General features: G+C 36.7%; 3 pseudogenes; 1 reads left to right on the forward strand and 2 right to left on the reverse strand.

Annotated features, from left to right (window-relative positions):
- Positions 1–2329: 2329 nt before the first annotated feature.
- LOC149138600 (transcription factor MYB114 pseudogene) lies at positions 2330–102633 on the reverse strand (annotated as a pseudogene).
- LOC149138601 (chlorophyll a-b binding protein type I, chloroplastic pseudogene) lies at positions 31692–32798 on the forward strand (annotated as a pseudogene).
- On the reverse strand, positions 71883–81280 carry LOC149138602 (uncharacterized protein At1g03900-like; annotated as a pseudogene).
- Positions 102634–144179: the final 41546 nt, after the last annotated feature.

Consider the following 144179-nt stretch of genomic DNA (forward strand, 5'->3'; position numbering starts at 1 on the left):
ACGCTACCATTAATTTCACATGCGTACATCTGACACATGGAAAAATTATTTCAAAGCAAAGTTTGGGCTATTTGAATGGCTAGTCATGCCATTTGAACTGACCATCGCACGAGCCATGTTTATAAGATTCATTAATGATATTTTCAGGGCACACTTGTGTAAGTTTGTGGTCATTTACCTTGATGATATTTTGATATTGAATAAATCTTGGGAATACCATCTTCATCATGTTCGCAACATACTTCAGTTATTGTGAACACATAAACTTCAAGTCAAAGTGAAGAAATCCTATTTTGGACAAACATCAATTCAATATTTCGACTGATTATTGACAACACGGGAGTTCACCCAGATCCCTCTCAGGTAAAGGCTTTGCCATAATGGCCAGCACCTTCCAATGTGCATGATATCAAGAGCTTCATGGGGGGTATTAAATTATACAGAAAATATGTTTCTCATTTCACACAATTGGCTCCCACTTTGCACTAGTTGTCAAATCATGCAAATTTTGTTTGGGATGTCAAATTTGAGCGACAATTTTCTCAACTCAAGAATGCATTATGCTTGACCCTGTTTTTCATTTTCCATATATGAATCAACCATTTGAGATGGAAATCGATGCCTCTCAATTCACCATTGGGGTTATTCTTAAATAGCGAGGCCACCCTATAGCATACCATATTGAGGCGCTTGTAGATGCTAAGCTCATGTACAACACATATGACAAGGAATTCTACAGTTTAGTGTGAGATTTGAAGTAGTGGCGCCATTTTATTCTTGGAAAATAGACCATCCTCCATATAGATCATCATCTACCTATCTTGATCAACTTCCAACACAAGATTCAAGACAAACACCATCTAAAGTGGGCTACTGACATTCAACAATTCCATTTGGTGATTAAATTTAAGAAGAGGACAACAAATAAAATGGGTAATTTGTTAATTTGACCACCTACTCAGGTCCTACACATTCAAGAGGTGTGTTGTGCTGCATATGGTACCTAGAAAGATATTTATGCCACATATTTGGTCTTTGGGGAGCTATAGGAAGCTGTGCAGCAAGCTACAATCATGAAAAAAAGTCCCTTTCTTGATTATACCATTTTCAATGGTTGGTTATATAAAATTAACCAACTATGTGTGCCACAATATGATGATCGTCTCCTTCTCATCCATGAAGCACATGCCTCTTCATGCGAAGGGAATTTTGGCACAAATAAGACCATTCTAAATCTTTAATGCCACTTCTATTGACATGCTTACCCAAGAAAGTGGAAAAATTCATTCTCGCATGTTCTCTCTGTTAAAAAAGTAAGCCCTCAAACCATAATCATGGTTTGTATCAGCCATTAACAATTCCCTCTGGTCCTTGGGAATCCATTTCCATGGACTTTTGAAGTGGTCTTCCTACTACTTTCTGCAAACTTGATGCTATTTGGGTAGTGGTCTATCATTTCTCGAAGATGGCCTTTCTTCTTTGTCATAGTACTACCTCTACTCCTTAGACCACAAATCTTTTCTTCCAACATGTTTGGTCATACTTTGGTTTGCCAAGTAGTATTATTTCTGATCATGACTGTCGTTTTCTCAGTACATTTTGGTGTACTCTTTGGTCTTTGTTCGACACATTTTGGTGTACTCTTTGGTCTTTGTTCGACACATTTTGGTGTATTTTTTATCACTATAATATTAAATCAAATTAATATTTTAAATTAATAAAAATATTGGTTTAAATATTAAGTTAATAAAAATATTTTATTTTATTTTTTAAAATATAATAAATTTATTTTGACATTTTATTTTATATTTAAAAGAAATACTCAAATTTAGCTTTATAGAGATTTACTTTATTTGTATTTTTATCTTTATTTTGAACTCAGCAACCAACACAATAAATTATTAGTAAAAGTTTTCTCAAGCTCACATTATTTCAATCAATATTTGAACTACCCCTTACCATTTATAGAGATATCATATTAAACAAATAAAAAAATATAATTAGTAATTATAGGTTAAATATATATTTATTATTTAGATATATAAGCATATGAATATAAGAGTAATAGTTGTTTTTTATTGTTTTTATATATTAATTTTTTTTTTTTCAAATTTTATTAACCCCGGGATAGTTTTTTTATAAAGTAGTTTTTTTATAAAATAGTAAGTTTGAATAGTAAGTGTGGATTATTTATAACCATGACTGGTAACGGGAACATCTCATCATTGCCACTCATAGTCACATGATATGGGCGCGCATATATTGTTTTGTATACTGGGCTAACTTTCACAAGTCTGGTAGTTTATCCTGAATAAGATTCTGTACGGTTTCAAAATAAAATCATAACATCCATAATTTCAAAATCCTCGATAGTGAAATTTGTCGAAAATTCTGGTGGAGGTAAAGGTGGAAAGAAGTCTAACGACAGATTGGATGTGTTAAAGTCGTCACTGTCGACGCTCAGCAGGAGGTTCTTAATGAGTTGATCAGAGTGATGGTCTGTAAACGATACTTCAGGCGGTCTAACGGCTGTTGGCCTGATTAGGGAACCCGAGTTCATTTCAGCTCCCTTTTTATTTGAAACTATCTCGTTCATGTTATCAAAACAATTGGTTTTATCAAGCACATGCCTTTTGCACATTTGAGTCTTCCAGTAATTCTTGATCTCATTATCAGTACGTCCTGGTAATCGTCCTGCTATTAGTGACCAGCTGCAAACACACAATAAAATTAGTGCTGATATTATCTGCCATGGTTATTACCATATGTCTAATTACCATGTCTTCTGAAACCATATGAGTAAGTTTATTAGTTCGGTATAAGTATTCTCTGTGTTTGCTAATTAGCCATATAGTCAACTAATGAGAAACTGTTTTATGCTATATTGATGGATAGTTAACCCATTGAAACCAGTTTCGACATGTTTAAAAAATTGACACAAATCTTGCATTCTATTTTTACCATATGAAGTGGGGATCGGTTTTATTATTTTATGATATAGAAAAGTAAAATCAATATAACTTTCGAGGTCAAAGAGGAAAGTAAAAGTAATTGTGTTTGGTCATATCTAAAATCTTTAAAAAACAACTAATAAAAAAGATACATGGAAAAGTGTTTTATATATATATATATAATTTTAATAAATTTTTAAAATATTTTTTTGAATAATAAGAATAGATAAATTATAAATGGTTTATTATGATAATGATTGGTTATTAATGTTCATTAAAACTAAAATGGTCTTACTGAAATTTATTTAAAGTTTTATGTCTATAGTTAAAAAAATTTAAAAGATTTATCAGAAGATCACCCTACATAGTTTTGTTAAGCATTAAAAGAAGCATTTCATGTCAACTAACTTTTGTTGAGTTGAAAGGTTAATAAGATTGGTGATGTAAAAAAAATGAAATTTAGATTGAAGATGCGTAGAAAATGAATAATTTAAGAGATACCTTTTTTATTTTCAACAAAAGGTTAATAAGATTGGTGATGTAAAAAAAAATGAAATTTAGATTGAAGATGCGTAGAAAATGAATAATTTAAGAGATACCTTTTTTATTTTCAACTTTTCTTTTGTTGATAGACTCTTTCAACCGAGGAATTATTGGGAATTGAATAATTTCTAGTTTTACTACGTAGCTAATTGAAATTTGTTCTTATTTTAGCAATGATTATTTTCTTCTTTACACTAGCCAACACGGAGAGGTGATTTCTGTTTTCAAGATTTGGGTTGATCTCCTGATAATAGTCATAGTTTACTTTTTCTCTCTCACTTTGTTACCCCCTAATTTCTCCTTCAATTTTGATGTAATAATATTTTTAATACTATCTTTATTGTGAAAAATTATATTATCCTTTATCCTCCAATGATGTAGCCATTATTGGGCATCCATATGCCATTCCCACCTGAACTACATATGGTGATTTTCCGAGTTAGAAGAAATTTAAGAAACTCATTTTCTTCCATGTTCTCTAACCTCTTCTTATACATAAGTTACCTATTAATAACCATGCTTTCAATGGGTGAAATACTTACTTAAATGAGAAAGATATGACAGGGTGTATTACCTTTAATTTTTTGAGATTTTATTTGAGGAATTTCTTTTGGATATGTTGTATCTTCCTCATGAATTTTTAGAGATACTTTAACTTCATGCCTCTTTTCCATTTAACATAATTAGGACTAAGAAAATATCAAAAGGATTTTCTTTTTTTCCCATATCTAAAGATTTGTTAAGTTGCAATTGTTTTAAAATCCATAATATGATTTCCATCATCAATTCTATAACTCTAATTTATCTGGTGATGGATGCCATTTCACAAATACTTATATGAAGAAACTTTCTCAATGCTCCGAGTTTCTATAAACTAGTATAGATGCACCTTACAATGAGCCTAGAGAGATCAAATCTTTTCAGGTGCAAACTTAAACTTATTTTGTTCAGTTGGTATTTGATATATACATATATTTTGTTGAAACAATATCTAGTATATACATATTATTTAATATATATATATATATATATAATGTGTATTGACAAATTTTATCTATGGATTACATTGTCTACATTAATTATTTCTTTTGTTATTAACATATTTTTATGTATACATCAATATTATTTAATGCGACATATTAAAATAATTTATTGATGACCCCACATTGAATTTTTTTATTATTCTGAATATTTTTAAATGTGACACACTAATTTTGTTGAAAATAGCAACAAGAAATGTTAAAAATAGAATTCAAAAATTCCAATTTAACTTTTCCTTGAATGAAATTGTATTTTATTTCTCATAGCAACATGTAAATAGTTAATTAATTTTAAATAACTTAATTAGCTTAGGAATTTTGAGTTGGAAGTATTTTTGAAGTCATGTATATGTTCTCCCTATATTATTGGGGTCCAGGATGAGTTAAGTATGACTTGTAATTAGTTAACTCAGTTACTGAGTTAAGTCCAATTAAATTAGCTCCAAACTCTTTGAGGAACTAATAGTGAGTTAAGAGTCAGATCATGCATTAGTGCACTCAACTAGTGCTACTCGAGTTAACTGAATATTCCTTCATTAGAAACACATGCATGTCGATTATGATAAATACCCAATTGAGACTAGAGTGGGACAATGTACTATGTGTTTTAAATTTTTCTAAGTTACACTGATAGTGCATGCATTCAGGAACTAATGAATTTCCCTTTAAATATAGGCTAATTCTCTCGGGAATTTTGCAAAGAATTAGAAGCTTAGTGGCTTGGAAATTTGGCTAAGTATTGGCCAAAGGAAGTCATCAAGCAGAGGATAGGAAATACTTGTGCAAGTTATGCTCATGGTTGAGCGAAGTATATTGCATTCATCTAAATTCTTTGACCAAGGGTGCAAAGAAAGAGGGAGCTTGAGAGCAGAGAAGAGGCTTGGATTTGGCTTGAGCTTGCTTGTGAGCTAGGAGATTGATTTTATTGAGTGTTGGGATTGTTCTTGTGAGAACAAGCATTGTAATCTCATCTTGATTTTTTGGATTAATGCAATACACATAATGGGGTTTTGTGTTGTGGATTTCCCTAAATATTTATTGTGTTATGTTCCATTGATGTTCTTCCTCTTGTCTATTATTTTTTTTGCTCGATCTTTATGCGTTTCCACTGTAAAGAGTACAAGTAGATTCTTGTCGCTTGTTTTAGTAGATTACATGAGATTGTGAATCTACAGGTAAATCAACAATTTTATATTAAGAATCCAATGAATTACACATGTCCCTTTTATTACTATTGTTAGGAAGGAATTGATATTTTTTATTTTATTCTTTAACTTTCAATTACTTTTCTAATTTATTCATTGAATATTTTATTCATGAAGCAGTTAAGCCAAGTTAAGCCGAATTGATCAACATTTTCTTTCTATATATAAATATACATAGAATATTTTATTTTTATTTTACGAGGGACACATGCCAACTCCACAAATACCAAATGACACATCTTAATAGAATGTTCTTCTCTATCTATACAATACACAATTTAAAATAACATTTACCGAGTTCAAAAATAATAGGTACATAATAAAAACATGTAATGGATGATATACCTCAAAGTTTTTATTATTGTTAAGTTATTGCTAGATTACCAATACTTTAGAAGTAACAATGGAAATTGAATATTTTTCAAATAACAATCTCATTGCTTATCAAAATAATGCAAGTATATTATAAAATATATTAATTGTATTGTAAATTTTCTAGCTTTTAGAGGTTTTCGAGGCATGTTTCCTCTGTCTAGTAGGAATTTGTTGGAATTAAAAGTATAATTTGTGTAATACACAATCAAAGTTCCAAAAACGTTTTTCATCAGTTGAATCCATTTATGCATTGAAAATTGTATTTTAAATAATAAGAAAAACACTATCTAACCTTATTTGGACCCAAAAACTCCAAAAATTATAATATTAAACAAGGCCAATATATAAAACTTTGAATTTTTTGTCTATTGTTTTTTTCTTTGTAAGAAAGAGAAAGGCTTAATATTACCAAAAATAATTTACATAAAGTACAAGTTGTGGTAAACTGAAGAGACTAGTGTTGAGATGAAGAGATGCCTGCAGAGTGCTAAATCTAGTCACAAATGAACTAGAGAAGGATTGTATAACCTTGGAAGGTAAACTAGATAGTCCCTCAGAGAAAGCAGAAAATAGTTTAAGATAGAAAGAAAAAAATAGTTTAAGACAAAATTGAATATAGGCCATAAAAAAAATGTGTCCTCTCATTTGACTAGAAAAACTTAAACAACTGTGTAAATTGAAGGAAGAAAAAAAGCATATGGTGCTTAAAGAGATTCTTGGTCATGCTATTTTTTTGGCACTAGATCATCCTGAGGATCGTGTTTCTTGGCTTTGCTCTTCTTTTCCTACTCTAAAATGTTGAAGTATGCGAAAGGATTATCTTATACTCCTTGCAACCAAGGAGGATGCTCTGATTCCATGACATAGCCATAAGAACTTGCATGTTGTTTGGGGATTCCCCTTTGGAGACTTAGGTAGTGCTTTTAGAAGGCCTTGGTTGACTGTCATCTTTAGTTTCAAGCTTCTTGTATCTTTAGTTCCAGTCTTGTCAGAAGGGGAGTGGAAAAATAGTCAAGGGCGAGATGAGGAGTAGAGCCAAACTAGTGCGACAAGTCCATAGGATTTTGGAGTCAGAGAGACAAGAGGGAACTCAATACCAATTCATCCGGAGAGATTTCACAATGTGAGATGATTATTTTAGAATTGAATGCTTGGATTCCAACCTCTACCATTGGGCATTATGCTCCTCTAGATTTTTTCATTTTGTAGAGGTGGCATGTGGTGAGCACCACTATTGCAGCAATAATACTGCAACTCCTGGGCTACCTACTTTACTCTTGTCAACCCAGTAGTTCGTAACAAACTTGGAAGCGACGGTGCTATATGCACAAGTACTAGTTCTTACTGCAGGTTGTCACTTCGTCAGTCAGAGCAAGATCACTAGGAGCTCAAGCCAGCTTCTATGGATTCCAGAAGAAGCTCTATATGTGATGAAAGGAGGGAAATACTACTTTACAAATACTATTCTAACTATAGAAAGGAGAAAGCCTGAAATGTAAAGCAAAACTAGTAAACCCAAATTAACCAACTATCCAACTTTTGGAGAAAGAACTATCAAAATCATGAAAAGAACGCCATTACCTGCTCAAGGAAGTAAACAACATCTAACTAAGCTATTTCTGGAAGTAAATGAGAAAAAAAATTATTTTTATGTATTTTTATGTGAATTTGACATTTATGTAATTTATTGTTTGTGAATGTGGCAGCGGATAGGTGGCGTTGGAGGGCAGTTTTGGTACGTGAGAGGATGCAGGATGGTGTGGATGGGTCCTAAGAGGTGTCAGGTGGCCTTTTGGAGGCGTTTCCCACACTCGGCCTTCAAAACAAAGCCCACAGGAAAATCTACAGGAGGACACAGGAAATCTACAAGAGGAAAAACAACATTCTATAGGAGGCCTACAGGACGAGGCCGAGAGCAGTTTTGGCTATTTTGAGGGTGTGAGAGTGGGTGGAAAAGGTGAATGAAGGTTGGAATGACGTATTAGGGCACCTGGGGTCTACAAAAAATCAATAGGAGAGAGAAATATGATAGGAACTGCTCAAGGAGAGAGGAAGGAATTCTATGGAAAATGCGGGAAACTAGGGCAGAATTGAGGGGAGACTTGGACGACCTGTAGGGCATGGATTAGATGGAGGAGGTGATGGCTGATAGGCTGGACTACTGCCAGAAGATCTCTATTGCATAAACAACTGAGTTTAACCGATGAGATTAACCAAGTAATGAAATGAGTGCATCTAGAAAAACAAAGTTTTGCATCAAACTAGTCTAAATTGTGATCTAGGAAAGGGAATGCTGATAACTACTGCAATAAAGGAAATCATGAAAGAAGACTATTGTAAATAAAGAAGTGAGCATGATGTAGAAGTTCCGAAGTAAAGAAAACTAGACTATTAACCAACTAAAAAGCTCTGAACACTAGAAGTCTTATGAATGAGGAACATCTGTGTTTTTGGGGCAGCAAGAGGGTCTTTCCCTCAAATCATGGTCCCAGATGGAGGAAGAGAGTCAAAGGAATTTTTTCTAGCCTTTTTGATCTTTTCTTTGTCACTGCTTAACCTGCTATATAAAGCACAAATGGAAGAAAACTATTGAATCATCAAAAGCAACCTATTCTTGACCATAAAAGAAATTCACCTAACAACAACCTAATCTACAAACTGAAATAAAACATACAAATACAAGTAAAGAGGAGCTTTTCTGCTTGGATCGGGACCTAACCCAAAAGCTTTATCCCTCTAAGGTAACTCAGTGCTAACTCAAAAAGGATTCCATCTTCATTTCTAAAACTATAACAAGATTACATGGAACTGTCAAAGAATAAGCTCAAAGTTGAGCAAAGTTTACATAAGAAAAAGTACAACAAAAATCCAACAAAAATTTGGCCCTAGTGAGGCCCTAGGCCTCTCTACTTATATAAATGAAGCTACCAAAAACTTCCTTAAAATCAGGGAGGCTTGGCTCCCAAAACGCGAGATAGTCATCAGTTATCCTCCACTTGCTCGGCTGCATGCTAATGCATGACTTGGCTGCTTATACTCCGAGCTGAATGAAGGGGAATTCGAGGTGAGGAGTAATAAATGAGGGGGACTCCCTCCTATAAGTCCTCTCCTTTGTCCACTTCGAGTTATTGCTGCCATTTGTCCACTGGATCCTTGACTTTGACCACAAAATTCATCAATAATCTGCACTAAACACATATTAGACCACATGGCATCATAAATAACTCAACTCACTCCATAATCATAAACATAATTAGAAAATCATACAATAAGCTAAGAGAATGGTTGATTTGACTAGGTTAGGAGGTAAAATGAGCCCATATAATTACCCATTTATGATGCTCATCATCGCCCCCCTACTGAAAGTGTTGCTCATCCTCTGAGCAACTTAGTCCATCTCCTCATCTTTTATGGCCCTGGTGGCCTCCCTACCATCCCATGCTTTTGGTGTGGTCTCCTCTTCCTTGTCATAGAATCCTGCCTTCCTGTCTATTTCTTCCCACTACTCCTGCTCTTCTTCTTCTCTTCTGCCTTCCAACATGCCTTGCAGTAGTGGGGGACACAATTTGAGGCTAATCCAATTGACCTTTAGCCTCTACATGGAACACTTATACATTGGCACTCTACCTAATGCCTCCTTCATCCTCGTTGGAGAATGATATTCCCTGATCTGCAGACTATGTGGTAAGGTGTTGCATCTCCTCATACATGCATGCACACAGTCACCCCCAAGTAACCTTTCCATATCCTCGAAATGTGCAATGTCTTGTGCCTGATCAATGATATATGTAGGGGCAATCTGAGGATTATTATCAAGAAAGTTATGTGTGCTGATGAGTGCCATGGGGTCTGATGGCTCAACTCTGATCATGAATGGCTCATTCTACTCCTTTATCATCAACCTTCTTATTTATGATGCCCTTAACTCTTCATGGTTCATCCATGAGGTCATGGCCATTAGTTTTAGTTCCCCTAACCTGGCATTGGGGTCCCACACATTCATGTCTATGAGGGTCATGTTATGCAGTTAGAATTCTTCCATCTTTACCTTATCTTCTAATGTGCTTTGATCACATAGGTCCATAAACTGCTTGTAATCTTGGAAAGGCATTGTGCCTCTTTCTACCAATGTCTTTATCTAAAATTGCAACCATTGGTCCTTGAGATACAGGCCATAGGATTTTGCTAGTGTCCTATATTGCAATGCCTCCATGGACCAGCTGGACATGCATGCTAGTTGGGTCTCTTTCTCTTCCAGTGGCCTCCTTAGCAATTCATTTTTGTTTCAAGTTGGCTTGTTGCAACGGAAATTTTTAGGGGTGAATTTTCGCCCTTGGGCTAAATTAACGGGTTTTATATTTTTATTGGGCAAATATTTTGTATCATAGTACATTGTTACAAATCACCTCAAATTTACTTTATAAAAAAATTAGGTATGGAGGTTAGCCCACCTTATTTTAAGGGAGAGGGTAAAAAAAGTAAATTTGGCCCTTGAAATTAGGAGTTACAATCTTCCATTCACCCTCATTTCCAAGAAAATGTATTTATGATAGTTATAAATAAAAATATAAATATAGTGGAGGTATGGTAAATAAATAAAAGCTCTTTTTATACTTACTCCAAAGGTATGGTAAATAAATAAGAATACAAATAAACTAGAGGTATGGTAAATAAATAAAACATCTTTTTATATTTAGTCCATAATCCTCTTTCTATTTAAGAAGGCTAAAAAACGAGGTTTCATTTAAGTGAATCCTATGGGCCAAATACCATATTTATAAAAAAGGTATTGTAAATAAATAAAAATATAAATAAACGAGAGGTATGGTAAATAAATAAAACATTTTTTTTAGATTTACTCGATATGTCACCTGATATTTATAAACACGCAAGTGTGTAAATAAATAAGAATATAAATAAAGTGGAGGTATGGTAAATAAATAAAACGTCTTTTTATACTTCAAAGGTATGGTAAATAAATAAAAATATAAAGAAACTATAGGTATGGTAAATAAATAAAACCTCTTTCTATATTTAGTCCATAACCCTCTTTCTATTTAAGAAGGCTCAAAAAAGAGGTTTTATTTAATTGAATCCTATGGGCCAAATACCATTGGCCAAATTATTATTAATAACGTGCAAAAAAACATTATTAACCCTAATATTAGTATTAATAAAAATAAAGATGGCACATGGTATTGACCCATGGTATTCACATGGAATGCAACCTATTTAAAGGTGGGGAATTAAACTAGCATAGATCCATCTTTGCTCTGGATCAAATATCGTGATATGTAAACTAACATAGAGTGACAAAATATTTGATCCCGCTTGGTAGATCAAGAGCAAAAATGGATCTTGTAATTTAATGTCACTTAAACATTTTAACTTGGTTAAAATAAAAAAATAAAAATAAAAATCAATTATTAATTTTATTAATTTTTATAAACTACTAATAGTATTTTTTAAGCTCCACGTTTATGATAACCCATGGTTATATCATGGTATTCATGTGAGCATAGAATATTTAAAGGGGAAATTCTATCAGCTTAGATCCATCTTAATTCCGGAAATTCTATCAGCTTAGATCAATCTTAATTCCGGGTCTGGCAAGTGCTGGGAGGTTAATGTCACTTTAACATTTTAACTTGGTTAAAATAAAATAAAATAAAATAAAAATCAATTATTAATTTTATTAATTTTTATAAATTACTAATAGTAGTTTTTAGGCTCCAGGTTTATGATAACCCATGGTAATACCATGGTATTCACGTGAGCATAGACTATTTAAAGGGGAAATTCTATCAACTTAGATCCATCTTCATTCTGGGTCTACCAAGTGCTGGGAGGGACAGATATATTTCATCCCTTTAAGAGTGGTAGATGTGGAGTTAAGATGGATATAGGTTGGTTTTTATGATAACGAATATATTAAATAGACTTAGGAAATTATATTATAAAAAAAATCTTAAGGTGAATGGTTAAAGATACATTTAGTCACTTCAGAAAATTTAGTAAAAAATACTGATATCTCCATTAATATTGGTTTTTCTGATTTAGCAAAAAAAAATTCAAAATAATGAAATCTTAACTCTTTCCGCATCACCCTCGCAGAAGAGAGATAGTTGCTGCCCAGATTTCCCACGATTTTTCAAACACTCTCAATATGATATCTTCATGAAAAAGTTAAGGTACTGATCTTGGATTAGTTGTTTGAAAAATATGCTGGTTCGTACAACCTTTCACCTTCTCTGCTGTTCTTAGTTTGTGGTAATGATCTGTAGGGGTTGGGTCACTGCACTGGATATTGTCCTAAAAGGCTGAGATTGTGCACCAAAAAGGAAATTAATCCACATGTTACAACACTGTTAAAAATGGTATGAAGGCAGTGAATTATTCTAATAAGAAATTTAGATTGGGAGAGTCTTAATTAAATTTTATTATTTAATTAAATATTTCCAATTAAAATAATAATAAATCTACATTTATATATTTATATATTGATTGGAAAGCTTCTGACAATGGTCACTTCCTTCCATTAGATCCCCTTTAGGCTTTGGGATACGTACTACTTCATTATATTATATAGTTGGGGCTTGCTACTTGTTGGCGTGTTGGGGTAAACAAACTTGATGTGTTTTTTTTTTTTTTTTTTTATCTCGTAGTTGGAGTCTATGGAATAAGAAAGAAATTTGACAGCTTGGAAAAAGTGGTAGCTTGACAAAAGTGGCCACTAAAACTTGCAACATTGTTTGTAGGAAGTGAAAATTATGTTTCCTTTTTCCAAACATGTATGTTAGTATATTACAGTTTAATGAATATGTTTTATTATTATCATATATGGTTTCATACTTTAACAAAACATTCGCCAAGACTTCACAATGTTTTATTATTCAGTGAAAGATTTTCCAAGATCTTACAAGATTTTATAATTTAGTGAAAGATTCGCCATGACTTTACAAGATAATATAATCTGGTGAGAGATTTTCCAAAAAATATATTTATACATATTATATTAGTGATTAAATCGCCTCCCATTTTTCCTATGTATCATGGGGATTCGCCCATGTATTAAACATATAAATTTAGGGTTGTTCTTAAAATTTTCCCTGCTTCTTGCAATTGCCTCTCTATGTCTTACAACACTTAATTCTCTACCCATTTCTCTGAGTTTGCTCTCCATATGGCCAATATCCTCAACCCCTTTGGATTTGGCTATTTTCATCCACCTATGGGTCCTTATCCTTTCTTTCTCTAATTCAAAGAATAGTGGAATTGCAAATTTTTGTGGAATTATTCCCCCCCCTCAAGAAGATTGTAGTAGGAGCCAAGACTGGGCAGGGGATTAGGTTCTTGTAGCTCTATTTCTTCTTCCTTTCCTTGTGGCTGTCCTTCTACCCTTTTTTCCAGCTTTTGGGTCTCTTGTAGTTTTGACAGGGTCTCCTGTAGAACTGTTTGTGCCTCTTGTAGGACTGTTTTTCGGTCCTATAGTTCTACCTTTTCTTTCAGTGTGGGGGATCTAGGAGTCCCCCTTTCATATGTGATAGGTGCCTTGGAAGTGGATTCTTTCCCTTGGGAAGAGGGTGAATCTTCAATAATAATTGGCACTTTTGAAGAAGGCTAGGGTTTTCCTGTTTTGATACTTGTGCTCTTCGTAGCCCTAAATTACATTGAGGTCTACCTCTTCCTCTTATGTTTTGTCTTAATTGGTGTAATGAGGGTAGTGAGAGTAGCTGCTGCCTCTATTTCTAGAGTCTCAAGGGACATTTCTATCTTTTCTACCCCTTTTCCTCCTCCTTCTATTTCTCTTTCTGTCTCTGTTTGCGTTGTTTCTTCCTGCTCTGTTTCTTCAGCTTTCTCATCCTCTATCTTATTTTCTTCCTCCTTGCCTTTTTGTTCTGCTAAGTCATGAGTTGCCTCACCTTCTCCCCCTTGCTGCTCTTCCTCCTCACTGCCAGTAGGATTGATATCATAGGTTATGGCTTTTATGTCATCTTCTCCTATCATGTTTCGGAAGATTTCCCATGCTATAGGGAGTGCAAATGTATGGAGGGCTTCTTCCACTAAAATTTTGATTAGCCTATGGTGAGCGTGTTGTTATGAATTCCCCACTTGAAATTTAATTCTAGAGTCAATGAGATACTTTAGGAGGAAGTAGGGGATGCTGAGCTTCTGAGGGGTTGGAGTGTCCATGCCATATCTTAGTTCATGAAGGATTCTAAAATGGTACCATAGACAATGTTAGACCTCCCCTCACAGGAAATATATTTGATTATTTGGTAGCTGACCACGTCCCAAGGATATGGTATGCTAGCCCTTCTAATGCCATTTTTATCCTCTACAGGGGTTTCATTTTTTGGGAAGAAGTTTTTCTTGGCAGCCTAGCCAATTGGTTTTTCATCCTTACTCGAGGGCAATCCAAGAGGAAGGGTAGTGACCCTACTGATAAACGCAGGGGTTATCTCCATGGAAAGACCTCTAAAGGTGACAATGGCATGTGTTTTGGTGTGAGAGACCAAAGAGTGGTCAAATTCTTGAGTAATTTCCTCATCAAACCCTCAGAATTTCTCGAAAAATTTCATTCAATTTTCTCTTGTGAATATGTCCACTACTTGGGGATGTGCATGGAGCCTAGAGGAGTTGGTGGGCTCCTTTGTCATAAAAACTCCTGTCATTTTGTTTATGCTTCTATGGGAATCCAAATGTGGAGAAGGAGACAACAATTTTTGAAGAAAAATAGAGAAACAGGGAGACTGTGCTTTTTTTAAGAAATAAGTAGAAATTCTATTATGTGTTTCCTCCACCTAAAGGCTTTATTTCCTCCTCAAAATTAAACCACTGGTTGCATATTTTGATATTCGATGGGGGTATGCATATAACCTACCTCCTTAGCCTAAAAATTATGCTAAAACCCATGTTTTCTCCCTTCAAAACAACTCACTCACCCTCCTGTAGAAGACTGATGGCCCTCTTGTACAATTCCTGTAGGTTCACCTATAGAACCTATAAGTGCTCCTGTAGAAAATGCCAAGTGCAGGAATATGGGAGAGATCAATGGAGAACGATGGTTATGAGGTCGTGGGGGCACGAGGAGATTGCAGGAGCAGAGTTTCGAGGAGAGAATGAAGGAAAAGGTGGTGAGAGTGCTTGGGGAGTAGTACTTAATGCTTTTTATGGATATTTTTGGTGATGGAGGGTGAGCTAGCCAAGTGTACATTGGCCATATTTGAACTGTTGGTCCCCACCTACCTTGTCATCATGGCCCTTTCCTTGTAATCATCCCTTATGATTGCATCGGAGTTCACACTTCCTCCACTACTTTTCCTTGACATCTTTCTTGAGTTGACTGTGCGCACGTGTCGGTGACATCTTCAGATGTGTGGAGTCAACAAGATGAAGGTGGCCAAGTTAACTAGCCACCTTTCCCTCATTCAACCTCAACCATCTCATTATTTTTTCATGCCTTCTAATTACACAAATGCAAACAGAGGAGCTGGTTAGTTACTTACCTGAGATCCGAATGTGTTTGCTATGAGGTGTTGTGGCTCTCTCTCTCTACTGTATGCCTTTGTTTGTTCTCTGCTTGCTGATGTGTGCCTATGCCTTGTGCAGGTTCTTCTCTGGCTGAATCTGAGCTTTAGGTGCCTTCTTCAACTTCCATATTTGTACCCTCTTGTTGCTGATGCTGGATTTTAATGGGATCAGTTGCTACAGGAATTCCTACAGGAGCTCTTGTAGCTACTTCTCCCGTTGAAACTTCAACTTCTTTCTATGCATGGAGGTATGAGGATGATGCCAGAGATGTAGATAGAGATGGAGAGGTAATAGGTAGGCTTCAGGTGAGGTTGATGGTGCTGGCTACTCTCTTATTTTTTTGTTTTTTTCTTTTTCCTGAAAACTATTTTTCTCTGTGTTTTTCTTGGACAGGAAGAAGAATGATGCTTGGGGTGTGATGCAGGATTAGACATGATGGAAGGGAGGTTTGAAGACTGCAGGAGGATATATAGATTTTTTATGAAGCTTCTCTGTCCCTCAAACTCCCTTTCCTATCCATTTATGGCTCTCTGTATTCCTACAGTGGCCTCCTGTAGAAAACATAGAGCCTCCTATAGAAAACAAAGTTTTTGAAAAATATTCACAGTGAGGTGAGAAAGATGCCAAGAAAGATGGAGAAAAGTGTGGGAAGGTAGGATAGGTGTTGGTGTTGGTTTTAGGGCTCCCTTGGCACCTTCTGCTACTTCATGTATTCCTCCTGCAAACCTGCAATGCAACTGGAAATTCATTTTTCTTTTTCTCTTTTTTTTTTTTTTTTTTTCCTTAAAACAACTAGGGTGCCTCAGGGAGGTTTTCACAGTAACTGCCTATCCTAGGTGCCTCCAAGGGAGGTTTTCACCCAAGGATCATATTTTTCTCCCTTCTTTCTTTTTTTTGACATCACTGGGACACCTCAGGAGAGGTTTTCAACCCAATGATGGGACTCAAGCGCCTCATGGAGGTCTTCACTTGAGTCCTTATTTTTTTATTTTTTTTCTTCAGTGAGTGGATGAAGTGGAGGCTAATACATGCTCCACTACCATCTCTATCTTATTCAAATCTTCAATGAGCTCTCGCTTGGAGAGGGGTTTCTTGTAAACTTTCAACTGATGTCCATTGACAAGCATGGGGATGGCTTCATTATCAATGGTTCTAATCAGAACTGAACCATTGTCATTGCATTTCTCCACAGTGTAGGGTCCCAGCCATCTTGTCCTTAGCTTTCCCTTGAAATATTTATATCTTGAATCATACAGTAGTGCCCAACCTCCCTCTTCAAATTTCTTCTCCTTTATTTTTTTTTTCATGCCATATCTTTCTCTGAAGCTAAACTACCATTGTATGGAGAAGGGACTACATTATGTGTTCATCCTATCCATTGATCTAAAGTAATCTTTCTTTCTGTGCATGGCTGAGGTCTAGGTCCAGTTGAGCTGCCATCCTCAGGGTATTGAATTCAAATTCTATTGACAGCAAAGCCTTCTTCCCATGGACCATCTCATAGGATGTGAACCCTGTAGTTGTCTTCCATGTTGTATTATAGGCCCAAGTGACCTCAACTAATCTGTCCACCTAGCCTCTTCTGCTGATGCACACTACCTTTGTCAGGATCCCTTCCAATGCTATGTTAATGACCTCCACCTGCCCATTAGCTTGTGGATGGTAAGGGGTCAAAGTTCTTTGATTGATTCTATGATGTGTGAGCAGGTCTTCAATTAAATTGGAAGTAAACTGATTACCTTGATCTGTGACCAATTCTCTTGGATACCCGAACTTGTAGAATATGTTCTCTCTGAAAAATTCAGCCACTTTTTCCTCTGTCTCTGCTTTGATTGCTTTTGTCTCTGCCCACTTTGTTAGGTAATCGGTCCACATGATGATGTATTGCTTCTACTTTTAAGGAGGGCTAATGGGACCCACAAAGTCCATGCCCCACTTCTCAAATGGCTCAAAGGTCACTTGAGGTTGCATGGAAATTTCATCCTTTGGAGTAGGTTTCCCCATCCTCTGGCATCGATCACACTGGCTGGCATATCTCCTCACATCCTGATGAAGAGTGGGCCAGTAGTAGCCTGCTTGTAGTATCTTGAAGGCAATTCTTTTCACTCCAAAATGACCTGCATAAGGCCCATCATGATAGGTCAGGAGGATGTCAAAAACTTCCTCCTCCCTGACACATCTTCTCAAGATCTGATATGGGCCAAGTTTGAAGAGATTGCCCCAAATCCAGGTGAAAGGGGTGTTTTTCCTCACTATATTTCTCTTCTCTCTTGAGGATAGATGTGGTGGAAACGGTGTTGAAACCAAGTAGTTTTCTATATTAGCAAACCGTGGAGAGAGTACTGAGATAGAAAACAGGTGCTCATCCGTCATTTGGTCATCCACCATTCTTTCTTCACCTGCAGGAAAATTTACTCTAGACAAAAAGTCAGCAAGAACATTTTCTTTACCAGGCTTATCAATAATGGTCAAATCAAACTGCTGCAGTAAAAGAAATCATCTAATAATGTGAGCATTCACATTCAGTTTGTTCATTAAATATCTAATTGTAGCGTGATCAGTGTGCACAAAGGTTTGGTAGCCTATGATATAATGTCCGAATTTGTTTAAGGAATGCACGACAGTTAGGAGTTCCTTCTCAGTCACCGTATAGTTTAACTCTGACTTTGAAAATTTTATGCTTATAAAGTATATGGCATAAGGTAAATTTTCATCAATTTGTCCCAAGGCTACTCCTATTGTTGTGTTCAAGGCATCTATGTGAATGTGGAAACGTAGGGCCCAATTTGGGCCTCTTAGAATTGGGGTAGTCACGAACTTTCTCTTCAAGGTATCTAGGGCTTCTTGATAGTTTTCTGACCATATAAACTCGACATCTTTACCTAAAAGGCCAAACAAAGGAGAGGCTAGCTTGTTGAAATATTTAATGAATCTCCAGTAATACCTACCTAGACCAAGGAAACTTCTAACGTCTCTCACCTTTTGAGGAGGTGGGGCCCTTTGGATGATGGTAATTTGTTGGGGTCCACCTACAATCCTTGCTGAGATATTGCATGACCTAGCACGGTCCCTTCAGTCATCAAAAATTCACATTTTTCCAGACTGACGGATAGGTTCATCTCAATACACTTGTCTAGAACTTTTCCTAGGTTATATAAAGCTTCCTGAAAGTCAGAGCCATAAGGAGTAAAGTCATCCATGTATATCTCTACTGCATCATGAAATAATTTAGAAAATATACTCAATACCACTCTTTGAAAGTGGCTGGAGCATTACACAAACAAAAAGGAAGGACCCGGTATGCAAAGGTACCCCAAGGACAAGTGAAAGTGGTCTTATCTTGGTCTTCAGGGCTGATTTAAATCTAATTGTACCCGCTAAACCCATCTAGGAAAGAGAAAAACTTTTTCCCTGTTAGACCGTCTAACACTTGATCTATGAAAGGTAAAGGAAAATGGTGCTTTTTAGTGGATTTTTTCAATTCCTGATAGACGACACAGATTCTCCGCTTACCATTTTTCTTTGGCACTAGCACCAAAGGAGAGACCCATTCACTGTCAAAGATGTGATAGATGAATCCTGCATTAAACAATTTCTATAGTTCTTCCTTAACAATATCTTTAATTACTGGATTCATCCACCTTTGAGGCTACCTGACTGGCTTGCAATCCTCCTTGATGTATATATGATGAGTACATACTGAAGGGTGCACTCCCTTCATCTCCTTATAACTCTAGGCAAAGGCATCTAGGTGTTTTCTCAGTAATCTACACAGTTCCTCCTCCTAGGAAATGGATAGCGATGGATTGATTTTCAGGGTTCTTTCTGGGCTGAATTCTATATTCTTAACATGGAGAGGAGTGGAGTCAGCTTCACAAATATCAGTTGAGGGGTTGTTTTGGGTTTCTCATACTATGTCCTTTAATGGTCATACACTGGTGGGTGGATTCTGAATAAGGTTTTCAATGATATCATCCTCATCTTACAGTTTTCCCCTCATTATGATTTCTAATGCACAAAGCAGTGTAGAATAGACTTCATCCTCATCCTCCTCCTCCAACCAAAGAGGTAGATCATGTTCTAGCAAGGATTGCATAGGAGGATATGGGATTAACTGCTTAGACATATGCCCGTTCTTTATGGTCATGTTCCCAGCCCGACAACTAATGTTGGCATCAATAGTAGCCAACCAGGGTCTGTCCAGAATAAGAGGATACCTAGTGAGCCTTTCCTTTGGCTGGAGAACTAAGAAATCAACAGGATACTCCCAAGAATCAATGGAGACGATCACATCTTCCACAATCCCCTCAGGGGTCATGGTGGAGTGGTCTGCAAGCTGTAGCACGGTCGTGGTCTTCCTCAAGGAGCCCTGGAGGTTGAGTTTGAGCATTGTGTCCTTTTTCATCACATTAATGGTAGCTCCTAGATCAATCAAGGTGTGTGGGATCATGGTGCCATTGATGTTGACATCAACTACTGGGCTTCTAGGGTCCAGATATTTTGGACAGATTACTTGCCCCAACATCAGGTCGGATAGTTGCCCTATGACATTGATGGTTGGGGCATCCCTCTTGCGCCTCCCTCGATGCCTAAAGCACTTCTATTTGATCAACCTATTGTAGATAGGCACATCTTTTATGGCTTGGAGAAGTGGTATATTCACACATAAATGTTTCAATTCTCCCACGAGTTCAGTTTCTTCTAGGGTAGACTAGATTGTTATGGATAGTCTCTCAGGAAAAGGTGGATTTTCTTTAGGTTCGCTTTCCTCTTTATCTTCATCAACCTCCCTGGGTCGAGATTGCATATGTGGGAGAACTTTCCCAGATCACAAGTTAATTTCCTGAATCTCCACAGCATAATTTGGGCATGATGGTTCCCCACTATACACTTGCTAAGCCTGTCTGTTGTTTGGGTTGAGATTTGGTTGGGCAGGCATTTGGGGTTGCTTTGGTGGAGTAGGAGGTAATAGTTGTGGTTGGGTAGGTGGTGGAGGCAAAAGAGTAGGAGGAAAGTTCTATTGGGGCCTCCACCCCTAATGAGATGCATTCCACTGAGGTTGCGGCTTAGCATAGGATCAGGATGAATGGGTGGCTGGTTGGGCATGATATGGATATGTGAAGTACCAAGGAGGAGGTGTGGACCAGGAAGGATGAGAATGGGTGCCCCAAGAAGGTATGAAAGTGACTTGGTTGGATTTGTAGTATGCCTGAGATGTCCCTTGCATCCCATGCTGGTATGGTCTACGTCCATGCGGCCTCCTTTGGTTTATGTAATAGTGTTGTCCAGTGACTCCCTTAGCCCCTTGATATATAGCTTTAAGTCTGGGTAAGGAAGGGCACTTGTCTGTAGAGTGATTCTCTTCACAGACTAAACAAACTTCTATAGCGTTCAATGGGCATTCATTCCTAAGATGCCTCATGTTGCATCTAGGGAAAAAGGTCGCCAAAGCCCTCTTTGCTTCCTCTTGTTTCCTTTTGATATGTAAGTTATTCATTTGCATGGCAAGAGTCTGCAACATCTCACTCTTGAAGTCTTCCAGCATGCTTCCAATTTCTCCTTTAATGGATGGGCTAGAGGAAGAGGTATTGGCTATGGGTTGACTCCCCCTACCTTTCATTCTGGCTGCTCTAGAATGGTTCCTGAAAATAGTCTTTATGTCCTCATAGGACATTTGGTAGATGTCTCCCCCGGCCAGTAAATGGAGGGTGTTTGAAATATCTTCCTGAATTCCCCTGAGTAGGACTAGCTTTAGAGACTCAGGGTCAAGTCTACACACAACCCTTTTGTAATTGAGCTGGAACCTCTCTTCATAGTCCTCCTCGGACTCATCACTTCCTATGGTCATTCGGAAAATTTCTTCTTTAGTATATTTTAACCTACAATAGTCTCAATACTTGTTGTTAAAGGCTTGCTTCATCTGAGGCCAAGTTGTGATGTTGTTGCCAGGTAATCCCATGAACCAGTGCAAGGCGGCATCCTTGAGAGTGGAAGGAAATAGTTTCAACTTTTTCTCATCTTCTGCATAGTCATAGGTTTGACAGATAACAACAAACTCAAACAAAAAGGTGTCAGGATCTTCTCTAGTTAGACCGTGGAAATGAGGTAGGGCGGAAGGGCTTATATTCTTCATTTTGGTGTCCCCATTGGTCTCCCGAATGTGAAAGGTACCCTCTATTCTCTCTCCGTTCCCCCTAACATTTCTGTTTTCAGCCATTGGCTCCAAAGGAATGTTTTCTTCTTCTTCCTTCCTTATAGGTTCTTCAAATATGTCTGGCTGTTACTCTAAGGGTTCTTCTTGATCGCAACCACCAAAGAAGAGAGAAGGTTGGCTGTGTGAAGAAGTGGGGGTGTTGGGCAAAAATTTTCCTGAGTTATCTCTATTCCTACGAGGCATGAAAGGAAATATTTTTGGTTGGTTTTTGTTTCTTTTTCCCCACACTGAAAGTACCTGCAAAACTGAAATTGATTGAACAAAACAAATTGCAACTAACTGAAATGAACTTGCTGAAATGAAATTTGTAGAATTGAAGAGGAAAGCAAGGAAATGCAGAACTGAAGGAAAATAATGACTAGTCTACTCTTGCTAAAATGAAATATTCATAATTGAAAAGGAAAGCAAGGAAATGCAGAACTGAAGGAAAAGAAGCACTAGTCTACTTTTTCTGAAATAAACTATTAACAAAATGTTGCAATAGAAAATAGAAGAAATCAGTAATCACAGAATACTCTAATACTTCCCTGGCAATAGTGCCAGAAAGTATGGTGAGGACCAGTATTGCAGCAATAATCCTGCAACCCCTAGGCTACCTACTTTACTTTTATCAACCCGGTAGTTCGTAACAAACTTGGAAGCGACGGTGTTGTATGCACAAGTACTAGTTCTTACTGCAAGTTGTCACTTGGTTAGCGAGCATAAGATCACTAGGAGCTCAAGCAAACTTCTATGGATTTTAGAAGAAGGTCTATATGTGATGAAAGGAGGGAAAGACTACTCTATAGATACTATTCTAACTGCAGAAAGGAGAAAGCTTGAAATGTAAAGAAAAACTAGTAAACCCAAATTAACCAACTAATCCAACTTTTGTAGAAAGCACTATGAAAATTGTGAAAAGAATGCCATTACCTACTCAAGGAAGTAACAACATCTAACTAAGCTATTTCTGGAAGTAAATGAGCAGAAAACATTTGTTTATGTATTTTTATGTATTTTTATGTGAATTTGACATGCATGTAATTTATTGTTTGTGAATGTGGCAGCGGATAGGTGGCATTGGAGGGTGTTTTTGGTACTTGAGAGGATGTAGGATGGGTGGGTGGGTCCTAAGAGGTGTCAGGTGGCCTTCTGGATGCTTTTCCCACACTCGGCATTCAAAAAAAACCTACAGGAAAATCTATAGGAGGACACAGGAAATCTACAGGAGGAAAAAAATGTTCTACAGGAGGCCTACAAGAGGAGGCCGAGAGAAGTTTTGGTTGTTTTGAGAGTGTGAGAGTGGGTGGAATGAAGGTTGGAATGAGGTGTTAGATCACCTGGGGTATACCAAGAATCATTAGGAGAGAGAAAGATGATAGGATCTGCTCAAGGAGAGAAGAAGGAATTCTATGGAAAACGCAGGAAACTAGGGCAGAAATGAGGGAGACTTGGATGACCTATAGGACATGGATCAGATGGAGGATGAGATGGCTAATAGGTTGGCCTGTTACCGGAATATCTTTGTTGCATAAACAACTGACAGTCAACCAATGAAATTAAGCAAGCAATGAAATGAGTGCATCTAGAAAAATAGAGTTTTGCATCAAACTAGTCTAAACTGTGATCTAGCAAAGCAAATGCTGATAACTGATCCAATAAAGGAAATCATGAAAGAAGACTATTATAAGTAAATAAGTGAGCATGATGGATAAGTTTTGAATCAAAGCAAACTAGACAATTAACCAACTAAAAAGCAGTGAACACTAGAAGTCCTATGAGTTAGGAAAATCTGTGTTTTTGGGGTAGCAAGACGGTCTTTGCCTCAAATCATGGTCCCAGAGGGAGGAAGAGAGGCCAAGGTGCTATTGCTAGCCTTTTGGATCTTTTCTTTATCACTGCTTAACCTGCTATAGAAAGCACAAATGGAAGCAAACTATTGAATCATCAAAAACAACCTATTCTTGACCATAAAAGAAATTCATCTAACAACAACCTAATCTACAAACTGAAATAAAACATACAAATACAAGTAAAGAGGAGCTTGGATGCTTCGATTGGGCCCTAACCCAAGAGCTTTAGCACTCTTAGGTAACTCAATGCTAACTCAAAAAGGATTCCATATTTATTTCCAAAATAATAACAAGATTACATGGAACTATCAAAAAATAAGCTCGAAGTTGAGCAGAGTTTACATAAGCAAAAGTACAACAAAAATCCAACAAAAATGTGACCCTATTGAGGCCATATGCCTCTCTACTTATACAAATGAAGCTACCAATAGCTCCCTTAAAATCAGGGAGGCTTGGCTCCCAAAACTCGATATGGTCATCAGTTATCCTGCACTTGCTTGTTTGCCTGCTAATGCATGACCTGGCTGCTTGTACTTCGAGCTGAATGAAGGGGAATTCAAAGTGAGGAGTAATAAATGAGGGAGAATCCCTCCTATAAATCCTCTCCTTTGTCCACTTCGAGTTATTGCTGCCATTTGTCTAATGGATCCTTGACTTTGACCACAAAATTCATCAATAATTTGCATTAAACACATATTAGACCACATGGCATCATAACTAACTCAACTCACTCTATAAGCATAAATATAATTAGAAAATCATACAATAATCTAAGAGAATGGTTGATTTGACTAGGTTAGGAGGTAAAATGAGCCCATATAATTACCCATTTATGAGGCCCATCAACATGTAAACAAGTTCCTTACTCCCTAGGGTCCATCACCCAATTACCATTGCTCCTTTGCCTCCATTGCAGCTACCAAAAGATGGATGTCAACTGACGTATCCTAGTCAAACAACTCCTCATCTTGTCCATGCAAGGGAGGGAGGGGCGTATGCTCTAGTTCTCTGCCTGTACATTTGGCTCTTTTATGTTCCCTTACCATTTTGGTCTGCCTAATGCGATGATGGTTTGAGTGATGGTGTTTAGAAGTGTTGACTTCGTAAATGATGCCCCTTTATTCAAAGCTTGCCACCTACAAGAAAACAAGGTGTGAAGGAAAGTGAAGAAGAATAAATCTTGATGCAGGAGCATTCAGCCCAATAATGTCATTGTATTTTAGTAGACATAGGGGTATTGTGTTTTCAAGGGAGTTGGTCTCCTAAGTCTGAATTAATGTAATTATTTAGGTTTTTGAGTGATTTTAATGAGAATAGGATTTAATTGAATATTGTGAGGCATAATTGTAAATGTTCCCAAATGTAAGAGAACATGAGGGATTTAGGATAGTTGAGAGAATGAGGGATTGAGAATTAATTGTAAAACTCAGATTAGGAGTTAGTTCATGATTTTATGGATTAGAGAGGATCCTTAGTGATGAGGAAGAGATTTTAGGATTTTGTTGAGGAACCTATGAATCTAAACCAGGAATTGGTTTTAGAATCCCTTTGTATAAATGTGATCCAAGAAGGCAAAGTCAGGGGATAGAGAGTTAGATAATTAGCTAGTTAAGCTAGTTAGAGTGGGATTTAAGCCTACGGGCAGATTGTTAATAGAGGCCATTGTAATCAGAAGATCAGGCTAGAGAGACAGAGTGTCAATATGTAATCATTGTTATATATATGTATCTCTCTCTCTCTCTCTCTCTCTCTCTCTCTATATATATATATATATATATATATATATATATATATATATATAGATATAGATATACAGTTTTTGGTTCAAACATGTATAAATGATCAGAGAGGTCTAGGGACAGTGACAATGGAAATTGCGATAGCGATGTGGCCAATACATCGATAGCGATAAAGCATTGATCGATGATCAAAGGTATCGATGATCAAGGCATCAAAGATTAGAGTGGCGCAGTGGAAAGGTGATATGGAAGACCCGATAAGTTTTATGGGTGCAGTTAATAGATTCTGAAATCTGATGTTGCATTATCGCATATCGGATGCGATAGAGGCCTATGTTAAGAAACCCGCAGAGGATGTGATTGCAATTAGTGATAAAGCTAAACCTTGGTAAATGTGCAGAGGTTGTATTAAAGCAGGAATGTATGTTTTATGCGTGTTTACTTTGTAAATGGTTTATAATGGAATTAAGCACAGATAAGGGTTTTACGTGTTAAACTATATGTAAGTCCAACATTATCAAAGAATATAAGGGTTTTATGTGTTAATTCGTATATAACCAATGCATAAAGAGGGGAAAGCTTATATATATTCGGCCAAGGTTTAGTAAGGGTTAATGAAGGGTGAATGAGTCTCGATAGGATGGATTATAATGAAAGATTAAATAAAGTTATATTTGAAGGCTTGAGGGGTGATTAAGACCCGATAAGTGTATATTGCTTAAGGGTTAGCCTATGTTGGGCATTCGTAAATCATTCCGCATAGGAATTGATTAATGGGGCCTTAACCCTAGAATTGATGATTTAACTCGGAAGTGAGTTAAAATTCCTGGGAGAGATCAGATATATGAATAAGACATGCATACTATCGGTGAAAGTGGGGGTAACCCTGCGTCATTTGGTATGAAAGCATAATTGTTATTGGAGCAATTGATAGCAGAACAAAATAAGGAAATTCTATAGAAAAGGAGTTAAAACAAAGATTTGTTTTAAGATGTTTCTGCAGGCAGAGGGGATCAGATTCTAATTTGACAAACAGTAAACACACAAAGGTGATGTGTAGCTCCACTTACAGATGCAAGGAATAGAGGACAATCCATTGAAAGTACAGGTAAATGGTGGAACAAGATCATGCAGAGATCTTGAAGGTGAGATGACATGTTCTATTTTAATTTGATTGAAGATTTAAGAATGTGTGTTTTTACATTAATGCACAAGTAGCAACATAAGGAAAACACCGTGATTTTTTTCCTTGAGGAAAGTGGATACTCACTGAAATGTGAACCTAAAGAATCCAATTGAAGGTTGGACAAAGAGGATAAGAGTATTCTCAAAAGTAAAGTGAGAAGCAAGCTTTTGAAAGCTTTGGAATGATCTTTGGCTTGAGTAACATTGATATCTAGGTGACGATATAAGGAGGTGAGAAGATTGTAGCAAGCCTAGAGCAAGGAGTGCTCAATTGGTTCCAAAGGAAAGAACCAGAGAAATGCTAAAAGACTGAGCTCAGAGGAGAGAAGCTTAGTGAAACATATGTAGTAAGGAGGAGACTTGTTACTGCAGAGGTATTGTTGCAACTCACAAAGGTAATCCCACAAAGGATGTGGGTAGAATTGCCAAGGTAATGAAGGAAGATGGTAAGACTTTCTAAGCGAAAGAAGTAGTGGTCAGAACCAAGTATTTCATGGTGATTGAAATACAAGAGGACAGTTGTGTTCTTAGAAGGTGCAGATGAGTTGAAGCCTAGAAGGAGTAGAGAAGAGTGCTCAAAGGAGGTTCTAGAGATAGAGAACTAATTGCTTGCCAAAAGGCCAAGTACAGAGGAAATTTTGGTGAGGTAAGTTGCAACAAGAAGGACTTGTTGTTGCAGAGGCTTTAGTGCAGCTCATAGTGAATGATTGAGGAACTCATAGAAAGAGGAAGATGACTACTGATAGTCATAATAGAGGTTTTGAGGAAGACCACAACAGAAGAAAGATGAAGAAAGAGGATACCAAGGCAAATGACAAGAGCATGAGTCAAGAGGAAATTGACAAGGAAATTGCAGAGATGAAAGGACAACTCAATGTATTGATGAGGATACTAGAGGAAAGTTAGAGACAAGGTTGGGTATTAAAGCAGAAGCCAGTGAAGTGGTCTAAGTTACAGAGAAGGCTACAACAAAGGAAAGTAAGGTGGCTGATGGAAAAACTCATAGAAGCTGAGTTGGAAATGGAAGTTTCCATTTGTGAACTAGAGTAGGGTGAAGTTCTGGGTGAAGATGAAGACTTGAAGACTAAAACTTCAAGTGAGGGCAAAAGGTCTGAAGATTTTAAATCTGACAATTTGTGTATGTTTGTAGGTGAAACATGTAAAGAAGGACAATTTGCTGATATTGTCATAAAAAGGGAAGAAAAAAAGCAGAATCTAAATTCTATTTTAAAAGAGGAAGTAGAGAAGGATATCAAGCAATCAAGCAAAGGACTTGATGAGATTGAGGAGAAGACCATTGAAATATTTCTAAGTCATGTAAAGGACTTGGAACAACTAGAGGAATTGGTGATTGAATCATCAAATGAAGTCATGAGGTCGCGTGGTTTTACAACTGACAGGTTGTGTATAAATGTAGGTATTGCAGAAAATAAACCATTTTATTGAAATGTATGGAATGAAGCTGAAAATTTCCAAATAAAGTATAATGATGACTGCCTTCCGAAGGAAGATAAAGTTGAGTTATTACAACAGAAAGAGATTATAAATTCCATTCTTAATGGAGGAAATATCTTCAGTAGAGATGAGATAGTTATGTCCTATGATAATAAATTTTCTATTGAAGAGAATAACAAGGAATTGATTTTCTTAAATGATCAAAGGGAGAGTGATAGAAAAACATCTAAAACTACTAAAGGGATAGAGGATCAAAATTTTATTCTAATCGAGAATGGAGAAATAGTGTCAATAAGTTATGCTTGTGACAAAGAAGAAGATAGTGAGGATTGTACAAAGCTTTTGGAAGAAATTCCAAGTGAGATGGCAAATTTGTGGCATGATTTAAGTCTTTTGGAGAAAAGGCTAGAAGACCAAAAGGTAAGTGTTCAGGTTGTAAAATCATAATTGAACGAGAATGAAGAAGTTCACTATAGTGGACAGGGACAGAAATACATCATCAGAATAGGTGGTGTGGAGGAGAGACTAGTTGACAGTCTCATGAATTCTTTTGAGAATTCAAATCAGCATATTGATGTGCTGATAGAGGAGGAGAAAACAAAGCAGCAAATTGAATTGTTGCCAAAGGAGGAAAATGTGCAGAAGCCTTATTTTTTTTATTTTAACAATTGTTTGAGTGTAGGTTTAGTTGCAAATGTTGGAGGAATTTTGGCACAGATGAGTAGCCAAAAAAAAAAGGAAGAAGAAGATTCTATGGAAGAATTTAATCAATGGAACAGAGATGTTCAATTGCTAGAAAGAATGCTGGACAATCAAGATTTCATGTAGAAAGAGATAATCATAAAAGAGGGTAAGGATGAAAGGGAGGCAATAAGCATAAGAGTCAAAGAAAAAGTTGGAGCAAGAGCAATGTCTACAATGGTAGCAAAAGCAAGAGTAGAGGAACAAGTAGTAAACCAACAACTACAAAGTGAAAATAACAAATAGATGATTGAAGAGTTAGTGGAAAACAGCAACAACCTGAAATAAAGAGAAAGGGGCAGAAGTAAGAGGCAGAGTATGGACCAGTCCAAGGATGTACTCGAAACGAAGATTGAAGAATTCTAGCAGTTAATGATGAAACAATCCATATGGAGGAGAATGATAGCAGCAGGAACCATGATCAATCAGAGTATGAACCTGATTGATAAGGAGAGGAAGCTGAAACAGAAGACAACAGACATACAGCAGCAGCAAAGGATAAAATCATTTGGACAGCTACAAACTAAAGTTTGGGACCATGGAGGTTTTCTATCAACTTATGAACACACATGATCAGGAGATCATGAAAATTTTCTATTTTGGGAGTCTGATGCAGGAGCATTTAGCTCAATAATGTCATTGTATTTTAGTAGACATAGGGTCATTGTGGTTTCAAGGGAATTGGTCTCCTAAGTGTGAACTAATGTAATTATTTAGGCTTTTGAGTGATTTTAATGAGAATAGGATTTAATTGAATATTGTGAGGCATAATTGTAAATGTTTCCGAATGTAGGAGAACATGAGGGATTTAGGATAGTAGAGAGATTGAGGGATTGAGAATTAATTGAAAAACTCATATTAGGAGTTAGTTCATGATTTTATGGATTAGAGAGGATCCTTAGGGATGAGGAAGAGATTTTAGGATTTTATTGTGGAACCTATGGATCTAAACTAGGAATTGGTTTTAGAATCCCTTTGTATAAATGTAAGCCAAAAAGGCAAGGTCAGGGGTTAGAAAGTTAGATAATTAGCTGATTAAGCTAGTGAAAGTGGGATTTAAGCCTACGAGCAGATTGTAAATAGAGGCCATTGTAATCAGAATAGTAGGCTAGAGAGACAAAGTCTCGATATGTATATATATATATGCAGGGATTGATTCGAACCTGTATAAATGTGTGTTTCGAATACAAAATGATGAATTATGTGTTATCAGAGATTTTCATAATATAAATATATCCAGGTAGGTCGAGGCGAATACACAGAGGAGAGTAAAGGGCCATAGGACCCAACTGGAAGACGAAGTGATGCTATGGAGTGATTGTGATACAGAAATCACAGAGATAAGCTCAAGCGGGAATGAATTGAGCAGGAGAAGAGTGATAGGGGAAACCTTTGGAAAACCAGGAAACCATAGAGACCTGAAGAAATGGCATAAAGTCTAAGTAAAGAAGAAGAGCAGAGAAGTGAAGTATCGGCGCACAGTAACCGTTGGATCTGGAAGATCAACGATCAGGATTAAATCGCATCGGTGAAATCCTTATGGATAGATCAGAATCGGGCCTTAGACAAGAGCGATGATTGTTTGCTAGTTGATCATGGACCATTGGATCGGAGCTAGATCAACGGTCACGATCTAATCGCAAATCAGATATCGAAGATTTCAATGGACAACGAAAACAGAAATTGCGATAGCGATGTGGCCGATACGCCAATAGCGATAAATCGTTGATCGGCAATCGAAGGTATCGGTGATTGGGGCTTTGGAGATCGGAGTGGCGCAGTCTGATATGGTGGACCCGATAGGTTATATGGGTGTAGTTAATAGATTTTAAAATGTGATGTTGCGTTATCGCATATCGAATGCGATAGAGGCCTGTGTTAAGAAACCCGTAGAGTATGCGATTGCGATTAGCGATAAAGGTAATCCTCGATAAATCTGCAAAGATTGTATTAAAGCGGAAAGGTATGTTGTATGCATGTTTAATTTGTAAATGTTTTAAAATGGAATTAAGCATGGATAAGGGGTTTATGTGTTAAACTATATGTGAGTCCAACATTATCAAAGGTTATCAGGGTTTTATGTGTTAAGTCGTATATAACCAATGCATAAAGAGGGGAAAGCTTATATATATGCGGCCAAGGTTTAATAAGGGTTAATGAAGGGCGAATGAGTCCCGATAGGATGGATTATAATGAAAGATTAAATAAAGTTATATTTGAAGTCTTGAGGGGTGATTAAGAGCCAATAAGTGTATATTTCTTAAGGGTTAGCCTATGTTGGGCATTGGTAAATCATTTCGCATACGAATTGATTAATGGGGCCTTAACCTTAGAATTGATGATTTAACTCGAAAGTGAGTTAAAATTCCTGAGACAGATCAGATATATGCATAAGACATGAATATTGTGGGTGAAAGCGGGGTTAACCCTACGTCAAATCTGAATAATAGTATGAATGCCAATGTAAAGACGATAGCAAAATACATTTGGGTGAAATACTTCACACATTTCCAATTAACTACCTACAAAAAAAAGAAAAAGGAAAGGAAGAAAAAAGAAAAAAGAAAAAATAATTTCTAATACACATTAGAAAATATCTAAATAAAATTCTTACTAATTAATGTTTTTTTAAATATTTTAAGAACTATTACAAATATTTGCAAAACATCATGTTTATCCATATAAATATTGATAAGTAATTTATTTTGAAAAAAAATAATAGATAAATAAAATAATGTTAAAATTAACCAATATATAAAGCAATTAAAATATTATATTTTTTAATAAAAAATTGGGATTACATCAATATATATTTAATAAAATATTTTCTTGTGAGTAATAATAATATATTAAAACGAATTTTCGGAAGGGCTCACCATGGCAACAGCTTCAGCCATCCAGAGCTCAAGCTTCGCAGGCCAGACCATCCTGAGGCCGCAGCAGAATGAGCTTGTCAAGAAGGTAGGCACGTCGCAGGCTCGAATCACCATGCGAAGAACCGTCATGAGCGCCCCTGAGAGCATATGGTATGGACCTGATCGCCCCAAGTTCCTTGGCCCCTTCTCGGAACAGACGCCATTGTATCTCACCGGAGAATTTCCAGGAGACTACGGGTGGGACACGGCCGGGCTCTCTGCAGATCCTGAGACCTTCGCCAAAAACAGAGAGCTGGAGGTGATCCACAGTAGATGGGCCATGCTGGGGGCGCTGGGTTGCATTTTCCCAGAGCTGTTGGCTAAAACCGGTGTGAAATTTGGGGAAACCATGTGGTTCAAGGCCGGGGCGCAGATATTCTCAGAGGGAGGCCTCAACTACCTGGGGAACCCTAACCTGATCCATGCGCAGAGCATTCTAGCCATCTGGGCGTTAAAGGTTGTGCTCATGGGATTGATTGAGGGATACAGAGTTGGGGGAGGACCCCTTGGTGAGGAGCTGGACCCTCTGTACCCAGGGGGAGCCTTCGACCCACTGGGGTTGGCCGACGACCCGGAGGCGTTCGCGGAGCTGAAGGTGAAAGAGATTAAGAACGGGCGGCTCGCCATGTTCTCCATGTTCGGCTTCTTCGTGCAGGCAATTGTGACCGGGAAGGGTCCCATTGAAAATATCTACGACCACTTGGTTTGGTTAGGGAGATGGGAGGATGTGCGGCAAGTGTTTGACAAAAGGCATCACCAATATTTGGGCTCATGGAGAGGCCTGAACTCACACCACGCACATAATAGATCTTCTGGAGAGGCTTTGAGAAACCCTCGTGAGAGGCAGTGTTCAGATGCCGTCCAACCCCTGCTCGGTCCTACAGAAGATGGTGTTGTGAAGGAAAAAAAAGAAAAGAAACAGGCACAGGTTGGGCTCTCTGCCCCCTTTCAGATTCAAATCACACAGATCTCAGGCAAAACCACTCTGCAATGGGTACACCCTTCAGATCTGGTGCAAAATCTCAAAGTAAATCTGGAACGTCGATTCGGGATCCCCTCTGCCCTATAGAGACTTATATTTCAAGGTAAACAACTCGAAGATATTCTTCCTCTCTCTTCTTACAACATAAAAAATAATAGCTCTTTAGTGTTTTCCCTTCGTTTGCGAGGTGGCGCTGCAGGTCAATCTTATTCTGCTCCTCCCTTCTCCTACAAAGCTGCAGTTCGCTCTGAGATACCCAAATCCCCTGAACCTCCCAAACCTAAGCCTTTTCTGGTTGACAAGCTAGAGGAGGTCCCCTCTGTTGAGATCTCCCACCCTGACCTTGCAGATGACATTCAAAGATTTGCTGAGAGGGCCATCATTTGCAGATTCAATGGGCTTTGGCCTCGCTCTAAGGACCTTTATGACTGGATCAATGAAAACTGGACTCACCATTGCAAGGTCTGCTTCTGCGCAAAAGGATATTTTATAGTTCTGTTCGACAGTCTCAAGCACTATGAAAAGGCCTTAGAAGAAGGTCCTTGGTTCATGGGTTCAGCAGGACTCTTCATAACTCCATGGTTCTCAGATTTTGACCCAGCTTCTGCAGTCATTACCAAAGCCCCTGTCTGGATCAGACTCCCAAACTTTCCAGTTCACCTGTGGCAGACAGCAGTCTACAGGAGCATAGGCAACACCTTGGGCAACTTTATAATGGGAGATTACAGGCGGGAACAACAAGGTCTCTACACATATGCTAGAATATGTGTGGAGCTAGATCTAAGCAAGGGACTGCCAGAGCAAATCAATCTCAAGATCAATGACTCTGTCTGGACCCAGAACCTAGATTACGAAAACACCGCCTTCCGCTGTCGCCACTGTCACCTAACAGGGCACCTGCAGAATTCCTGCCCTTCGCTGCCAGCAAAATCGAAAAAGGGCAACTCTGCAAAGTCCAAACCCAAGCATTGGACCCCTTGTTCTCTGCCGCCAATAGTGAGCTCAGAGTCCTCAAGCTCGGAAGATGAGGACAGTGATTCAGAACTGGACCAGGCACCTCAGACGATGGATCCGGTCACAGATACAACTGCGCACAACACTGTCACAGCATTCTCCCAGAAACGTGTCCATGAGACCTCCTCTTCTGAATCAGATAAGGAGATCTCCCTGATGGAGAATTCCAGTCTTCAAGTGGTTTTAGCTCACACTCCCCAGGATGGCTGGATAAAAGTCAACTCAAAGAAAGGGAAAAAACACCGTGTTGAGGTCACTGCCCCTGTGGGGTAATAGTCAGTTTTTGCTCTCAAGTTATTTGTTGTAGCTCTGTGATTGGTTCACTCCTTCTCCGGGACCGAGGTTGATAATTTCATCATTTCCGGTCTGCGGGTTTCTTGTCTCTCATGATTGTATTATATTTTAGTCAATGGAAATAGTTTAATTTTACTGAGAAAAAAAAAATATATATTTAATAAAATAAAATAAATAACACATTATTAAATAAAAATAAGATTTCTTGGACTCCTCTCGGTAGTTCTAACTTCTCTAAATAAGAGTGGTTATGAAGCTCAACGATTTCTCTTTATATAATTTGTAAGGGGAAGCTGTCGAATAAATATTTGGCGTTTATTTGTTTACTTTTCCTTCCTTTACCAGGAATGGCACGTAAGCCATTGACTATTGGTATAATAAATTAATAGATGGAAAGAAATCGAGTTGGTATAGTACAACTATCACTCTTCTTTTCATTAGAAAAAATCATGATATAGTACTAAAATATGTTAAGTGATCCTAAAGTATGGTTGTAGTCGAGCTGTTCTTATTTATGTTTTGAAAAAGATATATATATATATATAATCGTTTTAGGGTTTTTTTCCAATAGATATTTAGTGATATAAATTTCAATGCTACTTTTATGTTATATACTTTATGTTTTAAGTTAGAGAAAAATTGTTTATTAAGAAGTTGTTTTATGATTTGAAATTTGGTTAATTGATTTATTGTGTTAATAGGCAGTTGTGTTTAGATTTTAGATTTGAAACTGGATTAATTTGCGTATTCTGCTGGGTGTTAGGACTTTATTGCATCAATGTTATTCTTGCAATGGTGATTATAAGTAGAAAAATATATTATAAATAAGGATTATATTTGATAGTATGTATAATGATATCAAGGCAGTTGTTAATGTAAATTTTATAACTATAGAATCAGTGATTATAAACTTCATTGAATTTTATTTTTTCCCAATTAGTTTGAGTGTTTCATTTATTATTTATTATCTTATATGACTATTTTTCTTCAATTATATTTTATTCATATTCTTTTACCACGTAAATTCTTTATTTTTAAAGTGTTTTATTTTGTATTATTATTTCCCCAAAATTATATTTCATCTCGGCCTATTTAATACTAACCAGTGTCTCAGAGTGAAGGTGAGTAAATGACCAACTCTTTTCATTGCATATGACAGGAAAAAATGGCTATATCTGTTGTGTGGTTGTGGTGTTCAAATTTTGTCCATCACAGAGCAGATTTTAATTAGAGGAGTCAAATTCCATCGTAAATGATATGTCTTTCTCTTCGGTGTTGGCTACAAAATGACGCGGCTCATGAACATAGTTTAATTCCTCATTAACCCAATTTATTGCATGCACTGAGGTTTGTGTTTTTTGAGACAAAAATAAAGGAAGCAGAAAAAAAACCCTATGATATGAGATAACCCCTGGAGGCTTTCCCATCTGATTCCACCAATGTAGAAGATCAGCAAAGCTACAACCCGTCGAGGCTACATTTTTGTCTTTGACTAGGGTTCTGATTGCATCCAAAGTTTTAAGTTTTTTTGGGGACTGAAGGCTCTATTGGTGTTGGTTTTGTTGCGCTAGTGAAACACCTAAAGATCACATTCAATACAATTTTTTTTGTGTAACACATTTGAGGTAATGGACGATCTGTTTCAAGGGACCATGTAGAAGTCAAGAAGGAGGTGTTTGCTTTTGTAAATGTGACGAGCAATTTTTTCAATGCATATATTTTAAATATATATATATATATATATATATATATATATATATATATATTCGAGTTAATAGAATGTTATAGACATATTTGGGCACTTCAACCCCAATCTTATATGTCAATAAACTAGGGCTCTTTAATCCCTAAGACTGTTGTTTCATACCCTAAAGGATCATGGTCAACTGATTACATCATTCCCCAAAAGTTCCACTTGAAAAACCACTCAGAACTGGCCAAAACTGGACCATACAGACTGCTCCATTGTCAGGGTGCGATGCATACTAACTCCTACACTAGCCAGGTGCGATGCATACTGAAGAGGCCTTCTATGGGGTGCAATAAGCAAGAACGGACAAATGTTCGAGACAGTTTTCTAAGTGGATGTTCATGGAATCTTCTAGAGACTTCTCCTATGACACTTTCCTCTCTGAATTCGCCCAGGGATGAGTAAGAGATCCAAGAAATCTCCAAGTGGAACCAAGAACAACAAGTGGAATGACAATAATCAAAAACCCAGAGATGACTCACACCCTTGCACACATCTATAAATGGATCCCTCATCTGAGAGATCTAGAGGCTGGAATTTTGTAGTTTGTAAGGAAGTGCTAATAGTTTGTCTTTGAGAAAGAGCATTGTATGGTTGGATGATCTTGCTTTTCATGAGGTGAAGAGGGCTATGATGCTGGGAGGATGATGCTGGATTAGATAGCCGGGTTGTAATTCTCCCTTCATATTTAATAAAGTTCTTTGAGTTTTCCTCCATACAATTGTGTATTTGTGAATGCCATTGTATGTTCATTGTATTTTTGATTCTACAATGCTTATGATATAATAGATCAAGATGCTTTGATGGTGTTTTGTTACTTTGTTTCTACAGGTATTCTCTAAGAGGGACAAGTAGGAGAGGAGTCACAAGCTTTTTCAAGGGGGAGAGAGATCAAGCAAGGAGTTAAGCGGAAGATCTAGGTTGGTTCCTTTACCTCTCTCTTATCTATCATGCATAGAGGAAATCAAAAATTGCTTTGATTGTTTGTTTCTAGGATAGCTGACAATACTAGAGGGCTAGTAGATCGAAAACACACTAGTTTTCCTCGAAACATAGAAAGGATAAAAAATGCCAAGTTCTAGCAAGAGAAGTTTAATCAAATAATTAATTTCAAATTATATAATCCCAAGACATTATTATTATTAGTGCATCCAATATATAATGTATTGAATGTAAAGAGGAAGAAAGTCACTAGGATTTGTCATAAGAAATGGGATGCCTCGGAAGTTAGATCTCTCCACACTAATTGATTATACCTTTTGTGTCTAAAAACATTGTTACTAACATGGAGCTTTTTGGCCTTTAAATAGGGTACATTAAATAAATATACCATGGGAAAACCATTATTTTTTATATGCTTGGAGCACAAAACCATTGGTAACTTGACTGAGTTAAGTTTACTTGGACTACACTAACAATATCCCCCTTAAATTTGACTCATGGAGATTGACCTAGTCCCAACCTCTCAATAACCATCTGATACCTGAGATCTCACATTTGGCCTCTCAAGCTAGATACTTATACCTCCTGCCACTCCAATAACTCTCCAAGTGGTCCACTGCACATCATGATGATTGCATGTTCCACTACATTGCATGTATGCCTGATCAAAGTCTTGATGGCTTACAACAATTCATTCCCCTATACAACATGTATGCTTGGACATAGTTTCTTGCAACTTCCTACGGGAATACACCTGCCTATGACAATATTTCACTAGTTGGAATGAAACCCTTAGGGTGTTCAAGACATCAAACACGAGTTTGTTCACTCTATACTACTCCATCTTCATTCGTTTGCTTCATTACGGCCACTCTCTCAGCTTTTATATCTCACCCGATCCAAATATTAACTTGCACTGTCATGCTACTTGACATCTCTCTTTATATCACACCTAGTTCATACCATATCTCCTGAATCCATCGATTATTCATTACCCTAGTCAATTTTGAAAAACCAGCAACGCAATATATAAATATGTACCACCTCACAAGGCCCAACCTTTTCCATCTTGTACATTTCTTAGACCTTTTACATTTTCTTTTTGAATTATTCCATAGTTGTTTCTCTCCTCTATCATATATATCGACAACAAATTTATTTATTTGTTTAACAATATCATAGTCCACATGTGCATGCAACTTGGCACTTACAAATATATCATTGTTATGGGATTTCATTCAACCATGTTCTTGTATCCATATTTTAGTGAACACTTGTGCTTCTCAATTAATAGTGACAATGTTCCCAGTGAATACATGGGCTCAAGGTTCTTCTCTAAAAAAAGATAAATCCACTAGGCAGCAAGAAAATACAACATCTATAGCAACATGGGTCTCCTATTTGATCTCACTCACTAGAGATATCCATCCAAGATTGTTTGTTTCTTTTGGGCCTCACACTTATGGTTTTTTCCTTTTTCTTTTCATGATGCTAACCAATTGATTGCAGCTAAACTCAATTATTTTCCTTCTACTATTATTGTCAAGCATGCCTATTATCTACAAATTTCCACCATGGCCTCCACAACCATTGGCTCCACCATCGGTGCTACCACTCACTCTAGGGCCACCTGGCCTGCATAATCAACACACTACTTAGAACCAGATGCCTCACCATAGGAGATTTCAAACTCATCATACCTTCCTCGCTTGACTCTACTATTAAGAGATCATGATCTTTACTGTTATTCCAAGAGAGCTTCAAACTTGAGCTTTGCTATCGATAACCAAAATACATTCATTTTTACAACTCGACCAACTCAAGGGATACATCCTCTACATTGTACATGGCCTACAATGCCTATATGTTCCCAATATATTGAATTCCATCTCTTTGATTTGAGCAATTAGATGTTCTTTCCCACTTGAACTCTGCTCCTCATTCTTGTCCTCAATAGAAATAAATAAACCTTTGTGAAAAAATATAATCATGAATGTAATATATAAGGAACCAAAAATATTGATAATGCCAAGAAATACCAAAGTAAAACTCCAACTCTAGGGGAAAACCCAAAAGTGATTCCATTAGTCCTTGGCAAAATCCCTAGAAAAGCAAACTAGGGAGCCCACACTTGCTCAACCCTCAGCTCCATACAATGGCCAAGTAGTGCATACCTCATCAACCCTTGGCACATTTTAATTAAGATTAATAATACCATTTATAGGCTTCTTTCCATCCCAATACAACTTGAATACTTCCTTGGACCACAAAACTATGTTCCCAAAACCACTAGATATAGACTGTCATTCCCAAGTCAAGGTGAATCCTAACAATCCCTCCCTTACACTTGAATAGGAAATTTTTTGGATCCAACCCCCTAAATATTTGGGTACTCAAGATATTCTCGCATTCCCCCTATCTCTCTAGACTTTTTGGTACACATGCCTACCAAGTCTCACAACAACATGCCCAATTGTATTATCTCTATTATAATTAATATTTTTATTAGCTAATATTATTACTTCATTTATTCTTATACTCTTTCCTTTCCTTTCTCTATTCACTATTGATCTAGATTTGAGAGGCAATCGATTCCAAATATGACCCATTTGAAAGCCCCTTGAATAGGACCTAAATTATTAATAGTGATCTTCTGACTTGATAACATTAATATGCTTTGATCGAATGGAATACTAAACTTCTGAAAGTGCTAATAGTCTCTAAATTCATTAATTAAAAGAATTTAACAATCATAACTACACAAACAACATGAATAAGAAAACATCAAACAAGAGATCAATCACATAAGATAAGAGATCATCGAGTTAGTAATTGAGATCACCCTATGTGGGCTAGGTCACTAGGATCCACTAAAATGGATAATGAGTTCATTAGTTACTCTTCAATAATGATTCTCTTCATTTTCAGTACAAAAGGAAATAACTCTCACTTTAAACGACAATGTCTCTCCTCCAAAGATACGTTCTGCAAAGAACACTCACTTGAAGTAGGAATGTCTGTCCTACAAAGAGATGTTGTCCTTTGAGTGAATTCTTACTTCAATTGGAGAAACAACCCTTTTATCACCACACCATTTTGTTTTACGTGTACAAGCTCACTACAAGTGTCAAAATGGCCCTTTCAGCACTACACCATCTCAACTTGCATGTACAAGCTCAAACAGAGAATTCCTTGTAATAGTTTAGATATCGTTCCCTTCTGGGAGCATATAAGATCATAGAGAATATGAAAGTACATATTATCACTCTCACATAAAGTGGAAAAATATAACTTTTTTAACCACACTACATTAATTTGTGTGTTCACGCTCGAAAAAAGAATTCCTTGAAATAATTTCGATCTTGTTTCCTTGCTGCATCATATGGAGATCATACAAAATATACAAGTACATGTTCTCCTTTTAATAAATCTGAAAAGGGAAAATAACCAAAAAATGAGACTTACATTATTTTTCATGCCAAAACACTCAATTATAAACTCAAAACTTATGAAGCACAACACCAATAGGTATGTCTCACTATTCTACAACTCTTGATTTTAAAAATGACCAACTTCTAAAAAGTGCATCTCTATCTCAAAATTCATGCCAAACATTGTGTAGAGTCTCCAAAATGTATTCAAAATATCATCCACTTTCACCTTTATCGCCACCATTTCACTCACAAACCGTAACTCCATGACCATATAACCCTTCATTAGCCTCCATTTTAATAATTATATGGGCTTCGTTTGTGTTTTCCAAAAGTTAATGATTTCTAGTATTATAAGTGAATTAAATGCTTAAAACTTAGAAAAATGACATATTCTTGCTAATACTTAAAAGTGCCTTTAGTTTCATGACATGTGTAGGTCATTTGGAAGCTTCCAAGGCACCCTTATGTGGCCTCCAATGCTCAAATTCGAATTCCCTTCAAGACATGGAAGAAGATTTGGATAAAGGTCAAAGAGGTTATTTGTCTCATCATTATCTATTTGAGTCGTAACTCTATAAGATTTTCTAGGGATATAGGGAGAGAATAATGGACCTCCATTAATGAAGTAGATTCTTATGTTTCTGTATAAATAGGAGAGCCTCCTCCTTTCAAAGGCATGTGTAAAGCTGGGGAAATGCTCATGTTTTGAATATAGAATTTGGATTTGGCACCATGTCCATGAGTAATGTTCACTTTCATTTGCTTATGCTTATATCTGGAGCCTATCAACTTTCCATCCCCCATGCTTTTGGATTGGCCACCTATAATGTGTGAGATTTATTGTTTTTCATAAATTAAGATTTAATGCTTTCATAGATTAAGATTTATTTCTTCCATTTCTTTTCCTGTGTGAGAGGATAAGAGTGATTGTTTTTATTTTATTTCATATCTAGAGGCTAAGAATGATTGTTTTTGTTTTCATTTCATATCGTGTGGTTTTGATTATTCATTTTATAGGATCTTGATTTTATAATGCACACATGAAACCTTAGAGTAGATTTCATTTCATGCAATTTCATTTCTGCAAGTGTGGTAGATTATGATTTCAATTCCTACAAGTGTAATGGATTAAGATTTCAATTCCATTTACTATAAGATAATTTATTTTGGATTGATTGTTGAATTAGAATGTGAATTTTGTTATTTGGTTTCGTGGTTAGATTGATCTAAATTGGAAGTTAATTTCTAGCATCTATAGTGCACGCATGCTTCACGAGTTTTACGAAGCCCCTCGGTTGACAATTAAATGATAGGTAATTAATTTGCCTCAACATTTTTGTTACGTTTCTGGGGATGTGTGGATAGGAAGTAGCTTTCAATATAGAGTTCATTTTTTAGATACGTGACTAAAGCATGTAGATGCATAAATCATTTAGTTGCATATCATTTTTATAATATATATATATATATATATATATATATATATATATATATATATATATATATATAGCCTTCAATCACCTACCACCCCCACTATGTCACATGGTGCAGTAACAACAACACATCCACATCATGAATTCTTATTTTTGCAAGTAGAAGAGATGACAAAGGAGGATGAAGAAATGGATGGAGATCCTTTTGGATTTCCCATTCAAGAAACTGATTTCAATGTTCAAATGAAGGACATTCCTCCATTCATACTTCGTAACTTCAAAGGTATGAGATCAGAAGACCCAGAAACTTTTCTTTTTAAATTTGAAATCATTTGTAGATCTTATGCACACTCATTACACATTCAAAAATTAAATTTGTTTCCAACAAAATTTAAGGACAAATCTCTTAAATAGTTCATGACTTAAGGAACAAATTATATAAGGACATGGGATGATATGAAAAGATTATTTTTGGAAAAATATAAAGATCATTACAAACACCATGACCTTAGAAATGAAGTCTTTAAGATGAATCAAAAAGAGGATGAAAATCTAGAAGACCTAGTGGAGAGATTTACTTATAATATCAAAAGATCTAAAATGCATCATTCAGGATTAGACATATTAGAAACTCTCCTACTAAATGCTATAAAGGATGAATGGATTGATCTTATTAACCTGGTGGGAAAATGATATGTTTATCAATTGTCATTTCAAGAGATTTGTGAACTATGTAAGAACATATGAACAGGAAAGGCAAAGTATGGAAGATCTCCTCAAGATATAGTTACAACAAGGGAAAGTAAGTTGACAACAGGATTGCTAAGTCAATTTAAAATTAACAATTTGCTAAACATTCTTGGTAATTTAAACGAACAAATTGAGATGTTAAGAATGCAAAACAAGCAAAAGTTGAAAATGTTGCTTTGCATGAATGTACACTTGATAAGATTAAAATTTGTACAAGATCACATACAACTAAAGATTTCCCATCATTACAAGGGTTAAAGGCGGTTTACCAAAAGGCTAATGGAGTGAATCAAGCTCTAATAGGACCATGGCAGCCTCATCAACCCAATATGATGCAATATACTTGTGCACAATTTCAGGTTTATGCACAACATAATTGGAAAACACCTTTTCCTTGGCAACCTTGGCCATCTCAATCCCAATCTCAAAACCAATCTCAGAAACAAGGTTGGAAAGATACCTATAGAGGAAATCCACCCTACACTCAATCTTTCCCTCACTATCCTCAATACCAATATCAATGTTATCCATACCTTTCACCTCCACCACAACATCAGTTTCACCCTCAGTTAATCTAAATTCACCCTTTCCCATTACCACACACACAAACACCCCAAAGTTCCATTCTGACTCCACTACCTACACAACCATTTCGAATCCCCAACAATAAAAAACCTCAATTCACTTACAATGTTGATGTATTGAAAAATGATTCACCAACTGCCATTGAAGAACAAAAACCAGAAGTAGAAGATTCAGATAAGGTCCAAGAATCATGGATGCTTGTCAATAAAGAGCAGTTGTTGGAACCTAAGATTGAAAAGTTTCATGCATGCCTATCACCAGATTCTATGAATGGAGATCACATATGTCAAGACTTGCATGGCATGATAGAATGAAGCCAAGGAAGACAATATTATATTGAATCTTGGTTCAAGACAATCATTGGATCCCAATATTCCATTCTTCAGTATCTTCTGACATCATGTCAAGCAAGATAGTTGGTCTCTCATATACGGGTATGTATCAAAGAATATATTTCAAACCTACATATGACCATATCTATCATTTTGTTACACAAATGGCTCCATTGGAAACATTCATATACATAAAAATAAAAAAAAATTAGGAAATAAAATGAAGCTTGATTGCATTTTTAATCTTCATTGCATTTTTTTTCTTAATTGCTTTTTTTGACAACTTTAAATATTTAGATTTTTATTTATTTTCTTGCATTTTTTTTCATTAACATAATAAATATTTTAAATAAAAAAATTGATGTTTTGATTTTAAATAATTAAAAAATAAAAAAATCATGTTAGAATTTCAATTAAAAAAAATATCATGTTTTTGAATAAGGGAAATGTAATTAAGAGAATTAAGAAATTGACAATTTAACCTCTCATGTGGCCCGTAAGGAAAAAAATTGCGTTAGATTGGAATCCAGATTTAAAAATCCATCATAATAAAAAAATAAAAGAATAAAAAAATAATTCTTTTTTTGAATTTGATCTAATTTGCTTCATATCTGGTTACCAAACTCCATCTTAGAGGGCAAAGGATTCAATTGTTTTAGGATGAGGCCGCGGAAGATCCATACCACAAAACTTTATATTTTCTATAGTCCATGGGGCCAGCATGATTGATAAAAATGTGAGTGTAGATTTTTATAGTTAAACTTATGTTTCATCAAGTAATTTTGTGAAAAAAAATTGGGTTAAAAACAAAAACTAAAAACCAAAAAATGGAAGCCCTTGAGATAGCACTCGATTGCAAAGCTCAAAAACATATGTTTTGTTTTTGAGCATTATGATCCATTTCTTTCCCACACTCTACCTCGAGTCAAGGTCCAGGAAACAATGATATTGCAATCTCTAAGTCCACCAGAATCTTTTGTCCAGAAAAATCCATGCAGGCATCTTCCACGCTGCATATCGTCACATAACGTCATGAAATTGGTTTTCCCGTTATAAATGTTACCCTGAATGAAGAATTGGGACTATGAGTGATAAATCACATACATACTACACCATATGAATGCAGATTTTCCTATATTTGATAGAACACACTAGCATTAGAAGCAATTACCTCAAGTAGAGGAAACACGTAGTAGTTTTGAAATGTCATTTTACAAATAATTTTGTGACCAAATGAAAGCAAATTTCGAACAAATAAAACGTGGGTTTCTCGCAGAATAGGGTCAGTCATAATACCCAGGAACAATTATCTCAAATTCATAACTAATTGGGAGATATTCCAGGTTCTTTAGAGCCTTATTTTCCAAGTTACGTGGAAAAACGGTTTTTACTTACTGCCTTGAGATCCTGCAAATCGTTGAAACAAATAAAGTTTGATTGAGTCGATGAGAAAGATATCTTGGTGTTGAAAGGAGAGAAGCATTAGCAAAGAAAAAATTTACGAATTTTATGCGCATTTCCAACACTTCCGGAATATGCTGCTTCTACTGAGTCAAAACCACGTATCAGTTCATATCAGTTCATATATTCACTTGCAATGCTTTGAATTTTCATTTTCAACCATGGAAAATTTTGTATATGTATATTTTGATGTTAGTGGAATGTTGTTTTAATGTTTTATATGTATAATTTTTGTTATTTTTTTTAAATGTATATATATGTTTTGTATAATATTTGTTTTTATCATTTTTTATTTTTTTTAATGAAGTGTTTTTTTTATAACATTTGTACATTTATAGGTTTTGTTATGATTTTTTTTATGTTTGTCTATATGTATAATTTAGTTTCTATATATGTTTTTCTTGTTATGTATATTTATTTTACTTTTTTTAGTTTTGTAAATATTTCATTAATTTATTGTTTTTAAAAAAAAAAATTCCATGAAAACATGTAAAAAAAAAAAAATTGATGTGAAATTAAATTCATGATTGGAACAAAGTAAAAGAAAACGGAACTTTTGAGATGATTCACTTACACACCTCTTGAATCAAGGAAAAAAAATGTTTTATTTGCTAGAAGAGGCATTGATCAATTTGATGATTGGATTGGTTATTTGTTCATAAAAAAAATTCATAATTGTGTGTACTTAACTTCTGTTCAGGATTTTAGCTATAGAAACTGCACAATTCTGCAGCTAAAAAACAATTCTACAGCTCTGTATTTAACTTAGTGATCTATTTGTCAACAATGCATTCTAATCAAAAAATCATGATCAAAATTTATTGGATTTGTCTAATGATTATGTTTTCAAGCATGATGCAGGAAAGAAGAAGAACTATAAAGGCGCTTTATACCTAGCATCAATTGATGAATTTTTTATTGAGGATTGTTTTGCAGGAATCATTAAGCATTCGCAAATAATATTTCTTTATATTTATGAAATGTTATGATTCAAACATAAAGTGAGGAAATTATGTTTTCAGAAATTGGATTTATTATCAGAATTGTGAAATTGGACTAACCATTTGAAACGAAGACATGTCATGAAACTATTAATTATGCAATATTTTCGTATGTACCTAGAGAAATTAATCACTTCTCCTTGAACAAACTTGGGTTTTATTGCAATATTAGTGCCATGTTTGTTTTCAGGTTCTAAGACAATCAAAGAATTGAAGGAGGTTAGTTTGTGCACGATTGGTTTTCTATGACCAATTTCAAGAAACATGAACCAAATGAATCCATTTCTATCATCCATAAATGCCATCATTTTTCCTCTCCAAACTCACAAGCTATTCAAGCATTTCTGCTAAGCATCATCATCACCATTTTCCTTGCAAAGAGTGGGATGTTTCCTTCACATTTTTCATTCATAGAGATATTCAACTGACTTACATACTAATTTGTCCTTTTGCTTTCCGTTCACTTGTTTACCCTCTTGTCATTTTCCTTTCGATTAAATAAATCCTGCTTGATGCAAATTTTCCATCCATAGTCCTTACAAAATCACTATTCCATACTCGCGTTAGATGATGGGAAATTCATTAAATGCCTCCCTTCTAACAAGTCTTGGCCTATCGACATCAACACATTATCTAGGTTTAGGGCTAGAGTCCTTATTAGTACCTTGAGGCTTGTATGCATCAATGGCAAGTTCTCTCACTGATAATCATGGGAATACACCAATGTCCCTTGACCATTGCATCTTGCAAGTGGCTCGACATCATCTCATCTATTCGCACTTTGCAAGATGTACTTAGATACCTTGGCAGTCATTTACATTAATGGCGAGTTTGCCTTGAATTGGTTAACGACATTCATCAATGGTCAGTGATCCAATGACTTCTCTTCATGCTTGACAACAACACATTTATTTGCATGACCAGAATTGTACCATCAGGGTTTGAAGCAGGTGAAGACTATATCATTTCAACATTTTGTAGCAAATACAATAGATTTAGCAGTAGTAATAAATAACCCACTTTCACCACTTCATCCACCATTTATGCAACCGAGAAGCAGATGAAATTCTACATTATTTTCCATGATCCAGCGCTAGCTACAACTTCTATACATATGAACAGTTTATCCACTTCCTAGGTAAGTAAAGGTATGCTCTTTTCTAGATTTTGAACATAGAATTCCTTGAATACTAAAATTATAATCTTTGGAAAATACTTCACCATATTTCCTTTCTCATTTGAAAAAAACAGTAAACACATTTAGTTGGGGGGAAGGGACATCCATTTATTATCACATCCATATCACTTAATTTCATCCTAACATACTTGTCCTAATCAATTAGGATTGCATTATTGTGCAAAAGTTATGTGATTTTCAAATAAATGCCTAAATGATGAGCATATCATATGGATGATTCAAATATGCATTCTTAATTATGTTCAATGAATATTGTTGTAACAAAAAGAAACAAGGTGTTGAAACCCAAGAACCAATACCAATTAAGATTTGGTTGTCACAAAAGAACCAACCAAACATGTTGCAATTCAATGTCTGACAAGGAATACTTTGCAAAAATAAATAAAATTGACAAATGAAAAGTTTAAGGAAAATTGATATAAGCCAAGCTCATTCAAAATAAAATCATGATTAAGCAATGCAATAGATCGCATGAGGACATGCAATAATGTCAACGGGGGGGAATGTAGAGTCTCCAAAATGTATTGAAAATATCATCCACTTTCACCTTTATCCCCACAATTTCACTCACATGTCACAACTCCATGACCATATAATCTTTCATTAGCCTCCATTTTCATAATTATATGGGTTTCATTTGTGATTTCCAAAAGTTAATGATTTCTAGTATTATAAGTGAATTAAATGGTTACAACTTAGAAAAATGACATATACTTGCCAATACATAAAAGTGGCTTGAGTTTCATGACATGTGTAGGTCATTTGGAAGCTTCCAAGGCACCCTTATGTGGCTTCCAATGCTCAAATTCGAATTTCCTTCAAGATATGGAAGAAGATTTGGATAAAGGTCAAAGAGGATATGTGTCTCATCATTATCTATTTGAGTTGTAACTCTATGAGATTTTCTAGGGATCTAGAGAGAGAATAATGGACCTCCATTAATGAGGTAGCTTCTTATGTTTTTGTATAAATAGGAGAGCCTCCTCCTTTCAAAGGCATGTGTAAAGTTGGGGAAATTCTTATGTTTTGAATATAGAGTTTGGATTTGGCACCATGCCCATGAGTGATGTTCACTTTTATTTGGTTATGCTTGTATTTGGAGCCTCTCAAATTTCCATCCCTCATGCTTTTGGATTGGCCATCTATAATCTATGAGATTTATTGTTTTTCATAGATTAAGATTTAATGCTTTCATATATTAAGATTTATTTCTTTCATGTCTTGTCCTACGTGAGAGGTTAAGAATGATTATTTTTATTTTCATTCATATCTAGAGGTTAAGAATGATTATTTTTGCTTTCATTTCATATCATGTGGTTTTGATTATTCATTTTATAGGATCCTGATTTGATAATGCACACATGATCCCTTAGAGTAGATTTCATTTCACGCAGTTTCATTTTTGTAAGTGTGTTAGATCAAGATTTCAATTCCTACAAGTCTGATATATTAAGATTTCAATTCCACACACTGTACTGTAATTTCTTTTGAATTGATTGTTGAATTAGAATAGGTGAATTTTTTTGTCATTATTTGGTTTCGTAGTTAGATTGATATAAATTGGAAGTTAATTTCTACCATATACAGTGCATGCATGCTTCGCAAGTTTTACGAAACCCTCAAGTTGATAATTAAATGATATGTAATTAATTTGCCTCAACACATTGGTAAGACATGCAAGATTTAAACCATGACCCCTCAAATCAACTAGTTAAATCCCAAAAAACACAGTGATAGTTCGTCTTTCTCGTCATTTTGCAACTTGTGACTATAAACAAGAATAAGTTTTAAAACTGCATCTTTATCTCGAATTTTGCAAAGCATTAATGACACATATGCACTTTAAACAAGAGGCTAAGATCCACTTCTCAGATGCAAAGTATATCTTCACCAATGGAATCATATCAAAAAATATTGAAGCATGACTATAAACACCATAGGTTTCTGTCACTTCCATTTATGAAGCCATCTAAGATCCCCTGTCTTAAAATAGGCCACAAAGATTGAAGATTCCTTGCATTATATTCAGATTATCTTGAAATTAATTCCTTAGAATAGGGCCAAAAAATCCCCCCAAAATTCTTTGTGTGACTCTCCTCAAGAACTAAGTCCTTAGATAGGCATGGGTCACCCCACTTTATATATAAAATAATGGTTTAAATAACATAGTCATGGACATTTTTAATGAGATTATCCATAGAAAATTTGTTTTGCATGTTAATCATAGTTCATTTGGTGCGAGGGAGGTCCTAGGGTAAAATCAATAGACCTCCCATTTTGGATTTAATACAAAGCATTGGTTATATATACACTTGTTTGATATATATATTTAAATATAAGGTTCTTGAAACACAACTTGTATGGACTTATTTAACCATATGTTGACCCCAACCAACCAACTGGGCCTTTCACATGACATCCCTTGGTTGGCCACATGGCTAGCCAATCACTAACATAGACACTATGTGAAGATGTCATGTGACATTATTCAATTGGAGACACAATGCCACATGAGTTTCACGAGTGCCACAAGTCATCTCCTTGTTGTTCCACAGGTCGACTTGCTACATTTGCACTATAGTACCAGACCATTATGTAGATGATTATGTCAGGATCCTATAGTTTCCTGTGGCACGCTTTGGTGTTTCGACTTGGTAGCTTCGTTGAATCCATTTTAATTGTTTATTCAAAACTTCATGCATCCATATCTTTGTCATAGAAAATATGTTTTAGGTCTCATTCTAACAATTTGAAATCTGTCATCGAGCTCTTCAACACGACATAGATTTTGTCAAATTTTGAGTACTTTAATTTTTGATGTTTAAACCTCCTAGATCAAATACAAATATGACATTGATGTCCACATAAAAATAACCCACGTACCTGATCTAGTTTACAAATTGATCCAGGTGGCTCTAGAGACACACACAGGACGGGCTTATGAAATCTCGAAAACCAAAGTGGTCAGAATGTTGTCAAACCAGAACCAAAGCGTAGATCTAGTCGTTTTGATCGCGGCAGTGTGAATGGTTCATCAATCCAAGCTCATATGATGGAGAACAAGCCAGTCAAATTTCTGGCCAAAGTTGGACTGTGGGCAAGGTTTAAGTGTCCTACAATTTGACCGACCTCGAGGCATGAAACCTAGCTCCTGAAGTTGGTCTAAATTGTGGCCACATTAATTTTCCCAATATCCCTTATTTTATAAAGATCGAAAAATCTCCCCTAATCTATATTAAAATAAAATATATATATATTGTTGGGGTGGAGGGCCACCAACCCCGCCACCCCCCCTTCGAACTTCACATATATAATCAAAATTTTAATTGGCCAACGGGCCATGACCGCGTCGGACTCCCTCAACCCCACTACACATAACAAATGATATTAAAAAAAAATGGCTCAACGGCCATCACCCCGTCGAGCCCTCCCAAACTATGTAACTATAACCTTATATAAATGGGGTGGGCACGAACCACCTCCGGTGGACCTGGCCCACACCCCTCACACTGATAACGCGATGGGAATTTTGGTAAGGGTGCTAGCGGGGGTGGAACCTGCCTAGCCCACGTGTCCCGCCCGTAAGCAGGCGGCCCCATTAATACACGAACCCGTGATACCAACATACCAACGTGCCGGAAAATGTGGAGGTTCTAGGGGCGAGCTGCCTAATGTGGACCCAACCCCCAAAAGCATATGCGGATGTGTTTTTAAAAAAAATATTGTGTTAAAATGACAGGGGTAGGCTTTGACCACCCGACCCCTCCTCAACAAATTTCCTACTTTAACCATTGCGCCAACTGCCTCGTTGGATAATCTGGCCACCTAGAATATATTTAAACTTTCATTTTACATAGTGCAGGGAGGAAACTGGAGGAGGAACCAGGAGTGCACATGCAAATCGATGTAGGGGAAACCATGACTGTTGTAGAAATAGGGAGCGGAACCATGATCCTTGAAATTTTCCCGAGGAGGTAATTTTTCTCCATGTTGAAATATAGTCAAGTTTATAGTCGTTTTTCATGGTTTTTTGTAGGGATCGAAATGGCAAGGTCAGATTTGCCTTTTGAGTTACATATTTCCAGTCCAACCATGGAGAATAATCTTTGAGGAATGTAAGGGGAATATAAAAGATTCCTTGAGCCCCAGATTCGTAATTTCTCAGAATTCAGAAATTTGACAGTGGATTTTTTGTTCGACACCACAAATCTGATGGTGTGTTAAGATTTTTGATTTGCTCATTTTATTTTCCAACCACTTTTCTAAGTGGAATGCAAGTGTTAGCATTCATGTGCGAGAAGTCATTTCCATTAGAGTGATGTCGTGGGATCAATGGCACAAGCATCTTCAGTAGTTTGACATCTGCTTCTTCATATGGTCCCTGGTTGTGAGGTATATGTAGTGTGTTCATGTACTTCTTTTGCTATGTATTGTGCTGCGCAGATCCCTGTTTGATGTTGATGAGGGATCTTGTTTATTACTTGTTTTCATGATTCCTACTTGATGTGACACGAAATCATTTATGTGATGTAGTTGTTGTCATGGTTCATCATGTTACATTTTGAGATCCCTTTGTTGCACGTTGATGGGATACTCATGTTTTTTTCATGCATGTTTTGCATTGATATCCCTCTTATGCCATGTTGGCGGGATGCTCATCATCCATGAGTTTATTTCATACTCATAGGAGCCTTTTTTATTGAGAGTTCATGTAGCGAGACATCTCTTAGAGCCACTCCTGTGTGAGGGCATTTTCCTTGTATGATAGCGACCTCACCTCTTATGTACATCATCACTATTGACAACACTTAATGTAGCGGCCTACACCATCTTGACACTAGGGCCCAGAGACGTAGTCCCTCCTGGACGAACTCCGTTATCAACGGCTTATGTTTTTATGTTGCTGATGATTGTCATGTTCCTCTCCTTTACAACATGCACATGTATTCATTTATGTTTCTTTTAAAAATGTAATTTAACACATCATGAGAGTAAAAGGTCTTGGAAGGGTCCTTCGTCAGACCCGGACCTGGATCACCTGTACATTTCTTGTTGTCTTCGCCACCAAGAATGACATACTTTGTTGCTGTATCGTATGCCACGACTTCATTTTTAACTTGGAACGCACTAGTATCAAGGATTGAGACTTTGACAAAGATCACTTCCTAACACTCTAGAACCTCACACTCTACATCTACTAGTATTTCCATCTTTCAAATACTTTTCATTTCCCCTTCTTTTGTTGGGGATGTGGGAAGAAATAACCTATTTCATGTATGTTATAGCACCTTTTATAGAGCCCAAATTTTGTGATACCTTGTCCTTGGGTTAATCATACACTTAACAAATTTTATCATACATATGATATGATTGATACTACATGGCCTTTCCTACCATATGTTTCATAGTCACTGCAATGTTGAGGGAAAAATAGGTTTCATCTTTGAAAGTCTCAAAAGTATTACCTGTGTTGTTTTTAATAGTATCCTTGGCCTTGGCAATGTTGTCTTTCATGTTGTCTATGATCTTGTTATCACCCAATTTAATAAGATGATGTGCCCCCCCCCAACCTCCTTGATCTTGTTTCAGACGTAGGAGGTTGCATGTTAGAAACTTTTGTTGAGTGTGGTGGGCATATTGATTAAAATTCTTGGCTATTCATTCTAGCAACTCCTCTCTTTCATACTCCAACACAATTACTCGACGTCCTTGTCTCATCAAAATCCCCATTGGCTTTTCCTCGCCTAACTTAAATATCATTGGATATGGATTGCTATTTTTATTCCATCTATTGTCATAAAACAACTCATACTTCAATTGTCTATTCACATGCAACCTCACTTTGAATACTTGGTCCACATCAGATTTGACTGGATTTATGCTAGCTTGGCTTCTTCACATGAAGATTTCCCCACAGGTCACATTCTAGTTGGTCCTTCAAGTGTTCAACATTTTGACACAACTTTACATGTAGATATGTAGCACAATAATCCGCTCACAAGGTCTCTGGGCAATAGCTCCACACAAAAAGTCTCCAAAATCAAAATTCACATATTGGAAACAAAACTATACACACAACAATAAGTATCACACCCACTCTAATACCGCTAGTCTAGATCATAGAACACCAAAATAAGTGGTGGTGTCTAAATGCACCATTATTTTGTTACCAACGGCCACTGGGACAAGTTAACATTGAGTTTTTGTCCGATTAATAGGCTACATTAAATATAAATATGATAGACAAAACCATGGGTTGTTATATAACTAGAGTCCAAGACCATTGGTCACTTGAGCAAGTCAAGTTTAATTGTTCCACCCTAACATATTGTAGTCGAGTTTTTATTTAATATTATTAAACAAGAAACAAATCATGCTTATGTAGTAAAATGAAAAGTAATTATCTGATGAAATCCTTGACAATCACAATATACTTGAAGAGGTAGTTAGCATATATATGAAAAAGGTATTAAATTTTTTGCTTATTTATACATATTTAATATTGTTATATGCTAATTAACTAAAATGAATTTAGAAATTGATGAGAAAGATAAGGTAGTTACATTATTGTATTTTTTACTTAAATCTTCAAACTGTTTAGTCATTTACATTAACTTCGTTATGACATTGTTGTAAGATCATTATTTTCTATGGAAGCATGGAGGAAGATATCTATACATTATTTAACTTTACTTGTCAGCTTGAAATTCTTGATAGAGGGTAGTAGCTTCAACAAACATTCTTTCCTTTTGTGATTTACATTGTTCAATTTTACCATTAGTCTATTATCAATGTAATCAAGTGCATGGATGGTCGTCATACTAGATTCAATTCAATCCACATTAAGGAGTTTTACCACTAGTTAGAAAATTCAACACACACATCCTAGATCATTACTAATAGCTTGGACCAACTTAGTCAATAGCACTATTAGGTGTGCCCACTCTGTTTTTCCTTGATTGTGTATAGAAGTATCCTCCTTACAAGATTTGTATTCATTCTAATGACTTCACTAACAAACACTATTTTTGTAAGAATTTTACTAATCTCTTATCTAATATAATGAATTGAGAAAATTATAAATCAAATTCTAAAAACATTACTTCCAATCTCTATGTTAAAATTACATAGATTTTATAGACACACAACAAAACACTAGGAAATACATTACATTACCTCCCATCTCTAATCTCTAAGTTCAAATTATATAGATCTAGTGGACAAACAACATAACAATATGAAATACATTGCAGCTCTTACACTAACTTGAAAGTATTCTTTCTGGACATATGCTCTTACAATTCTCTCATCAGGAACCTAGGCCCTCATATAAGGGAGTCGAGTTCAAGGTTCATACGAACTCTAGTACTAAAAAAACATATAAAAACAATGCATAACATTCAACCAGAGAGATATTATTATTAACACAATACAAAATATTATTCGATATTTATAGGAATGGGTGCGTACAATACATAACCATAACAAATGCTTGCAACTAGATGAGAAAACAACTCACAAACACTCTCTAGAATAAAACATTGAAATATTAATGATTTAAAAGAATGTGTTCGAACAATACATTTATTTAATTAACTTTAATACTTCCATTCAATGTTGTGCTACTTGTATAGTGAAAACATATCCTAAGTAGACTGGTTGTTCTCCCAATCTTACGTCGGAGTTGGCTTTGGGCTTTGCGGAAAAGGAAAAAAAATTAAAAACAAAAACTTCTACTAATTTTGTATTTTTTTATATTTTAAAAAAATTATATCGTTTTACTCATTTCATGTATTATCGTGTTTAGAGGTATTGCAGTTGTTCTAAATAACGGGTTATATTTAAATATTATTTCAATATAAAAGAGAGGTTGTAGTGTCTCTAAAATAAAATATTAAATTAAATAATTATAATAATAAAACATAAGTAAGTTTAGTTCAAAAAATAATAAAAATGTAAAAGTAATAAAAATATTAAATTGTCCATCTTTACGAATATAAGATGAAAAATTTAAGAGACATTAATTTTCATCTTCAACTTTGTTAAGATTATATAGATGAAAACATATTTTATTCCATAATGCTACTTAATATCTAATTTCATTATAAAATGTCTCACACACATTGATATATATAGACCCATTTCAACATATAAATTAAAAATTCAATTAATAAATATATATACATTGACAACGACTTTTTTTGGGGGTCTATATATATATCACATTACATTATTAAATTTAAATTATAAAATATGTAAAGGAAAAATGTCTCAAATATTTGTAATTATGTGCATTAATAAAATTAAAATTAAAATTATATATATATATATGAAATTTATAAAAATATAAATAATATTATTAATATTTGGCATAGATCTATCTTAATTCTAGATTTACTAGAGAAAAAGATGAATAAAATCTCTAAAATTGAAAATAGTACTTCAAATTTTACACTTAAAAAGATTTACATATTTAAAAATTTGATTTTTATAAATATTTAGTAGATCCAAAATTAACATGTATCTACATTGGTTATATTAATTTTCATTACATTATTAAATAATATAAATGATAAAAATATTTCATATCATATGATTTATGAAATTGAGAAAATATTAAAATTTATTGTATATCAATATTTAGATATAGTAATATGTTTGAATATATTAAATAAAGTATAAATTTATATGATTAATTGTATTATTATTTAAATAATATATGAGATATACAATAATATATATTATCTTTTAATTTGAATTGAAAATTTCTGTGGGGGTAAAACCTGTGAAACCTGAGTTGAGTACATCAATCACCTCTAACCTGCCAATGTACTAAGGCAACAAAGTTTAATTAGATGTTGTCGACATGTCCAAAAAAAATATATATTAGTTTGTGAGATTCTTGGAAGAATTACTCCTCAAAATTTCAGGAATGTATTTATTTTCGTGAACAAATTGCATCCCAATAAGAAAAAGGAATACATGATGAATCTAGTTTTTCAATGTGACTCATTGGGACCGTTGGCTGGCATATTGCCAGACTTTCTTCTCCTCCATTCCTACTATTGATCATACCTCTATTGAAGTACGAGGAGTTTTTCTAGTGTTTCTAGGTCCGGAATTTGCTGAACATTCTTCTGGTCTTCAATATTCAGCTATATCAACCTAGTGTCCGAGGGCTTATCATTACGCCAATTCTACATGCTATGGGATTTGAGAGACCTAATTTTGATGTTTTTGATCCACCACTAAAATTACTTGAAGAGGGGGAGGAGCTAGAGGAAATGTTTCAAGACTATCCACTGTGGAAGGATTTTCATATTAACAGTTTTATATCACAATTGGGAAATAAACAACTGTACACATTCATAATCTAAATAAAAACAAAAATAAAAAAACATTTTCTACTCAAAATAATTTTCGGAAATCAAGGTTAATCTCGATTTCGGGACAAGTAGCAATGCGCTTCTCCTTTGAGTCTAACAAAGAAAAAAGAGGGCATTCCTAAAGTAGACCCAATTGTCTGAAGAGAGGAAAACCCCAAGCCCCATAGGTGCATTGACATGTTTGGAACCCTCACCAAGATAGGATTAGAGATTTGGATTTCTGTCAGTGAATCGAAGGCAGAAGACCGAAGTTTCATACACAAACAATCATCACCCGAAAGCCATGGATCGATTTCAAAGATTAGATCCCTATGTTCAACAATGTCCAAACAACACAAAAATCCCTTAGCATAAGCTTGGACGAAAACTTCTTTCCCGATCACCATAGGGAAATTTTCACTATACTGGATTGAAGATCCGCAAGCCAGGGACAAAACCCAAAAGGAAAAACAAACTAATAAGGAAACTTGATTGCTCATCAACCTTTGAGCCAATGGGAAAGGAAAGGGTGGGAGATTCATGAACCTAAACATAAGAAAACTGTTGAATCATATCATTCTTGACCATGAGAAACAATGGCTGGACCTGAAACTAGGATATAGTTAAGGGGCATGAAATCCGGCTTGCTCTTAGCTGGCAAAGGACCATCTGTTGCCAAAGACAAAACGAGCCAACGTGTGGCTACAAAGGCTAGACATGGCAGCTAATAGGAGGAAGCTGGAGAAGACAACTGAATCCGTGCAGATGCAACCATGGCTAAAGCCGAACCCTAGTTATTGCAGGAAGGAACTCAGATGCCATTTTTGCACGTATAATAATTTTATATTATATGAAGCGGTTTTATTTATTTAATTATAATAATATTTTAAAATATACTATGTGCAATTTAAATTTATATTAATATTTATTTTATTTTTTGGTCTTATTTACTTGAATAAAACATCAAGTTTACAATAGTACTTATTCTATTTAAATTTGCCTGATTAATCATTATTTTAAGATAAACGGACTATAAAAAATTAACAAATAAGAAAATATATTATTGTCTATCACTCCATTATATTATGATATAGATAATAAATTAATAATATAACTTGAATAAAATCAAATTAATTATAATACATATTAAAATAAAAATTATAATGGTTTAAATAATTTAAGGTATTTTTATAATAATAATGGTTTGAATTATGAGATTAATATTAAGGAATTTATTTTGAAAATATTTAAGAAAGTTTAAGTGATATTGTATATTTATTTTGTTGTCTTACTTCTAGGGGATTTGGAACTTGAATCTTATTCTTTACATAACACTTTCATGAGTTGAAAACGTGATATTATATTGAACAAAAATCACTTAAATTATTACTTTTGAAGTGTAAAGAATCATATTAATTAGAGTCAAATTATAAAAAATTATGCAACATATAATTTCTAATTTTTCAATTTCACTGAATTTTTAAGAAAGAAATACATATATCTATAAATATAGTGCAAATAATAATAATACTAGCAATTACACCAAATGTCGCCATAAGGCATAGGAAAGAGTAGCACTGACAGTGAAAGTGTCAACTGCAACATTTGGAGAAAAAATCAAGGATGTGATTAATAATCAAAATCGGTCCTCAAAAACTTTGGTAAAGCTAAAACATAATTCCGTGTATGGAACCACGTTTAACATAATTCCATATATGGCACCTATGTTCTCAACTATGTGTTACGAACCCACCCATGTTCTCAACCTCAATTTAGGGGGAGGGGCGTGCATACTGGTCAGTTGTGAATTCTTTGCCATTACAATATATTAGTTGAGGATTTTCCTTAAAAAAAGTCATAGGAAAACAATGGGTGCAACTAATATATGGCTTCATAACTATTTGATATAATGAATCTGCCAAATTTTATGGCTAATTCAGTAGGACTGTAGTTTTTTCTCATTCGTAGCAACAATCCAGCCAAACACTTTGAAATTCAATCTTAGCAGAGATGACTCATTCGAGTCTAACTTCTTTTGGTGTCAATTTCTAAACATCCACTAAGAAAATGCCATGTCATATTTATCTCCATAGCTAGCAAATTGTTCAACCAATTTTCATCCTCCTGCTCCCATATAAATCTCTCAACTTTGGCATTTGGGGATCCATGGCTACTATATCTTTCAAGCTTGGATTCCGCTAAAGTAAGGTTATTTCCAACTGGGTCACCACTATATGCAGTTATCCAAACTGGATCACCATTATATCAAGTTACCCTAACTAGGTTACTCCTATATACATTTATCTAGACTAGGTCGTTGTTGTATCCAATGACTTTAATGCAGTTCTTGGTTGAGACCAACATTCTATGTCAAGTTCAGTGCCTAGTGAAGCCCCACCTTTTGATTGCATATTATCACCATGTACTTACCATTGCTTGAAGCACATTTACTTTCAGATCTTAAGCCTTCTTTCAAAACTTATGCATCCTTCATTGATGAGCCTTGTAATATAATCCAAATGAATGAACATTACTATGACAAAGACAAATGAGGTCTATATGTTCCTCTAACTCTTGTTACATTTAATATGTATGCTCAGAGTAATTCATTCGACTGTAGACATGTCAAGTTCTGGAAATATTTGTTGTTTTGTAGGTGAAGCCAAAGTAGATGTGATCAAATATAAGCATGGGACGACATGAATATGATAATAGCGCATGGCTAAAGCCAAGCTTTCATTATGGGATTTATTATCACTCTAGGTTAGATCACATCGTTTCTCTAAACATGCATCCTCTACAAGGAGTACCCCAATGAAGAAAAAAAGGAATATAATTTAGGCATTCCTCCTCCCTCATGGTACTAGAAATTCCAAGTCTCATAGAAGATGAATTCAACATTTAGAATCCCACTTCGAAATACGCAACAATTATGGAATTAAATGTTTTTTCAGATTGCGATGCCATGTGTAGAATAAGCTTATCATTTTTTCATGTCCTTTTATGAAACAAAGTGGAGTTTGTAGACTCCTTTCGGCCTAGGATAAGAATTGTTAACCCTAACCATATACAACGTGTCTTCATTGATCACAAAAGCGTAATCCTATTTTACCAAAGACGACAAACATGGAAACCCATTCCCATGTGCTACTGTAAATTGAAGAACTTGGTGTTTCATTCCCACGTCATTTGTAGCTGAAATTTATTATTTTTCTCATAGAATTTTAGTGGTGATGTTTAACGCTCTCCAAAATAATGTTCCAAATGAAAGTGACCAGTAAAAATCTAATATTTTAGATTTACATTCCTTAAAAAGGAAAACCCTATGTTATGTGTAGTTGACAATTCGAGAAAAACTCGATAGTGACCATCCCATGTTTTATGGCTTAGTAATTAATAAATTTGCAATGATTAATTCATTAATGAAATTCAGAGTAGTTTGAATTTAGAGTTCCTATGAAATCAATGTAACGTGGTGATTTTTTTTTTGTTGCGTTGACCTAGAATGTGATTTGTATATATTCATAGTGTCTTGCTAAGAGGACTCTCAGTTGTTATGTCAAAAATATGACACTATTGTCTCTTTCCCTACACGTTCTTGTGGCTACCAAAACAATCTCAATTCTTATGGGGCTTGTATTGAGTATGTCAACCCTATCCACTTTGGAAGAGTCCTCTTAATTTTTTCTTTCTTAATTGAATCAATTGACAGGATACAGATATCAGGCACTTTCAGTTTATTAAAGGAGATATTCCACACATCTGATGAGTTTGGGTGTACAAACACCCACTAATAGGAATACATCTCCTCTCGTAGAGTGCACTTCTTAGATGTGCCTAATTAGAATACATTGGCATGTCGAGCTCAACTACAAAGAGTATTGCCTATCACAAACTTCAATTACGTGATGAATTACAATGATTGGAATATTGTTGCTCAACATCCAAACTTCAACAACTTGACCCAAATTTTCAGCTTCAACTATAATCCACTTGATCCATATGCATCTATGATCAATTCTTAAGATATCGCCAGTCTTGCTTATGTCTCTGATGGTGCCTTTATAGATGACAATGCATTGTTTTGGGGAATGAAATACTACAATGATATGATTTTCGAAGTTGAACCAATGGGGAATGTCTGTTTCAGAAGGATAAGTAGGAATTTGCTCAAAAATAGAGGTGGGTGTTCCCTTGAAGAACCTACTTCTATGACAAGGAATAACTCTTCATCTATGGTCTTTTTTCATATGCTATCGACTTACAACATTTCCTTCACAACTTTTGGTGCAATTTCTAGTTATATTTAAATTATGGTGGGAAGTAACCTATGATAAATATGTTATTTACTGCATGGAATTATATTATGCAAAGGATACAAAATGACATTCAAGTTATGCTCCACTCAAATGTTTGGAATTTTTTTTTTGATCAAGTAAGAATGGAGCCTTCTATTAACCAAACTAGTACATTACATATGTTACAGGGTAAATCAAAATCCTTTTCATTTACCAAAACTCGATCCAGAGGCCTATGGGTTATGGTCCACAAAACCTATCGAAAGCATTATTGGCTTTAAACCCTTAAAACTCAGAACCATTCACTCTATCGGAATATATGGATTACACATGAAATGCATAGAAACCAAACCCGCAACACTTAAGGTCGGACTTCAAGCAATTTACATCCACAAACATAAAAATCGATGGGTCTTCACTTCCGGTCCATCGCCTTCCCACTGCACTCTCGGAACACAGATCTTCGATTGACCTGATCCCTGCCATCCATCTCTTTCATCGATCCAATAGCTATCGGTGTATCGCTTAATCGCAAATGAACGTATCGTAATCCAACTCCTCCTTCCTTCGATTGTCGATTAAAAAACTTGCACGACGTAACCTCCACCATTGATCTACACTTCGTGGATCCAACTGTCCACGATGATTTCCGGTGGACAAGTAGCATGAGGATTAACCGCTAGAAATACCACTTAAGGTTCAAGAAACCACTTCCCTCGCGAATTAACTTTCGCGCTCTTCCGCCATGTGAAGACCGTCGATCTATCCGATCAGACGATTGTCATTCCTTTCTGCCTAAGCCGCTAATCTTCTGCTTAACAATGAATTTATGCTTAAACCCTAGTTTCTCTGCAAAACACACAGACACTCATATATAACCATACTTCGTTAATCAAAGGCTCACCATCGATCCTCACAGTGATCGATGGCCAATCAAAATTGAAACATTTCCAGAATCATTCGTCGCGCCACTGCATCCTTGGTCTTCCTTCACTGATCACAACCAATCGCTCAAATCCAATGGAATACTAATGCCGATACAAACTGCGGACTGCTACCACACAACATGAAAATAGTTTAGGCTTCCCTATTGATGCAGGAGCATCCAACACCAGAGAAAGCGAACGTGGGCCACGGGAGAAAAACAGAGGAAAGTCTGCTTTAAAGCAGAAAAACAGATTTAAAGTGGATTTAAAGCAGTTGTTAATAGCCATGCACACTTTTTGGAGAGATTTCATTGGAGAAAAGTAAGGAGAAGATCTGATCGATCCTTCCTAATGTGTCTTATAAATGTAATGTGATAGGGTGTGAGAGGTATCTATTTTGTGGGAAAAATTGAGAGAGCAAGTTGTAGGCGAGCATGAGCTCCTTTCTAAGGCTAAAAGGCCTTAGTATGTAACTATTCTGTTTAATATATATACTCCTGTTTTAGTATATGTTGTGTATGCTTGTTTGTGTTTTGTAATTGAATGTTGTGAACTGGTTGATCGACCCTCGATCCTTTACAGGACCGATGGCGATCTAATATCATTTAACTGTTATATATGGGGTCGATTATGAGCGTGAAATGCAGATTGACTTGTTGAATAAATGCAGTCGGAGGGTCTTGAATAGCGAGATGCGGGTTGGACAAAGATAGTCTTATTGCAATATATCGAGGCATGAAATGTTACAAGCTCTAGTTAAAGTTAGATCGAACCCGAGAATTATCACAACACTGTGATAGCGATCGCAGAGTGGTATTGTATCGACGGAGGTGAAATGATATATAATGATTTAAAAGGTGAATTGGCACTATTAAAAATATCATTCCATCCTATCGAGTTCCGATCTCCAAACAGACAGATTGGAACTTTGATCGTGGAAAGGAGAGGTGGTGTTGAAATAGTCGATTTTTGATTGCCAACCGGCACAAACTTGTGATAATTGACATTGTAATCGCGTCGATCGCCGATTGTATGGGTCAGAATTGTGATTACATCGGGCTTTGGCATTCAGGCCGTTGCTATATGTGACTTCCGATTTCTTGGATTAGAATGGTTAGGACAGTCGTGGATCTTAACACCTGTTTTGTAATTGTGTAGTTGTTATTTAAAAGGCACAAACACTATTTTTAAGAGATTAAAGAAATGGCTCAAATGTTAATGAAGATCCATGTAAATAAAGTTAAAGGGCCTTAATTCTAAAACGCTTCCATCGATGCTTCATGGGCCATAACCCACAGGCCCAGGTTCGGAATTTATATATGAAAAGGGATTTTGGCTTACCCCAAGATCTCACTTATCATCACCTATCCTCCCCCGTGTCTCCTGAGCCTCCTCAATCCGTCTTGTCAATCCATTGATCCCTATCTTTGGCTGCCTGACAGAGACAATCCTATAACAATTTTCCTGGTGGTAACAACTCCCAAACGTGTCAAGTGTCCCTTTCCTTATTAATCACTCCTTCATTTGCCAAAGGATCAGCTAACATGTTAGCTTTTCTTTTCACATAGACAAAGCTTATAGTTCTTAAGGTTTCAGGTGAGTGTAGATACGGTGAAAGACTTGCGATAACCTCCAGTGTTTTGACACTTTATCCAGTAATGTACCGTTGCATATTTTCTTGGCCGTTCTAATAATAAATTTCGAATCTACTTCAATGATGACATTGTGTGAATTGGAATCCACCAAGATTTCCAAGCATTTCTCTAAGGCCATGAGTTCTGCCATATTATTAGTGGCCATGAAAGATCTCCTTTATTTGACCCTCTTCATCTCTTATAACACCCCAAAACCAGCTAACCCTGGATTGCCCTTAGATGCTCCGTCCATGTTGACCTTTAAGAAGCCATGTGGAGGAGGCTTCCAACTATTTATATCTGCTTTTTATTGGCGCACACCTTTGATTATGCCCTGTGGGCCTATAGACTAGAGACCTAAATGTAGTAGAATACACACATATTGGGGTAGGGGAGGGTCCTTAGAAAGTTTCATTAACAACCTACTGACTGTGTCTTTGAGCTGCCTTAAAATTTAGTCAATTATATGCTGGGGCTTGCTTTGTTTGTTCTTGAGGATTTGATTATTGCGTTCTTTCCAAACATCCTAGATGACAAAGCCTGGAACCAGAGTCCAGGCTTTATTAATGATTTCATTCCCTGAGAATTTTTTCCTCCAATTCTTCAAAGTGTTGGAGATGTTGAGTCTATCCCTATCGATGTGCCTAAAGATGGAGGCCACCCATTCCCACATGGTAGAGGTGAAAGGGCAAAGGTTGAGAAGGTGATCGATCATCTCCTCTTGTGAGCCACAAAGGTAATATTTAGAAGGTCTAGTGAAGCCTTTTTTTAGGAGCTTCTCCCAAGTTAAAAATTTCCTTTGATGAACTAGCCAAATAAATAACTTTATTTTCGTCCACTGGGGGCTTTGCCAAAGATTCTTCCAAACTTGATCAGGGTTTAGGTAGTTAAATCCTGTTACTACCTGTTTAGCTTCTTTGAGGTTAAAGTTTCCTTCAATGTTATTTCCCCATCTTAGTTGATCAGGTAAGGAGGATACTAGAATCATCCTATCCTCTAGATCCTGAGAAAGAGAGTCTGTGTGGGCCTTCAGAGGGCTCTCCTCACTATGGCCTAGATCCTTCCAAATCCTCCATTTTCCATTGTTCCTTACCTGGTCCGAGAAGTAATTTACCATAACTAGACCTTTATGGTCTGTGTCATTTTTGAGAGCTACTAATTCCTCCTTGTACAAGTTGGGTTCTTGTTGCTAGTTATCCTCCCAAAATCGTGCTAGGTTCCCATCTCGAATCTCCCAGAAACTGTGTTGCTGAACAATGCCTTTTTCTTCCCAGGCAAGTTTCCAAATGTGGGAGCCCTTAATATGCCCTAACATTCTAATGTGATCCTTCTCCTACCAATTCTTGGCATATTTTTGTTTCCAAAGCTTAGCCCAGGTAGTTGGCGATTCCTTGATCTACCTCTACTAGAGTGTAGCTCCCGAAACTCTGCTGGTGGTTTCAGGATCATGAAGTCCGAAGCCACCATGGCTCTTGGGTTTGTAGATGTTGTCCTGAGATACTAAAGCCCATTTCTTTTTCTCTTCTTCTCTGCCCCATACAAAATCCCTTTGTATGCTCCTGATCTGTTACTTAATTCCGTTAGGAGCAAGAAAAGCTGAGAGCATGAACATGGGAATTTTCCTGCAGGACAAACTATGTGAGTACAAGGCCCCCCACCAAATTTAAAGACCTACATGTCCATTTTCTGATATTGTCCTGAATTTTATTTATTATTGTCTCCCACACTTCCTTGCTTAGATGTTTATCTGTGAGAGGTATGCCTAGATACTCGTAAGGTAGTTGGTCCCTTTCAAACCCAAGAATTCTGGTTATGTTTCTCTGAATAGCAATGTCAGTGTTAAAGAAAATGTTTTTTGATTTGTTGAGGCTTACCTCTATGCCAGCTGCCATAGCAAAGTCATTCAAAATATGTTTGATCGTTTTGGCTTCCCTGACTGTGGGTATGCCCTGTAGCATTGTGTCATTCACAAATTGCTGATGAGTGTTTGCCGCTCCATCCAAGGTGAGTTTGATACCCTGGATTGTTCCTTCAACATTTTCCATTTTAATTGCTCTGCCTAGCCCTACCATCATGAGAACAAAGAAGAAGGGTCAAATCATATCCCCTTGTCTAAGACCTCTGGAGGGTGTGAAGAGTCTTGAAGGAGTGCCATTAAGCAAGATGGAAAAACTAGTCGTGGTAAATAGTGCCATAACCCATCTTATCCAATTTTGGTCGAAGCCATAGGCTCTTAGAACTGCCCTTATATAGGACCAACTTGGCTTATTCTAAGCTTTCACTAAGTCTAGCTGAATGATCATACCAGCTTGCTTGTTGCTTTTGAGAGAGTGTACCACCTCATGCACTTGGATGATGTTATTGAGGATTTGTCTTCCTTCCACATAGCTCGTTTGCTCCTCTGAGATGAGAGCTAGTAAGAGGGGCTTGATTCTATTGGAAATCACCTTGGAAATGATTTTATACACCACATTGCATAAAGTTATGGGTCTGAAACCATCTAGAGTCATGGATTTTTCCTGTTTTGGGATCAAAGGTATGAAGGAAGCATTAAAAGTCTTTAGAACCTTTTTGGATCTTCTTGAGTCTTCCAACACCTCATGGATATCCTATTTGACTGTTTTCTAGTAGGCTTTGAAGAATTCTACATTGAATCCATCCCGGCCTGGAGCTCTTCCATTTTTCATTTCATTGATCACTTCATTGACCTCCTCTTCTGACATTGGCCTATTAAGATTGTGGTTGTCCTCTTTGGTAATCAAATGAGGGATATACTGAGTGAAATGGTTGATGAACATGGATCTATCCTCTAGAGGCTCCTCTACTATACTGAGGAAATTTTGTACCAGGATAGCTTCCATGTCTTTGTGAGAGACGAGTTCTCTCCCTTGAGAATCTTTGAGATTTGTGATTCTGTTGTGTGCCCTATGATCCATGGTGGATTTATGAAGGAACTTCATGTTTCTTTCTCCCTCTCTAATCCACTGTATCCTTGATTTATGTCTCCAGAAAATCTCCTCTTGCAAGCACTTATCTTCCCATTCTTCCTGTAAAGAATCAGCTAGCTTTTTCTGCTCCTCAGTAAAGCCCTCTATGATGCCAATTTGATTTATCTCCTGGAGTTTCTGCTCAGCTTCTCTTTTGGCTTTGAATATATTGCCAAATTAATTTTTGTTCCAATATTTAAGCCTAAATTTTATATGTTTAAGTTTATGTTGGAGGAGGAACATTGTAGTGCCTTGAATGTTCAGATCCTCTCTCCACCATTTGTCAATTTTACTGGTGAATTCAGTGTGAGAGAGGGAGGCATTTTCAAACCTGAAAGGTATGATTCTTGGTGTACCCATAAAAGTGGCTTCCAGTTGTACAAGCCAATGGTCTGAACCTCCAAAGGGAAGAATAGAAGCTGTCATGGTAGGGCCTGAGAGAAAGAGGTCGTCTGAAATAATAAATCTATCTAGTTTAGAGGCAACTTGTGAAGCCCCTCCCCTCTTGTTGTTCCAATTGAAGGTCCAATTTATTGTTTCAGTGCCCACTAACCCCATGTTCATTATGAAGTTCTGGAAGGCCATGGAGTCTCTGCCTAACTGTCTGATACCACCTTTTTTCTCTGTAAGAGATATTATCATATCAAAATCTCCTGCAATTATCCAGGGCATATTGGGGTGTCTTGCTCTTAGTTCCTCAAGGGAGGTGAGAAGCTTGAGTTTTTCTTCTTACTTTTTAGGTCCATAGACATTTGTGATCATGTACATATCCTTATCACCTAAAGGTTGACATACCAAAGAAAGATAGTTCCTAGATGCCTCAGCATCTAGGATTCCAAATTTATGAGGATCCCATAGCATGAGAATCCCCCCACTGAGTTTTTTTTTTAACCTCTAGATACTCATACTTGATTAGCCGTTTATTATGAAGTTCTCTAATCTTATCCATTGAACATTTTGTCTCCTGGATAAAAATCATATCTGGTTTCTCTCCTTTTATTCTATTACTGAGATTTCTTTGTTTCCTTCTATTTCCTATGTCTCTAATATTTCAAGTTGTGAGCTTCATTAAGAAAGGTTTGTAAAGGAATAACTGGTGAGATCTTTCATCTTACCTAAGTTAATCAATAGTTTCCCACATTCGTTTAGCAAGTCATTATGTATTTTTCTTCCTCTTTTCCTGCCTAGGTTCTTTGGAGATTGTGCCTGTGTTTGCTCCATCATCTTGACCCCTCTATGCTCCTGGATTTCATGATTTATTTTGACTCCAACTCCCTTTGATTGTGATCTCCATAGGAAGAGCTGTTGAACCCTATCATGTTCCTCTTTTGGTAAGGAGTTCACTCATTTAGTCATCCCTTGTTCCAGAAATTTCTCTAGATCTAGATTTTCCCTATCTAGAATCTCCTGCAATTCATGGTCCTCCATTCCCACCTCAATTGGCGCCATCTCATGGTCGTTATTTATCTCTATACTTCTTGGCAGATCCTCCTTTTTCTAGTTGTTATCTATGATATCTTCCATGTTGTCATCCCTTTCCTTCTCAGTGATAATGTTGTCCGTTTCCTAGTTTGGTTCTTTCTTTCCTTCTTCTTCTTCTTCTAGGATCTTAAAGCTATTGTCGCCCAGTTGTCTTTTCTCATTGGTCTTCTTTTGTGGCTACCTTCCACCTTCCCCTTTTCCCCCAACCTTGGTAAAACCCTCGGGATTTTTATCCACAATGGTTTTCAAATTTCTCTCCATGTTGTTTGTTGGGTAGTCTCTATATAGATGCCCATGCTCATGGCATTTGCGGCACCTAAATGGGATGTGCTCATTGTCCAACACCTGCACCCATTCTTCATCATATACTTTTAAAACTATCGTGTTCAGAAGTGCTCCAGATAAGTCCATTTCCACACACATCCAGGCGAAGGAGGTATATTTTCCTTTTAGAGTCGCATATGATATCTTTAGAAGATTCCCCAATTTGTTGCCTATTGTTTTTAGAGATTCCGGTAGCCAATAATCTAGAGGAAGGGAGTATAGTCTGATCCATACCAGTACCGATGTGAATTTCTCGCGTTCCGGGACAAAGTTCATCATCCATGGCCGCATGTAGAGGCCTGCCGCAACATAGAAATATGCTCCTCCTTCGAACACTCTGTCTTTATCCTCTAGGCTTGTGAATACTACTGTGAAGAAGCCCTTAGCTCCCAGATGAAGGTTTATTGCCCCCTTTGGCTTCCAGTGGCTCCTTATCCATACATATAGCACCTTCTCTATCGGCCATATCCCCATGAATTTTCATATGACTACATATTCTGTCATATGATCCCTATGCGCTTGTAGCACTGGGTCGCTTAAGATGACCCGAGGTATGATGTTCGACTTGTGTTTTCAGACCCTAGTTGTCCTTATGGAAGTAGGTTTTTTTTATTGCTACCCCCTTTTTCCTTCTCCTTACTAGCTTCCTGTTGCTCCCCTTCCTGTTCATGAGGTTTGCTTCTTCCCAATGTTTCTGTGTTTCTCGCCTCTATTGCCTTCTCCAAAGGTTTCTTGAAACTTTGCCTTCCCACGCCCTTGCTTCTATCTGTAACTACTTGACTGTAGGAGGGAGCATCACTCCACCCTGTGCGTCCTGCCATGGTGCCCAATGCCAAAACCCTGGCGCCAACCCTAGATCAAGTTGCAGAGCTTGATCTCAAAAATTCCCAATCTGAAAATATCTCAACCCTCTTGAATTTTTTTTTAATATTATTGAAAATAAATATTTGTTTTTCAAACTTGAACATTATAAGATGGACTGATTAATGCTAAACTAATAATGGTCAATGGGAAAATACATTCTAGTTCCTTCTTGGGCAAGGACTAGTAATAATTTTGTAACCATATTTAAATTTAATTACTAAACGCATAAAAACATAATACTTGCAATAAACATACAATATAAAAAATTTTTAACTTTGGATATTTACCCCCACTTTACCATGGATATTATGAACTTGTAAATATACTTTGTTACAATACCATGATTTATCAATACCATATGCCCAAAAAATATAACGCATTTCACAATCAAAACATTTTCTACATATTTTATTTCAACTTAATTTTATAACATTTCTTGTTTTACCATAGATATTATTAACATACAATATAACAATATTCTTAACCATGGATATTTACTCTCACTCTACCATGGATATTATTAACATAAAAATATTCTTTGTTACAATACCATGGTTTATCAATACAATATGACAAAAAAAATAACCGCATTGCACAATCCAAATATTTTATACATATTTTACTTTAACTTAATTTTATAACATTTCATGTTTTACCATAGATATTATTAACTTGTAAATAGGCTTTGTTACACTACCATGTGTCAATACCATGGCTTACCAATAGTACAAGCCCAAAAACCACAACTCATTTTACAATCTACTTATTTTATACATATTTTATTTTAACATAATTTTATAGCATTTTTTAATTAAATTTAAAATATAAAACGTTATACTTTTGAGATATATCTAAACCTTCTCTCATTACTACTAAAACTATTTCGTGCTTATTGTGTGGAGATTAAATCAAAGTTTTAAGATAATTAAAACTGTGAACACTTTTATATATAAAGATGTGAAATTTATATAATATTAGCTTAGATTTATTTTAACTTCAGATCTACCATCCAATCTCTTTTCACTCTAAAAGTGATTTGCACCTCAAGAGAGTTTACCTGTTTTGGGGATTGATATGGTTAAGAGATTAACTCAACTAACTTGATCATGAAAATAAAATAATGTATCTATCTTAAATATACATTAATATATTTATATGTAACTTTATTAATTGAATATGTTTTTTTGGTATGTTATTATTTTTTCTATTATAATTTATGAAAAAATAAAAAAGGTAATTATTTAAAAATTTACTTCAAGATTAATGAATATTTTAAAAGGAAATCTATTCTTTGTTTTAATTTTTATATAATCACTAATTACTAATTGTTGAAAAATCCAAATTTCTTTTTTAGTTTATTTCATTTCATTTTTTTCCATTTTCCTTTCATAAATATTTTTTTTCCATTTTCCTTTCCTAAATCTATTACTTAGGTTAGTAATATAAATTTATCTAAAATTTAAGTTTGAAAATTATTGAAAAGTTGTGAAGTTGGAATTTGTATATATTACTTTCATTAAATTTATCTCAATTACAAATATGAGTTGCCTTTAGTAGGTAACCCCAGCACAATCAAGGTGCCATATGGGTTTTTGAGGGCGCTGAATCCATTTATACAAGAAAAAAACTAGTTTAAATAACACTCAAATCCATATATACATTAAAAAAGCTAGTTTAAATAACACTCAAATTTTTCAAGCACTCGAAAGTCAAAAAATTCGCACTAAAAACAACTCCATTACAAATATATTATGAATTAAAAATACCCAATCACTTAAAAAATAAAATTATATCCTTAAAAATAAAAATCTTTTTAATATTACACAAACCAAAAGCAACAACATAATTTTTATTTTTTATTTTATATATTATAATTTTTTATAATTTCAATATTTGATGAACATAAAACACAAGTTTCCCAGTCGGAAAGTTCGAAGATTTAGACTTTTCTATACATAAGTTCCAATATCTATCATTTTCTATATATTCTTAGAACCTTAATAGTATAAAAGCACATAAAACATAATTTCTAGTATCCTAGAAATTTGTTATACATTCTTAGAACCTTAACGGAATAAGAGCACATAAAACACAATTTCCAGTATCCTAGAAATTTGAAAGCTTATTGAATTATGTTTTTTTATACTCTCAATATTTGATAAACTTAAAATGCAATTTCCCTGTAGTCTGGAGGCTTCTCATATGCTCTACATTATTAGAAGCTTAATAGAATAAAAGTACTAGAGGAAATTGAAGGCTTATTGACATGATCCATAGCCTCAAAACCTTATTAATTTACATATGATAGGTGTAATTCTATCAATTGTAATGTAATTTTTTTTTTCATTTAAAATTAAATAAAACTACAAATTTTGTATTTGCAGTTTTAAAGGAATATATATCAGTTAATTTTTTTTTTTTTTTGTGTAATTTGACAAAGTCAAAATCTAATTTTTTTACATAACAAGGTAGGAAAGGAAACATCTCTTCCATACTGGGGCTTGATAGCATCCTGCAATAATATTGTTAAAGAAGTATATTTCATAGAATAAATTAAAAAGGACAACAATGAAATATGTGTAAAAACAAAAAATGAACTTGGTGAGTGGGAATTTTGTAATCTTCAGGATTTGGATGAGGCCTCCAAGGCCTGTACTAGTACTGCTAAGAATTATTGTAACCAGAATAGAAGACGGAAAAGGTTGATCCATCGTTCTGAAAATCTGTAACATTTTGACTCCACTGAAATTGGGATTCCACTCCCCCAGCAGCTATGGTGAATCCCTTCACTAGTGACTTATACAGATCAGAGTTCTCAGGAATTAGAATATTATGTAGAACAACTCGGTCTGTAGTCATATGGAACAATTCCCATGCATCTTCACCCGTAGCATTGCTCAAAAATATAAATCCCTTTGTAGATGAGCAATGACTCCTTCCCAGCCCACTGCTTAATGTAGACTGTGACAACCTCGATAATTGATACTCAAATAGAGTTCAACAAAGTCCAAAATATCATAAACCCATTCCAAGATTTCATAAAACCAAAAGCAAGAAAAAATAAAACCATGAACATACCTTCTTGTTACTATTGTCCTCAAAAAAATGGTTGCTTGGAAGAAGCCTTGTTCATGGTGACACGAACACCCATGCCCACATTAAAACCCTGCCGAAATTTTTCATCATCATCCAGCATAGCATAATCAACTTTCTTGGCCATTCTAACAATATAGCTATCTTCTTCATCCATTTCGCTCAGCCCCATTGGGGGTGATTCTCCAGGGTAATCGACCTGAAAACTAACCGAACCCAAACCCCATTCGTATGGAATACACCCTGGACACAAAATTTCATGTAGAATAACCAACGAAACATTATAAAACTCCTAAGAAACCCTCTCGGTGGATTTGAAGTTGCCCAATTGACGGTTCAAAGCACAATTCCAGCGAGAATTTCGTCCCACTACATGAGAGAAGGATTTAAAAATACATAAAAAGGGGCAACTTATGTGTAAAAACTATAATACATTACAGTTCAATGCCAAGCTTGACAATTTACTATTTCCCTAAAATTTTTATGCCTTATCATTTCAAACACAACGACGTACTGATAAGAAACTAATAGTTCAAACTATCTTCACCTTCATTAATCAAATATGATATTACATATATACAGGAGTATTGTCTCAAGATAGGAAAACTATCTTGGATATATAATCTGTTGGTTGAGAGAATATCTCAACCACACACAAATTTAGAAACATAGTTAGGAACAAACTCCTCTAGTTAGAAAGACACAACTGAGACAAGTAGGAATTGCATATTCCAACAATCCCCCTTAATGAGTACTTGTCTCAATATCAATCTACAAAGTCTAGTTGTGGTCAAACATAACGAAAGAATATGTTGATTTCCATATAAAGGAGCAACAATCCACCGTAATGCATGGGTGCTAACCGCTACAACCGCTAGTGTACTAGGATTCCCTTCACATACATGGTTCTGTCAACCATTATAACTGCATACATGTACCTGTACCTATAAATCACTACCAATATCATCATGGGTTTTATCGTATTACCCATAACCATGCTCTGGATTTTATTAAATCAACCTCAACCATGCCACCAAGAGCTCTTAGCGACCACAACTCAACTAAGCCACCAAGTCTCAACAAAACCACCAAGGCGCAACACAACCACCAAGTCTCAACTCAGCCATGAAGGCACTCCAGCCACTCTGGGCCAAAAACTTGCCACTATGGCACTCCAACCACTCTGGGCTACAAACTTGCCACTAGGGCACTCCACCCACTCTGGGCAACAAACCTGCCACTAGGGCACTCCATCCACTAAGGCTTAACAAAGACCCAACTGAATCAGGTCGAGGGTTTTCTCGGCTAACCCTAAACCATGCCAATAGGAATCTGTGGCCCACTTCACTCTTACATGTGTTTTCTGGCTTACCGAAAACTGACACTGCAAATTAAAAGTGGTTTTTAGATTACCACAAACTGTATGGGGATACACATGCCTTACAAGGCTTATAACACAACTCCAACTTTTGGCATTACCAGGTACATACATTATAAATAACACTACAAAACATCCTAGACTTGTTTACAATTAATATGTGTGACTCATAATACATCATGCTAGTGAGTATATTACCTAAAATCACACACAAGCTTAACGTAATTGTCTATCATCACCTAATTTTCAGTGTCATTGTTGCACAAAATCAATATTTGCTGCACTTTTGGTCTCTTCTTTCTTTTTCTGGTTTAATTATCTTAGATTCACCTACATGATTTGTTAGATTAGCTAATTCTAACAAAAAAAGCATTGCATTGAGTTAGCTAGGTGTTAGGGTCCTATAATAATAGGATTCATAATTTTGAATTGGCTATGGTTAGTCTTGTAATATTGTACATACTTTTTCTTTCCGCATAATGTTTTTGCATATTAAAAAAAATAGAAAATGTAAAGAGGGTAAGTACTAAAAGAATAATCAAAGGACTAAAAGAAACAAAAAGATCAAAAAAGTATAAAATATGAACCCCAAAAATAGATAAGAATGGATCATGAAAGTGTGCAAATTCAAATGACACTCCTTTTTACTTTTCTTTGCAAAATAATATTGTGTGAAGCTTGTCAAAAATGCCACAATCCATGATGGTCAAAGTAGTTTAAACTTGATTCGTTCATGCTTTAAATTTCATATTGATAGATGGAGAATAAAGATGTAGCCAAACTGTTTAATCTTGGTAGATCAGTTGTTAGGTAGAGAATAATAATGAGCTCATCAGTTTAATCTGACCCATTAGAAGTTATAAGGTTAGAATTAGATAGTTTGCTTATAAAGAAAATGAAATGAAGGGTCAGCAAGCTCAAATGCACCCATTGAATGAAGAGAAAATGCTAGGGTAAATAAAGGGTAGGTAGAAGAAGTTTTGCAAGTGCACAACGTTGCTAAGTCAAAAGCACCTTCATCATGCTTAATCCTATGCTTCATGTGCAGGAGGAATTGTCAAAGTGAAAGGACATTCACTAAAGCTTATTTACTAATTTCCCCTCATTTCACTAGACTCCCACATACTTAGTTTATTAATTTCCCCTCATTATCCCTTCATTACTTTTCATCCCCTAATGTTGTCCCTTTCTTTGTTCCAAAGCACCCCTCCCTCTTCATTTCCCCTTGTAGAAACCCTTTCCCTTCATTTTGATTTGTTTTCCCTTGGTTTCACACATTTCCCTAGACATTACCCTTTAAAAATCATTCCCCCTTCCCAAAACCCCTTTCCCTAGTATAAAACCCATTCCCATCACAAAATAATACATTCCCCCCTTATTAATTTCCCTTTTTCACTTAACAATCGACTAAACCCCTTTATCCTAAGTTATTTCCTATACTCCTGCTTTATGTATTTAAAGTCCCCCGCGTTATAATTCCCTAACACCCTTTTAACTCACCAAACCTTGGTGTATAGTTAAAACCTTCACCGTATAAGCCATGGTCCCCACCCTTTATTAACCAATTGCTTATATTAAAATCCCATAATTACTTTTTAATTAATTACATTTCATTGTAATTAAAACCTGACCCCACTCCCCAGCTCCGTCCGTGAAACTTCGTCATGTGATAGCCCTTCGATCTGCTACCTCCAGATCCAATGGAACACATCCATATTGCGCAGTTCATCATCCGACAGTTAAAAGTCCAAAAGCATGTAAGATTCACAGTTTTGGCTGAACACTATTTTTCTATGTGGCGACACCAGGTTGTATCACGTGCTCACGAAAAATATTGCCCTCCACCCAAAAGCGGTGTGATATGGCCTAAAAATGCCTCCCCACGTAAACAAAAACTGGCCACTCTTCATTTATCAAATCTTGCACCAAAAAGTAACCCTTGTTGGTTAAAAGGCTGAAAAATCCCCCTTTTCTCTTTTCACTCATTTTCGCTGAAAACATTTGTTAACCAACTCTGACACCTTGAACCTCTACGCAACCATTTTAACCACTTTTTGCAACCAGAAGATGTTGTAGACACCAAATTGAAGCAGAAAATAGATAATTGAAGCCTCAAAAACCTCTGCTGCTACCACAAAACCCTGTCTACATACCAAATCATCAATTTCCATGTATTCTTGAAACAACCAGAATGACCTTGTAATTTAATTTATGCATAGTAATTATTAAAGAGTTAATTAATTAAATTAATTAAAGAACCTTGCTAGAATGAAGAAAACCTTATTGTGAATCCAAAAGGCCTTTTCTATAGACTATAATTACCCTCCCCACTATTCTAGACCTCCTAACCTTACTCCTAAAGCCAGAGAAAAAGTAATTCAGTTGAATAAACCAAATTATGGCTTCCCAATGCACTCTCGATGTAAGATCCCTGCAAACCCCTCACCTAGATATTAACCACCTCCCATTCGCCAACAAATAATTTCCAATTAAAGACATGGTTTCCCCTAGCCACCTATTGAAACTCCCCTATGAAATTCACCTATGGGAACCAGATTTGCTCAAATACTTGTTCCCGTAGGTACATCTATTCCCAGAAATCATCCAGGTACAGGTCTTATTCACTGTTACTAAAAAGTCAATAAATAAAATGTTACAGATCCAGCGAGGCCCAAAAGAGACCCCACTTTCCATTGAAGCCTTACTTGAACTCTACATAAAGCTAAACCTTCCCAAGAAAGCCCAAATATTTCAAACTTTCATCATAGAAGAGTCTAATACTCATACAGATAGTCCTTCATATGCTGCCACCATATTTTCTGAGAGAGCCAGACAAATTATAACCATGCTCTCTTGTATTCTAGGGTGCACCATTGATAAGCATGTGGATCAGGTTATACTTGCTTTCCTTTCTATTTTTTTCCCAGCCAATCCTCCAGCTACAATTTACAACTTTGCTCAGTTCTTGGCATACATAATCCATGAACAATCTATCAGATTGCCAAATGAGAGAGTATTCAAATACTCATCAATATTGTTTCACATGTTCCTATATTTTCAGTCAGACAAATTTCCAATTAGCATCCAAAAGTTAGACACTAAGGGCCATCCAAGATCTGTGATCTTTTCGATACCATTGATCCAAAGATAATCCACTATTTTTACTTGTAAAGAGTTCATTGATTCATTTGTTCATCTAGTTGTAAACATGCTAACCAGTAGCTATCAACCCAAGATCAATGATTAGATTAAGAGAGTTTTACAGTTGGCTAAAAATAGTAGAGTGGGATGCCGATATCTATACCAAGACCACAGAGAAATCAGGATATATGGATGTCAACTCACTCCCTACAAGCTACCAAAATACCTCCCCATGAGGATATTTGCATTAGAGTATTTCATGTAGATCATAAACTCTAATGAGGTTAATTTTTTGGCATCTAGGAAGAAAACTCAGTTTAAGATCAAAAAGCAATTTGGCCCTTTTATTTGTAATAATAGGGAAGCTGGACAAGAGGCAGAGAAAATCTTACAACAAATGAACTTCAAAAGCAGTTTCATGTGGCAGTATGACCCTAATGGAGTCATAAACAAACTAAGGCTCAAATTCAAGTTAAGTCCTTTCATACATGAGCCAAGGCCAGACATTGAAATATATGCCAACTAGCCAGAATGGTTGGATAATAGTTTAATAGATGTGGAGAATACTTTAATATATGTGGAAAAGCATATTGATACTAGTTCCTTTCTGTAGGTTCCAACCCTACAGGAACAGATGGGTATTACTCCTATTCTACAGACTCCAGCCAATGAGGACAGAAATGTGAAAAGAACCAGGGAAGAAGGTTCTATCTCTGGGATGGACACTACAGATGATAGGTTTGAAGTTAGTTGCAGGAAGAGACCCAAGCTTAATCTTGTAACTAAGAAAGAAGACACCATTGAGATAGTTGAAATGAGTGATACTAACACAATTGTTGGAAAGAGTAAAGGTCCAACAACTTTAGAGGAAACTCATCAGCCCTCCACCTCAAACACTCAGACCATTGAAAAAAAACTTAGCATTAAAGTCTCTTCATCCAGTAAACCAGTGGATAAAGAGAAAGATATAAAAGAGAAGTACAAGGAAATCAAGTTGAGGAATGAGGCATTAAAAGCTTAAACATATGCCCAGTACTTCAAGAAAACACCTGCCAATCACAATAGATTAATGTCAGCCTTTGACATTAAGACTAGTAAGATGCAAATGACCTTTATACAACCTACAATAGAGTAGCCTAGATCATCAACAGACTACAGAAAGATAGAGTTTGAAGTTTTGGCTAGGGATGTTCACCCTATTAACCAAATTGAATTCCATAAGTAGGCAGGTGAAATGATTTACTCCATAATGACTAATAAAGCAATGACTGTGCACAAACTTCAAAGCTCACTAGATAACATCATAACACAACTTAAGTTAGAAAAGGCATCCTCGTGGGCAAGGGTAACATAATTAAGTCACTAGAAGACTTCGTGATTGAGATTGGATATAATCCAAGTGACATCAAGGCAGTATAAAAGCTAATAAAGAAGAAAAATGAGGATATTGTTGCTTTGAACAAACAATTGGGTTGACTCCTAAACATCCACAAACCAGGGAGGTCCTAGGGAGCCAAACCCAGCAGGAGGCAATTATGGGTCTCATTCTTCAGCTAAATGCTCAAATGAAAGAAATGGAGAATGAATTGGATAGTTTGATACAGCTAAAATAGGCCAGCCTTGTGACAACCACTTCCACTACTATTCCTGTAGTTACTAGAATAGTTCCTTCAACTTTGGCAGCTTCATTGTCCCCCACAACCCCACTAGCTACAACACTTCCAATCGCAACAACAACTACATTAGCAACAGGTTCAACAACAGCACCAACTCATCCAAGTGATGAAGCTAGTAAACTGGTCAAAGCCATGAAGGACATGTCCATTCAGACCAATGAAACAAATAAACTCAAAGAACATATAACAAGTCTGGAGGATGAGAAGAAACTGGCTCAGATTATGCATAAAAATGAAGTAAAGAAGTCAAACAAGTTAACTAAGAGAATAAAAAACTTGGAAAAGGAATTAACATTGAAGGAGCCACTTGCCCAAGCAAAAGAACAACTATGGGCCAATATCATTGACTCTGTCAATGATATTTGGTCATCTATACAAGTTATCTTTTAACAAAATGATTTAGTCAAAGAGGCTACAGAAGAAATTCAAAGTGTGAAGGCTGAACTTGGAGATATGCCAGATTAAGCCCCAAGAATAATCCAATTCATTAACTCAAAGAATAAATATGAATTGTAGTAGCTGGACATAGCTGATAGGACTGGCACTATACTAGAGGTGAAGAAAGTACTCACCAAGAGGAACTTAATGATGCAGCTTGAGGAAAAATGCCAAACCATGGAACTGGCGATAGGCAGGTTCATGGTTAAATTTGATGCTTTGAGGTAGAAAGGTCTGCCAAATCCCTTGGTAATAAATGATAGATTAATGGCACATGAACACTATAACAAGAAAATCAGAGAAGTGGCAAGAGATCAAGCCAATAATTCCTCTATGAAATGGATGCCTACAGGAAAAGTTTTGTACCATACTTTTGAGAACCTATTTTACCTCCAACATGAGGTAAAACACCTTTTTGTAAACAAGCCCACCTTTGCAAAATACACAGAAGCAGATGAAGTCTACAGAACAATGGTAAATATTAAATTACTAGATATAGAGACTTGGGAAAAAATAAATGATCTATTGTAAAGATGCAAGGTAAATAGTAGATACAAAGCAGTGAAAGAAAAGCAACAAATTAGCTAGGTTAAAGAGTATCAGATGAAAGATTATCAGTCAAAGGGAAAAGTAAAAGGAATAGTCAGTGTGGAAGAAAAACTGCAAAGGAGAAAAGGAAGCAAAAAATGTGACAGCAAAGCCTAATAAATAGAGTCAGCTTGTAGCAGTTACATATCTTTCTCTATCTTCTTGCATGAAGATATTTCTTTTTCCTACAATAATTCCCAAAATAGTTTAGGATATTCTGTAATAAGTTTTTGTATAAATACTTCATAATTCGAAGTATAGAGGGTGGATTGCTTGATATTTCTATAGTTGTATTGATCTTAAACCTAAGGGTTCATTGTAGGTTCATTGTACCATTTTTTCAAGTCAGCAGACTAGACTGAGTAATAAAGACATTCCATTACATGATTCATGTGTTGGGCCACCTCAGTGAAGTATTTTCTATTTTTCAAATTGTTATCTTCTTAATTTTTTCACATACTTGCATGTTATCTAGATTCAGTGAAGTAACTGGAATACTATTACATAATTTGTTTAAGTATACACTGTCTTGAACAGTTAATCATTTTAATATTTTCCTTTTATATCCTGAGTAGGGAATCCTTCATTGCTCCCTAGTTTTGATTGACCTCTACCATTTCCCTCATAATCGAGTTTGAGGAAACCTTAATTGCTCCTTGACCCCAATTAAAAACCACTTCACCATCCAGCCCAAAAGATCTGAATTTACTCGGCTACGTTGCCCTGTAAACACTATCTTTAGAACTTGATTCAGTCCTATTTTCTTGACACTTGACCCCATAGCCCAATGGTAAAGGAAATCCATCTATCCATCTAAGTCAGTAATTCCACCACCAAATCAAAATCAGAACCCCATCAAAGGTTCAATAACTAGCCTAAAATCCATTAACTAAACAAAGTTAAATCATAAAGAGAGAACCCTCTCTGAGCATCGGCAAGGCTAGATCCTAATCTCAAAAGTAGGTTTGTGGTTACCTCTAATATTTCTTTGACACAAGATAACAAATCTAGGGAAATTTTAGAGTGATAACATTAGGCTCAATGCTTCTAATTCCGAAACATTTATAAATACCACATTTTACCGTCACAAAAGATTATTAAAGAGACTAGAACCCAACTGCGAAAGTGTTATGGCTCGTTCATCACCAAGCTAACCAGCCCCCATTTCAAACTGATGGCCTCCATAGCACTATGCATTAGGTATAACAAACACACATTCGCAAGGTACGAAAAGGGCCATGGCCATATCCCCATTGGCAGCAGGCCTAGAATTCACCCCGTCATCCAACACAACTTGGATCTCCTCCATAAGAATTGAGTTAAAATACATCTGGCAAGATGTTCAACTCACTAACACCCCATTATGATCGGGAATCAAACGCTCTTCCTCTATCAAGCTCAATGTTTAATGCCTCAAACTCATGCCTTCACAACAAATATTCATGGCACACCATTGGCCCAATCCATTCTGCGCCAACTCCACTAGAAACTGATCACTACAGAAGATTCGAGGGGTTACATAAAGTGAAGAAAACTGCAACAGATTCTTAAGAATGTTGTCCAGCTAGAGGAAGAAGCAGTCTTTGTTGAACTAGAAGAAGTGCTTAAAGGCAGGTTCATCTCAAGCCGAGAAATATCTGATAAGGGATCAACATTATGCCTTGAAGTGTCCCTTGAAAACTTTCGTCCAGTGTTTTGAATTGTGCTAGAAATCATCGCAGAGCCAATTTTGGCTATCACTATATCATTAGCTGGGGGAGATACAGGGGACCTGATTCTCCCACTCCCCGGGGGAGGGGCAAGAGATGCTTTTTATCTACACATGCTTGAGACACTCCCTGCTAAGCCTACAACTGAAAGCATGCCTGTACCTGCATATGCTTTATTCTTGACATTTATACAGATAGTCTCGTTCTTAGGAGCATGAATTTCAAATTTTCCATCCTTATTGTCTTTGCCCTTCTCCTTCTCCTGCTCCCTCCTGATATACTTCTCATGATCGGAAAGGGAAACATTGAAGTCAAAGGCTTCGTTCCTCTCCGTAAATTTGAGGCTGATGAAGGCATGTTTTCCTCTGCCATCACCAATCGTAAGTGCAGGTCGAGTCTCAACTTTTGTAAATATGGCACCAACATCTAGTATTTCCTTGAGATATCCATTTATCCAATCATTCCCAGCCATTTCTCTTTAAATTAAACCACTCCTCACATGATACAGGCAATAAAATTACCGAAGAAAGGAAGCTCGGTTACTGAAATCGTCCGGAAATTAGAACACTATATGTTCACAGTGACAGGATGTTAACAAACCCTGGTGTTTAAAGCCTACTAAAAGGATAAAGTAAAATGAAATAAGACATATATTAAAATCACAGAATTCTACTGGAAGAGTAGCTCAGACCTACAGGATCCGCCAATTCAACTGCAGCAGTGGGGTTTCAGGTATCGGATCCGTGAAAAAATATACCTCTCTCCACGCCACGCCATGCCTTTTGGATTTATCAGCAAGCCCTCATCAATGTGACAAACATTGATCTCCAATCTTTCATTTATCACTTCCTCTTTACAATTCTAATTTTCATTGTAATCACAACACCTGAGGATATATCTGCAAACCTTATTACTTTGAACGCAGGTCTTTTATGGACAAATGATCGATTGTCACAACATATATCCATTGGACAAACAAAATATTAAAACAATACAAATGTATTATCTTATTTCCTCAGCCCAGGATGGGCCAAGCCCAGGAGGGGCCAGGCCCTTAGGGATCTGATACCATGATAAGAAATCAATAGCGCAAACTATCTTCACCTTCATTAATCAAATATCATATTACATATATACAGGGCTATTGTGTCAAGATAGGAAAACTATCTTGGACATACAATCTGTTGGCTGAGAGAATATCTGAACCACGCACAAATCTAGGAACATAGTTAGGAACAAACTCCTCTAGTTAGAAAGACACAACTGAGACAAGTAGGAATTAGATATTCCAACACGTAGAAGGCCGTAAATTGTTTTGTAATAGGCTTAATAAATAAAAAACTCTAGTTCTTAATAAGAAATAACAATTCCAATGTAATAAACTTAATATTTTGACCCTCACAACATCATATTCACATATAATATAACCCTCAACTCCATTCTGAATAAGTAAATGCCAATATTAATATCAAACGAACTACATGGAATCCACGAGCTATAATTTTATTAAGCTTTGAGCCCAACATTACAAAATTTGACCAGGGATATGTCTAAACTGAAGGGTCAACAATACCATGGATTTTGAACTATAAACATGGCTTACAATACATGCAATGACAGCGGCTTGGTGAAAACATAGTGGGAGATAGCACTTCAGGTGCATCCTTCGCCAAGATTATTGCAAGGATTGTGCATGGGCAGTCCTTCCTTCGATCTCTATGATACAGGTCTGCAATCTGGAGTTGTTGGACTTCCCCTGTTCTGAGGGAGCCAACCCAATAGAGTGACGCGAGAAGCAGGGGCCTGTGGTTTGATTTGCGTCAGTCTTGCAATGAGTGTGCATCGACAAGGAGGTTGATATGCATGTTGTGAGGATTTTGTTGATTGACCAATAGGTGCTTGACCTTGTTTCTATTTATATCTCCCTTCTGGTTCTTGGGGAATACTATGAATGCTCCTTAAATCCTCACTCTGGAGATAGGCTCATACGAATAGCAATCCTTCCACACCACAATGTATTCAAATAGAATGCAAATGTCTTTATTTTTAGTCAACTTGATCAAATATTTTGGCTACAAACTATTAAGGGATCTGCAGATAAAATTTCAAGCCCATACTCTGAATTCCACATACAAAATAGCCACGAAACCCCTTCCAAATTCAAAATTAAAATAAAAACTTGGCCAACTTGGGTAATCAGAGGGACCACCAAAGTTGGATTGTCGACTAGGCTAAGACCGAATCCCACCAAAGATAGGTTGAGGATCTCACCTGAAAATCCTCACTCGAAAAATCGTTTGAGCTTTCAACTATCGATAGAGAGATAACCAAATTCCATGCCTTCCTCTTAATCCTCTTCCTTTAATAGCTAGGTTACTCATAAGAAATTGTGGGAAATTACCTGGTGCAAAAAACAAAATCATCGGCTAATGCCACTTATTTATTGATTTATTGCTACTATTATTATTAATATTATTTGGTCCAATCAGTCAATCGGTTGGGGATATTGTAGATTTCTTGTACTCGAATTCCACGCATGTAAAAAAAACCTACAATTCAATGTTATAAAAGAAAGCAATGAAAACACAATGATAAATTGTCAAACATAGGTCTACGAATTTACCTTGTCACTATACTTCACGTTAAATTGAACACATGCTATATAGGATACAATTGTAGAAGATGAATAGGGAGGAGTTTAAAAAATGGAAGCTTGAAAAAAAAAAATTTACTCATGAGATGGTTAGGGCTATAATAATCATTTGATGGCAGACAATAACTTAATTATCTAACACCAAAATCAACGGCATAGGTGTTGGAAATAATACTGAGAGGGGGGGTGAATCAGTATTATATAATTCTTTTAATAAATCTTCTTTATTTGTTCTTTGAATTATTTTTGCATGTCAGTACCATAAAATAATGAGCATGAACAAAAGAAAACAGATAGTCACACCAAAGAACACAAGATGTAAGGTGGAAACCCAATGTGGGTGAAAACCACCTGCTGCAATATGTCTCTATCTTCTTTCAAATTAGAAACTCCTTTTACAATGGTTTTGTACTGGTGCAGTCCTTTACCAGTACGCAGGTTGCAACCTGCAGAGAGCTACAACTCTCTCTCGTTTTCCAGTCTCTTCTGGGAGGGAGCTACAACCCCCTACTTCTTTTCTTACAAGGACCACTTTTCATAAATTTTCAAACTGGATCCATAAGCATCAATTGATCATCAAGTATAAGAGAATCACCCAATCAACTGTAGTAACCAGATCAACAATAATAGGACCAAACCCAGAACACAACAATGATAAACAAAGATTTTAAGAGAATTAAGCACCCTGCTCAACTGCTTGCCTGCTTACGTAAGCACCCTGCTCAACTGCTGGCCTGCTTACTGTACTCACCCTGCTCAACTGCTTGCCTGCTTACAGTACGTACCCTACTCAACTGCTAGCTTGCGTACCGGACGCACCCTGCTCAACTGCTAGCCTGCGTACCTCACTCTGAGTCTATTGAACTGCCTGCGTATGTACGCACCTGCAACCCTTCTGTGCCTGCGTACCGGCGCACCTGCAGCTCTTCTGTGCCTGCGTACCGGCGCACCTGAAACGCTTCGTTCCTGCGTATGTACGCACTTTTCTCTTACTGCACCTGCGTACCTCCGGGCATAGATGATTTCAAGACTTCAGAAGTAACCCAGACAGTCAGATCTACAGATCTGAACATGCGCCGAAGAGATCTCGGTCCATCAGTAGATTCGCCTTGTTTAGATCTAGACCAGATCTAGCCCTCATAAGATATTCAACACAAAACATGCTCAAGCCAAATGATCTCCTTTGCTTTATATAGGAAAGCTCTTCCTTAAATCATGGATCAATACCACGAGCCGACACCATAATAACACAATACCGTCGACTAAATACCAAGAGTAAAACATAAGAAAACCCCACATGTACTTTTCTCTGCCTTGAAATGTGTGCACTGGGGGGACGCACCTCCTGAACGGCTGGCCTGCGTATCTGGACGCGGTCCCTGCATGGTGTACCTGCGAGTACGCACCTCCTGAACTGATTTCCTGCGTACTTCTTAATTTTCAACAAATTGAGAGTCTTGCCATGGGAGTTGCCATCAAGTACAACATCTGTAACATATAGCCATACCAGAAACATAATGCCAGCAATCTCCCCCTTTGGACTTGATGGCAACCTCACAATCTTCAGCTTCATTCTCCCCCTTTGACATCAAGGGCAAAGGGTTATGCTCCCCCTAAGAACATGCTCCCCCTGAATATGAACCAGATCTGCAATGAAGAACCATAATTCACCATGAAAGAGATAGAGACATATTGTAACTATTTCCAAGATCTCCTTCTGACCATCCTCCATAATGCCAACAATGCATTATATGCTCCCCCTGAACCTGTACCATCAATCAGAAAAGGTTCAACAATAAGATGATGCATCAAAAACCCCCAGCTTTTGCCTGAGGTATTCAAAAGTGTCCCTGGGCAATGGTTTGGTGAGAATATCAGCAACTTGTTCCTTAGAAGGAACATACTCCAACTTGACCTTCTGTTCAAGTACTTGTTCCTGGAGAAAATGGTACTTGATTGGTATGTGCTTGGTTTTTGAATGCATAACAGGATTCTTTGAGATGCTGATTGCACTTGTGTTATCACATAAGATGGGGATTGGTGGTGTACAAGTGATTTGAAAGTCCTGCAAAGTCTGCATCATCCAAAGGAGTTGGGTGCAACAAGATGCAGCAGCAACATATTCCGCTTCGGCTGTAGACAATGCAATTGAACTCTGTTTCTTGCTGAACCAAGATACCAGTCTGGAACCCATAAAGAACGCACCACCACTTGTGCTTTTCCTGTCATCCACGCTTCCGGCCCAATCTACATCTGTATAAGCATGAAGTGTAAGATCTGTATCTCTAGGATACCATAAGCCATAATTTTGAGTCCCTTGAAGGTATTTGAAAATTCTCTTCACTGCCTGAAGATGAGTCTCCTTCGGATTTGCCTGAAATCTTCCAACTATTCCAACTGCATGCATGATGTCTGGTCGGGTACCTGTCAAATAAAGTAAACTTCCAATCATAGATCTGTACGTTGGTTGATGTACTGCTGCAGATTCATCATTTGCACTGAGGCTACATCCTGTGACCATGGGTGTACATACTGGTTTTGCATCTTCCATACCATATTTCTTCAAAATCTGTTTGAGATACTTGGTTTGAGATAAAAAGATTCCTCCTTCTTTTTGTTGGATTTGCAAACCAAGGAAATATGTCAGTTCTCCTAGCAAGGACATTTCAAATTCTTTCTGCATGACCGAGGCAAAGCTTTGACTCATAGCTTCTTCATTGCTCCCAAAAATAATGTCATATACATACACAACAAGTATTATCAATTTGTCATTTTCAACTTTTATATAAAGATTGCTATTTGCCGATCCTTTTGAAAAGCCTTGTTGATGAAGATATTTGTCCAAACGATAGTACCAAGCCCTTGGAGCTTGTTTGAGACCATAGAGAGACTTTTTCAATCGGCATACAAGATTTGGATCATTTCCAAGAATGAACCCATCTGGCTGTTCAATGTACACTTCTTCTTCCAAGTCTCCATTCAGAAAGGCTGATTTCACGTCCATTTGAAATACTTTGAAGTTTTGAAAACTTGAGAGAGCAAGGAACATTCGGATGGCCTCAAGTCTTGCAACAGGAGCAAAGGTTTCTTCAAAGTCTATTCCTTCTTGCTGCGCATACCCTTTACAAACAAGTCTGGCTTTGTTTCTAATTACTTCTCCATTTTCATTCAATTTATTTTTGAAGACCCATTTTGTTCCGATAACATTCTTATCTTTTGGTCTAGGAACCAGCTCCCAAGTGTTGTTCTTTTCGATCTGCTCAAGTTCTTCATCCATTGCTTTCACCCAACATTCATCTTTGCATGCCTCTTTCACATTTTGTGGTTCAGTAGAGGAGAGTAATGCCAAATAGCTTGAAGCTTCTGCAATTGTTCTTCTTGTTTGTACACCTGCTTCTTTCTGCCCCATAATCTGAGATTCTGGATGATTATTCTGAACATATCTGGATGGAGTCTTTTCTTCTATTCTTGTTTGCTCCTCTGGTTCTTCTTCTTGAGGTTCTTCTTCTTCATCATTCTGTCGTTGGGGGTAGCCTTCATCTTCTTCGATGTCTTCATGATGTACTTGCCTAGGAATGTATCCCTTTTCATCAACCACTACATCAATGCTGTCAACAATTCTGCCAAGTCTTTTATTGTAGCATTTGTATGCTTTGCTATGTGGAGAGTAACCAAGAAGAATGCCTTCATCTACTCTAGGTTCAAGTTTGCCAAGCTGCTCATCCGTATTCTTGATATAGCATTTGCTCCCAAAGATTTTGAAGTGCTTTACCGAAGGAGTCCTACCACTCCAGAGCTCATGAGGAGTTTGAGTGCTGTTCACCCGGACATTTGTTTTGTTGCGAATAACAACCGCAGCATGTGCAGCTTCACCCCAGAAGGTTGCGGGAGTTCCTGACTCATCAAGCATAGCACGAGCCATTTGTTGGATTGTTCTGTTCATCCTTTCCACAACTCCATTTTGCTGAGGAGTTCTTGCTGTAGAGAATTCTCTTCTTATCCCATGTTCTTCACAGAAATCGAAAGATTCATTTGAAGTAAATTCCCCACCTCTATCAGATCTGAGGCACTTAATTTTGTGACCTGATTGATTTTCAACCAAGGCTTTGAAGGATTTGAATTTTTCGAATGCTTCATCTTTGTGCTTCATAAGTCCTAACCAGACAAACCTGGAGAAATCGTCAATGAATAATATCAAGTATTCTTCTCCTCGAGGTGTTCTTTTCCTGAAAGGACCGCATGTATCTGTATGTACTAGCTCAAGAGGCATGCTAGCTGATCCTTCTTTCTCTGGAAAGTTAGTTCTGGTTTGTTTTCCAAACTGACATGATTTGCATATGGTGTTGTCAGGAATTTTGATATCTGGAAGATCACGAACTGCTTGATATTTGCATGCTTTCCTTATTTGTGAAAAGCTTAGATGTCCCAACCTCCGATGCCATAACCAGTGCTCATCATCCTTGCTCAGATAGCATTGTTGTTGTCCTTCTTCAAATATGTACAGATTATTTGGAGTTCTTTTGCCTTTGATCACTGTTTTACCTGTATCAAGATCACGAACAAGACATCCATTTGATCTGAATATAACTTCGGTTCTTTGATCACACATCTAGCTGACACTTAGAAGATTATGCTTCGATCCATCAACATACAAAACATTTCCAGCCTTGACCTTTTCTTTTAACTGAGCAATGCCTTTTCCTTTTATAGTTGCAGGAGTATCATTTCCAAAAGAGACTTTCTTTCCCTTTTCTAGAGTAGAATAAGACTCAAGTTTTTCTTTATCACCTGTCATATGCTTCGAACATCCACTGTCAATGTACCATAGATTTTCCTGTCCCTCTGCATAAAATGCTATCCCACATCTTTCTATTTGAGGTTCCTTTATTCTCCATGTTTTGGTGCTTGAGGCTTGTTCCTTTTTCTGCTAAAACCTGCTCCTGCATTCAGAGTCTTCATGACCAAAGTTATTGCAAATAGAACATTCAACTTCATTTTCAAGAACCGAAAAGTTGTTATAGGTCCTTTTTGTAATCCCCGTCATACTTATTTGTTTTTGAGCTTCCCTAGTCATGATCGTTTTATATGCAACACATTGAGCTGCTTTGTGACCAAAGTTATGGAAAGAAAAGCATTGTCCATTGAAGAAACTTCTGCGATTATCGAATCTACCAGCCAATTGATTGTAATTTCTATTGTCATCTATTCTTGAGCCAAATTGAGAAGATTTTACCTGTGGCTGGTTGTAGCTTTTGTTCACCCTTAAGATGGATTGCCCCTGATAGTTTCTGTTTGTAATTTGTCCCTGCTTTACCTGATGATCTTCATTGTGCTTTTGCTCATTTCTTCTTGCTGCATCAAGATAACTTTTTGAGGTGGATGCTTGAGAGGTTTCTCCATTATAGCCTAGACCTGTCTTGTTTAGAGGAGACCGCTGCACATTGATAATCTCATCCAAAGTTTCAGATCCTTTGACAAACTTGAGATTAATAGCTTTTGTTTTCTCAATCTCTTTTCTAAGACCAACAATTTCACCTTCTAATTTTTCAAGATGTTTTTCCTTTTCATCAATTTGAAATTGTAGAGTATCAATGATCATGTTCTTTTCTTCTATACATCTCTTGAGTCTAGTAATTTCATCATAAAGGTTATCCACATCTATAGCATCCATATAATCATCATCTTCAAATGCCATTAACAACTTATATTCATTACCTTGTTCATCTTCATCACTGTTTGATAGACCATCACTATCTTCATGAGTGTAGTAGCTTTTCTTATTTGCATTCTGTTTCTTGTTCCATCTAGCAGGTTCCTTTCCTTTATCCTTATAAGGAAATTTTGCAGCATAATGACCTACTCTTCCACAAGCAAAGCATTTAAAAGGTAACTTACCTCTGAACCTTCCAGAACCCCTTTGAAGATTTCTGACAAAATTTGATTCTTCTTCCTCTTCTTCTGGGACGTGGCTCGCTTCATAATAATCTCCTTTGCCTGATGCCTTGAAAGCAGCTTCTCTTCTGTTTGATGGACCTCCCTTTCTCATTTCATAAGCAGTTAGAATTCCATGTAGCTGAGACATAGTAAGAATTCGTAGATTTTCCTTTTCTTCTATTGCAGATACTTTAGATTCAAACTTGGGGGACAATGATCTTAGAACCTTTTCAACCACAACAGCCTCTTTTATTTCTTCACCCAAATTTTTCATACAGTTAACAACCTCATCTACCCGAAGAAAATAGTTAGCCACACTTTCATCATTATACACTTTGAGAGTCTCATACTGAATTCTGAGAGTTTGAAGTTTAGCACGTTTTACCTGTTCATCTCCTTCATAGCTCGTGACAATTTTGTCCCATATCTCTTTTGCGGATTTATAGTGCATTACCTTCATGAATTCTGATTGAGATATACATCCTAATAGAGTACTGACTGCTTTCGCATTTGTTTCATACTTCTTTTTGTCGGCTGCATCTGTAGGAGTAGCTGAAGGAAAAGCGTAGCCTGTCTCTACGATGTCCCAAACTTCTGTACCAAGAGATTGAAGATAGGCAGTAACTCTTACTTTCCAATAATTGAAGTTTGTCCCATCAAAAACTGGTGGCCTGATTGATGCTTCTCTCTCGTAGTTGCTCATGATGAACGATCTACCTTCAAGCGATCAAGCTTCTCTGAAGGACCTGCTCTGATACCAATTGTTGGAAATAATACTGAGAGGGGGGGTGAATCAGTATTATATAATTCTTTTAATAAATATTCTTTATTTGTTCTTTGAATTATTTTTGCATGTCAGTACCATAAAATAATGAGCATGAACAAAAGAAAACAGATAGTCACACCAAAGAACACAAGATGTAAGGTGGAAACCCAATGTGGGTGAAAACCACCTGCTGCAATATGTCTCTATCTTCTTTCAAATTAGAAACTCCTTTTACAATGGTTTTGTACTGGTGCAGTCCTTTACCAGTACGCAGGCTGCAACCTGCAGAGAGCTACAACTCTCTCTCGTTTTCCAGTCTCTCCTGGGAGGGAGCTACAACCCCCTACTTCTTTTCTTACAAGGACCACTTTTCATAAATTTTCAAACTGGATCCATAAGCATCAATTGATCATCAAGTATAAGAGAATCACCCAATCAACTGTAGTAACCAGATCAACAATAATAGGACCAAACCCAGAACACATCAATGATAAACAAAGATTTTAAGAGAAGTAAGCACCCTGCTCAACTGTTTGCCTGCTTACATAAGCACCCTGCTCAACTGCTGGCCTGCTTACTGTACTCACCCTGCTCAACTGCTTGCCTGCTTACAGTACGCACCCTGCTCAACTGCTAGCCTGCGTACCGGACGCACCCTGCTCAACTGCTAGCCTGCGTACCTCGCTCTGAGTCTATTGAACTGCCTGCGTATGTACGCACCTGCAACCCTTCTGTGCCTGCGTACCGGTGCACCTGCAGCTCTTCTGTGCCTGCGTACCGGCGCACCTGGAGCTCTTCTGTGCCTGCGTACCGGCGCACCTGAAACGCTTCGTTCCTGCGTATGTACGCACTTTTCTCTTACTGCACCTGCGTACCTCCGGGCATAGATGATTTCAAGACTTCAGAAGTAACCCAGACAGTCAGATCTACAGATCTGAACATGCGCCGAAGAGATCTCAGTCCATCAGTAGATTCGCCTTGTTTAGATCTAGACCAGATCTAGCCCTCATAAGATATTCAACACAAAACATGCTCAAGCCAAATGATCTCCTTTGCTTTATATAGGAAAGCTCTTCCTTAAATCATGGATCAATACCACGAGCCGACACCATAATAACACAATACCGTCGACTAAATACCAAGAGTAAAACATAAGAAAACCCCACATGTACTTTTCTCTGCCTTGAAATGTGTGCACTGGGGGGACGCACCTCCTGAACGGCTGGCCTGCGTATCTGGACGCAGTCCCTGCATGGTGTACCTGCAGGTACGCACCTCCTGAACTGATTTCCTGCGTACTTCTTAATTTTCAACAAATTGAGAGTCTTGCCACGGGAGTTGCCATCAAGTACAACATCTGTAACATATAGCCATACCAGAAACATAATGCCAACAATAGGAAGGTACAAAGTGGCATGGGAGGGGAGTTCTTCCCAGAGGAATGCCTTACGACATAAATAAGTCCACAAATGTATATTATAATTAGTTAATATATATATATATATATATATATATATATATAAGTTTTTAATTAAATATAATGACTAGGGGTGGGAGGATGGGGAGGCGTGCTATATGGCCTTGAGGAATTTAAAGTTTCATGGTATTCATGGGGCTTATGATTCATAAGAAACAACTAAGTTGAAGCTTATTTCCTTTACCATGGGATTGATTTGGCTAACTACAACTATTTTTGCTAACCCTCTTGTAAAAGTCAACATGAATTTTAATTCATTTAAAAATTGTGGAATTGTAAACAGAGTGGCTAGGCTACGAGGAGTGGACACAGATTCATAGGTATAAGCTGAAGTAACTAAAAACAATAGACTCAAGGTGCTTCTTTTAATATGTCACGAGTTCTGAGGCCACTACTAGAACAAAATCTCTTCTAGTTTCCTTGTAGGGTTGGGATTATATATTTCAGAAATATAATGTAGGTTATTTACTAATTTAAGAGAAGGACATGGCGAAGAGATGGAGAGAGGCGAACTAGGGTTTCTGCAACCTGTCCTAGGGTTTCTGCAGCCCCTGCTACGGCAGGATCGACTGACATAGCTCAGTACTGACGGAAACAGGGCGGATCGTAGGTTTTCGTGGTCCTGCCATAAGCGCGAAGGAACATGCAACCCCCTCAGGGGGAGGGCGATGCGCCTCCCCCAAAAAAGGATAGCCAAAAGCAGCAGACTGAAGACATTGATAAAGAAGACAGATAGAATGAGGACAATACGAACAACAGCAGGCAACAGGTCAATGAACAAGATCAGAAAGACAAAAATAAAGCAAGTTCCTCCACATGCAGACCAGTGGCCACTCATAGGCCAAAAGTGGAATTTCCCAGTCACCGAATCAATGCCAGAATACAATTTATGAGGGATCATGCGCTGATTGGAAAGTTTATTGGAATATGTTCAACTGAGAGAGCGTTAAGGAGCTGGATAAATACTAAATGGAACCCAAAGGGACACATCACTTTGCATCTAGGTCCAAAGGGATTTTTTACTGCAGTTTTTAACTGCTTGGAAGATCGCAATAGGATTCTGGATGGGGGTCCTTATTTTTTCAATTCTGCAGGTCTATATCTCAAAGGGTGGGTTGAACGATTTAATCCAGACAAGGAAGACGTCAGTTATGCTCCCGTCTCGATAAGGCTGTACTCGCTTCCTTGGGAATATTGGGAAGAAAATTCCCTACAGGAGATTGGAAATGCTGAAGGCGAATTCGTCAAGGTTGCCGAGGAAACAAAATTATGCAGATACATGTCTTATGCCCGGATCTGCATTTATATGGACCTCAAGCAAGCCCTGCTAGACACGGTAAGTCTCTTCCATGAAGATGTTGAATGGATTCAGCTAATAGACTATGAGCACGTACCATTTAGATGCAGGAAATGCCATGACCTAGGCCACCTCTACAGAGATTGTCCTCTGAACAGGAAACCGCTTCCTCAAATGAGCTCAGACAACCAGGCGTCTGACGGTTTTAACAAAGTGGTAAACCGCATAAGAGGGAACAAGAAATCGATAACCAATCCCAAGACCAATCAAGTTAATATGTCAAAACCCTCAACGAGTAACAGCTTTGCGGCTCTGGCCAGTAATGATATGCAAGATTCTGATAATGGACCTCAAAATGACAAAGAAACCAACAAAGAGTAGCCGGAGGGAACTACACAGCAACCAGGGGAAATCTTATTCAATAAATCAACCCTTCAATCCCAAACCAAAACTCAGGCCTCGCATTTTCAAGGAATGGAAGTTGATAATCCTGAACCCAGTACCAAGATGCTGAAGGAAAGAGAGGAAGACTCTCAAGAACCCCAGATCATGGAGGAATACCCTGAGAATATTGACATTGGTGAACTGGATATTCTAGGACTCGAGCAAGCATGCAAGACAGGGAACTTTGACAAAATACCAGACCGGCAAGTGGACAACCTGGTGGAGGTCCTCAATCGAGCACAAAATAAATACTCTCTAGGAGTCCAGATAGGAAGTCAATGGGATGAAAAGTTCATCACCAAAGACAGCAAGAAGTGAGGAAGAAAAACAACCCTCGAAAGAACCATCAAGATAGGTGAAGTGCTAGTTGAGTCAAGTAGGTACGCCAAGCTGACCAAGTACTTCAATGTCAATCCCAACCCTTCACAATGAAGCTGATATCATGGAACATTAGGGGGTTCAACAGCCCTAGGAAAGGCAGACTATTAAAAAATATGCTTATGCAGGAAAAACCAAATATACTCTTTTTGCAAGAAACAAAATGTAATTCGACAATTTTGGAAAAAATAGCAGCGAAAGCCTGGCCAGGAGGGCTAGTAACAGTTGTTGATGCTCAAGGGGCGTCGGGAGGATTGGCAATTCTCTAGGATGCACGAGTAATTCAACTCGACAATATACATGCAAACAAGAACTTCATCCAGGCAATATTTCATATAATTGGCACCAACACCCATGGCCATATAACTAATGTATATTTCCCTCAGGAAACCATACACAAAGCTAAAATTTTGGATACCTTATTGGAGCTTAACTCAAATAGGCTATATCTGCTTTGGATATCTGGAGGTGAATTTAACATGATAGCGAGAATGGAGGAAAAGCAGGGGGGCAGAAGCAGAAGGAATAGAGATGGGAATCTACTAAAAGACTTTATTCAAGACAACTGGCTGGTGGATCTCCCTTCAAATAACGTCATGTTCACTTGGAACAATAAAAGAGAGGGATTGCAACAAATAGCTTCACGTCTCGATAGATTTCTAATATCAGACAATGCAACTCACCTGGGTGGGGAATTCACTGCTTCCATCCTTCCAGTATCAGGTTTAGATCACTGGCCTATAGCTCTCTAATGGGACCGTCCAGGCAACAGTATTAGGCGTCCCTTCCGGTTTGAGGCCTTCTGGTTAACTCATCCGGATTTCTATGAATTTGCTAGATCAACTTGGCTCAAGTTCAATCCCACTAGTGGTACCAAGATGTCTATATTCCAGTAGAAACTAAAGCACCTCAAAGGAGAAATCAAACACTGGAACCATACCACTTTTGGCAATATTTTCAAAGCATAGGCAACACTCAATCAAGAAATGAAGAATGTCCAGCAAAGGATCATTATAGAAGGACGCTCCGAGGAACTCGTAAAGCAGGAACAAGCTATTGAATCCCAAATTCTAGATAGAGCACAACAGGAGGAAACCCTTTGGAGGCAGAAATCGAGGATCAGATGGCTTAAGGATGGGGAAAAGAATACAAAATTTTTTCATAAAACCACAGTGCGGCGCATAATGAATAATTACATTTCCCACATAAAAAAGGAGCAGGGAGACCGAATTGAGATGCATGAAGGCATTGAAGATGAGTTTCTCAGATACTTTAAGAAAGCTCATCAAGAACCCAGCATAGATAGAATGCCTGCTATAAAAAAAGTTCTAAGGAACATTCCAAAACTAATTACAGAGGAGCATAATCTTCTCCTCCTTAAGCCCACAAGTCTGCAGGAAGTCGAAAGCGTTGTACATCAGTTGAAAGCAGGGAAAGCGCTGGGTCCGAATGGATTCACCTCCAACTTTTTTCATAACTTTTGGGATCTTATCAAAGTGGAGGTTTGGAAAGTTGTTGAGGAATCTCATACTTTACGATGGATGTACCCAAGGCTGAATGCCACCTTCATCGCTTTAATACCCAAGGTAGAGGAATCCAACACTCCAGACAAGTACAGACTGATTGCTTTATGCAACATAATCTACAAGATTGTCTCAAAAGTGATAGCTACCAGACTGAAACCGCTGATCCCTCTCATTATCTCGCCCGAGCAATCTGGTTATGTAGAAGGTCAGCAGATAACGGATGGTATTATTTTAACTCATGAAATAATCCACTCTTTGAAGCAAACAAAAAAACCAGGTATGTTGCTTAAAATATATTTGTCTAAAGCTTTTGATAGTATCAGCTGGGTTTACATTCAAAAAATTCTTACTGCCTTTGGCTTTGCCCCTTCCTGGGTTGGATGGATTACCAATCTTTTGTCTTCCTCATTCTTTTTTGTGCTTATCAATGGTATCCCATCGGCTATGTTTTGTCGTTCCAGGGGTACCAGGTAGGGAGATCCCCTTTCACCTTTTCTTTTTGTTATTATGGCAGAAGGACTAGGTAGGAGTCTAAAATCGGCTCTGCTTTTCCAGCGTCTCAAAGGCCTATCTTTCAGTAGTTCTCCTACCTATTCCCACCAGCAATTTGTGGACGATAACATGCTTTTTGGTCATCCCTTAGTTCAAGAAGCTCGCCTTCTCAAAGCCCTCCTAACGAACTTCTCTGAAGTTTCCGGAGCCCTTATCAATTGTGTCAAATCTCAAATCTTTTTCTTTAACACCCCAGCTCCCACTCAAAGAGCCATAGCCTGTATTCTTGGTTTTACCATTGCTTCCCTTCCCTCCAAATACTTAGGAGCTCCCTTAATAGCCTCGGCCCTCAAGCACTCCTCCTGGAAAGACCTGTTAGAAAAGCTAGAGGCAAGGCTTTTCCTCTGGACTCATAGAGCTCTTAACATGGCCAACAGACTTGTTCTCATTAAAGTTGTTCTCCATTCCATGCCCTTGTATCTTTTCTCTATTCTTGCAGCTCCTAAATGGGTTCTCAAGGAGATAAAGAATCTCCAGCGCAACTTCTTATGGGGCAGTTTAGGCCCTAATTGAAAGTGGGCTCTAGTCAAATGGGACAATGTGTCTTCCAAAGAAGGCTGCGGGTATTGGACTAAGAGATCCAGGGCATAGTAATAAGGCAATGGGAGCTCAAATATGGTGGAGGTGGCTTGCAAATCCTAACACCCCCTTGGGTCTCCCTTTGGACAGCAAAATATGCGAACAATAACCCTATTGAAGAAAGAATTCGAATGTCAGAATTAAGCACAGGGTCTATAATTTGGAATTCGGCCATTCAACATAGGGATCTAATACAACAACATAGTTTCTGGGAACTTAAGAGCGGTAACACAACAATATTCTGGGAAGACTCCTAGCAGCAGATCCCAAAGATAAAGGACACTCTCTCTAACCTTCCCTTACCAGAGCAAGGTATATATCAATTAGCAAAGGTTAATCAGTTCTGGGACCCTTCTTCCACACAGGGATACAGACAATGGATGGATGCCAAACAAATTATGATGCACGACTCTGAGCAAACTCAGCTCTCTCTCTCCTTAGAACTACAAAAATGGAAAATCCTCATCTCAGAAGGATCGGACATTCTCAGATGGGGATATGAAGAGAAAGGAACTTTCACCACAAGGGAAGCATATAAGATAATCATCAAAGAAAGGATAATCAAAGACACTTTATGGGATAAAATCTCGCATTCCTCCAATTGGCCGAAGGTGTCTACTTTTTTATGGCTCCTATGTCACAATAAAATTCTCACATGGGATAATCTCAGAAAAAGAAGCTTCTCTGGCCCATCTATATGTCTCAACTGTAAGCAAGAAGAGGAATCAGCTATACATCTAATGCAAACCTGTCAAATAGGATGAAAGCTGTGGGAAAATGTTACCTTCCGATGCCAAAAAGAGGGCAGAGTGCAAGGGGATATCAGAGCTACTATTCACAATTGGAGTTAAGAGCCATATCAAAGCAAACTCCTCAACACTCTATGGCAGCTTATTCCTGGTCTACTGATGCGGAACATCTAGAAGGAGTGGAACCGAAGAGTTTTTAAGGATCAATCTATGTCTATAGAGCAGATATGGACCAAATTACATCAGAACATTAAAGATTCATTATCTATTAAAGCCTGGTCCCAAGAAGATTTTCCTTCACTGCCGCAGGAAAAATCAGTCTGGGACAATTGGAAGATACATTTAAATCAACTGCCTACTCTTAGAGACAATCCTACTAAGAATAAACAAAGGGAAACAAAATGGACTCCGCCGCCTAGCAACATGTTCCAACTCAACTTCGCCGGAGCTTCAAAGGGTAATCCGGGAAAAGCAGGTTATGGGGGAGTCTTCAGGGATCATTATGGCACTCCTCAACTCATCTTTCTCGGCTCAAAAGGCTAGGACTCCAATAACTCAGCAGAATTGGAAGGACTATGGCGAGGTCTCACCCTGGCTCAGGACAAAAGTTTTTTTTCACTTATCATAGAAGGGGACTCGCAAATCATCATAAACATGGTCACAAAACTAATGCAGGGCTCCCCCATACATAAGGTCAGTAACAGTTGGAGAATGGCTCAAAGGCTCAAGCTAATAGACAGATGGATTTCTCAACATCAAGCAATTTCCTTCAAACACACTAAGCGGGAAGGAAATAAGCTTGCTAATTTTCTTGCTAATATAGGAGTGGAAATTGGGGTAGATCTCTTTGTAGGCTCAATCTCCAGCATAGCCTCCGAGGATCAACTCTCTGAGTTCTAGAATATTGTGAAGGATGATATGCTTCAGGAGGATGACACACACCCAGATGCGGGTGTTAATGCGATACATTTATGAAGGCTCTCTCATTGGAGGCAGCTGTCCCTGCACCTGGCTTGCGTACGAAGATTCCAGATCTCAATGAAATGCAAATTTGATTGGATGCAGGACGGAATGATGGTCGCACAGATCGCCTTTAATGTGCGCCTGGTTCGAGAGTCTACGCTTAAGGTTTTATTCATGGCCTGGTGCTTGGTTCATGCCATTGCTCTTAGTTCTTTTCACCTCCGCCCGATTTTCTTCCCGCACCCCTGTCTCGCTCAGGTAGTCTAGAAGCACGCCTGGGTTTTATGTATTGCCTAGTTCCTCTGTGCTCAGTCCCTCCCCCGTCAGTTCTACCATTTTCCCTTTCTTGGTTGTTCAGACAATTCAAGGATGCCTCGCCATCGAGGAGTCTCTCACCGAGGAGGCAATACTGGTAATAGAGGCAGAGCCTCTCACTCTGCTCCTCAGAACATAATCCCCATTGCTTCGGCCTCTCCGTCCTCTCCGCCCTCTAGCCATGCTGGGCCTCTCCCGCACAATTCCTTTCAAACAACCCGCTTCACCTTCCATAGAAGACTCAACAGGCGAGTATTGTCTGCCAGTATCACTGTTATTCTTGCTGAGGAGGAGGACAATCCCAGCAGCTCAGCCCACACCACCACCCCTCAATCTAAGGATGACAGTGTCCTTCAGGGGGAGATGGCTGGGGTCGTGTTTAATGAAGACAACATGCAGGAAGATGGCACTGTTCCTGAGGCGCCTCCGCATCCGGCAGATTCGACTCAGCGCGAGGTCCTTGCTTGTGGACCGGTTCATCATGTAGGCAGCATCCTAAACCTGGTAATTCCTCCAGAAGGTGGTAACGAAGGGAATGAAGACACTGGATTCGTGACTTGGATTGCCTCGTCCAGCCAGGTGGACAAGGATGCGCCCGAATCTCCGCAACATGCCGAATGATGCTGGTTCATTGCCGACGGGTGGCACTCTTGCCTTGCTTTGTTTGACTTTATGCTATGTGTCTATGTTTTAGGTCTCTGGTTATGGGTCTGGTCTCAGTTCTCGTTTGGTATCGGTGCGAGCCAACCTGTTCTTGATCTGCAGCAACAACTCTTGGTTTGGCGAGTTTTGTTTTGCCTCTTTTTCTCCATGGCGGGTATGACAGAGTGTTTATCAGTAAAGCCATTGCAGGCGATAGTAATGTTGTGTTAGACTCAGAACATAATTATTTTTTTGTGTATCAAGCTCTAACAAATCATGTTTTGAAGTCTTTTAATCCTGAAAGGGCAGATAGCAGGATATGTAAGTCTCAGAATCTCTGGCTAAGGGCTAGCCTCTGCCCCCTCTGAGCTTTCGACCTCCATGTACATATTTTTCTCTTTTTTAATAGAATTAGTATTTACGCAGAAAAAAAAAATATGCCACAAGTTCTCAAACTCAGTCTAATGGTTTTCACAACATGTACAGAGGTGGAATATGGATTCCTTGAGTGAAGGAAAAACCCCATACTATGTCTATCATCATGGAGAATGTTGGTGTGGTTAAGATGTAATACGCAAATGAGGATTTGGAAGAAAAAGATGTTGATGGGAATAAAGAAAGGGGGAAGTCAACTAAACTAGGAATATAGACATGGAATGTGTGCTTTCTATGAAGAGTATGCTAGGATATGCATATGAGAGTTGTGAGAGCATCCTAGAAGTAGAATGCAAGGGAGAATCACAGGTGGAAGGGTGAATTTACTCATAAGGATCATGGTGGGATAGAAATACATGATTTGTGAAGTCAACTCATAAAAGGAAGTTATCGTGGGGGCAGTGATAAACATTCATGCATATGAGTGAATCAGCTCATTTGTAGATGTGTACTTTGTAAAGGCACTCAAATGTCAGCTAGGTCTTAGTACATTTCTGGACCTGTGTAATATGAGAGGTCATGCCAATTGGGAAAATGTTGAGGGGTTAGATGAGGTTCAAGGCAGATTTTTTAACACATTCAAAGGATATGGGAAGGGCCCCAATGCTCTAAAGTAATTTGTGAGAGTTGAATATGTTAGCTCATGGAAGTATTGAGAGATCTGAGAAAGATGGCTTGGCACAAGTCTAGAAAATCCCAAATGGTGTTCCATGTGCAGATATATCTATGAGATGTCAAAATCTAGGGGTCCTGCAAATTTGTGAGAATGCAAAATGCATGTACACCTCAATATCCTCTAAATCTGGATATCAAAGGAAATTTATGAATTGTGCTAAAGGGGTCAAGCCCAGTGCATTCTATGACCTAGGCTAAAGTGGTAAATGCCATGAATTTAAGGTAAGACTATGTGGATTCCATGGGTGGATTACAGGGGAAGTGGATCAAATGGTGTGGCAAGACTAATGAAATTACACGCTGCGAGTGTGACACATGACATGAAGGAATGGCCTTTTCTAATGGCGAGGTGACCAATTTTTGGATGACACATAGCACTATCAAAGGATGCCTCGTTTAACCATTGGCCACGCATGTCCCACATGGCCGTACCTAATTGGTTAGACTTTCAAGGCGCACACCTCTTAACCTATAGGTCACATTGAGACAGAAATTATATCAGCAAAAAACTCTTGATGAGTTGGAAGTATTCAAAGCTAATTCCATTAACTTTGGGAAAGAAGAAATTTTGTAACCTTATTTTTATATTGAGACTATGGAGGTTGGGTTAGTTAAAAACAACTTCCATCAACCTGGAAAATTCCATGTGGGTAGTAGGGAGTAATACATAGCCAAAGAAAAAAAGGTAACTTCTCTCATTGTTTTGGGAGACTCTCTCATTCTTATTTAGTATTCGGTGAAGGGGTCCTCTTCAATGGACAAAAAATTATAAAGTCTTATGAAAAGAATTAAGAAAGTAGCTAAAGCATTCTCTTAAATAGTATATTTCCATGTTCCTTGTAATCTCAATCATAATGAAGGGTGCAAATTAAAATTGGGACATTTTAAAATCAATGATGCCTTCCATTTCTTAGAGACAAATAGATTGACATTACATATTGCATTATCAATCAATTATAATATGAGATGTAATTTTTTCTAGTGAATTAGTTTAGTAAATTATATACCTTCAAAACTCCATTTTTATTATTGAGTGAAAAATATATAAAATAGCTCAGAGAACTTTTTTAAATATTTAACTATTTACTACCTAATAGATTTGCTTTCATCCACCAACATATATATATATATATATATATATATAATTAAAATTGTATTAAAATTAATTTTAAACCATTAAAAATCATTTTAAACCATTAAAAATATATATATTATATTTCCAATCATGTTTAAAATCAATCTTATTTTTAACATATTTGTCAAATTTTACACTCACTAACTTACTATATATATAATTTTCAAACATTAATATTTTCATCAAATTTTTAATTTCTCCTGAAAATCTATGTATTTTTAAATAAATTTATTAAATATACCCATAAATAAAAAATTTGGTAAAACCCTAAAATAAATATATCATAAACATCCTTGAAATAAAAGTCTTCTGGAACTTCAAGAAAATAAGCATACTAAACACATAGCTCATATCTCTCAAAGAAATTTAAATATAAATAGGAAAAAATTGCATATATTAGCTCTTATATTACAAATTTTCGTACGAGCTCATCAATCCTATAACTCTTGTGAGGTAAAGAATAATTATTAAATTGATCTGGATAAGCTGTGATGACTTTATCGTAGTTTGAAACCATTTATTACTTGCATCAAAAATAAAATTGAAACCCTAATTTAAAGGAAGCTATGGCTCTCTCATCAAAATTCAAAATTCAATGGTGGCTCTCATATATCAGAATCTCGCTGAAAATATATTCAAGGATTTTGCACTTACCGATTTCCAAGTAGACGATGCATGCTGATTATAAGCTCCTCTTCTTCGGGCGAAATTTTTCCACGCTTGATGCCTGGACGAAGATAATTCACCCAGCGCAATCTACAGCTCTTCCCAGAGCGCTCCAAACCTGCAATTAACTTGCTGCCTTTAATTAAAGTCACCTTATCCCGGGTACATATGTATTCAACCGCCCACTTTGTATAACAACCAATCATGTATCTGTGACTACTGTAGATTCACTTTTCACCTGAAATATATAGTCATAGAACACTCTGACGATTAAGTTATTTGGGGAACTCTCACCTTTTCTGAATGTGTAGAACACGTCGCTTCTCTAATCACTATAGTTCATTGAATTTAACATTGGCTGTATTCAACGTGAATATTATGTATGGCACGACAAACCTGGATTGTTAAAGTCTCTTCTAATGAAATAATTCTCATGCTCCCACAACAATTCATTTAGAAGCCCAAAATCACGAAGTAGAAAATCAATTGGACAAGGATTTCATCACCTGCTCGCTTCGGGAGAGATGGCCATTGACCTTCACCATGGGCGTTAATATAGTCCATTAAAGCAGAATCCTCCTCGATTGTCCAGGCCTTGCGGCGAAGGTATTTTCTACTCGAGTCGGAAGCCCGTCCCATATCAGCTCAGGTTCCTATACAAATGTCCACGACTGAGCCCAATTATTTTCTGTTGCAGCCTCCTATAAAAAAATCCATGTATTCTTATAGATTATTGCATATATAGCTGGTTTACGTGTTGTTTGGTGAGGACATTTGTGTTTTGACAAAGATATTGCTATTCCCTGGTCAGACGGCACCGTGGGATTCCGCGAATCTGGGTTCGAAAGTGACTTCCTCCGCCCTGCCTCCTATAAAAAAATCCATGTATTCTTATAGATTATTGCATATATAGTTGGTTTACGTGTTGTTTGGTGAGGACATTTGTGTTTTGACAAAGATATTGCTATTCCCTGGTCAGACGGCACCGTGGGATTCCACGAATCTGGGTTCGAAAGTGACTTCCTCCGCCCTTCTTTCTCATTGTAACCAAGAAGGAAAGCAAGTCCTGATTAGGTGAGCTATCAGATTCTCGATATTAAACCCAACATGAATCGAACACGCAACCTTCATATCTCATCTCACACGCTCTACCATTGCACCACGCTCTTTGTCAATATCAAAAGTAATTGTTGTCACGCTCTTTCTCAATATCAAAAGTAATTGTTGTGGTATAGAGGATAGTTACCGAGTTCGAATTCGATTCCAATATAGAAAAAATTTGGTAGTGAGCATCACCCTTCTTTCTCTCAAATGAGTGCTAAGTGGACTATTCAAAAATCATGAGAAATTAGTCAATTATGACTATTTCTCATGGAAATGGTCATACATGAATGACTTACTTAACGCACTTGAATCCCGAAAAATGATATCTAATATAATGCACTGCGAAACTCCCAATACTTAATTCAAAAGAGTGCTGCGAAACTCCCAATACTTAATTCAAAAGAGTGAAGGGAACTCTACTTGAATGGTTCATGATGCACAATACTTGCCAAGGTTTTGGAAATAGGGTAGTAAGTTAAGTGGGTTTGATTGTGGGGAAACTCCACAGTTAAGCGCGCGCTTGAGCTAGAGGCGATTTGGGATGGCTGACCTACCGGGAAGTCCTAGTTACACGGTGCAAGCCCTGGAAGTGATGATTGATGCTATGTGATTTATTTCACTAGTTTCAATCCTGCTTCTTCATCCGTGTGAGCATCACTCGATGCAATGAGTGTTAAGTGAACTATTCAAAAATCATAGAGTGTTAAGAGGACTATTAAAAAATGCACGCAGGATAATGATTACGACTACATCTCATAGAAATGGTCATACATGAACTACTACTCTCATGGAAATGGTCATACATGAATAACCACTAGATGCAGTGAGTGCTAAGTGAACTATTCAAAAATCAATGAGTGCTAAGTGGACTATTAGAAAATGCACATAGGATGCAATGATTACGACTACCTCTCATAGAAATGGTCATACATGAACTACTACCTCTCATGGAAATGGTCATACATGAATGACTTACTTAACACAGTTGAATCCAAAAAAAATGATATCTACTATACCTCTTATTCCAATATTTTAAATCATTTAAATGTTCGATTATAACAATGAAAACAACAAAACTTTCAAAATTGTTTCAATTATAAATATTGCAAATAAAATTATATATTGGACCAATTAGCTTAGTTTTATATTGTAAATAGCAAGTAAAATAGTAAGTTTTAAGAATTTTGTATTGATTCATTCACCCATGTGCACCATAAATTATGATACTTAATATAGAGTGAATTTCCAAGAAATTATATATTACAATGAATCAAATAAATTCCACATTATTAAATATTTTATGTTCATAATAAAATGGTATATTAAGTGTGTGCAAACATTCTTTAAAAATATACACTTATATTATCAATTGCTAATTTTTATTTTTCAAACCATGCAGGGCTCCATGAGTGGGTAGATGCCGTACTCACAACAATCTCACCAACACTTTAAACCAGCTAAATCAAGATTTTACTTTTGGTGCATCAATTATTTCTTTATGGTTGCATCAACCATTCTCGTCATGCAGGTTTCTCTACCCAGCACTACGCAACACACCCCTGGAGCAACACGCAAGTAGCACAACTCTCTGACTCTAGGTTCCGTTGACTCTAGTTTTCGTTTTCGACCTTCACACCGATCAAAAGCAATCACAACCATCTCTCACCACACACATCAGCAATGTCAGACAATGCTTCTGGTCAGCCTACATACCGACATGAAGCTCATTACCTTCATGCAGGAAACACAGAGTCTCCACAGCTTCTCACTTAACAAAACACAGAACCTTCCTTCCAAGCTGGGCTCCTCTTCTGTTGGGTCTCCACACCACTCCATCAGCCCAATCACCATGTTTCACATGCGTCCACTAGTACCATGGGTTGCCCACTGATCCACAACACAATAGATCCAACACAACTCTATTATGAAAAGGAGATTTTGGGGGTTAATAAAAATTCATTTCTCTAAAAAAATCGATCCTGAGGCCTATGGGTTATCGCCACAAGCCTTATCGGAAGCGTTCACAAGGCTTTAAGCCTTTAAACCATAGACTACACAATAATCAGAGCCACCACACTATCAACCTTTATTAACATCGAGAGCTTTCAAACATGAGTTTGAGCCTTAAAACCTCGGCCAGCACATATATCGGAGATACACGGGATAACAAAGAAACTCCACTTTGAAACATTTCTTCAGATTTCAAAATTATATACGCGGACACATATTTGTCATCGGTTCCATTTCTTATTGCTTTCCCACAAAACTGTTCCGATTCCGATACCCGATTGACCCATTAGTTTATCGGCAATATTGCCATCAGCGTATCGGCCATTGCTCCTCCATCGTCGTTAGTCCTTTGACCTCTCCGACATGCGATTAGCGAGTTGATCGCAACTATCGATCCCAGATCTGATCTGACAGTTGTTGTTCAATCACAATCCACTATCACATCATAGTTTCGCTCCATTCCCATATTGTTTCAATGATTCTTCACCAATGTGATATATCGGTGATCGCCCATCAGCACTCCTTGAGGTCTAAGGTTCGGCCCTTTGGAAACGATTTCTTCCGATGTGGTAACTCTGTTCTCACAGACTTGATCCTATCCATTGATCACAAAGATTCAACAAATCCTATGCATCAACACTTCATCTCTTCATCCGCTTGATGGACTTCTATGTTAAACGATTTCCTCTGCTAAACTCTGGTTTCCACACACAACGCCCATATAACATTGATTCAATAATCATTTCATTGCCATCGATCCTTACAGTGATCGATGGTCAATCAATGAACCAAAAACACAGAATAACTTAACAGATACGCAAAATTCACACAACACATGTATTATCATTATATTTATATATAGACTTCTATTACAGCCTAAGGCATTTTAGCCTTAGGAGCAAATCACTCCTTCGACTACATTTTCAATACACTTTTTTTTACACAATTTTCAATTTGTCACTCTCCTCCTGAACACGAAGGTTCATAACACATATATATAAATAAGAAGTGTTGGATCGGATCATGGAAGGATCCGATCAATCCTCCAACAAAAGCCTTAAAGCTCTCATACGGATACATGCATATGAACACATGGTAGATTACATTTAGATCAAGTCTTTGAGAGACTTAACAATTCCATCTTTAAATCTATTTTAAAACAGAAAAATCCCCGTTTTGCTCCCTGGTCTACGTGCTCCTCTTCACTCTGGTTTGGATTCCTCCCTTTGACTAAGGGTTTCGGATGCTCCTGCGTCACTCTATCTCTGTTAATAGCAACAAATCAACCTCTATGGATTCACGCAGTTGATCAATCCTCCAAGCCACAAGTTCACGCAACAACTCCCATAAATGATGCCACATTACTGGTCAATGGCCAATTGAGGTTCAACTGGCACAAACAATGCATGAAAAGGCACAAAAATCGCTTCTGCTACGTTACAGGTTTAGGCAGATCCACAAGTTAGCACATCACTGGTAAATTTGCCTGCACTCACCACACTCCTTGCAACGCTAACACAAATCGCTCTGATCAATGAGCCTTAACAACCACGCTTCTATCTTTAGTCACGTAGCATCAACAAAGGATGGAAAACAAGCAAAGGAAAAAATAAACAAAACAATCATCAAACTTTTTATTCCCTTCACCCTATGATGGGCTAAGCTTCTTCAGCCAAGGACGGGCCAAGCTCACAAGGGGTGAGGGCCCTTAGGGCTTTGATCACAATCTACATTATCACCATCAGTGGCCTTTGAACTAGGTAAATGGTTGTCATGATCGTCGGGCTCTTCTTTGACACAACACTACCACGCTTCTCCTAGTCTCACCATGATCGATCCTAAAACAATTTCAAGATTTCCCCAAGATTCAAGAATCACATAGCGAGGATTTCTAAGTCCCACATTGTAGATCGATGCCAAACTTAATCCACATGCCCAAGTTGTTCGATGGTCAAAAGCAAGTTAAATAGATGATAGATAAGTATTACCACAAACACATTACACAATACAAATTTGATTTCCCTCAGCCTAGGACAAGCCAAGCTTCCTTAGCCCAGGACAGGCCAAGCTTCCTCATCCCAGGACGAGTCGAGCTTCCTCATCCCAGGACGGGCCAAGCTCAGAAGGGACCGAACCCTTAGGGCTCTGATACCATGCTAAATTTCCATGAGGAGATCTATTTTTCATATTCAAATATGAAAAATAGATTTCCTCATGGAAATTTAACATGGTATCAAAGCCCTGAGGTCCTGGCCCCTTGTGAGCTTGGCTCGTCCTCAGTTGAGGGAAATAAAATTAGTATTGAGTAATGTGTTTGTGGTAATACTTGTCTATCATCTATTGAACTTACTTTTGACCACCGAACAACTTGGGCGTGTGGATTAAGTTTGGCATGGAGCTACAATGGAGGACTTGGAAATCCTAGCTGTATGATTCTTGAATCTCGGGGAAATCCTAAAACTGTTCCAGGATCGATCATGGCGAGACCTGGAGAAGCATGGTAGTGTTGCATAAAAGAAGAGCCCGATGATTGTGACAACAATTTTACCTGGTTCAAAGGCCTTTGATGGTGACAACATAGATTGTGATAGTTGTGAGAATAGATATCATGACAGATCGACAATGAGGCTTTGATTGATCTCACATCCTGACATTGTTGTGCCTGTGTGGTGAGAGTTGGTTTGTGTTGTTTTGCAAAGGTGTTTGGAGAAGAACTGCTGGATGGTTGAAATAAAATGGGCAGTGCAACCAATTCAAACGTCGATATTATGAAAAACAAGCAGTGGAGGATGCATCGGGGGTTGTTGGTATAGCTGCAAGGACTATGTGAGATACCTTGTGTATTAAAGTTGTTCGCGTAGCCTGGAAAAGCATGACCTGTTGTAGCGGAGGAGCAATGGCCGAGTGGTGGCATAGAGGAGGCTGTTAAGTGAGAGCTTACATGTGCTATGTGCTGGTGAGGTCGTCACGGTAGTGGTTGTGGATCTGTTGTTGCTGAGTGATCTAACTTCCGTGAGTGATCTTGGAGCCAGTCGTGAAGTGTAGCGGAAGAGTGGTGATCCAATGTGGATTGACAACGTGTAGCAGTGAGGTTGTATCCGCTCATGGACCAGCTTGGAGTGGCACGATGTTTATCAGAGCAAGCATGGCAAGGTTGTAGTGTCAACATTCAATCTATTGGTGGGTATGTGGATGATCATAGGGTCATCAAGCAATGGTGAGTCTGCCCATCGTGAAGGAGCAACAGATCTGTGAGTCTGCATGGAGACTTGTGAGCGTTGAGATCCCAATGCAGTGGAAGCTTGGTGGCAGTGCGTTCGCATGGTAGGCCGAGTCTGGTGGTCGCACAAAATCTGGGGAGGCACGGCTCTAAAGAGGCAAGGCATTGAGCAGAGGAGAGTGGTAGATCTAGGTCAATCAGTGGCCGTATGAACATTGATTGCCACAGGAGTCAAGGCATCCTCTTATGTATTTTTTAGCTGTTTGGTGGATATGTGCAGTGGTTAGTGAGGCACAGTGGTAGTAGTTTGTTTTTTGCCAGTGTTGAAGGTTTGTATGGTGAGGAGAGTCGATTTTGAAGCTCACTGCCCCCACGTTGAAGTGTTTTATCTCTGCCAAATCACTACCAAACTGGGACGAGGCAGAGGATATGGAGGAATTGAACGGGGAAGAGGCAAGACAGTCCTCTAGCTGAGGTTGGGTGCTCGATTCTATTCAGTGATTTCTTGTCTTATTGTAAACTATTATGGTAAATAGCTAGAGATCATTGTTCTCTACTTCATACCAGTGCATACTTTGTTCGTGATATGAAATTGGGCCAACTGAGGCGATCAATTCCTAGAAGGCAAATGGCATTTCAGCCTGGAGAATTTCAGCAATACCTGGTACGGTAATAACATTCTTTAGAGTTGCCGTAACATAAAATAAGCTTGTGCTTCTGCACAAAAGTTGCCTGTCTATTGTCAATCCATGCCAAATTTTTTATTGTTCTGGTTGAGTAATTTAAATGAGGAGATGAGAACGTGAGAAACCATGGCTTCTTTCATATTGCAAGATCATCTCTGGTTGCAGATTTCTGAAATAAGAATGGGGGCATTGGTGGGTGGAAACCATACAGTTACAAGATTGTTCGGTGCAAAACCATTGATGCCAACGATTATCTAGATTTTGCAAGTTAGAAAGCATTCTTGTGTGTATTAATATGTCATGTCATGGTATGGTATTTCATTGTTGTGTGTATTAATGTCATGGTATTTCGGGTTGTCATTGAAGTGATAATTGTTTGACCAACTATTGTCACAATTATGAGTGTGTGTTGGAACTAGTCATTCCAACAATACACAAATTTGCAGGAATTATTGATTACCAGATATGATGAAGACATGATATTGAAAATTCCAGCATCAGAGATTGTAGAAGACATGACAGTGAAAATGGCAGCATCAAAGATTGGAGGATGATGGAAAATCAAGTTTGTGTGAATTAGTGTGAGTTTGTGGAACACACTCATGGTGTAGTATGAGTCACATATTGTAATTCGAACGAATCTACATGTCATATAATCTTTTGTAATGGTTAGGTTGTGGTCTTCAAATGTTTTATGTATTTGCTGTAAGATCGAGAGAGGCATCCATACCCTTTGTTATGTGTTCCCTATGTAAGAGAGTTTTAACACCCTCGAAGAGTGTGTCATGCCCGATGGATACACTTGGGTGGGCCATATTGGTTTTAAACTCCATGAGATGAAATTTTATAGCTAGGGGGAGTTCATCGAGAGGTTGGATGAACCATGTATGTGAAGGACTTCCTAGTAGACTGGCAATTGTAGCGGTTGGGAATCCATGCATTCTGGTAGATGGTTGTTCCTTTATGTGGACATCGGCAATTGCATGAACAAGGTACATGGTGTAATTACAAGAATTGACCAGATGTAGGTCTTGCAGATTAATATTGAGACAAGTAGTCATTAAGGGGGAGTGTTGGAAAATGTGATTCCACTTATCTTAGTTGTGAGTTTCCATGTAAAAGTCTCTTCCTATTCTATAGGAGTGGTTTCCCTTGTTTTGTGTGTGGTTGAGATATTCTCTCAACCAACAGATTGTATGTCAACGGTAGTTTTCTTATCTTGAGACAATACTCCTATATATATGTAATATGATATTTGATTAATGTATGTGAATATAGTTGGCACTATCGGTTTTTTATCAATAAATTTAACATAGGAACTTTGGTGATTTGACACTATGAAAGTGATGTAGAGCAGTAAAACATCAAATTTTTGTTTTTTTTTTTTTTTTTTGCTGCGAAAGATTTAACAATATAGGACAAATGAATTTAGCATCATCAAAACCTTAAACAACTAAAATCTTGAAATGGTTACCTTAAACACCAAAAATCTTGAAATGTAACCAGTATAATTGAGATTTCTAAATAATTTCTCCAAATTTTAACTAAATCATACATAATTTCTATTATTTTCTAGGTAAATTTGAAACCTCTTTAGACTAAGGTAAACATTACATTGAAGGGTAAGTAAAAGACAATTATTAGTCTCATGTATAAGTTGGTGTATAAGTTGATCTTGGCAACTGCATTTCTGACATGGAATTGGAAGGAATCTATTTGTGAAAATTACTATGTAAATTAATTTTATATATATATATATATATATATATATATATATATATATTTGTTTAGGTGAGAATTAGTTTTTCTAATAGCAAGTTCAAGATTTAGACATATATGTAAAAGCTTATTAAAATATAGTAGAATAATTTTGTTTGAATAAAAATGATGAATCCATTTGCATTTCAACGATAATAATTATGCTATTTAATAATTAAATTAATTTAACTTTTATATATATATATATATATATATTCCCAAATAAATCGACCAGGTGTTTGGAAGGCCTCCCACCACCATTGGAGGAGCTGTGCAATTTTCTGTGCATGCAAATATTTTAATACGCACAAATGGATTCCAAGGTAAGGTTTGCATTACTCGTAGTTTTTGAATCAATCATCCACTCGTCACATACATGATGGATTCAATCCATGGCATGGCTTCCTTATTATTAATTATTTTGCATCAACCGTCCTCTGGTGACATCAATGACGGATTCGTTATGGTTTCCTTATCATTAATTCTTTTGCATCAAACGTCAGCTGCTTACATCAATGACCGATGCATATCTGACAGGGAATTGGAAGGAATCTCTTTGTGAAAATTACTCTGTAAATTATATCTATATATATATATATATTTGTTTAGGTGAGAATTAGTTTTTCGGATTGAAAGCTCAAGATTTTGACATATATGTAAAAGCTTATTAAAATATAGTAGAATAATTTTGTTTGAATAAAAATGATGAATCCATTTGCATTTCAACGATAATAATTATCTTATTTAATAATTAAATTAACTTTTATATATATATGCCCAAATAAATCGACTAGGTGTTTGGAACGCCTCCCACCACCATTGGAGGAGTTGTACAATTTTCTGTGGATGCAAATATTTTAATACGCACAAATGGAATCCAAGGCAAGGTTTGCATTACTCGTAGTTTTTGAATCAATCTTCCAGGCGTCACATTCATGCTGGAATCAATCCATGGCATGGCTTCCTTATTATTAATTATTTTGCATCAACCGTCAGCTGGTTACATCGATGACATCAATGACGGATTCGTTATGGTTTCCTCATCATTAATTCTTTTGCATCAACCGTCCGCTGGTGACATCGATGACGCATTCGTTATGGTTTCCGAATCGTTGCTTCCATTGCATCAACTGTCCGCTGGTCACATCGATGATGGATTCCTTATCGAAGCGTCTAACTGAGTTGACAAATTCGGAAATGAAGTGTGTTTGAAGCAATGACAATAATAAAATAGTAGGGCATCGAATCTCCAGCGGACGAAGAACATAACGAAAAATAACAAGAGTGCACCAAATCGAAATAGAGAGAATGTCGGTGCACAAAATCCAAAATGTCATTGTTTAGAGCAGAATAAAATAAACAAGGACATGATTTTATATTTATATTCCTTCATTACCAAATTTAATATAATTTGATTAACACAATTGTTTCATTATCAAATTTAAAATATTACAACGAGCGTACGAAATGCATAATACAGTTTATAAGCAAAGAACGTGAGATGGATCAGAGTAAAATAAGTCGTACATAACTCAAACACGCATTTTCAGATGCTAACAGAAAACTACTCATAATATTGAAACAACAGCTACAATTGCATACAACTAATTGGACTGTGCGTATGGACTCTCCGTCTCGCTTCTATGCCTCATTTACATTTATACAAAATTGAATCGGCTATTTCCCCTTCAATTCAAAAGGGTTATAATGGTGATGACCATCTAGAGTTGAAAGGTCATGGGAGTGGCGCTTTTTAGAACCTGAGAAGGTATGGTGGTGAAGTTTGGTGAGGCGGTGTTCCGTGAGTTGACAAATGAGTATTATTTTCAACACTCCCCTTTAATTACAAATGACAACTTAACTATGACTTAATATAACTTAAACATGCATGTTGGTCTAGGTCTCATCTAGGCTTACAATGACTCAAAAACTTTGACATCAGCTCTTTAGCTATATTTGTTTTTCCTTTTCTTCCAGATTATGTATCATGTAAATTGTTTCATCTATTCCTTTTTGTTGTAGGTTCCAAATTTCAGTTTCTTCATTTGATGTTGCAACTATTCCATCGCGATATCTTTGTTTATCATAAAAACATAGAAAACCATTTCAGGTTGTTCATGGATGTCCTCTACGTCCTCAAAAATGTGCTTGTATGTGGATTGTTGCCACATGTCATCTTCTATAGTTTGTTCTTTATCATCAATCTTTTGATAATCAATTTGCTGCAACATAACGTCATAATATAATTTTATTCCTTCAGAAATCCAATACACGAAAATTATAGTGACATTTTAGTTTTCAGCATGGTCCATGTTGTCTTCAATATTCATTGTTGCAACTTCTATGAAAGCATCATCATCGGTTGCTTCTAACATCTGCACAATCAAAATCAATGTTAAGTTTATATGAAAAAACATCTTCAGAACCATATTGGATTTCTTCATTCTTCTTTCAAATGAGAGCTTTCTCTTCTTCTTCCATCTTCGACTTTGTTGATGCCTCATAATATCGATTCTCCACCTATGCTTCTGCAAATATGTTTTCTTCGACTTGGTTTCCACAGACGAGTGGACTGATCTGACGAAATAAAAACATATCAATAAGATGTTTATGTTGCCTCATCTGCAACCACCCATCACAACTGAATTGTTCTTCATCAAAGTTAACATCAAAAAATTCAATTTCTCGATTCACTAAATCAGTTTCTTCTCCAATGTCAACATTATCTATGCCAAAATCAACTCCTGCTCATAACACACCATCAACATTGTGATCCACTTTCAACTGAGAGTCACCAAACTCTTCATCTCTCTTTAGATCTGCTGCTACAGATCCATCTTCATTTTCAACTTCAAGCACTTCTAAAACACATTGTACGATACTAGTATCTTCGACTTGATTACTCACCCTTACACCAAAAATCTTTTCAAGGTTATCCTAATATTCCTTTATTGTCTCTTTTCAAGGTTATCCTAATATTCCTTTATTGTCTTTGCATCTACAATGAGCAGAAGAATGTTGTCATCTGTGCATTCTTGTATGCATTTCAATGCGAAGGCATATTTCTACCTTTTGACTTCCAAACTTTCAAAATAGACCTTGAACAACTCTCACTATTGCTTTGAATATCTCAGCCTCTTAGATTTTCCCATTTATTTAATCACCTTATATTTTACAATCTTCACCAAATATAAATGTTGTTGTAAAACGAGATATTTTTCTTTTTTCTTTCTGAATCGCTAGCCTTTTCCTCAGTGACTCTTCACTCAATATTTCTATCCAGTTTTACTTCAAGAATTCAAAACTTGAAATTTATAAATAAGACCACAGTAAATTCACACCTCACTAACTGCTTAGATGTTGACTTCTCCAAAGGGAATTTTTTGCACTCAATGGTACATACGCCTCCGCTCTTTAGCTAGCAAAAATTTGATGATGGCTGCTTCACAAATGCGTTGAACACTACAAGTTCGACTCTCTTTACCCGATGGTTACTTCCATTTCCAGGCAGACTCAAAGCTCCATAGAAACACACACAATTCACTAGACAATGCATAGGTTCTCAATTTTCACCATATACAATAATCGCTCCTCTCTAACATTTTGTCCACTTCAACATTAACCTCATACAAGTTAAACATGCATGCTCAATTTAGAGTGGCAGAGAATAACCCTCAATATTCCTTTTTGATATGGCCGTAGCTCTAGAGGCTCAAGACTTTCTCAACAACACCAACAACTTTAGCGAGATGCACTTTGCACAACTCTGTTCAACCTCACACAACAATGGATACTCAAAGAGAATTTTACAAAATCGCTCCACCTTGCTAGCTCCTCTTTATCTCTTCGAATCCTCTAATAACTTCAAATAATAATGGCCAGATAATACTTGCGATAGCCTTGGCCTCAAGTGCACTTACAAACTTTCTCTGACTTCATAGAACACTCTTCCGCATTCTAGCTTTGATAAAAAAAATTTAGCTGTGGTCACAGGATGATTACTTTCACTACGACTGAGTAGAGGTGGTTCTTTACTTTTATATGGCAATTGCATAAATATTGAGTTGTTCTACGTTCACTTTCAACAATGGCAGTGAAGAACGATTCTAATACGCTCAATTCCTGTGTCAACTACTCTAGCTCCTCTTCGACTCTTTCAACAGCAATCGAATGGCCAAAGGAGTCACAAAATATAGCTGAGAAAATTTGTATCACATCAAAGAAAATTACCACAGGGATAGCACCTCATAAGGAGCTTCTATAATTCCAGGCATCAATACACAATGATGTTTAGCAAGTGGTTTATTTCAAGCGCTCATAGGTGGTGGCTGACCCAGATTTTAAAGCATTGGTATACACTTACTGTGCAATTACAACTATTCTAGCTCATATGCGACGTTCCTTCGTACTCTCACAAAAATAATGATAACGCTCTATACCTTAAATGCATACCATAGCTGCATGGCACAGGCTTACAAATCACCACGGTTAGCTCAAGACTTCAATTCTATGCTCGAGGGGAGGCTACAGTTTTCATGTGTCCAAGCTCCATACTTTGACACACTCCATAAATTTTCAAATGCAGACACGAATGGTAAATCACATTAATTTCCAAAAATAGTCCTTTCTTCCAAGTTAAAACTATAATTCTTTATTCTTTTATATGTAGTGGTTATCACGATGACGGTTTTGGCCATCGGGTGCCTAGACGAGAATGGAATATACATGGTCCAATTCACAACCTTTTCTCTCTCCGACTTTGTCGGAGCACAAGGGGATGATGACAGTCCAATCAACCTGGGTAACTCCTCACACATTCAACGGATACTCACAAAGAAACTTACCAATTCTCCCAATTTCGTTGGCTACACACCATACCAAGCTCTATTCAACCACCAACTTTGTAACTCTATTCGACTAGGCATAACAATGGAGTGTCACAGAATAAATTCTCTTTGGATCACTAATTGGCTCTGCTGCCAGATGCTACATTGATCAGAGTACAACACGACGTACATAATTCAAACATGCAACTTCGTCTGCTAACAAAAAGCTACTCATAACATTGAAACAACAATGCAGCAGGTACAACTGAACACAACTACTTGGACTGTGCATCCAGACTCGACACCTTGATTCTATGCCTCATCTACATTTATACAAAATTGAGTCAGTTATTTCCACTTCAATACGAAAGGGTTATGGGAGTCATGCCCATTCAAAGTTGAAAGGTCATGGTAGTGGCACCCTTTTGAACCTAAGAAGGTCATAGTGCTGGCAGTGAGGCGGCATTCGGTGAGGCGGTGTTCAGTGGGTTGATAGGCGGTAATTTTTTCCAAAAGAGACATAGAGTACTAAATTCGCCTTCTATCTGTAATTTTGGCTTATGGTAGTTACAAATTTCGTAGCTGTTTATATTCATGTTAACTTTAGATTTATTAATGGTTTTGTTGTTGAGCATAAAATATTTACATCCTAATAGATTGTTGGAGAAACTAATTCCAATGGGTGTCAATCCATGTGTCATAATCAATTTGAGTTAATTGTACTTAAGTCTCACTCCAATCATTAATTATTGTTCTCTCTTTTATAATCTATTTAGCTATTGGTAGTATTGAGAAAAATACTCACTCCACACCTTTTATTTTTTAAAAGAAATTTGAAAAGCCAAAATTAAAATAAATTTAGACTAATTTATTATATATAAAATAATCATTACTATAATCTCTATATATTAAAAGTAGTCATTACTCAACTAACCCCTACCAAGCCATTCATTTTAAATAAATAGCCCAAAACAAAAATCGTGGTCAATTCTCCTAAATTAGAAATACGCCTTTGTTTTTAAACAAATTTAAAATGGAGACCCTTATCATCGTTTATACGATTACCTGTTACCAAGCCATTCAAAATAAATAGCAAAAAAAATCGTGGTCAATTCTCCTAAATTAGAAATACGCCTTTGTTTTTAAACAAATTTAAAATGGAGACCCTTATCATCGTTTATTCCTGTTACGATAAATCAAGTACCTCCACCCTAACCAAAAAGTAAGATCCGTTACCTCCCTCCTATCGACCCAGTCAAATAGGTCCTAAACGTGTTCATACTAAAGACACACTTTTACAAGTTAAACTAATAAAATTGAATTATATGTTTGGCGTACCAAATTTCACATTCATATTGGTGTTTCATGATGCACATATCAAGTAATAATGGGCTTTTCCAATACATATATTGGCAATAACGTTAATGCTCACTGTAACAAATCACAAATAGATATTTACTTAATTACTTTCAGTTAATTAGAAATCTACCATTATAATGATTTCACTGCTCAATTCGGTCCCACTAAGAATGGAGAACTTGCTCCTTCAATATCGAGCAACGTCGAACGAGAGACATGCTTACTCGCAAAATCGACCCTGAAAACAAATGATATTGTCAACTCTGAAAACAAATTGTAATATCGACTCTCAGAAGAATTCAAATGCTCAGTCTCGTCCCGGAAAAGCTATCTTGTAGATCATGCCGGATGTAGATAATGTAACATTAAATTATCAGTAGCTTTGCGCCTACTACCACTGAGCTTCTTTTGTGTCATGAAATATGGAAAAACCCTCGTCGCAAGAGCAGGAACATGACCATATCCATGTTATGGAAGCCAAAGCTATTTCTTAAAGATATGAATTGAAATTTGGCATCCGCTTAAAACCGATCTTTCTTTTCAGAAAAGAAATCCACTGGAATTTTATAAAACATTTTACTTTTTATTTTCAAATAATTTGATGCAGTTTAAATATTTATATTTAGATATTGCATGTTTTCTCTGTCTGAACTGTAACATCTCGACATAACAAGCCCACCACGCTAGAAAAATGCCCAACAAATTCATTAAATGGAAAGGAATAAAAAAAAAAATTAAACAAGAACACAATTATATTAATAAATATGTAAAATGGAGACGGAGACGTGAATAATGAAATCCTAAATCTGTCTGAAATATCCCAAAAGCCAGGAAAAATCTGCCAACTGTACATCATTATTCCTATGTTTTGAAAGGAGAAACCCTAAACTAATTTATTCTTTTAGTATTGCTAAACGTAATGATTTTTATTTTTCCAATTTACTAGAGATTTTTAATGAACGAAAAAGCTTCCTATTCTAAAATTTAAAGATATACATTGATTCTAAAAAGCTTCCACTCTAAATTTTGCTCTTTACATTGATATACATTACCAATCAAGCTCTTCATAGGATAGTTAAAAGGATTTTTATTTTTTTCTGACTTTCCCAAAAAACTTAAATAATTATTCAAAATTTTAATAAATATTAAGATGTTTAGAGAAAAGAGAGATATTAGTAGTATCAAAATATCAAAATAGGTAGCTTGGTATATAAAAAAGTTTTGGAACAAGCAGAAATGTGGTTACTGGTGTACTTAGCTTTTATGGGAATTGAAATTTGAATCACACAGATAAGTTAACCTATTTTTTTGGGTGAAAAGAAATTGGTTTTAGCGTATGCAAAGTTTTAAGTTGTAAATGCTTCCAAATAAATAATAGAGTTGTGCATGTAAAAATTACACTCCTGCATGTTTGTAAACAAAGAAAAAATATTTCCTTATTGGGTGATAAACCAGACGCACGAGACAACGTGTGGGTGATCAAAGTCACCGCTTGGCTACACCGTCCTCTAACATTAACCTTTGTATGGGAGGAGTTAAGGTGATTCGTGGAAAATCTCAATTAGCCTCGACCCGAGCAAGAGGCAATGTTCGACGACAATGTATGGTGTGTGGTGGATGTATTTGGGCTTTTTTTGGCTCATTGCGTGTTATGGGTATTTTTGAGTAGGAGTAGGAAACGACGAAGGTTTATTGTGTGGGAAAGGTGGTGACCCTACCACTTGCGCTCCCTACCTAGTTTTCAAGTTTCTGTAGTGGCATCTTTCTTATTTGATCTGTGGCATTCAACACCTTCGTGCATGAACGGAGCATGGCCTCTGGAGCTTGTGGTGATAAAGTTGTTTTAGTGCACGCGGGAGGAATCTCCTCTTTGTTTGCATGCCAATTGGTTTGCACCCCTGCGCATCTCCCCTCTGGAATTTTCTAAACTTAAGTAGTCTCTAGGTCAAGGGTTGTGGTGGCAATGCTTTTGGGTAGCTTGGCCTGTTGTTTTCTAGTGTCAAGACGAGGGTGGTGGAGAGCTCGCTCAGCTCCACCATGTTGGAAGGTTTTGGTGGGTCTAGTTGTATGGGTCCTCCTCGATGAGGGAAGGGAGAACTTGGGGTTTTTTTTTGCAGCCTACAATGTCGTTAGTTTCTTTCCTAGGCCTCCTGAGACCGGCTCTAGTTCTGCAAGAATGTGTGAAGTTCATTATCTTGGACAATTCTCCTCCCTAGCGAAGCCCAGCTCAGTTGGACAAGGGGGTCAGGGGCCTCAATTATAGGCGATGGTTATGGAAGGGGAGAAAATTGGCACTAGCGAAGGCAACAAGGCAACTGATTGCTCAAGGTGGGCGACATCTGTAGTCTGTGACAACCAGGGTCGAGCATGGGGGACGCACTCTGCAACCTCTATAATGGGGTGGGGTAGAGACGTGGTGGCATGGGTTGAAAAGGGAACACAGGTCATGTGGTGGAAGGTGCGATGGATGTACATCAATTTTGTTTAGAGAATTGCATGGATTTGATTCAATCAATGTTGGAGAGGATGGAAACAGCAGACCAGATCCAAAGGGAAGTACATGCAGAACTCTTAGCTACTCTGAACAAAATGCAGTACTTTAAGTGCCATGTCTAAGAATTAGTTGTGTTGTTATGGTGTGGACAATATTTGCTAATGAATGAAACAGAGAAGCTGGAGTCCGGATGCCTCACTTTGAAGAACATATCTAATTATCTTTCTGCCCTCTGCCTCTTTTCGGAACAAACCCTCACAGCCCAGCTTCAATTACATCATATGGCTAGCATGTTATAGGTGTTCTCCTAGTTTTATGTGTTCTCTAGTGGTTCTAGCCTCCTACGTTGTGGACGGTGTCTTTAGTTTCCTTTTTGTTTCTATGTCATATGCTACTCACGATAGTCAACAAAGCAAGTTGGGCTAAGACTACCTACATTTTTCTAACAATGTCCTTACTTTATGATGAATGAACAAAATGTTGATTTACAAAAAAAACAATAAAAAATAAAAATTAATGGTATAGTATTTTCACAATGGGTTGGGCCTCAAGGCTTTGATTCACTTCCATTTCCTTCCTTAAAAGTGATTATGGTTGGCCACATTGGGAATATTCAATAAGAGAGCCATATCTTTGATCTTTTAGGGTGTTGTTTCTCTTTACTGCTACACTTTAGAGGCTTTTATAGTGTGGTAATTTCTTCTCAATAGAGGCTTGGTGTTGTCAAGGTTCAATTTATTACTCTAAATGAAGACTTTCTTTCTCTTTCTTAGAAAAATTAATAAGGATTTTCTATTGTTAAGCTTGATCTAGATGTAATTTTTTCAACTCACTCACTCACATATAATATTTGATAAATGCATTTATCAAAAAGAAGCATCCTTGCTGTTGACCAGCTCAATTATTGAAATTGTTAATGCTGAGTTGAAAAATTATAGGATTCATGGGATATTGTTAATTGACAATGATGATTCACTTCTATTAAATCAACTTATTTTTCATACAACTAATAAACTGGATGCTAGTGATTTCAACTTGTTTTTGGTGAGTGATAAGGAATATATAGAAGGAGAATAAATCTTGAACACCACGACATGATTTTATATTTTCTTTGTTGCATGTTGAATGAGCCAACTTTCAAGAAATGGAATCTATTAAACTAGGAGAAAAGGGTTTTTTTCAAAATTCATATTGGGGTTTGGGATATAAATTTCTTTTTCTTCTATTCAAAATTAAATATGACAACTTGACATGTTCTCTAGTACAATACTTGGCATATTGTAGGCTCCTTGGCCCATTTACAATCTTGGATAATTGGCTTCCACACAGATGATAAGGGTCAAACCAACTATCCTATGTGGCTTTAGTTTCCATCGCTCCTTGCAAATTTTTTTCCATTTGTTGATTTCTTTTCTCAAAATTTTAGGAAGGGTTTGATTCAAATAGTAAACAAAATACCTTGTGCCCTAATTTGAGAGCGAGTGTTAACATCAATTTGAAGAGAAAGTTGCCCCATTTATTTCATTCATGACTACAACTGGAGTGAATTAGTATAAGGCATGTTATTTGAATTTTCCTAATCCCTATTTTCCTTTCCAGACATAGGATTGTCTCATCCAGGAATATCCCCATAAAAATCCCCCTTTATGGGTTCCTCAATCTTCAAGATATCTAGGTGTTTAGGAATTTCTTTCATAGCCCAAAAATGTAGGTTCCTTAATTGGCTTAGCCTAAGCTACCAAGGAAGCTACCATGCATGTCCTTATGGGAGGAATTGTTCTCCTTCGACCACTAGGTATGGTTCGAGTTATGATGGATTAATGGTTCAAATGAATCAAGAAGGTGTCATATGTTCAAAACAGTAAACTATTTCTAGTAACTCCATTGGTCCTCTAGTAAACCATGAAGGCTAGGTTGTGTAGAAAGTTTGGTCGTTAGAAGTATTCTGATTCATTGTATGGAGGTCAATGAGGCTTATGAATTCAAAATTAATAAGCACAAGAAGGTTTTGTCTCTAAATAATTTGGAGAGAATTGTTAGCTCTCTGAGCTATATGATAAAGGTAAATAATTTTAAAGAGGTGGTGACCCATTATCTTCATAACATGGATTCTTCTAGGCTAATGACCAATAAATTTTGATCATCGGCTAATCCCTTATAACCTAAATGAATCCCGCTATGTTCATTGAATGATAAAATAGTCACAACCGTAGGTAGGATGTCGGTTGTTCAAGGAAATTTGCAGACTATTAAGACAAAGATAATATTTTTGTACAATATTAAAATAGTTGAATTTGAGCTTTGTAGATGTATGAGTTATGTCTGCAATGTTGTCTGCCTATTGTCATCCATAAAAAGGGAGGGTGTTGCTACCCATTTTTTTCATTGTTTTATTATAACATCAACTAGTGATCCAACTAGACAATGTTTGTGGGTCACTCTTCTTTTTTGGGAGAGATTTATTGGCCTTTATTATCTCTATGTTCCAAATTTTAGTTTTAATCATATTCACATGTGGAAATTGATGGAGGCCTCTCTATTATATGTGGAATTGAATATCAAAAGCTGATGTTAATATAGTTAAATGGGATGGTTATTGGAGCGAAGGGGTTTGTTTACTCATCAATGATATGGAGAAGCATGCCTTGCCCAAGTGTAAAAGTTCCCTATATATTTTTTATTTATATTTTTAGAAGAGAGGGATGAATTACAATTCATAGTTTACTTGGAGAGAATGCATATAGGGCTCTTCTAGAGTTCAGCCTAAGTTGGACTAATTTTAAGAAATGAGTGATGTCATTCCATTTTCTAATAATATGCATTTGTTTGATGTTTTGATTGATGGCACAAGTTCATATCACCTTCCCATTTTTAATTCTATCTTTATAGGGAATGTACCTGACTCCAAGCCCTCATCTCTATTGAAGTTTAATGTCACATTCAAAGTATTCATACTTATGTTCATTTCATCATATTATTTGGTATATTTTTCATTGTCCTTGAGGGATAGAGGTTGGATTTTATAATGGAAAACAACCATTTTCCATTGTATGAAGATTATAAAGAGATGGGATAACTTGATTCCACAAAAACATAAGGGAGAGATTTAGGATGCAAAAAAAACTAGAAGAGGTATGTATTCATGTGGAAAAAGACTTGCATAACATCACTCCCTAGGAGAAGGCAAAAAAATATGAGAATGTGGTTCATAATTAGGAAGAGTATATTACTAGATTGGATTAAATTCATTCCCTATTATGGTGGATCCAATCATGAGAGCTTAAAGTTATTCTTTTAATTTCTAAAGAAGAAATAAGTCATCATACGACTCTTGGTCTATGCCAATTAGACGGATTATGAGGAGAATCTAGTTGTTTGAGGCATGTTTAGTGATGATTTTCAAAAATATTTATCTTCTTACCATCTATAATATTCATTTTTTACTACTAGGGATCCCTCTTATAGAGTGGTAGTCTCAATTAGAGATTGGGATATTTAGGATAAATAATTTACAAAGAAGAGTTTTTTTTTTCTCTCTTCAACCAAAAAGGAATTCACCAAGTGTTGCTTTTCTAAATTGTGATTTTTACAAGGTGATGTGGGATATGTGTGGAGATGAGTATTGTACCCTTGTTGAGTAGGAATTTTTTACAGGGATATATTCTAAGTATCTTAATGAGAGACTTATGAAGCTTATTTTAATGAATTCAATAAGCGACGTTATTGGTGGGTAGAGTTTGATTACTCTGTTAATCATTTCCTATAAAACTATAGCTAGGGATATAGCATTGATGGTGTGGGGCATGGCTAAAAATTTACTTTACTAGTAATGGAAATGTTTTTCTTAGGGACAATTTATTTTGGATACAATCTTATGAACTTGGGAGGCTATAAATGGTATATGGATATAGGTTAGTAGATGCTTTTTCTAATAATTGATTTTGACAAACTTTATGATCATATTAACTACAAATTTATCATGGATATATTGATTTTCCTTTTGTTTGGACAATGATTGGTTGAAATAATCAACACCTTTTTTGCATGTGACTCTCCTTTTATTTTGGAGAATAATGTGTTGTCCCCCTACATTGATCATAAGTCCATCTGCTTAAGATTCTCATTATCCCCTTATGTTTATGTTCTAGTAGTGGATTTTCATTAGTATGTATTGGAAGAAACCCTTTTGGAGTGTTAGGGTAGACATGTCTCCCCACCTAAGGGGGAGGAAATGGTTAACGAAATATTTGTAGCTAACTCCTTAGATTGATCTCTATTGATTAAGAGATAGTTCTAGCTACCAGAGATACTATTTACATATTATATGAGGCATAAGGGCCTATCATGTACAACCACCAAATGGAATTTATGATTTTTGGTCTCCCTTACCTACATGGAATCCAACTACTTGGATTTTTGTTCAACCAAGTGTTGTTGTGATATATCTTAAAATTCCTTTTGTAGTTTATCTTTCTCTAATTACTATGTGGGATTGGTTCTTCAATATATTGCAACGCATATATTTATTTGAAATTTAAAGGATGTTTCTTTTGCTGGTAAGCTATTGTTGGTGATAGAAATTATGCAGGCCTCTCATAGACATTATGGGCCATGTTGGCTACTTAACATGAATTAGTTCTTCCAACTTTAGTAGGTCACACATTATTGTCTATCATAAAAATATGGTGGATACTGGAGCATGCCAATTGTTACCTTAAATTCTTGCAGCATGGCCAAGGATGAGGGATGCATTTTTTATTGATTTGGTGAATCAAGAAAACATTTTGTCAACCAAATGGGTAGCTAGACGTGTGGATGATTGATCCCATTCAAAAGTGTTGATGTAATACAAAATGTTAATAAATACTAGAGTTATTTTGGGTTACATGGTAGAATCTATTCTCCTTCACATTTTAGATTGTTGGTTCATGTCAATTATGTGGGTCCAAGTGAACTGCCAAGTGGGTTTTTCATGCAGCCAAGTGGTTGCGCCTTTTGGATCTTCGACTTTCAGTGCCAACATGAGACTCTTCACATGGCTCTAAGGATGTTTCTTTCTGATTTTAGGATTGAGGAAACTAACTTCTTCTATAGTGTTTAAAAAAGATAATTATCGCTATTGTAGATTTACAAATTAAGGGAATGGTGCTTTGTTTACACCTATGTTGATCTACCGTTGCTTTACACATCAGTGGATAGGAAAATTTTGGCAGAAAGAGATAAATGCATAGAAGATCAATGAAAAAAGACTAGGCATTGCAAGGTAGAGGTGTCTATGACAACAAAGACTTACCGAATAAAATTTCCAATTGCAGCTTTAAGATCTTGAACCTTTCACTTTATACCTAGGTTTGCTACTTTTTGAGCCTAATTTTAAGTGTGTAGATTTAGCTTTTCCCCCATGTGTTGAGCCACCTCTTCTCGGTTATAGCACCAATTGAGATTTCTATAGACACCAACAACATCAGTAGAACCATCAATAAGTCAAGCAGAATAGACAAATATATAAGCTAATACTATTTGATTTGCTCAGTAGTTTGAATGTGGAACACCAATATATGTTAACAATCATATATTATATAATTACAAATATATAAACAATAAAAAGAAATAACAACTGTGGGTTATGCATCTAGTTGCATGCAACCCACGTGCCTTTGTATCACTAATAACTAGTACAAAACAACTAATTAGATACTAAAAAAGGACTAAAATTTCCATATAAATGACCATTTTTTAGTCGGTGATCAGTAGTAGCTAATTTAAAGTATCTTATAACACGACCAAATTTTAGTAATTTTTAGCTTAGTCATTAATTGGTTGTCTAAATTTTATCGTTTAGTAATATATTTAGTCATAAATTTGGTCATTAATTTATTCATTGATTTAGTCATTAATTGCCACAATTAATGAGCAAATATATTACCATATGCTCATTCGAGAAAACAAATTAATGACCCAAATGTTGCTTGTGTTATAAGATACTATAAATTAGCTACTAATAGTCATATATATGCAAAATTTAGTCATTGTTTGAAACTAATTAGTGACCGAACAATTAAGACTAAATTTTGGTCATGTTATAAGATACTGTAAATTAGCTACTAATAGTTGTATATATTCAAAATTTAGTCGTCATTTGTAATAAAAAAATTATCATTTGCAATAGTTATTTATCTTTTTTTGTAGTTCCATATTCATTATATAAATTACTAATTTAGTAGTTTATATTCATTTCATGTACTTTGATTAATAATCAATATAAAAGACTACATTAGTTGTATATTCGTTTTATTTGTGTCTATCATTAATTAATATAAACTACTAATTTAGTAGTTCTAAATTGATTTTATATGTTCATTATTAATCAACATAAATTAATTAGTATGATTTTGCAACTAAATTAAAAAAATGTCATACAACATGCATGTTCATGTAATATGAAAACGCAGAGTTACATATGTTAATTAAAATCATAACCAATATCAAGTGCAACTATAAATAATTTCAACCACATAAATTATATTATATGAAATTTCTAGTATTACAATATGAGTTTTCAACATAATATTATTTCAACTACAATTTACATATGACATGTTGTTTCATCACTTCAAAACATTATCATTGTGTTGCCAAGAAATTCGAGGTGAATTCACCAACTCTAAACACTTTACCATAAATCTCTATGTGTGTGTCTTACAGAGGATATTGGTGCTAAGCGTATCACTAGACCGGTTCTCTTCTCTCTCTCTTTTTGCATTTTTCACTCAAGTGTTATTGTTCTCCTCTTTCTTCAATTCTTGCTTCTTACCATCAATATTGAGTTCCTTTTATGAAAACAAAAGATGATAAATACAAGGTGTAAGGCATGAAATATGATGAAGACTAGAATGTAAAATAGAATAGACTAGAAAGGATTTATATGAAATATACCTCAATAGCAGGAATGTTAAAGCCATTTTTCCCTATAAAAGAAAGAAACTCGAACAAGTTTTCTCTGTTGAACGATATTGGCCACTATGTGGTTAGATTACTTGTATAAACAAAGACAAAATGTCACCACAAAGAAAATAACCTTAGTTACATAGTATTCAACCTTTAGGAAAATCCTAGGCATAATCATGCCAACTAAGTTACATGGTGAAAAGCTCAAGTTGTAAACAATTTATGAAAACAAATAATTTGAGGTGTGATGTCTAATCCTTGTCGTTTTGTTCACAATGACATTTCGTTGTCTAACACATGAACTTTGTCAAACATATAAACAACATGTTCTGAAATAACAGTGTGAAATTAAGCTTTTCTAATAGCCATGAAATTGTTCTAACACAAAAGAGTTAAAAGGATTTCAATCAATATCGTGTAATACTAATTTCATCTTCGAGCCTTAGATGTTGTTTAAATGGACATGATACCAAGTATTTTCAATTTCATAGTTAAAATAAAAAAACAAAATCAAAAGAAAGATTCCAAATAAAATTGAACAATAAAGAGAGAATATCATAAAATAAACATTGCAATTATAGAAAATTTGTTTACCTGACCATCGATGTCCTGTCTGATATTCCTAAAAGATTTTCTAGCCCAAAATAACCATTAGATGAAAGAATCATAACATTAAAAACCATAGGAATCGCTACCAGAAACATTTCCAAAGTCGATGGCTTAGGTTGTTGAAGGATCATAGCCTATATTTATCCCTCCAGAATGATCATAGCCATGTTGATTTTCTAAGTGCAATGTAGACTAGCACAATATTTCTGCAATACTGATTAATTTTGATGTTGATCTACTTTTATTTTATTCCAATATATCATTCAACAATTATACTTAAAAAATTCAACCATACATGAACAGTAGAATAGTAGAAATCACAATGCATAAGAAAAAGACAAAAATTACCTTAGGAAAACCTGCCCATCATAAAAACAAAACAAAAGGTCCAACCTAGAGTGTGCCAACAACAAAGGATTATTAAATCAAAATCACCATCTAACATTACGAAAATGTTAGATCAAATCAAGTCATAATATAATTAGTAATACCCCTTATCGAACTCCAACAACTTAAGATATAGCATATCAATGAGGGTATTAACATCATGAAACACCTTACCCCTAGGTTATGTCTAGCAAATGTGACATTATAAAGTTAAATCACTTAGAAAAATCTCACAATGGCACCCTAAATCATCCCACCATAGCAACATGATCAGAGAAAGGGACATATTAGAATGGCTAACACATCCAACCTTAAAAGTGTGTCTGCCATCACACATCCATCATAAGGACCATGGGGAATTTCACCTAGTGAAACCCAATAATACCACATCATTATGCCAAAGTTACCAATAAACTTCAATAATCATGAAAAATATATCTCCTAGCCATCATCATCTAACCCACTTTAGGGGGATAGAACCCTCATCCTTATACAAGATAAACATATATACCAAACCACCATTATGAGATAGTATGATCCACATCCATCAAGAATGCAACCAAAGGGTGATCAACAAAGCAAGCACATGTAAGTGAGATGCCATTCATGATTCAACTAAGGAGAAGTGAGATTCCCCCAACAAAAGATGTCCATCAAGTGATATGATGTGATGAAGAGAAGAGGTCTCATGAAGTTGAATGCCACCCACCACCTACTTGCAACACCCTCATGGCTAGGGCCAAGTTGGTATATTGCTCCAAGAGCAATAAAAACAAATGTCCATCAATGTGATGAAAATCACAATATGGGATCTCATACAATATAGTTTCTGACAAACATAATTTTCTTTTGTGTGTTTGTCATAAGTTGGGGCATCCTTATTGCTTGAATCTAGGAAATTCTAATCCCGATTCCATTTTCATTTTATCAATTGGTTGTATTTTTCTAGGAAATGGTATATCATATTGGAGCAGCACCAAATCCTTGCATGGAGATTTTTTTTTCCACTCCATTTTCTTCATGTTCTTCCATTGACGGTTGTTCTGTGAATGATGTTCTAGCGTAAGAATTGGTTTATGTTGATTTTTCTCTACCATTTGGACTGTCCTACCCAATATTAGTTGAATTTTCACACAACGACTGATATTAGTTAGCTGAAAACACTCATTAGGTTGTTAATATTTGACATAATCATAACCTTGATAAAAAAATCTCCAGTTCAAAGAGGCATGTAATGAATTCTTCATGAATCTTCCTGTAGAATCATCGTAGGGTATTTAGTGTGATTGTTTTCCCTGTGCCCAAACAATCATCACCTCGTGGACATGGCAACTAGAAAAATAATGGAACCATTGCTGCCACTGTTTTTGTGTGTGCTCACCATGGTTTTGGAGGTTCAAAGATTCAAATGTTGTTGTTGTGCCAAAGATACATTCGTGTTCCTCAAATGGATCCACCATTGGTCTCTTTTTCTCTTCAGATATCTCCATTAGGGCACAAAATTTCCAACAAGGGTGTGAGCCATACATCCCCAACAATGGCATAAAAAATGTCAAGCAATTTCAATGGTTATAGGTTTTAAAATGAGTTCACAAAATTAATATCCCTACAATGTCAATCTGAAGGCATAAACTTACATCCAGAAATTACAGACCTGAAATTCATTTTTCCATTTTTACAGTCCTTAGAATCGAAATACCCATGATAAATTTTTAGAAATTATAGAAGAACTTGGAAAATTATCTTTAACAACATTTCTTCATCCATAAATCACTACTATAATAAAATAACGGAACTAAAAACATAGGAAATCATCAGGAAACGCAAGTACATCAACACATGGTCATTGTTGTGTGTTGCAGATGAACTCATCCAACCAACAAACTCTAATGTGCACTTGTTACAGGAAGATAGTGCATACAAACATGAAAACACAAATATGAAAACCACCTTTAAATTATGCCTTCCTCTGTCTTCACAAGAACTACAATGCTTCATGATGTCTTTTGACTAAGTTGGCTTTTAATTACAAACAACATTAATGATAAATTACTTTTATTACATACATAACATAGAAATCATATTAGATATGCATAACAATTAGAAAAAAATTAGCCCAAAGGGTTGGCTCAACCTGTTGTCGCCGATGTTGATGGGCATTTGACTTGTTCCATGCCAATAGGTACCCAATTCTAATCCCCCGGAGTGAGGCACACTAGTCCATGCCATTGTGTCTACCAGTGATGCCATCCACAACTGTGGAGAAGCATCCGTTGGATTTACTAAGAAGGTTTTTCTTGGAAAATAACCTTAACAAAATTTTAGCATCTATCATAAGTTATAAGCAGTCCACTTGAGAGTAACTTGTAGGTGCAGGAATGAGAAATCCATTTCGAACCCAATTTGGATAAAATGTTGCAGATGTAGAGGTGACAATTTTGATGCAAACAAAGTTTCAAAATCCATCCTCCATATCTAAAAAAATTATCTCGAAGGTCTACCTTAGTGGGAAAAATGCATAACTATGATGTAACGTAATGGTGCACGATAGTGATAAGAGTATAAAATACCAATGTGAATACTCACACATAAGAGAGAAACCATGCAAGTATGAGATGATAGGAAATTATCATAATGTCCACATATGGTACACTCTGCTTTGTATTATGCATAGACAGAAGTACAAACCATTGGAGAGTAACCAAGCTTGACCAAGTTTGTTATCGTTACAATAAAACATACAAATGAGAATGGAAAAATAGAGTAAAAACAAGAAATTAAAATAAATCCTATATTTATGCTTATTGTAGCCTGCCCCCCTTGAGGGATAGGGCAATTGAGGACACTGAGAGTGGTCTGAGAGTAGCTGCATCAAAACAGTATATCTACCATATTAGAGTGAGGAGGCTAGATTATAGAATGTGAACTAATAAAAACAAAAATAAAATAGTAAATGAATAGAAATTGCTTCCTTAGGAAGCAAGGGCAACATCTATAATTTGAGAACTACAAAGAACTATATAAAAAACTAACCTGAACCTTAATACATGTAAATAATTGTGTGATATTAAGGAGTAAAATCAAATAACCATGGGGACAAAACCACTGCTCCCTAACTGAGGAGGGTTTCCAATGACCCCTCCATATAGATAACCAAATCCACCTTGTGTTGGGTTGTGTTATATTGTTTCCATGACTAGCCCCAATAGTAAAACCAGGGGGTTAGAGGGGGTGCGGAGCCCCCCCTTCATTGTGTGGATGCATAGCGGGGGGGTCATAGGGGGGAAGCAGCTTGGCCGTGTACGAGGGGTTTGAGGGGGTGGTAGCCCCCTCTACTGGGTGTGGGGTAGCGCCCCGAGGAATTTTTTTTTGGACCCTATATTAGGTGGGTGAACCTACCTATGGTTTTATGCATGGTTTTCACACATGATTTTGGGCGTGATTGTTTTTCGATCCATGGTATTTTGTAGATCTGGTCAAGGGAACTATGGTTATGTTCTAATCCAGGGTTAATGGATTGGGGTTTATGAATGCTTCGGCATGTGTATATATGTATTGTAACATTGAAAGGAACATAATGAAAAATCAACTGGTAGTCCTGGTTTTAGGATTCAGGGGAAAATCTATATGTATATTTGTTTTATGTGTTATCTTCTCACCTTTATTTATTTTATGTTTTAGAATTCGTATGCAGGTGATTTCTATAAGGGGTTAAAACCTACACGTTGAACAATACCTCCATTGAGAGTTCCATCTCCTGTAACAACATAGAATAGCGGTTGAACAACATTGAAGCCATCATCTGCACTCCTTGAGGTAATTTTCATTGGTTGCATTTGCAAGAATGAAACAGGACCATCCTACTTCGAGATCAACTCCCTCCTATCAATAGTTTCCTCAACATCCCAAACTCGGAAACCATTCACATAGCCAAGGAGGAGAACACGGTGGGAAATAGTTTCCCCATCTTAAAAGGACATGAACTGAGGGAGGATATTAGTCTCTTATATTTGGTTTTTCCAATTACCACCCATTCAGGGAAACTCCCTATAACTTAATATACTTGATACTCTTGATAGACTAGAATAAATTCTGTAATTATTCCCATAATTAATTTCTTCCTTTATTTATCTAAATATATATGTCCCCTTAAAGAGATAAAAGGTTAGGTCTGGAAAGGTCCTCAGTCTGAAAGGAAAAAAAACTTATTTATTACATTCTCCTATAATTGAAATAATTGAACTATATGTTAGTCATTGTTCCACATTAAGTAGTGCTCAACTATAGCAATTCAAGAAGTGGGCATGGTTATTCTTTTGAAAATGTTAGGATGTTTATGTTAATTCCTCAATAGTTTGAAAATAATTTTTAAATGTACATCCCCAATAGGCTTGATGAAGTATGACTCAAATTTTCTATCTACTTATTTAATTTACGTAACTCTCTGCGCAACTGCAATACTTCAGCATAAACATCAATAACCTTAACGTCTTGTTGTATCTTGCTGACTTCTTTCTCCAGAAATTTTATTCTTGCTTCTTGTTCCTTAAGAGTGAGAGATAAAGAAGCAACAAGCACAACTTTGAATCTTTGAATTATGGATAAGGTAGGCAAAGAATGTTGAAATATATGAGATCATATTCACGAAATTCAAGTGCTTCCCCTAACTGTAGTACCATTAAGAGATAGTATACTTTTCAATGAAATAATACACAATATCTCAAATGAGAGATATTCCATTGTCATTGTAATCAGATTGCATTTAAGAAATCATAACAAATAGAAATAATTACAACTAAGGGAATCCAGAAATCATGTAGACATCCCAAAGTGATGTCTAGAATAAGAGGGAGGAAAGATGCCATCACATAAACCTAGAATATTCCTGTTACTAATGAGAAAATCAGTATTGTGCCATCACTAAACATATAACATTGATTTGAATAACATTGGAATAAAATCTTCTAATAACTAAAAATAATGATCGAAATAAATCCAGCAATCATGGTTGTGATAGTTTTCTGATGTCCAAATCCCAAAACCAAATATTTCAACTCCACATCTACAGATAGATAGCATAAGAAGCACAATGTCCAAATAAAATACTAGGAAGAAGATATTCTACAGTGAGAACCAATATCTCCACTATTAAATGATTCTCTATATACATTTTGAGAATGCATATGAACTTTATTCCCAAAGATCATAGCTTCTTTCATTGAAAAGAAATGGACCAAGAAACGTAGAAATATTGATATGAATTAATCTTTATTCCTTCTGGAGTCAGCCGTAGAGGAAGGATCTTTGAAGTGATTATTTTGACAAAATCGAGGGACTTTTGGAGCATAAATCCATGGGTAAAATAGGATCCAGGTTGAAAAATAGAGAAAATAAAAACTACCACTACTCCATTCATCAAAGTCTATGTGTGTGAAATTGATTGGTTCACAACCGTAGTCTCATGGTTTTGGAGTACTTGAAGGACATCGAGCAATGGAAGGAAATATAATCATTGATGTGTTGATCCAATGAACCTTGTGCAAAACCTTGTTGAAAGGGCAAGGGAGCACTTTATTTGGGCAGATTATGGAACAATGTTTCTCCATGTCTTTCCTTAAGATACTAGATTTACAACTTTGATTGCAAGGAAACAACGTGAGTGGACATGTACCATCATGCTCCTAGTAGTTAATAGTTGACAACACCTCTGCAAAACCTTCATTACCACACATAACATGGCTTAATGGGCATTTTACCTTGTGTTCTACAAGCTATAGTCTCTTCTAAAACCTCATTTGACAATAATAAATTCTACTCTCATTAGCCCATTTAAGCAAAGCCTTGGCTACAACTTTTCTTTTTCCTTCCAGACATGACCCTATCTTTTCAATCTCTTGAGAAAATTTGTCAATCCTCACATCATTTAAGTCCCGAGAAAGTATTTTTCTCAAAACATGCCTAAACAAAATTCTCTTAGACCTTAGAAAGCTTTGTAAAGAATCCCCTAAGACATTAACTAGGCTCTGGAACCAACCATTCCCACTCCCAAATGCATAGACTTCAACTTGTTGATGCGAGTATTCCAACATTTCATTCTTTAATTCTTCCACAAAAGAGGTTCCCTACTTGAATGGATCTGTAGAGGCTTTCTCCACATTATCCACAGCTAAAGTATTCAACAATTTTCCGACGATTAGTTGAACTTGTTTCACGTCGTAATATCCACACTCTTTCAAATCAGGCACGACGTCATAATTTCCATCTATTCCAATTGTTGAGGGGAAGTTCGATCCCCCCCCTGAAAGAATTGAATTATAGCATAAATTCCTCCAATAAGACCACCATGAACAAATAGGAAACTTCTCAGGAATGAAAATAGAGGTTTTATAAGGTGCTCACTAATAAAACTAGGATTTTTAAGGTCTGCAATAAGGGTGTTGAGAGAATAGAGATTTTTTTGTCCCCAACAAAGGTTGAGGGTTTCAAAAATAGCGAGGAAATTTTCAAGATACATCCAAGAAACACAAAAAACACCCAAAAATAATTGGGAAGGGAATCTTATATGACTTAAAGCCTATAAAAAGTAATCTAGAGTTTTAGAAGAGACTCAAACCTATGATTACCAACTCATTTATTTTCTACCATAAGTTCAGCTAGTGGTGACTTGAAGGTCCGATCTCCAAAGGTGGTAACAAGCTTCTTGCCAACCTCAAAAGATACTTCATATCCAATAATATCTTGCAGTCTCTAGGTAATAAAAGAAACCCATCTCACTTTGTCGTGTAAATAACAAGTTTCTCTCTATGGTTAAAATATCTATGTCATTGTTTTCTCATTGGCATGGAACATTTTACTTTGCCAAAATATTTCTCACTCTGGATATGCACACACACACATGCTTCCAGAATATAACTTAATGAACCCATTGGAATTCCAAAACTTATGATGACTCTATCTACTCTATAAATATCTACACCAATATTTTCCAACATATGAGCTGATTGAGTGTATGGGAAGAACATTCGATTGACAGTAAAGTCTATGCAATTTCCCACCACTACAAAGATTAGGTATGTTTAATATATTTGGAGTTCATTTATTTTTATTGCACCATTAAACTCTCTCTAGGTGTTTAAGGAAAATTCTTCAGGCCACAATGGATATGGTGGGTCCACTAGATGCTTGCTGGAACGTGTTTCTCCAAAGTGCCATTGAAGAATGATTAATATGGAATTCATGAAAAAGGGTAGAGTCCTGGACCAATATTTTCTTTAGTGACCATGAAATTGGAGTGGCTCAGTCTTTTGGAATATGGAAATTTTGATTGGTTTGCATATGTTTTTTTCCAGGAATTTACTGCTCAAAACACATACATTTTCATTTCTATTTTCTCAGTCTTGAAGCAATGCAACTACTAAAACTAAGAGTTAATCCATGAAATTCAAACAATTTTATTTCTTGGTTCTAGGAGATAGTAACTTTTCTTCCCCCCCTAAAAACAACTACTTTTCTGCTTATGCTAAAGTGGAGATAGACCGAATTTATTTGAAGATGGGTGGCTACAATACTCCTAAAACTATTTAACACATCTCTTGGGATTCAAGGAAAGCAGTAGACAAATTGGGTTTTTTTTACCTAGAAAGTGTCTTTGAAGTGTATTTAAGATGTGTCCCCAAGATAAATGATTGTGCTATATGCATGAAAAATTCAGATTTATTTATAGGATTATGTCTATATTATAATTCCTTTTTTGTAGAAGATTTCTTATAGCATGTTAGTATTACAGATAAATTAGAATTTAGAGAACTATTATAAAGTAGGAGAAATTTTATGTTACTGTTAAGGATTTGAATTTCCTATGAATTAAGCATGCCACATGAAGGGTAATTAGGAAGCGCACTTTTTCCCTTGTATATTATTTATAATTGTTCCTATTCTTGGTCTTGGTTTCCTTAATGTTGAAGTTGTTTCTTTCTTGATCTTGAGTGCCTTACACTTTTGTCTGTGATGTTGTTTACATGGTATCCTCAACTTCTTTACTCTTCTTTTCATGCCTTTCTGTATGTATGGTTCTTGAACAAGCCCATTTATTTTACACCAATTTGCTATGCTTTTTACATTTTTTTTTTTTATGTTTTACTTCAAATCTTTGACTTATTGATAAGGTCTTCGAAGAATGCAGAAATATATGAGATCACCTTCACGAAATTCAAATGATTCCCCTAATTGTAGTATAACTAAGAGATAGTACACTTTTCAGTTAAATAATACACAACATCTCCAATGGGAGATATTCCACTGTCATTGTAATAGGATTGCATTGAAGAAATCATAACAAAGAAAAACAATTACAAGTAAGGGAATCGACAAAGCATGCAGACATCCGAAAGCAATTTATAGTACCATAGAGGGGAAGGATGCTATCACATAAACCTGGAATCTTCCTGTTACTAATGAGAAAATTAGTATAGGTTTGTGCCATCACTGAACAACTAACATTGATTTGAATAGCATTGGAACAAAAGCATCTAATAACTAAAAAATATGAGAGAAATAAAGCCAACAATCATGGTTGTGATATTTTTTTTATGTCCAAATCCCAAAAGAAAATATTCCAGCTCCACATCTATAGAGAAATATCATAAGATGCACAATGTCCAAATAAAAGATTAGGAAGAAAATATTTATAGTTAGAACCATTGTCTCAATTATTAATTGATTCTCTATATATGTTTTGAGAATGCATATGGGCTTTATTCGCAAAGCTCAATACTTCTTTCGTTGAAAAGCAATGGACCAAGAAACCTGGAAATATTGATATGAATTAATCTTTCTTCCTTTCAGAGTGAGCCTTAGAGGAAGGATCTTTGAAGTAATTATTCTAACAACCTCAAGGGACCTCTTGGGTCATAAATCCATGAGTAAAATAGGATCCAGATTGAAAAATAGTGAAAATAGGAACGCAACAAATTACAGAGATAACCATAAACACAGAGATGCAGTGGAAATAATACTTCATTTCATTAATGTAAAATATTGAAATATGCTTACAAACAACAATGGAAATAAACGAGCTAGGGCGATGGTAGCTTATCTTTGAGAAGAGATGTGTCAGCTACATGCTTTTGAATAGTGTTACAATGAGGCTCGAAGGCCTATTTATTGTTGGGTAATAATGTAAAACCCTTAACATCCTAAAACCTAACCCTAGAAGACGAAACACCATATTGTGGGCCCCGTTTTGGGTAAGTTGGTACATCAACTTCTTGGGGTTGTAACTTTGGCACCCGATCTTTGTTTGAAGCGTACAATAGCTTGTTAGAAATATCTATCCAAGAAATACAACTTTGGGAAGAGAAACAATGGTCCATGGGCCCATGTTTCTCCCAAATTTCCCAAACCGTCGTTTAAGGCCTCGAAATAGATCGAGAAGTTCAGGACCCGAAAATTGCTAAAAATAGTAAATTGTGGTACAATTACAAAAACTGAAGAAATGAAAGAGAGAGTTGTGGGGGTCCAAGTGGGATAGGTGGGTGGCCACCAATATCCACCTGGATCATTCCTCCCCCCTTGGGAAGAAATGGTCCCAATTGCGTAATTTCCTCCATCTGTTGAACTTGGTCCCTGGTGAGTTGTTCTATAATCTCGGATGTGTCCAGCAATAGTGGGAAGCATGGTCGAGGGAGGTACACATTGAAAACTTGGTGCAAGCGAAGGAATGGAGGAATTTTGTGCTCCAAAGCATTATTTTCCACAGCCTTGGTAAAGGTGTAAGGACCATGTCAGCATGGTCGGAGCTTCTGATGGGCCCTTACAAGGCGTTATTTTTGCAGATGCAACATGTCTTTGTTGCCCACCTGAAGCCTGTGTGGTACCCTTGTGAGTGAGGAGAAGTTGTTCCTATGTTATTTCATGATCGTATCCCTCTACTGTTGCTGCTGCATGGAGGAATCCTTCGCAGGGGTCGTGGATGTGGTGATGATCTTCCCCTTACTTTGGGAGCAAACCAGATAGAAAATGAATTTCCTAGTCTGGGATATGAGCTTGCTGCCTTTCTTAGCAGTGATCAAAGAGGTGGTGGTAGGTGGGGATACCTTTGGTATCCTATATAATGAATTACACAAAGAAATAATAACAGCGTGAGGCCTTGACTCATACAAAGCATGTCGCCTCCACAAGTATGGCTGGCCTAATAAAACATCACAAACATCCAGAGGTGTAACATCATACCTCGTCTATGAAGGGTTTGATATTGTAGGGAAGGTGACAATGCTGGTGAACTCGAAGATCTCATCCCTAGTGAAGCCACCTGATATTGTACGGCTGCAGGTGTGGTGTAATCAGTAGGCCCAACTGCTTCACGACCTCTGCTAAAATGAGGTTCTTTTGGCTCCATTATCAATAATGAATTGCAGTGGCGAACCCTTCACCCACATCTATGAGTGGAAAAGATGCTCCCCATCCTCTTGATCTTTGGGCTCATTCTTCAGGACCTTGGCAGTGGAAACAGTGGTGCTCAGCTCTACATCATTGATCTGCCTCCCTTCGCCATTCCCCTTGTTGGGTTCTGACTTAGGGTCGGAAAATGCATCTAATTCTGAAGCCTTCAACTCAGCCACCAGTGACTGCTTGATCCGACACTCACTTGTGTTGTGAGTGGGGCTCTTATGGAACTCACACCACTTTCCTGTGTCCTTCTTCGACTTCATGGTGTTGTTCTTGTCTTGCGACTTTGACGAGTTGTCTTGGGTCACCCCGCCTTGTTCTTGTCCTTTGGTCTTCAGATTCACAAATTCAATGTCTCGCTTCTTCTGTTTGAACTTCTGCTTGATTTTGACAGTGTATCGGTACGTCATGATGAGTGAGGATATGTTTAGGAACTCCATTTCTTCCTGGATGTATTTGTGTAGGTAGCCACAGTATTTGAGTACCAAATGAAGCTCAGAGTCCTTGATACCCAACTGTGTGCGAAGGGTATGAAAAATGTTTGTGAACTCTGGCACATCTTGGTCCCTTCCTTGTCACAATGTGGTGCACTTTATGTATTTGTCCTCATAGCTTTTGATAGGGTATTGCTACTCCTTGATGGCATCCCGAAATGACTTCCAAGTGGGTGCAGCTGAAAATAGTGAGCCTATACTTTCATCCTTCTACTCGCAGTAGGTTTCCCAGTAGTCCTTGACATGGGGGCTACTTTCAGAAGAGCGAAAAAATCTTTCCCGACTCGAAAATTCATGAATAGAAAAATACCCTTCTAGGAGATTTAACCATTTATCTACAAAATTTGAATCTATTTGACCCTTGAATATGGGTATTTCAAAATTAACTTGTACCTTAAATGGTGTGGCATTTCTAGAGTAGCTGTTGGAGGCCGATGCGTCACCTTTGGTTAGCTACTGAAGCATCTGGGCAAAGTTATCCATCATCACGTTCCTTTGCTGCTCGAGGGTTTCTTCGAGCCAGATTTTGATAGGATCTACTGCCCCCTCATCTTTCTTTTCATCCAGCATGGATGGCCATCGAGATTTGCGAGGTTGGTCATGCAAAGGTTTGACCAGTGCAAGCCCTAACTCCTTATATCCTGACCTCGTTGGGGACATGTAAAAAAAAAATAGAGAAAAATCAGACCGCTCTGATACCACTGATCCAGATTTAAATAGGAAGGAAAAAAATTATAGAGGTAACCATAAGCACAAAGATGCAGTGGAAATAATACTTCATTTTATTAATGTAAAATACTGAAATATGCTTACAAATAGCAATGGAAATAAACCAGCTAGGATGATGGTAGCTTTTCTCTGAGAAGAGATGTGTCAGCTAAATGCCTCTGAATTGTGTTACCATGATGCTAGAAGGCCTATTTATTGTTGATAAACAATAGAAAACCCTTAACATCCCAAAACCTGACACTAGAAGATGAAACACCAAATTATGGGCCCCGTTTTGGGTAAGTTGGTACATCAACTTCTCGGCGTCGTAACTTTGGCACCTGATCTTCATTTGACGCATACAATAGCTCGTTAGAAATATCTATCCATGAACTACAACTTTGAGAAGAGAAACATTGGGCCATCATCCCACGATTCTCCTAGATTTCCCAAAAAAACGTTGTTTAGGGCCTCAAAATGGCTCTGGAAGTTCAGGAATCGAAAAACTGCTAAAAATAGTAAATTGTGCTACAATTATGGAAACTAAAAAACTGAAAGAGACATTTGTGGGGGTCCATGTGGGATAGGTGGGTGGCCACCAACATTCACCTGGATCATCCATGCATCAAAGTCTATATGTGTGAAATTTGTTGGCATACATTTTCAAGCAGGTGAATTCTCTCTTCCTGGTTCAAAGTTGTAGTCTCCTTGTTTTTTAGTACTTCAAGGAAATTGAGCAATGGGGGGCAATAGAATAATTGAAGAGTTGATCCAATGAACCTTGTGTAAGCACAAAAACACAACCAACCTTTTTTAAAGGGCAGGGGACCACTTTATTTGGGTAGATTATGGAGCATTGGTTCTCCATGTCTTTCCTTAAGATATTGGCTTTACAACTTTTCTTGAATGGAAACAAATTGAATGGACATGTACCATCATGTTCCTCGTAGTGAATAGATGACAACGCCTCTGCACAACCTTTATCGGCACACATCACATGCCTTAATTGGAATTTTTCCTTATGTCCTACAAGCTCTAGTCTCTTCTCAAACCTCATTTGACAATAATAAATTCTATTCCAATTATCCCTTTAAAGCAAAGCCTTAGTTACAACTTCTCTTTTTCCTACTAACCATGACCCTATCTTGTTGTCCTCTTGAGAAAATTCATCAATCCTCGCATCATTTATATCCTAAAAAAGAATTTTTCTCAAAACACACCTAAAAAAACTTCTCTTAGACCTTAGAAAGGTTTGTAAAGCATCCCCTAACACATTAACTGGGCTGTAGAAATGACTATTCCCACTCCGAGTTGCATAGGCTTCAACTTGCTGATGCAAGTATTCCAATATTTCATTCTTAAATTCTTCCACAAAAATGATTGGTTGCTTGAATGGATCTACAGAGGCTTTCTCCACACTATCTACAGCTACAATATTAAAAAATAATCAGACGATCAATTGAACTTGTTGCGCATCATAATATCCACACTCTTTCAAATCAGGTACAATGTCATAATTTCCACTAATTCCAATGTTGGCATTATGATACAAGTGTTGTCCTTGATGGAAACTCACTCAAAAGCAGGTACAAGTGATGGCAACTCAATCAGAGGACAGATCTTAGTACAGCAGGACAAGAAAGAGATATATGCAGGTTCATAAAGGAAAATCAGTGTATACACGCAGGTTGGCTTCAGTAAAAGCGCGTACATGTGAAAACGTACCTTTGGTCCGTGGCGGTTAGTCCTTGGAAGTTGTGCCTATGGTTTTGGACCATGGTGTCTCGATGGTCATGTCGATCCCTAGTTTTGAAGTTGATGGTATTGTGTTACTATGGTTTTGGACCGTGGTATTGTGAAGGGCCTAAGGCTATATAAGGAGAAGATCATTAGGCAAAGAGAGTGAAGAAAGGTGTGTCTGATGAAGTGAGAAGATCTGGTATTGCTGGTTATCTGTTCGGGATGCTTAGCAAGGGTCGGATCTGACAGCGAAGGTATAAGTAATTATTTCTAGATCTGCACGCGGGTTGCCTTTGGAGAAAGCGCGTATACACGCGGTTTTGATATAGCGAAGTAGCGTATGCATAATAAGATTTGATATTTCAGGTTGCTGTTGATTCTGGTGGTTGTTGCAGAGTTCTAGGCTCTAGTTTGTGTTTCTGTGTTCTTGATGACAGGGTTTCAGTGATTCAGTATTGGGTGATTTAGAGAATTATGATGCAAGTATAAGTTGATGATTGTATTGCAGCAGTGTTTGTTTTGTACTCATGGATCCAGTATGAAAATGTATGAAACGTGGTCCCTGTAGGAAAGAAGGTTGTAGCCTTCTGTAGGGTCAGCACCTACGTACTAGTAAATGGATCGGCTAGTACAAGAGCTGAGGGGGTTGTAGCTCCCTTCCAGAAGTAGTTGGAAAACGAGAGAGGTTTGTAGCCCTCTGCAGGTTGTAGCCTTCGTACTGGTAAAGGACTGCACCAGTACATTGTAAAAGAAGTTTCTTATTAAAGAAGAAAGAGACGAATTGCAGCAGGTGGTTTTCACCCACATTGGGTTTCCACCTTATATCATGGTGTTCATTTGTGTGGCTTTTATGTGATGATCTGTTCTGTTATACTGCACCTGTTTACTGTCAATGTGGTTAATAATGTTCTGATGCATTTACTGAAGATAAGCTAACTGAATCATAATATTTCTGGATATACGCTAGTTGCTTTAGACACAGTAGCGTGTACACGCGGGTTCACTTAACTGAAGTAGCGTATATGTTTCTGAGCATGAAATTTGAAAAGTATTGTTGATCTGATAATACTGATTCACCCCCCCCCCCCCCTCTCAGTATTATTTCCAACAATTGGTATCAGAGCAGGTCCTTCAGAGGAAGCTTGATCGCTTGAAGGAAAAGATCCATCAGAATGGCTAATCCAGAAAGAGAGGCACACATCAGGCCACCAATCTTTGACGGGAACAATTTTACCCACTGGAAGATAAGAACCACTGCATATCTACAATCACTTGGAGCAGAAGTTTGGGGAATCGTAGAAGGAGGATACAAATTCCCATCAGCAACTCCTACAGATCCAGCAGAGAAAAAGCAATATGAGCTCAATGCCAAAGCTGTTACTGTCCTATTGAGTAGTTTGACACAATCATAATTTATGAAGATCATGCATTTCAAATCAGCTAAGGAAATATGGGACAAAATCGTTACAAGCTACAAAGGAGATGATCAGGTAAAAAGAGCAAAGCTTCAAACTCTCAGAATCCGGTATGAAACTCTTAAGATGCATAGTAATGAAAGCATAGCTAATTATTTCCTGTGTATGGATGAGATTGTAAATTGTATGAGGGATCTGGGTGAAGAATTTGAGGAAGTTGTCTTAGTTGAAAAGGTTTTGAGATCTCTGTCTGCTAAATTTGATTCTAAAGTATTTGCCATAGAAGAAAAGGAGAATGTGCAGAAAATCACCATGTCACAGCTTCACGGGATCTTAACTGCTTTTGAAATGCGACAAGAGGTACCATCAGAAGCCGCATTCGAAGCGTCAGAGGAAGAAGATGAGGTAAATTTTGTCAAGAATCTTGAACGGGGAACTGGACGGTTCAAAGGTAAGCTACCTTTCAAATGTTTTCTATGTGGTAGAGTTGGTCACTATGCTGCTAGATGCCCTCATAACAAAGGAAAGATATCTGAAGAAGATGGTAGAAGCTATTATACCCATATTAAAAGTTCATTCAATGATAGTGAAGATATTAGAAGTCTCATGGCACATGAAAATAAGAATGCTTCATCCAATAATAGTGAAGATATTAGAAGTCTCATGGAACATGAATAGAAGAATGCAGAAACTGAAGAAGTTACTAAATTAAATGAACAATTGGAGACAGAAACCAGGGTAAGGGAGCAATTGCAGGATATAGTAAAGGATCAGAGCATAACTATTCAGGGACTTGAATCAAAGATCCTCTCTCTAAAAGAAGATCTTAAAAAATCAAGAGAACAGAACAAAGAAGCTCTTGAAGATCAAGAACATGAAGTGATCAAACTAAAGCGACAAGTGGAAGAAGGAAGAAAAGCTGAAGAAGACCTAAGGAATCAGTATCTGGAAAAGGAAGAACAACATCAAGTTGAGGTAAATATCTTGAAAGGTAAATTAGAAGAAAAGGATAAGCTTTTACGATTTCAAGATAGTACTAAAGTCTTGGACGATATACTTAATAATCAAAGGTCTCCTGCTATCAAAACTGGTCTTGGTTTTCATGAATATGTTGAAGGTGAATCTAGTTCACAAGGTGAGGCAAGAAACTCTAATGAGAAATCTGAAATGCTGAACAAGGAACAACCAAGGAAAGAAATTCCTCAAGGAAGATCTTTTACTCCTAACTATGGAAGTGATAGACGATTATTTCCTCCTTTGAATAATGTTGAATGTTATGTATGTCATAATCTTGGACATGTTGCAGCCAGATGTAGAAGTAGAATGGTTCAAGACCATTACAAAAGATCATCGCATCCCAGGTATTTCAGAGGATATTGCTTTGCCTGCAATGAATATGGACACAAAGCAATTGACTGCAATAGAAGGAACGTGAAATATGTAAGATGTTATACATGCAACAAATATGGGCATAAAGCAAGGGAATGCAGGAGCAGATTTCAAAATTCAAAACAAGAGGACCATACATCATCACAGTTCCAGGAATTGAAGAAGACAGAATTAGAGATAGAAAGGTGTGGCATAACTCAGTCAGTTGACACAACAGACACAGGGGAATCTGAAAGTGATGAATTTCAGTATTCCATCTTGCATACGCTGATATAATGAAGACAAGTCACGTATATACGTGAGTTACAGGCTGCAAAGTCGCGTATATGTAGAAAGGGCAACAAAACAGACCCAGGAAATGTTTCAGTCATGGTTGGCTCAGGCTCAAGGGGAGCATAAAGGGCAGCAGAATAGACTCAGGAAATGGTCATGGTTGGCTCACGCTCAGGGGGAGCATATACTTCAAATAATTCATTGTTGGCATTATGGTTAGAAGCTGCTGATGAATGATACATCTTGTTGTTTGATCAAAGTAATGGTATTGCAGGCTTATGCGTATGGTGCAGATCATATATGATAAATGATATTTATT

Source organism: Pinus tabuliformis, chromosome X (genome assembly GCF_031772625.1).
Source record: "Pinus tabuliformis cultivar Carrire ecotype Pingquan chromosome X, CPIR1, whole genome shotgun sequence".
Taxonomy (NCBI): Eukaryota; Viridiplantae; Streptophyta; class Pinopsida; order Pinales; family Pinaceae; genus Pinus; species Pinus tabuliformis.